Here is a 104376-nt window from a genome sequence, read left to right as displayed (position 1 = left end):
TTATGAGCTTAGTATAATGATGTCAAGTGCCCCGGTATTTGGACGCATTAATACACATTTAGCAGTCTATATTATTTCTCTTTTGACTATCAAGTAACGTGATACTTACGTCGTGACGCAGTAACAAGTAACGCCATGCTCACGTCACACTTTGTCAAACGGCTTCAAACCTTTTATTTGTGTTCAGTGTTCATTGAACAGCAAACAGGCGATAGAAAAGGACGTGACACAGAGCTTGGAATTTAAATCTTCCACGTTACTAAAAGCCGCACGTGCCGCACATAAGTGAACTTCCGCTGCCGCCCTTAAAAAACAACTTTAACACAGGTGGGCAATCGTGCTGTAATAAAGGGTATTGTCTTTTAACCAATCGGTAAGCGGCACAATCAGGGACTGATGTTTCAGATAAGCTGCACCAATCATAGATAAAGGTTAGAAACATTCCAGTTTCTTAATCGAAACAGATTATTTTTGTTGCAGTACCTGGTGGTGTGCTTTTGAGTCACGGATACGAAATAAGTTGAAAAAATCTTATGGACGCCACGTTAGCTCATTGAAGCGTGACTTGCTTATTGGAACAACCGACATCAAAAGGGGGGTCATGTCAGATCAAAGGAAGTCTCGTCAACGACGCAATACCTTTGCGTAAACATCATATAAGTTATGAGATAAGCCTGTGTTATGTGTTATTTAAGTGATTTTCCCGGGTAATGAACGAGATCAAAGGTTTCCTTGTAGTTGACATTTTGCCAAGCTCAAAAATATTTCTTTAACCAAAGCAAGAGATCAGAGATTGTTTTCAGCAATTTTACGTCTGTTCGACCCCGATTAATCGTTTTTCACTGACAGTTTCGCGAAACACGTCTGGCGCCGAGCAAGCCACCTGTATAAGAAAGCAGATAACAACAAGTCAGTTCCGCTGACAATTTTTTATTCTCAGTGCGATGCGGAAACAATGACAATGACCTTCAAAGTGGCTTTTCGCGTCCTTCAACAGCCCGTTAACAATTCAACAGTTAAACAATTAACTTTCCCGAAATAGGTGCCTAGTTTTCACGCTGATACCAGATCGGACATTGTCGTTTTGCTTTGTTTGAACTACACTGGCTGCAATGTGCGTCATAGAGTCCTTCGAACCGGATAATAGCTTTGTAAAACAAATCTCTGGCGATGACGTACAATATGAGATTAACATGAAGTTTTAGAGATTGCAACAGAAGAAAGCAGGTGCCAGGGTGCTGCCGGCCACTAAAAAACTATTTGACTGATTTAGTTGTTGTGGTTAAGCAGAGATAAGCGAGTTTGTGGTGTTTGGGTGAGAACCACTGGACTAGATACAGAAAGATACTCTCTGTATTGGAATTCGTGAGCTTTTTCAATGATAACTTTCGCGGGATGCCAGAGAGATGAAGGAACAGTTTAAAATAATGATATTTATTTGTAATAATACTTTGTTTGTTTGTTTGTTATCGTTTTTGAAATTTTATTCCACGTATTTCAGTGCTCTTCAACAGGGGTTCCGCGGAACCCTAGGGTTCCGCGCAACATGTAGTGGGGTTCCGTGAGTTTTAAGGGTTGCGCGAGGGTTCCTCGTTTATTTAGGGAAATTGATTTCTTGCTTCAGCATTTTGATGCGTCATTCCGTTTTTTTTTTCGATCACTGCACAGCATTCATACTCCAAGTAGGCAAGTTTGTTAAACAAGAAGTTGAGTGCAGTCAACAACCGAACAAAACATTAATATAATTGTTGCGTCACTTGCTGTTAACAAGAACGTTATTGTTGCATCACAATCATAAACAGAACAAAAACAGAAGTTGCTTGAAGGGTGTCGATATGTGTATGACAATTGCATTAAGCAACGTTGAGCCTCGATTTAAGAAGATTGTAAAAGAAAAGCAACAATAACAGAGTCATTAAATGTCTGACTTTATAACTTTTGTAATAACTGTTTATGTTTTGAAATGTGTAATTATTTTTTGAAGTGTAACAGTGTAATAACGAAATATTTTATTTTCTGACCAAGCAATTCGTAATTTCTAAGCTTTTGTTAGTGGGTTCCGTGACAAACGCGAAAGTACAAGAGGGGTTCCGCGTTGACAAAAAGGTTGAAGAGCACTGACGTATTTACATTTTCTTTTGTGCGAGCTTAGGGTTTGGCAAGAATCAAATTTGAAGCTTTACTATTGCCCACGTATGTATTACGTATGTATTACGTAACATAAATCATCTAGCAACAGTCATTGTTTCAAATTGAAGTCGACACGTGAACGGCACCTTATCAGATTTATGGGGTTTATTCCGCCGCTCGTGCTGATGATAATAGATTGAGTCGCGCCTTGGCGGGTATGACTCGACACATCCGACCTGATTCATCGACCTGGTTTACTGGTTCGCTTAATTCAACTTTTGGTTTCTGAAAACTCTTTGAAAGATCGAATAAGATGAAGGTTTTCCCAAATCGTAAGGCGTTTATATAAATTCCCTATAATAAAGAATTAGATTTATGAATATAGATAAATACGATAAAAGTACAAGAAACACATAAAATTGTATAAATACTGATCTTTGTAGTTAAAGTCTGTCTTTCATTGCCAGCTCGGGTTACTAATTAACTTGTAATAAGTGTTTTATGTTTTAACATTTTCACTTTCTTGTATGTGGCTGAGACTCGGCCAATGGCCACCTGATTGATTTCATTTAAAATATTTAATGAGCTAAAGTTGATGCCATCTGATTGGTGTTTTTACAAGCTGTTCTGCAATACTTAAACATTAGAAACATTCCAAATTTCCAACTGCTAAATTATGCCCAGTCAGATATTTCGAAATACTCGGCAGCATGCTTTTAACTCCCGGCTACGAACTAATTACAAAATAAGTAGATAATTCTATAAATGCCGCGTTAGATCTTTAGAGTGCGACTTGTTTATTAGAGCGACCCACATCAAATGAGTGATGTTAGATCAAAGAAAGTTTCGTTAACGGCGCATTACCTTTGTGTAAACATCATATAAGTTATGAGGTAAGTTTGTGTTATATTTAGGTTGTTAAGTCGGCAATAAGCGCGATCAAAGGTTTCATTGTAACTGACATCTTTCCAAGGTAAAAAATATCTCTTTGAACCAAGTCACCTTCAGCCGCTGAGCTGCCTGGACCTACTCTGCTTAAAAATGGTGTTGGCTGTCGGTAACTTTTTGTCTGTTTGACCCTGATTAATTGCCTGTCAATGACAGGTTGGCAAACAAGACTCGCACTTTATGAGCCGGCCGCAGGAAAGCAGATCATAATTAATAGGTCGGTTGTCGCTTCCAATATTTCTTATTTCCAGCACGATGTGGAAACAATTCATTGAGGTGATTGGGTGCGACGCGACGTCTCTACCAATCACGGCAAAAAAGAAAAAAATCTCCCATAATCTAACCCATGGGAAATTAAGTTGGGGAACAACCTTGTGACGTCTTTTCGGGTGATGTCATCGTTGCGCAATCGTTTGCATCAGATGTGTTGCGGAAAGAAATTTCTTGGACCGTTATCGCTATTAAGAGTGATAAGTTCTATAAATACAATGTCATCGAATTATGTTGAAAATATGCTATGTTCGTATTCGACAAAAACTTATTGGTTTTCCCAAGTTTTTTGCGTTGATATTTCTATAATTTAAAATTATCGGCGACTCAAAGACTTGTGTCAGTCAATCTCAATCCGGTCAGCTCTAGTGCAAATATCCTTGCGTAATTATTCGCCGCTACAAAACATTTAAAACCCAGAAAGCAAACGCGTGTTCGGCTCGTGTCATGTTCGAAATTCTTAGACTAACTTAAACGGGCTTCTGTAATTTTAGCGGCTGATAAATGCAGTTGTCGAGACACACAGATTTGTTTGTTTTGTCAGATTTTTTATGAAGCCATCTCTTCTGGTTTCATTACGGGCGCCCATACACAGTACCGCTGTAAATAAAGGGAGTCTGTAACAACTCGATAAAAACAAGAAGGACAATAGACTAAGAACAATGATTGAAACTGAACCATAAATAACGATTTAAAATAATAACAAAATGAAGACAACAGCATAATAACAGCACTTCAGAGGATAACTTTGGTTTATTGGGACAAGATTTTGAAAGCTTTAAGTTGTTTTATCAGGTAAAAGTCGACAAAATAACTCAGATTTTAAAGCTCTCTGTTATGTTGTCCCCCGTACTCGTACGCCATGGGCTCGATACACAGCGTCGCGAAACTCGCTTAGACCAATGGTCAACGTAATAACCGCACTTGTTCCTATTCAGTGAAACTGGTAAACAATTTTGGGCAACAACTGTTAAAAGGATTTGAAATTTTCCTCTACGTTGTTTTTCTTTGGACAGACGTTGAATGCAATTAACTGTTCAACAGTTTCTAAAATAACAATTTTTACGCGACAAGGCTCAGTTTACAAAGCAAAGGGCGATCATGGAAATACTTTACTTTGCGTCCTATTTTATTGCGGTCGCGTTTTATATTTTAAAGAAAGGAGAAAAGGACGGAAGTTCGAGAACATTCCGAACTTACGTCAAAAATTCACTTTTTTAAAAAAGAGAAAAAGGAGAGAAAAAATCCGGAGACGTTCCAATATTTCTCTCTTTATAACGTAGACGATCATATGACCGCCTGAGAAAGCGGGCGCGAAAAGAACCTCATATTGAGAGAGTTGGAAAGGCTGAGAGTGAAAGGTCCTATACCGGTAGTTAGTTTTACCTCCAAATACGTCTTTAGATAAAGATTAAAAGTAAACTTTATTGTATTATTCTCATAAAGTGTTGGACATAGATTTAATGGCCGTGATAGTTGTTACCTGCAATTCTTACCTTGATTATGTTTTTAACAACGTTTTAAGCCTTTTCGGCTTTGTCATTTTTTCCTGTTCATTGTCGCATATTAGTAACAACTGGATTGATCTTTTCGTCGCCACCGCGCTTTTGACGAGAAATAAAATGATTGATTGATTGATGTTCTTTGATTGGCATCAATCATATGGTTAATGTTAGTTTGAAGCAATTATGACTCTGTTAATTGACGACAATCATTATCATGGAAAATTTTAATAATTCCATAACAACATGTGATAGAAAACTTCTTAATTGCTAAGGTTATTGATCAATTACTAACCACGGTGTTGATAAATCTTCGTTAAGCTTTTATCGAATTACTTTAAGTAATACAAGAGAGAATGACGTAGAACGCTTTTTTCGAATTTGATCTCGCCTAAACAAAGAGAATCGTAGCGAAATCGTGCTATGATTAGTTCAGGTGTAGTTGCCCAGGAAAAGGTCGCAGCCAAGTTTGTATTGTTTGATTGAGTGCTAGACAACAAGTTTATATAAATAAGTAATTAGGTTGTCTTTTTATTCTATTGCTTATTGAGATGCTATTTGAAGGAAAGTTGTCGTTTTTCAGTTTGTTGATGAGTGTTTTGTCGAGAAATGTCTTTCAGGATTAATTTCGAAATTTAATTATGTTGAAAAGTTTAAATCTTTTTGTGGTTTGGATAATATTTCATATAATCGGGAGTTGTATTAAAAGAAACTTTAATTTTGCAAGAGTGAGTATAAATGCCAGAAGTTGTGTAGTTAGTGAGTGATGCTCGGCACTTTATCTCTTTATTGTTGGTTCGGCCGGATCGATCCACAAACTGCGTGGTGATAAATTAATCGGTCGTTTTACTCCATGTAAGAAATCGTTCTGCGATGATTCATAAAGTTGAATTGCGACACTTCTTTATATCCTTGTTTATAATCGCGCACTTCTACACTGCTTATATTTTATGTTGCTGTACTCCTAAAATTTGTATTCCATCTTGTACAGTGATGTGCACTAAAGTGTGTACTCATTTGTTTGTATGAGACATTGCAAACATTTTCTGTAAACTTTATTCCATTGTTTGCTAATTATTTGCTTTCCTGCTGTCGGTTTAGACCTGAACTATAATACAACAGACCTATCATCGCGTTTAATTTGCTGTATAATAATTGCTGCATTAATGACGTAACATTGACAACTATTTGGCCATTCAAAAAGCAGAACAAATGAAACTGTTCGAGTGGGCGCGTGTAGAGTAATCTAATATGATTTGATAACGATAAATAATAATAGATGTTTCTTTTATGGCGTCTCTCCAATCATGACCCCACCCCGCCTCTTACTTAAACGATCAATCGAAATCCAGCATTGAGTGACTTTCTTTTGTCAGGTGTTTGCTAAACCAGGTTTAAAGTGAGGATGGCCTTTGTTACGTCACGATGGGGCTTCCGAGTGTAAATCCCACCCAACACAGACCGCACTTGCTGCGTTCTTTCGAAGTAAATTGATCTTATCAAAACACTCCTAATCGCCGCCAATACTTAGCTTTTATCGACGTTGTAGGTCAAGTAACAAAAGATGTTAATACGTCATTATTTGGAAGCTTACTGGGTAGACCAAACTGTTAATTATTTCTGCGCGAAATGGAAATGACGATTTCATAAAAGACAGGGTTTAAAATCTGCTTTATGCTTGACATGAATTCTATGAGGTTTTTGTTAATTGCTGACTGTTACGAATTAAACGTAAAAATATTGAAATTTGATTACTGTAGCGTGGATATGTTTCCGTGTAGTTCGCCTGATCCTTATGACGTCAGTGTCAATAACGATTGCTGAAAACTACGTCATATCACTCTGGGATGCGATTGGAGGGGATTTTGTGAAGTGTGTCAGGTTAATTTACAGCTCGGCATTCAAGCGAACAACGAAGTAGCGAAAAACAGGTTATTTGATCGGCGTTTTGTTTGACCTAAGATGACTCAGGTCGACACGAAGAAGTTTAAGAGAAGTTTTAAGAAACCGCATAATCACGCCACTTTCGCATGATCTGGTTAAAGCAGTGGTTCTCAACCTTCTGATCTTGGCGGACCCCTTTTGGTGCTGTCAAAGCAGTTGGCGGACCCCTGAAGTTTAAGCAAACTAAGGGTTCTGAGACTGCACTTAAATGTTTCTTTGCTTAGTTTTACTTAATAGTCTTGGTGCACAACTGCGCTATTCAATCAAAATAACATCAAACTATGCGGATATTTTTATTTATTTCAAAGCGAATACACTTAATGGGAGTTTTGCTGTTGCATATTAGAAACAAGTCTTGAAATACGGGGTTGTGTTTTCGAAATCGATAGTCGCATGTCGTCTTCAACATTTAGTTGGTTACGTGCCTTCGATTTTATATGAACGAGAGCAGAAACTGAGAAAGCGATTATGTGCAATCTCCAGCAACTTAAAATCACTGTATCCAGCTGTCTTCTCGTATAATCCGCAATCTATTGCATCACAATAGGCCTTCCCTGCGGGTGATAAATCTCAATAAGCTTTTGTATTGTCCCATCACAATAGGCAATTAAGCAAATGTTCAAGCCTATTCCAAACAGCAATGATAAACAGCAAAAACTTTTTAAAAACTCGTACTTTATGTTGCAAATTTCGAAGTTCTCACGGACCCCCTGAAAACGTTACGCGGACCCTTGGGGGTCCGCGGACCCCCGGTTGAGAACCACTGAAGTCTTATTGGTTTGTAAACATCTTTCAGCGCCCATCTGTGGCGTAACTCTGCTCATTGCGAATGTAGACCAGTTAGTGTAGGTGCTACATGAAAAGTGCAAATGTGATGACAGGTGAGATGTTTTGCATTGTATGTCAGCTCAACTTTTAGATTGTTTGCAAAAGATACCTGCAGTAAAACAGCCACAAAGTGACCCATCTGGCCGGTCGTGCTCATAGTTGCTTTTATCGAAACATGAAAGGAATAAATTTGAAACAAAAATCAAAACGCGCAGAAAACAGAAAAAAATGGAAAATGTTTGTATTTGCTATAGATTGACGTGTCGAGTGCAACAAGCTTAGAAAGAGCAGAGTGTCGACATTTTTAAAGTTTCTTGTCCTGCAAGGAAGGAATAACGCACGGTGTGCGAATTTTCTCTTTGTCTTATTTTTGTTCAATTTAAGCACCTGTTTATCGGTTTGAAATCAGTGGAAAACTACAAATCGTGTTGACGTAAATTGCGCAATTCCGGAAATCATGTTTGCGTCGAATCGCGCTCGCGTGGTTGTGGTTTTCGCGCTCTTCTAGAATTGAGCAACCCAAGACAACAATTGAAAACTTTTATGCCGTAATCGCCTCATATCTATTGATTACTTGATAGATGAGATCTGTAATAGAAGTTCATTCTGGTTCAGAAATTGCGCGTTTCAGTTGTTCTTGTAATTGAAATATCTTAAAGCACAATAAATATATGAACCTGTTTTCATCTCATCTAGGATCGATAAAAGTAAACTTTTAAGCTGTTTAAACAGGCGAGGTTGACAGGATAAGTTTTTTACAGCTCGAAAGTGAATTGAAGCGCATTTATCTACATCCTCCTCATCCATCCATAACCATCATATTACACAAGATGATCTTGTTAACCTGTAAGCTCGAGCAATGGTAGGTGGTCCATAAAAAGTAATTCACGATACCTCGCTTCGTACATTGTCTATATTTTATGCTTCTTCTACTAATCCTTTTTTGCCAACGTTTAGTAAAGTGTTGATTTGCATCTAAAAGAACGGAATTATCGAAATCCTTTTTAAATGCGCAGGAGGCAACGCATGTTCATCCTTGCTTTGCTGGTGTCGGCACTCCAAGGTTGCCAGAGTCGACCCCCAGAAACAAATGAACCTGATCAGTGCCCTGATACGTTAAAACCTGAGGGAATAAACCCCTACAAGATGCGCGGGGTCCTAACCCCTGACGGAGTCGAGATCATGTGCTGCGGGTTGAACCCCGGTTTCTATTATACAGGACCCTGCAAGTGAGCGCCATCTTGTGTTTACATAACAACACCAGCAGTAACTTAATGAATGAAGGAGGACTTGGGTCATAAAGTGACGTAACTTTGTTTTATTCTTCCAGCCCCGATTTCCCGAGCACAACTCAGTACTTACCCTGCCCCACTGGGACGTTCATGGACGAGAAAGTTCACATCGAACCTCGATGCAAACCTCATTCAAACTGCCCCATCCACTACGGGGTGAAGGGGCCGGGAAACTCCACCGACGACACAGAGTGTGAGAAATGTCAGCCGGGTTTCGACTCACTCACAAACTCAAGAACTGAAAGCTGCACCGAGATCGTCCAGCCTCGGTCAGTAAACGAAAACATTTTTGTTGTTTGCTTTCGGTGATGACAGGCCAGAAGCGAAATGTTCTATATTCATTTATGTGTTAAATTCACTTTATTTTGCATCGTCAAATTCGAATGGTTAAATTGATCTTAACGTCTATTCATGAAAACAATGCTTTTTAGACAAGATAATCATTCTATCGAGGAAAATACAGACAATGAAGACAACGAACACTTAACGCCGAAAGTCAGTTATTCAACGAAACCTGACCAATCTGGAACTTCTCTTCCAAGTAAGCGTCGTGTTTATGAACAACATTGTTCGAATTGTTGCTGACTACTGTAAATGTTGATTCTGAGGTGTAATTACAAACCAGATCTTGCTGTTTCAGGTTGGGTTTTCTGGCTATTGATTGGTGGATTGACCGTTTTTATTGTTATTGTTATATTTGGAGCAGTGTTTGGGATTTTTTATTATAAAAAATACAAGGTGAGGCGTTTAAAATGTTTTAAAGCTAAAACTCGAGTGAATGCTGAAGGCGAAGAAGAAACTATGGTTTTTACTGTTGTACAGAATCGCCAGATATTTATTTCATGAAGTTTCCCCAACTTTGAGTTATTCAATTAACTTTCATTTTTCTTTTCACTGAAGGAGAGAGGAAGAGCCATCGAACGCCTGACCGCGCCACAAGCCTCACCAAGGGCGTCATTTCGAGATGAAACCGTCACTTTGTGAGTGATTTTCACAGGATAAACTTCTTTTAAGACAGTTTTATCATAACTACATCCAACTTCCATAAAGATCGACTGAATTTATGCAACTTGATGACACGTGTTGCGATTTAGGCTTCCAAATTTGGATCTTGAGCCTGACTTGATTTGTTCAACCCTAAGAAGAAGTAGTGTGGACTTGGCGCAGAATTTGAGCCATCAATTGCCGGAATTAGTTACTGAAACGGTTAGTGGTCCTGTCATTCATGTTAGATCTAAAACATATGTAGCCTATTTGTCAATGTGTTTGGTTTGGTCAATAACTTTTAAAAGCAGTTTTTCAAACTGGCCTCACAATAACAGATGCATCACCTATAATAATAGATGTAGCCAAATGGCAGATGGCCGCCACTACAAGTGCCATGTCTCCTACTCTTAACTCCGTTGATTTTTAAGGACACTTTTCTTGCGGTTCCTTTTTCAATAAATAAAAATCATGTTGAATTTAGAATAAGCGTGGACCAATCCGAATCGTGGAATGCAGAGGACAAACTGACGTCGTTCCAGTTCAAAGTGGTATTCAACAGAGCTCAAGCCTTCCACCTCCAGAAATAGAAACACGAGCTGACGACATTTCAAACTGCACTGAACGTGAAAAAGAAAGTAAGAAAATACTCTAATCACGACTTTGAAAATGGCTATAATTGGCTACGCTGCAACTTGCTGTTGCTGGATTTGAGAAAATGATCGAGACATCGGTCGTCTTATAGACTTAATTCTTTTTTATTTTAGTGTATGCTTTCGGCTATAAATGGGCTAAAAAGGTTGATAAAGATGATGTGAATTGGATCTTTCGCAAACTTACCGTTCTTAGTAATCCTGAGACGGAGATAAACAACGTCAATAAACCAGGTAAATGCCGTGTTACTTAATAGAACATAAGTTCTTTCAAAGAGTTAAGCTGGTGACAAAAACTCAGTAATGTAAATATTAGTTAAACTAGAATGTCTTGCTTAGAGACACCACGAGAACGGTTCATCCGCCTCTTTCAAGTTCTGGTGAAGCACGGGGTGGAGCACTTCTATCCTCAGCGCATCTTCGACGTCTGCATCGCTGAAGGATGGATCACATACGCTGATCTAGTGAGGGATCACTTCCCTGGTGAAGTCCACTCTGAAGATAGCGACTCTTCAGATGGAGGATAAGCTTCAAAGTGGAATTGTGAATGTTGCGAAGAAACATTTCCATGAGTTTTAACTTCTAACTTCAAATGGTTTGATTGTTCAGGTTGAGTTAAACCTTGGGCCAAATGCAAACCTACGCCGGTCAAAAGACTGCTGGAATTGATCGTATAAAGTGTCAGGTGAAGAGACAATTGTTACTGATCCTGTGCTTAACTGTTATCACAAGAGAGCATCGTTGCGTATATTGACGGAAAAAGTCAAAATATGACGAAACATAACTTTGAAAACAATCCAACATGGAAACGTCACGCGGCCAAAAATGATCTTTCCGAAAATACAAAATATGCAGTTTAGTGCCAAATGAAAAATCTTCACTTAAATTTGAATGTAGCTGATACCGTTTGTTGCCTACTGCTTTCGTAATCATTCGCAGTAGGATGAAACCTGATGTCATAATGCAATGTAGTTGAACGTGACATTTGCAATGAACAAATTCCTTCTGCTGGATATATTACTGCAAGCTGCCGTCATTGCTGCTTGCCTGTTATGATTGCAAGAAAGTAGTTTTAGAAAGAATATTTGTTAGTAATTTGTTCAAAACAAATAAAAAATTTTTATCTATTATCTGTAAATAATCTTTATTTATTTATTTATTTATTTATTTATTTATTTATTTATTTATTTAAATCTTTATTTATTTACTTTCCTCACTTTGCCGCTGGGACAGAATTTCTTGTGTGGAGATTATTCCTCTTCTTCCACTTCCGTTATCTTTATCCGTGACCTATTTAGTGATTTGTTCACGAGTTCTGTGCGAATGTGATCATTTTAATAAGTCATGTTTCTTCAGATTCATTTATTATTTTGTCAATCCCACTCAACTAATGTGGTCGATAATAAACAAAATCCTGGATTGCTGGCTCGTTGCGTTCACAGTATTGGTGTACTCCTGTGCGACATCTAGAGTTCGTAGATTGCATGAATCCTCATAACGTGTTGCCCTTTTGAGTTTTAGCAGTTGCACAAAGCAGGCTACAGTATTTGCTACGAATCTTCTTTGAAACACTTAATAAAGTAATTATAATTGCAACTTCAATCAAAAACTTTATGGCTATAATTGAGTTTATTCTTCTGTCAACTATCGACTTTTGATCAATGAAGAACATTTCTCGGTAAGTTCAAATTGGACACTGATCGAGCATTCTTATGCTTGTACAAAAACCTAATGTTTAAAAATACACTGAACAGCAAAAATTGTCTCAATGACAAATGACGGTAAGACATACTTCGTGCTTTTTCTACACAGCAGCTGCCGTACAGTTTCAACGCCATAAGAACGCATGAGATGTGTTCTTAGCTGTGCTGTAAGCCTGTAACCAAGGAATTTTTTTTAAACTTGAGTCAAATCTTGTGATTTTGAAAGTTAACTTAAGTCAAGTTGAGTCAAATTACTAATTGGCTCACGTCAAGTCAAGCTAAAGTATACTGCAAGTCAAATCAAGTCATGCCATTGGCTGCACATTAACCGATCGTTCGCATCGAAATCAAATGTCTGTAATTCAGTTGGTCGATAAATTAACAACTAAGATTTAATGACTTGGTCAACTTACTTTCCGAGACTCGAGTCAAGTCATTTCAAGCATTGACTCGACTCAAGTCAAGTAATTTAAAACCATGACTGGAGTCATTACAACATTAGTTCCTAGTGTACAAATGCACAACCAACTCGACCCCGGTGTATGATGCACAGCTCCGCTCAAAATTTACCGATGAAAACAAACGTGATATTGCCAATTTTATGAAGAATTTATCTCGCCGATGATGGCAATTAATTTAGTAAAAATCTAACACAGCGCATCCCACAGAGTCCGAAATTTGACAAATTTTGACAACGTAAATTTTATCAGACAATAATGGAAATTTTTCTCGCCTACATTTCTGTGTATTCTTGTACTTTTGCGCCAAGTTTTTTTTGAGATATGTGAAAATGGAAAAGGAGTGTTGCTTGATTTGTGATTTTAATGGTGGCGTTTGCTTGACGCCATGTAATTGGGATTCCCCTTTGTCTGGCAATTTTCCATTGTAATTTCTCCGGGTTGACAAAAATTAATTTGGCAACCCGTCTTCTCCGAATTTGAGGGGTTACAGTGGAGAATGGAGATAGGGTGTTGGTTTTTGGCAGATTGAAAATTAGGGTTATGAGATAATTTTTAAATCATACACTCATGTATTTTTTGTTAAAATGGTGTTTTAGAGGCTCGAAAAACGCGTTCAATACAACCTATGAAAAACAGGTTTAAAGAGTATTTTGATGTGTTAGTTAATGGTACGCCGATGACAGAATCAGATAATGGACCAAAAAAATGCGGCACCAGGTACATAGATTCCTACGTTTTTGTAATTGTAAAATGGAAGTACAGTATAATTTTGCTAACTGGACACCTGTAGCAGGTTACGTAAAAGTACAACCATATTGCCTGACTGCCCTATCCTGGCCTAAAGTATTGAAAAGATGCCACAATTTTTATTTTCATATTATAGGACATATTGGAAAGCTTTTTCTTCGAGAAGATTCAAAACCGTTTAAGGAAACAGCATTTGCTCGTATTTACAAGTACGTGATGTTGTTATTATATTAAGTAAATTTAGGTATTATTATATTAATTATTATATTAAGTAAAGTCTTTTGTAGAAGTGCACAACTAGATGACGTCACAATGTGAGTAGTTGAGATCTAGTATACAAATGCATCCTGTGGTTGTGCACTTCTACACTAGACCAAAATTTAGTTTAGTTACTGATACTGATTATTGTTCCACACAGTCCACGTGCTGTGTTAAGCTCATATACTACTGGTGTATGGCCACAGATTGGTTTAAATAATTTCATTGCAGGTGTTCCAAAAGGGACGGAACCGTAATTGTTGAGAAGTGCGTTAGAAAGAGTGCGTACAAGAATATTGAAAATGAGCTAGAATCATTCAAGAGAATCACCCGAGGAGCTCATCCTCCTGACAACGTCATCCAGTATTATGACTCAGATAAGCCGGATGTAAGCTCTATTTTCCTAACTAATAGCATATATACAATATATAGTTTACAGATATAATTATCTCCGCCAAAAAGGTTATGTTTTCTTGACTGATGGTTTGTTTGTTACTCTGTGTCTGTTAAACCGTGTTTGAACTCACTTGGTTGGTGTTGTAATGAATAAAGTAGAATCAAATTTGCTTATTTTAAAGAATCTTTATAGTAGAGTGTTCCTTGTTTCTTGCTTAGAACTGCCTGATTTGTTGGAATCGTTGCTACAAATATTCAAATTTGCACAATCTGAAAAATTTCAAGCAGTCCGAGGATAAAGGCAATCATGCCAAACCATCAGTGCGCACTGCTTGAACTATAGGCAATGACGTCTATGGCCCCGTTTCATCTGACAACACATTTGAACTTAATGACTGAAAACTCTAACTCAGTTTAATAAGATAGATCATTTATAAAGATGTTGTTGCGCTCGCAATCTAGCAATTGCAGAACCTAGATTTAGTATGTATTTAAAATAATTGGCCTAGAATACTACTTCCTATTCATGAACAGATCTGCATTTCAGTGGTAAGAAAGTAGTAGACGGTAAAACACTTGCTGCTTGTAAAATATGTTATGTTTTAAAGGAGGACAGTGACATTTCATTTTACATGGAACTTTGTGACGGCACAATTGATGAGGTATGCTAGCCATACCATTAATATATATGTTGAATAATTCTGTTCTTTTTCTTTGCAAAAGAGTCACTTGGTGTTTAAGAATCCCCTGGATTAATTATTTTCCGATCAAAAATACCTTTTACAAGTTTAAGTTTGATATCATGGTGAGACCGAGCCGGATATATTTGTTCCTCTTGGCCCAGGCAATATTATAATGTGGACTTCTTCAAAGTGACTTTGACCTGGTTAAATTCATAAATCTGTATTTTACTTATTTCACTAGTCTTTATTACAACCTGCTGACTTTTAGCTCTTACTGTTAAGTTGGTTAGCTACAAAGCACTAGTAAGGAGTGATGTGCCTTGCTTGCATTGTAAATTAATGTAAAATTGTAAATTAATCTGTTTATAGCTGTGCGTTTATTCGAGCACTATGTACTGTGTGAATGCTAAATAGAGACCAAGTGTCTATAGTAAGATTCCAACTTACTGTTCAACTTTGAGCAAGTTGTGAGTCCGTTGCTGTGTGCATAAACTTTTTGTTACTGGTCATGTCAAATGTGACATGGTATGTCAGATCTTGAACGCTATCAAACTCGACAGGAAATTTCGTTCAGGCTTTGAGTTTTGCTTGAAATTTAAACTTAGTCATTCGTTAAACGTTTATACTCAGTACCTTTTAGAGGTAGTTTCGTTTGTCATTGAAAATCAGTTTGTAGATGTTTTAATTTCAATATTTTCTTTCTTTGAAATTATATTTTTAATGCTGTTATGCTATAACTGTATAGCTGGACTTTAAACTGAGGCATTTATTCAACTTCTTAAAAATGGATTTTTGAGCATTGACACGACATGAATGGTGTTTGCTATTCTGGAAATCGATTAAATTAAATTTGAGCTGGGATAAATTCTTTTGTGACTCTTTTGAGAGGAAAAGCTGATGGAAAAAACTCTTCATATCATTGTTTTTATTTTGTATTTGGCACTTTGTTGTTATGTGATGTATTTTTAGTACTGGTCAATGGAAGATGGAAGCAAAAAGTATAAGACTACACTGCTGGAGTTGTGTGAGCAAGCAGCAACAGGGATTTACAATCTTCACATGGAATGCAACATGAGTAAGACTTTCTTTCTCTGTTCCATTGATATGAAAACTTTATTTTTCAAAAAGGTTTATTTGCAATAGTTTTCTTCCTTCTATCTCGTTTCTTTCTTAGTGATCAGATGAGTTATTTGAAGATAATGAATAAAATGATGGTTTAGGGTATTCCTTGTGTGTGGTAGCAAAGTTAAAAAGATCATTATTCCAATTTTCCTAACAGTTAAAAACAAAGAAAAAGCACCAAAGAGCTTACTGACATTGCTTGAAACTAATTCGACTAATATTTTGTTTCTGTGGAAGAGGATTGGTGCATCTCACCCTATTCTAACAACTGTCATTTTGACAATTTGCAAGGATAAATTTTTCAATAACCTCTCAGGGCATTTTTTGCCTGCTTAACGCTTTGCGGTATTTGTTTCTTTGCCATGACTTGGTACCGAAAATGGTAATGGTAACAAAATGGTCATCCTCGAGGCAACCACCTTCTAATTGTGCTATGCGTATGAGTTTGTTTCTTAAAATCATTTCTATGGGTATTATAATACTTCCGTGTCCGATCCACGGTGAACATGCTTTTGTTTTGATCATTGTACCTTTCTCCCAACTTCAATCCATGTAGAGATTGAGTCAATTTTTCATTGTTTTTGGTCTTAGCAGATGATTACTCGATAATGCATGTCTCAAGTCAAAAGTTGGAGGCTTTGGTGTATGAGTGCATTCTTGAGCCGTATCAAGTGGATCCTGGCAGGGTCAGGTTTTGATGAGAGTTAAAGGGCTTTTTTCACCACTTTTTTTCTGATCGGCTGCTTTTGTGCCACAAATGAAACACACTGCAATGTGCGAAAATGTTCATCAAAGTTAAAATTTTGCCTTTATTTAATCTTTACTTTTCCAAGTATTTAATTTACATTGCGTACTTGGCGTTAACGGCTTTAAAATGCACTGAAAAATGTTGTTTTTCTAAAACAAAACTGATCGAAAATTGGCTGCACAGGTCAATGACTCAAGAAATATCTATTATAGATATTAGATTTATCAAACTCTAGCGTATTTTGGGAGGGGGACGATACCCCTCACAAACCAAGTTTTGGTGTTTTCATGTCTTTTTCATTTATTGTGTTTTCTTGTTTGTGAAATTGTATCAGCTGTAACCATTACAATATTAAGTGAAAGCTATGTGAAGCTACTATGAAAGCTTTATCCAAATTGCAAGTGCAAGTAATTGTAAATATAAGAATATGTTCATTTCAAGGCCTTTTAAGCAGTTTTTCAAACAACTCTTGCAAAGCAAATTTTTGCACTCTACACATTTTGAAAGCAATGGAGCATGCAGAGCAATATTCTCCGAGAAAAATACTTCACATTTATCACTTAATGATTTGAACTAAAAATTTGGAGCCAAAGATGCAAGCTTATTTTGTTAATATGTAATCAGTAATCACAATGCCTGCATAACAGCGTGTAATAGACAACAGCCTTACCATTTTCATTTGACAAGTATGGCACTAGAACCTGTTTATTGTTTTTAATATTTTGGAGTTGCAATCGCAAGATTAAGCCTATATATATGATTTTTATAGTGGTGCTATCTTTCTTTAAGCCGTCGCTGTTACTTAAGTTTTTGTCCAAGTATTTAACATACTGGCTTTAATCTAGTTATAAAATGTTTACCAATGAAAGTGTCCCCATCAAACTGGGCCCCAGGGTACTCCACCATGTCAACCTGGAGCTGGATCTCACTAAGTAACTTAAAGCACATTAAAGTGTATGATGAAGATGCTTTAGTGGGAAGATTGTAAGAGAAGTCTATCACTATCTATCACTTTGCCCTCTAATAGTCAATTAAGTTTGATGATTTCTTTTCATTAAAATGGATGTTAATGCTTAGCAATGATCGAATAAATGAAGCTAGAGTAAAAACACTGCCCTCTAGCGGTGATAGTGTGGTTTGTCCTCGTACATGCTGTGAGCTGTTTCTGTGGTCAATATTTTTAAATTCCTGACCATGGTGAAAATCCATTTGTCTTGACATTTTCTTTCATTTTTGTTTCATATGAAGATCAATTTTTTTAATTTCCGTTTTGCTCGGTAGAAGCTTGTCAAGGCCTCTAAGTGCAGGTTATTCAATGAAGAATTATATTAAATCTGTAGTGGCTTGGGAGCCACATCCGATACCAATATATCATTCGTGGGAAAGTATTCGCCAGTTGTTTATTGAAATGTTGTTTGTTGATGAAACTGCAATTGTCGCTTAATATTTGGAAACTTTCCCTAAACAACTTTATGTGAAAGCGCCGTTTAGTACGTTACCAGGTGATTTCATAGCATCCGAGTTTAAACTGTGTATAATCCCCATTGCCCAACGCTTAGTTTATCGTTTGCGATTTCTGACCTATTTGTGTATATTTTGTTGAATACTTCCGCTCACATCGCTCCGCTGTATAAACTCGTGCTAATATGCGAGTAGCAGCGCAGACAGAGAGATATCGAATCGTACGAACGTATTACGTTAATCGGAACCTGTACAGTTCCTACAATAAAGGATTGTTTTCTGATACACTGTATCTGTTAATCGTAATAGCTTTCGGCTAGTAGCAGTAGTAACACGTTAAGGTTGGAGATTTCTAACCGCACGCAACCACGGAGTCAGATCATTAATTCGGCAGGTAAACTAAGACCGAATAGCATAAGTTAAGATAACCAGTGCCTCCGCAAATCTTTGACTTCTAAATGTTGCTGCGATGCCAAAGTTATGAGTTTTTTGAAATGTGAAATGCCGTAATGTCCCTACAAATATCCCTACTAACGTCCCTACACTCTTCAGGTTTTCTTCATAGACTGTAGTATGTTGGAATAAGTCAGGAACCAGAACTGTAATCAATGCGTGTTGTTCTTTTCTTAGTTCACCGAGATATCAAACCAAAGAATTTCTTGATTCGAGAAGATGGTTGTGATCTGGTGGTAAAAGTCAGCGACTTTGGTTTGAGTAAAGTCTTAGATCTTGGTCAGTCAAGCGCGCCCACCACCTCCCACAGCACAGTTACATACATGGCTCCAGAGCATCATCCAGTGGATAATCAAAACTCAACTTCTTGGGTAAGTTTAAAAAGTCAGAGTCAGTCATTTACAGAAACAGCAAAAGTGTCTAAAAAGATTTTTTCTTGCAGAAAAAATCAGCAGATATATTTTCCCTTGGCGTTCTATTTTTCAATATTTTTACTAGCGGTAAACATCCGTTTGGCAAAACTTATGCCAAACAGCTTTCCAACATTGAAGATGAGAAACCACCTTCCTTTGAAGTTTTTCTTGAATGTTTTGGTAAACATTGAAATTTTTTAAGCATTAGATCGTTTTTTGTCAGCCAAAGCTTCGTCTTTATGGCAACTGAAATCACTTTATATTCAATTTTCTAGGTTTTCCAACTGAAGAACACAAAGTGCTTGCTTTTATCCTCATAAAGAGCATGTTGCAAGTAGATCCTACAAAGCGTCCAAGCATAGAAGAAGTCTTTAATCATCCTTTGTTTTGGAACTCTGATGAAAAAATAAATTTTTACTGGGTAATTATTGATTTATTACCTACAGTGTTTTTCCTATGTTTGTTGCTTGATGATGATGTAGTTTGCTGATAAATGTATTATTTATAAAGAGAAACATTGGAATGTGCTTTTACAGACTGCCGATGATTTTTTGCGTGATGAACGAAAAAAGTCAAAAAAATTCGAAACAACTGTGAAATTTTTTGATTCGGCGTTAGTAACATTTGATATTGATGACAAAGAGAAAAAAGAATTTGAAATTAAACTTGAAAATATTCCTACTCCCTTGAAAGAAGAAAAGAAAAAGTTTTCAATCTCAAAATGTGAAGACATCTTTGACCTTGTTAAAATTATAAGGGATATGGTACGTTTGTTTTGTTTAACTGAAAGATACATCATGCAAGCATGTAATATTAATGTATGTCATGTAACATTAACATGTAACAACCATTTGTATGATCATAACTGTATTGTTCTTCCACATAGCATCGGTATAATGCTGCAAATACGATATATGTATTAAGTCTGATATTAAATATTGCACTATGAGCTGAAAACTTGTTTTAAATTGACCCAACTAAGTGACTTCATTATCGACTTGATTATAACCTGGTCGCTCGTTATTTCATAAGAATTGAAATCTGGAAATATTTTACTCAAAGGATGCTCATATAAATGAGAAGAAGAAGATTTCTAAAGAAGTCCTCGGTTATTCTGGCATTGGTCACTGCAATTATGACACTTTCTTGGATTCATTAGTTGGACCCTACCCGCATCTCTTAGCTCATTTGTTTGAGCTTTTGAAACGTAACAACATCAAGTTACCTTCAAGGTAATGTAGTGCAGGTGTTAAAAAACCTGCGTCTGTTGATGTTATTATGTTATTTGTTCTAAGCACTTACACTGCTTTGTGCTCAGATGTTAAACTCAGTGGCAAATCCAGAACCACTCAGACTTGCTTGAGTTTAAATATTACTTTGTACAATTAAAACATGTAAACGCCTAACTGTGTCTGACTGACGGATGTCTGACTGTGTTTGCTCTTGGTCGACTTGGAGCTCGAGTGTCCGTGCATCATTTTCTTGAATGTAATTAAGCTGAAATTTAGTGTTTGTTTTTGAAACATAGATTTTTATCATAACTCGACTTGTATCTATGAAAAGTTTTCTTTTCACGGGAGCCATAAATGTTCCAGTAATTTAGGGTCATCTGAGCTTGCAGTTACAAAAGATTAACTCGCAGTATTAATGGCCTGTGATGTCAGACATATACCGGTGTTTTTCTTCCTTCAAGTCTTTAATCATATTATACGAGCATAATAAATGTAGATTTTTATACCATTTATAGCTAAGGTAGCCTTATAATCCTTACCGACCTTGATCTAAAAGTTGACTGATCGCTAGCTCAACTGCTTGGGTTAGCAGGCCCTTTCGTAAACTAGACACCCATCCTGCCAGTTTTTACTGATGTGGCCGTCGTCTGCTTGTAGGCTACGTATGTCTGAACCTATCTTAACTGTCAATCGATTTTATGTCTATGTATCCTCAGCCCGATAAAATAGGACTGCCTAAAGCCGCAGAAAATAACTGGATCATAGAAAACTTACAACCGCTCCAAGCTGCCATCGATAGCAAGACAACTGCACATTAACATCTATAAAAGGGGAGTAGGCGGAGTATCGAGGAAACAGACCAACTTCCGAGCACGCAAAAGGTTGTTTTGCAAATAACTTCGAAATATAACTGATGAAACCGAATATACTTCAAACGCTGGCGATTAATGAGCTTTAGATCTGAGCCTTAAAAACAACTGTATTTGCTCTAAAAGCGTTCGTCCCCTTCAGACAGTTCATCACATGCAAAACACTAAAGTTGTTCACGGATGATAAAATTGCCAAGTCTGGAGAAGCTGAAAGATGGCAAGACCAGCTTCTCGAAAAGCTCCTGGTTTGGACGGCATCCCTGGTTGATTCCCGAAAGTGACGTCATCCCTGGTCCTGTGCAAATGTTGGAATACCCAAGCATGAGACACGCAGAGATCGTAAAAATTGGTAAGGGTGATTGTAACAACTGCAGAGATATGTCTTTGCTCAGTGTTGTTGGCAAAGTTTTGCCAGAGTATACAGTTTGCGCGTTTATAATTCCTAGCAAACTGTTCTTACCCCGAATCACAAAGCGGCATTATAGAAACAGCACGTCTTCTATTGACTACATTTTTCTATCCGACTATCTCAGAAAAATATCGAGATCAAGGACGGTTCATCAGAGCATTAAATGACAGCGCGGAAGTTGGAGAACAATTAAAGGATCTATTCCAGAGAACTTTTCCTTGATCAATGTCCTTCAGAAACTGATGAATGATTTTGCAAACGAATGCGGGAGGTCCAATGGTCATCACTCATCAGCAACAAGAAGCAATTTTCAAGCAACAGATGCTCAACATCTGCCACGAAATCGAAAGCAAACAACCTAGAATATGTGAAGTCTTACATATACCGGAGAGAAAGTTGAACGCTTTAATAGGCGCTGCCTGTGGCATAGTTAAGGGGTCACGTGGCGCAACAAGATCAGCAATAGCAGTGTGATGGAGCGCACTGGCTGCAGTTCTTTACCCTGTTAGATGAACGTACGCTATAGCTCAAAAGTTAGGACATGACCGTCGATATCCCTATATATCCCTATATTCACGGTGAACTCATCTCTAGATCCAGGCCCATTGGTGGATCTCTCATGTGTTTCCATCACAAGGCGTTTCCACGAGAAGGTGACATTTAAGTTCATTTAACGTGAAGTATGGAAAGGTAATCATGAACGTATGATATTTTTGCTGAAATAGCGACAGCCCAAAAACAAATGCAAAAATAATATGAATTCCATGAAAACATTTTGATTGGAGAACTTCACTAATCACATGAACAAAGCTGATCCACTGCAAAACAAAGTTTAAATTTGTGAACTGTTTATAATAAAATGTTTGCATTCCAGCCCCTAATTCTGAAAAGTAGCTTCATAAGAATGAAAACTTTGTTCCGCTGGAAGACAGAGAACCTTTCTAGAAAGTGTTCGTCATTGGCGGGTTGTTGATCCGAGAATCATCGCTCGAACCTACAAACATAATGGCTCGATTAAAAATGTCGTTTACGATATTTTGCATCTAAAGTTTACAAGTTAAACACATATTATACGTTATGACAAAAACTTATAAGCCTATAATAGTAGCTTACAAAATTTTATCTTTATTCACAGGATGTCTGTTTACAAAAATATAACAAGCCAAAACCAGTTAGAAAGCTAACTTGTACTTATACGACCTAGCAAGCTATAAACCAGTTTAAATGACTGACATAGACCTTAACCGAAAATATACTCAATAAACCAAAATCTCAAACTGATAGTCTCATAATCTTCAGCCATTTAGTCATAGCACAATAAAGAACTTGCTCACGTACAATTAACGAAAAGGAAAAAGTGAAAAAACCCAAAGTTTTACAAAACAGGCAAGATGGCAATAATGCAATTGTGTTACAACAATACTAAGTTGGTTTGACCACCAAATCAACAAAATAAGTTAAGCTAACAAGTTTAGACAAAATTTGCCACTCTCATAAGCATCTTACTCACCGTCAACAAAATATTGAATGCTCAACTCACCAAACTTATAAGAGCAAGCTTTCACTCTGCGCTGTAATATGGAACTGACCAAGCCAACGCACAACTTCTCACAGCTGCGACCTTCTCAGCCACCGCCAAAATAAAATGACCACGAGTTTCTTTATTTGTGACGTCACCTGGCATTCCGGGCGGCGCGTTAATTGAAGTCTAGTTTCCTTCCAAAATTATCCACGTAAAGCGCTAAGGAGTAATTTTGAGATTAAACCTGCAATCTATGATGTCTGTAGAAAAAGAAATGAAAATTAAACAAGTTGATGCAATAAACTTCAAAATAGAAACATTGACGTAATTATGTTGTCGTACCAAAGGGACATTCTGCTATTGGACTAAATAGCTTTTATAAGCGTAAGTTTTGTATTTCTGTGCGTTTCTTACTTCCTTACTTTTTCTTTTCTCTTATATTGTTTGTCGTCAGCGGAGAGCGTCAATACAAATGCGATGGTAACTTTGTTTGACATAATGGATATATTTATGTTTCTAATTTTAACACATTTCTATGTCAATGGGAGCTAAAAAAGCCTGGTTTATTTTAAATGTTTTTAAAAACTAGATTTAATAAGAAATTTATACTTTTATCAAATGAGGAAATAGTTTTTGTTAAAGGTAATTAAATTTGAACATAAATTGTTTGCAGTTTTGCCAAAAATTAGTTGTCCAGTACCAGTAACAACTCTACTGGCATTACCATATACAAACAATAATAAATTAATAACACACGTACAGCAGTCGAAGGCATAATGACTTTCTCCGTATTGGGATTGTTGTGTTTTTTATTGTTGCAATGCTTTTTGTTTCATTTATCTCAGTGTGGGTTTGGATGATCATAGTTTGAATTAGTGACTATTTTTTTTTTAGTTAGTTAGTTAGTCTTTTTCTTATTTTGTTGTTGTTTACTGGGTTGTATCGTCGGGAAGGTGCAGGACCTGATGCAGCACCGGGTTCGCAAAGCCCAAAGCAACCCAGCGTGCCCGGCCCAATTTTTACCAACGTTTTGTTCTCGCGCCCTTAAACTAGCCTGCACCCTCTCAACCCTATCCTAGGAAGTACAAAGTGCCGTCAATATTAGGGTAGGGACCTCTGACATTTTGCGCCTCTTCTAGATGGCGGCACTCAATTACACAAACATATGAACCTCTGCTGTTGAGGAGGTCTCCGTTGCCGTTGGTTAGAGTTTTGATACTTAATAACAGATGAGGTTGAAATAATTTAAATAACGATTAGATGTTAACAACGGTTAATGCTTTTCTTGCGAGATGCTTCGCTTGCACAGTTTGGCTGCAAAATAGTGAACAACAGTAATTTTACAAAAATTGCGCTGGTAGGAAGTCATGGGTCATGGCGCTGTGGGAAAATTGCAGGACGACAATCCACAAGCTGTAACGTGACTGGGATTTCTTTCATTGGATCAACGCAACAAAGGTACTTTGGACCAATGCTATTTTCATCACCAACAATTTGCTTAAAAAAGTCGATTTTTAACTTTTATCACAAATAGAGTACACAAAAGTGAACGCATAACTTTAGAATTTATTTGAGTAGGTAATGCTTTTATTTACAGCGAAAAATAAACAACACTATACGCAGTATTAACCCTATCCAAACCGGGCTCGCGACATTACTATTTTAACTAGGTGTGGCCGACACTGCACACACATTTTCAATCGTTAATTACTCGAAAACTTTAAACTGATCGAATTTTTACAGGTTGGTAGCAAAAACATCTGGCTTCCTGTATACATCATAATTGTAAAACCAAAGAAAATGCATTTGGTGTAAAATTAAGTATTTCTACAAGTGATACATTTCTAGAAATTTGTCTTGTTACGCCGCGTCGCTGCTGTGCGGAAAACCAGCTGACCGCGAGAAGAGAACACAAGAGAATAGTTAGTCGAGTTATTGGTGCGTAAATGAGTAAACGAAAACGATACGCTTCGATGCGGAGAGAAAGCAAAATTATGAAAACATGACATTATCTCATAAATTACAAAATCCTACTTTATAAAACAAATATGGACAAATAGCTGAACATTTTTTAGGAAAAGTCACTAAATTTCAAGTTTCTGCAGCAAACAATGCAACTGTACGCCACGTTTTGCTGTGACTGTGTGCAGGAGAAAACACACCTAGTGTAAACAGGGTTAAGCACATTAGAACCAAGTTACGACGGTTCTGACGTGAAGAAAAAACTTCTTTACCTATTACCTTTCTTAAAACAAAGTTTTGCAAAAGCGAAATACAACGCATACACGCATACATGGGTACCAAGACAATTCTAATGATAATTTGAATTAAATCGTCAAATTCAGAAAACGTTTGTTTAAAGTTGACTTCCACCAGCTAGAGACTCTTTGTTATTTATCCAGAAATATCACCAATATGATCACAATCATATATAAGTTATTAATTCAATTAGAATGTAATCAATTGAAAGAGTTTTCAATTTTTCTATCATCACAACATTAAAAATCAAATGAATTTTACATCCATTCAACAAAGACAGTAAAACTTTGAAACTTTACATTTGAAAACAAAGAATGCCTCAGACAAATATATTCTGAATAAGCTGAATAAACTTTAATATGAGAAGATTTTTAGTTGGGAAGATTACGAAATAATTTTATCTTATTTTTGTAAGGATTTTATTGTCCAGTCAATTCACGACCACCGTCCACTTTCAAACAACTTCCAGTGATCATCGTTGCTTTGTCAGATGCCAGGAACAAGATGGCGTCGACCACTTCTTCCACTTTGATGTTTCTTCGATTGAGTGGGTGCATCTTTTCGTGTTCTGCCCATGCTGCCTTAACTTGTTCTTCATCCAAGCCCATTGGTGTCAGGGCAACCGTTCCAAAGTTGGTGTCCACTGCTGCAGGACTGTACAGAAATTGCCGATGTTGTTTGTTTGTTTGTTTGTTAAACGAAATTTTTGCGAGTTTTTTGAAGCAAGAACTGGTGTAAAATTGTTTACTGGTTACCTATTGTTTTTCTTCAACTATTTATGAATATATTTTTATAAAGAAATTCACCTCTAAACACATGCACAAATAATTAACTAGAGTACTTTATACTGCATGGTAACCAACTTGTATTTTCAACTTACTTCACCGCATTCACTCTTACTCCATTCTTTGCAAGTTCTACAAATAAACAAGCAATATTAAACAACCGAGGTGTAAGCTCCTAATCTGGAAGGTTAATATCTCAGTCATGACGAATGAGTGGATTATGAACCATGACGTTTGTAATGTAAAGCAACAATAACAACAAGGTAGGACAATTACAGTATAACCCAACCTAACGCTGAAGCCTTGGTGATATGATCGCACGCAGCTTTGGTGGTATTGTAGATAATAAAGCCAGGTAGGGTATACATGGAACTTAAAATGCTCGATATGTTGACGATGTTGCCTAAATGGAACAAACGTAGTCATACGACAACTGAAAATAAGATAGAAAATTTTTAATCATCACACCTTTAGTTTTCTCCAAATATGGAAGAGCAAGTTTGGTGAGATAAAGAACAGCTCTGACATTGACGTTGAAACATCGATCAAATTGATCCAATGTAAACTAAAAAGTGAAAAATGAAAGAAGTGATGTTTGGAGAAAAGCTTTGGGACAAGTTGAAAATTTATTCTTCAAATTACAGACAACATAGTATTTGAAGCTATTCTTAATCTCACGTCAGCAATCGTCGACGTCACACCAAAACCAGCGTTGTTGACCAAAACATGGATTTCTCCAAACTTATCAGCGGTCTCTTTTATAATCTTTTCCATGTCCTCTTGCTTTGAAATATCACCGACAACTTGCAAGACCTGCAAACACAAAATAATTTTAAATCTTATATAGCAATATATAAAGGAGGTGAACCTTAACCGGTTGGGTATTTTCTATGTATGCGTGTGTGTGTTAAACTGATTGTAGAGCCAGATGTTTTTCAGCCTCACGGCATGCTACTTTCACAGACGATTAAACATCCAATGTTTGATTTTTGTTTTGCTGTTAGGTAGCTTATGTTAAGCATTGCCATTGGAAGAACAAAAAAACAAGTAAGTCTAATGTTGCTGGTGCAATGTCATTTCATGCAACATTCAGTATTTGAATTATGAATGCAAGTTTGAAATTAGTTTGTCATACTCACATGTTTTGCTCCAAGCTTCTTGCATTCATCGGCAACTTGAGCAAGTCTTTCTTCATTACGACCAGTCAGGCTAAGCAAAGCTCCTTGCTTGGACAATTCCTTTGCTGTGGCTGCTCCAATGCCACTGGATGCGCCTTTAGAAAGAATTCATTTCAAAATATAACGAAAGACTGCACTGCAAATTGAGATACCTGGTCACATTCCAGCCTGGTCTGGAATCCCGCTAAGCATCAGGTTGTTGTATACGCCTGTGTAACTGTGTTTTAACTAACTCTAAACTTATTTACACAAACACCAAATATCGTTGACACAACGTTGGAGATACGCATTTTAAGAAATTAATTCCAACAATGGGTTATATGCTCTAGCTATGTACGTGGCATATACATAACATAGCTGTCATAACATGATTAGAGGTTGTGGCTACAATGACCTCACAAACCTGAGGTTTGGCGGCCGCAGGCGTTTATCCGTCTTTATTCTTTTACGCTTATCACCTTTTCTAATTGTTTGCTATTCGTTATCGGTTATAACCTTTGGAGTTTTAGTCAAATTGCTATTTTTAGTTTGTGATATCACATGCAGTGGGACTACACCTGTGTAGAATGTGTTTCTTTTTTTAATCATTACAGTCTTGATTTGTGTTATTGCAATTTAACACTGCTTGGGCTATATAATGCTACAGATTTTAGGGAACCACCAACATATTTAATCAAGCTTGTACGCGTCTCACCTGTTATGACGATCACTTTTGAAGCGAATTCACTCATTTTCTTTGGATGTAAATATTTTTCCGAAAAAACAACAAACTGTTTCTGACGACTAAGACGTCCACCTAATAACGATATTCTGCAAAGCAATAAATTGTAATAAAATAAATTTCGAATCGGAGTTAGAAACCCTTCAACAGTAATACTGTTTATAAGAAGAAATTCAAAACTAACGGACTATCGCTTTAAGAAGCGCGCTAAAACTAAATGCATCACTATCACTCCAGAACCGATCTCGTTCTCTCACCAAAGATCTCTTCTGTTAAAGAGAAAAAGGCACCGATTACAATCATGACAATACGTCACGATACGTAAAACTGCTGTCGAGACATTTTCGTCGTGACTTGACAAAGTTTGCAAACATTAAAACTAGGTTCACGAAAAGTACGTATTCATGCTTGGCTACTGGTCTACTTTGCTAATTATATATTATATATAGCATATAGTGTCACAATACTATTTATCAACCAGACTAATAGTAATTGGAGTAAAATCGATTGCAACGATTCTGTGAATGACCTTCACATACCATACAGTGATGTCTCATTAATCCAAAACATTTCCCCAAAAGCATTGCGCCAAGTAGATGATCACCCAGAAGTGTTGGAAGCCGCTAATTACACTTGCAGAAAAGTTACTGGATACAGGAAAGGCAGTCACTATTTCACCGGAAAAAATCGTAGGTTCGAAGTTATTTTTCAGAGATTTTTGTTATTACAATCCACAAGCTGTGACTTCAAACCGGCGAGCTGACCCTTAAGTTTCATCATGTATATGCCATTCACGCTACTATATTGGCAAAATAAATTGAAACTTATAAGTTATAACCTCATTTACTTATAATCTTTCTACTGTCGAACGCACACAAGCAACGAGCTGGCTATTCAAAACTAATTTTTGTTTGTGTTTTGCATGGAAAGGTAAGTCGTGACAAAAGTAATGGTTGACTAGACATTTCCGGCATGACTTGTCAATAATGATGCATAGTTGATTAATGTAGCTGATTAGAGCTATTCTTTGTTTGGGGACTTTTTCCTTTTACAGATCACTACCTCGTCATTTGAGACAAGTTTGAGTGTGTGGCTGATTTTTCCAAGTTAAATTTGATAAACCTTTGCTTTTAAAGGGATCCAACTATCCAATTATAGGATACACTCATGAGTGATAATCATACTGACAAGGAACGCATTTGAGCTTTAAGCAGGGAAACTCGTTTCATATGTAAACGACAATCTCCCCCGTACAAGTCGCTCGCACAATCAAAGACTGACCAAGGCGTTTTCCAAATGTTTGTGGATGCGACTGGATGGGCACAGCATAGACTAATTGTTCTTTAGAAATCCTGTACGAACATTTGCTCACCAATCTTTGAAACTGAGGCTAACAATCTAAAGGCAGTCAATCTACCAATCTATCGTCTTCTTTTTCGACAAAGCGAACAAGAAAGGAGCAGGAATTAATAGAAAACACCTACAACTTAATCGCTTGGTTTTTTAAGCATTTCCTTTACAAAGTCATGTGGTTCTGGGACCGCTGCAAATGCAGAAAAATATGTTGAATTGAAGCTAAGCTTGATAATTGCAATAAAATGCCAACAAATTTCGTAGCTCACGTTACCATAAATTTCCAAAAATAATCAGAAATTAACAGAACTAATAAGTTATACCAAGCTGGAATAATTGAAAATGCAAATCTCGGAGTTACTGAACTGGAACGTGAACTCAAACAAAAACTCAATTAAGAATCGATCCAGTGCACATCGCCAGTCCTTGATATTACTGTTCTGGTTAGCGCCGTCGTTTTCTCTCCGCCCAATTAAAGGGGGAATATATTAACGACACTTACGGCATTTGCCGCCTTCTCCAGAACAGACACTGTCAGGAGCTTTGGTGGCCTCTGCTCTATTGCACTTGCGTTGTGCGCTTTTGTTTTGTTTCAAGCAGGTTACCTCAGAGATGCGCCCAGTGCTTTAAGGCACACGTCGTGTCTCTTATGCAAGTGCTTGAAGCTTGTAACAGATGTTCGCCATCGTTGGCTATTCCGTATTGGTCAGAAAAAATATACCTACATTGAAGGTTATACTGTTAAAATTATAACTTTTTAAAATCTTATGAAAGTGTTTAAATATGGTACAATTGAATTAAACAAACGTTGGTTTAGTAACTAAAGACGGCAATTGCACGATATTTTAACCCTATCCAGACCGGGCTCGCGACTTAACGATTTTAACTAGGTGTGGCCGACACCGCACACACATTTTCAATCGTTAATTACTCGAAAACTATATGTCGTCAACTAATCTGATTTTTACAGGTTAGAAGCAAAAACATCTGGCCTCCTGTATATATCATAATTGTAAAACTAAAGAAAGTGAATTTAGTGTAAATTAAAATATTCGTAAAAGTGATACATTTCTAGAAATTTTTCTTGTTACGCCGCGTCGCTGCTGTGCGGAAAGCCAGCTGACCGCGAGAAGAGAACGCAAGAGAATACTTAGTCGAGTTAGTGGTGCGTAAATGAGTAAACGAAAACGATACGCTTCAATGCTGAGAAGGAGCAAAATTATGAAAATATGACAATATCTCTAAAACTACAAAATCCAACTCTATAAAACAAACATGGACAAATAGCTGAACATGCTTTAGGAAAAGTCACCAAATTTCAAGTTTCTACAGCCAACAATGCAACTGTACGCCACGTTTTGCTGTGACTGTGTGCAGGAGAAGCCACACCTAGTGAAAATAGGGTTAACACCTTTGATCGAGATTCGATGCTAACCCAACTCGACAAACAGCGTAAGCAGTTGAGAAATTGGGTGAAAATATTTCACATTTTATTAACGTGTGACTTTCGGCTCAAAGCGATGATTCCCGTATATGCTAAGCTCGCTATACTGTTTGCTTAGGCCAATTCGGACGTCCATGAGTACATAGACTTAAATAAAACCGTGGTTATACCAAGCTGAAGAGCGTATATATATATAGGCCATACAGCCGCCGAAAGCGTTTTGCAAGGCGCAGGCTAGCAAAGAGGAAGCAAACGCACGACAAGGCGCTATATGCGTTGTTAACCAGCGTTACATCTTCTGAGCGTTACATCTCTTTCTGAGTATTTTGAAAGATCTGTCGGCGAAGAATGACAAGAAAGAACTTATTCTGTATAACCTTTGTAGATGGCGTGTACTCATATTATGTAAGAGAGCGCTTCTTGGTGGAAAATGAACTGACGTCAAAAGCAGTATTTGACATTTATACAGTAACTCACTTTGTATGCACCAGGGCATTCTTCTGACTATTTACCCCAGCGTGGCGTTCTCACACAGTCTTCGCCATTAGGGACCAAGTAGGATTCTGATTCAGATCAAAGTTTAGAGGTTTTGGGGTTATTTTTAAAATGTCAGTATGTGATCTCGATTCTATGTTCCTAAAGCCATTTGCCTGCACTACCAAGAACCCATCAGCTTTATAGCGATCACTTTGTTAACAGATGTTTCAAGCTGTACTTAAGCTAGCCTACTACTAGCAGTGTGGTATGAAGAATCTAAACAATGCGCATTATTACAGCCAACAGTACGTACAGCAAGGTGGCCGGTCATAGATCGGTTCTGAAGTGATAGTGGTGCATTTAGTTTTAGCGCACTTCTAAAAGCGATAGTCCGTTAGTTTTGAACTTCTTCCCATAAACAGGATCTTACGCACTGTTACTGTTGAAGGGTTTCTAACTCTGATACAAAAGTTATTTCATTACAATTTTAAAACACACAACTCCAAATCTATTTCATTGCAGAATATCGTTATCAGGTGGACGTCTTAGTCGTCAAAAACAGTTTGTTGTTTCTTCTGGAAAATATTTATACACAGAGAAAATGAGTGAATTTGCTTCAAAAGTCATCGTCATAACAGGTGAGATGCATACAAGCTTGATTAAATATGTTAGTGTTTCATGTTAACTCTACGGCACTATAAACAATGTTCTCTCTAATTTTTCACGAGTCTGAGCAAACACACTAACTCCCTGAGCAGTCCCTTGGACCACTGTGAGCAACATCAGACGAGCCACGTGCGCACTGTAGCCATTATTATGCGTTTATTTTATTTTCAATTCAGGTTGGATTTTTTCTTGTGCGCGGAGACCGTGTCAGCAGTGCGCATTTGCGCACGCGCGCAGCTTAGAGGGAACATTGACTATAAAGCCCCAGCAGTGTTGAATCGCAATAACACATGTCAAAACCGTAATGATTAAAAGGGGAACACATTATACGCAGGTGTAGTCCCACTGCATGTGATGTAACAGATTGAAAATAGAACTTTGCCCAAATCTCCAAAGGTCATAACCGATAAAGAATAAAAAACAATTAAAAAAGGTGATAAACGTAAAAGATTAAAGACGGATAAACGTCTGCGGCCTCCAAACCTCAGGTTTGTGAGATCATTGTAGCCACAGCCTCTAAACATATTATGGCAGTTATGTTATGTATATGCTACGTACATAGCTATAGCACATAATCCGTTGTTGTATTTAATTTCGTAAAATGCGTATCTCCAACGTTGTATCAATGATATTTGTTGTTTGTGTAAATAAGTTTAGAGTTAGTTAAAACACAGTTATACAGGCTTATACAACAACCTGATGCTTAGCGGGATTCCAGACCAGGCTGGAATGTAACTAGGTATCTCAATTTACAGTGTAGACTTTCGTTATATTTTGCAATGAATTCTTTCTAAAGGCGCATCCAGTGGCATTGGAGCAGCCACAGCAAAGGAATTGTCCAAGCAAGGAGCTTTGCTTAGCCTGACTGGTCGTAATGAAGAAAGACTTGCCCAAGTTGCAGATGAATGTAAGAAGCTTGGAGCAAAAGATGTGAGTATGACAAACTAATTTCAAACTTGCATTCACAATTCAAATACTGAATGCTGCATGAAATGACATTACACAAGCAACATCACTTGTTTTTTTGTTCTTCCAGTGGCAATGCTTAACATAAACTACCTAACAGCAAAACAAAAATCAAAAATTGGATGTTTAATCGTCTGTGAAAGTAGCGGTGAGGCTGAAAAACATTTGGCTCTACAGTCAGTCCAACACACACGCGCATACGTAGCAAATACTGAACTGGTTAAGTCCACGTCCTTTACATTTTGCTGTATGAAATTTAAATTTATGATGTGTTTGCAGGTCTTGCATGTTGTCGGTGACCTTTTAAAGCAAGAAGACATGGAAAAAATCATAAAAGAGACAGTTGATAAGTTTGGAGAAATCCATGTTTTGGTCAATAACGCTGGTTTTGGTGCGTTGTCGCCGATTGCTGACGTGAGAATAAGAATAGCTTCAAACACTATGTTATCTGTAATTTGAAGAATAAATTTTCAACTTGTCCCAAAGCTTTTCTCCAAACATCACTTCTTCCATTTTTCACTTTTTAGTTTACATTGGATCAATTTGATCGATGTTTCAATGTCAATGTCAGAGCTGTTCTTTATCTCACCAAACTTGCTCTTCCATATTTGGAGAAAACTAAAGGTGTGATGATTAAAAATTTTCTATCTTAATTTCAGTTGTCGTATGACTACGTTTGTTCCATTTAGGCAACATCGTCAACATATCGAGCATTGCAGGCTCCGTGTATACCCTGCCTGGCTTTATTATCTACGGCACCACCAAAGCTGCCTGCGATCATATCACCAAGGCTTCAGCGTTAGGTTAGCTTATACTGTAATTGTCATACCTTGTTGTTGTTGTTGCTTTACATTACAAACGTCATGGTTCATAATCCACTCATTCGTCATGACTGAGATATTAACTTTCCAGATTAGGAGCTTACACCTCTGTTGTTTAATATTTCTTGTTAATTTGTAGAACTCGCAAAGAATGGAGTAAGAGTGAATGCGGTGAAGTAAGTTGAAAATACAAGTTGGTTACCAGTATAAAGTACTCTAGTTAAATATTTGTGCATGTGTTTAGAGGTGAAGGTTTTTATCAATAAATATTCATAAATAGTTGAAGAAAAACAACAGGTAATCAGTAAACAACTTTACACAAGTTCTTGCTTCAAAAAACTCGCAAAAATGTCGTTTAACAAACAAACAACATCGGCAATTTTTGCACAGTCCTGCAGCAGTGGACACCAACTTTGGAACGGTTGCCCTGACACCAATGGGCATGGATGAAGAACAAATTAAGGCAGCATGGGCAGAACACGAAAAGATGCACCCACTCAATCGAAGAAACATCAAAGTGAAAGAAGTGGTCGACGCCATCTTGTTCCTGGCATCTGACAAAGCAACGATGATCACTGGAAGTTGTCTGAGAGTGGACGGTGGTCGTGAATTGACTGGACAATAAAATCCTTACAAAAATAAGATCCTTACAAATTATTTCCTAATCTTCAAAACTAAAATTTTTCTCATATTAAAGTTTATTCAGCTTACTCAGAAAATATTTGTCTGAGGCATTCTTTGTTTTCAAATGTAAAGTTTCAAAGTTTACTGTCTTTGTTGAATGGATGTAAAATTCATTTGATTTTTAATGTTATGATGATAGACGAATTAAAAAGTTTTACAATTGATTACATTCTAATTAAATTTACTAACTTATATATGATTGTCATTATTTTGGTGATATTTCCAGCTAAATAACAAAGAGTTTCTAGCTGGTAAGGGTTAATCCTATCTTGCCTTTGTGTGGCCGACCCTGGACACGGTCACAGCAAAACGTGGCGTACAGTTAATTTTGTGACTTTTCCTAAAAAATGCTCAGCAATCTATCCAGGGTTGTTTTATAAAATTTGATTTTGTAATTTTTGAGATATTGACATATTTTCACAATTTTTGCTCTCTGCTTCCTCCATGAGCGCATTATAGCAAATCGTTTTCGTTTGATCATTCACGCACAACTAACTCGATGACAGTGAGAGAGTGGTTGTTCTTTAAAGGGATCCAACTATCCAACAATAGGATACACTCATAAGTGATAATCATACTGACAAGGAACGCATCTGAGCTTTAAGCAGGGAAACTCGTTTGATAGGTAAACGACAATCTCCCCCGTACAAGTCGCTCGCACAATCAAAAACTGACCAAAGCGTTTGCCAAATGTTTATGGATGCGACAGGATGAGCACAGCATAGACTAATTTTTCTTTAGAAATCCTGTAGGAACATTTGCTCACCAATCTTTGAAACTGAGGCTAATCTAATAATTAATTAATTAATTAAATTAATCAATATAAATATCTATCTTCTTCTTTTTGGACATAATGGACAAGAAAGGAGCAGGAATTAATAAAAAACACCTACAACTTAATCGCTTGGTTTTTTAACCAATTTTTTTACAAAGTCATGTGGTTCTGGAACCGCTGCAAATGCAGAAAAATATGTTGAGTTAAAGCTAAGCTTGATAATTGCAATAAAATGCCAACAAATTTCGTAGCTCACGTTACCATAAACTTCCAAAAATTATCAGAAATTAACAGAACTAATAAGTTATACCAAGCTCGAATAATTGAAAATGCAAATCTCGGAGTTACTGAACTGGAACGTGAACTCAAACAAAAACTCAATTAAAAATCGATCCATTGCACATCGCCAGTCCTTGATATTACTGTACTGGTTAGCGCCGTCGTTTTCTCTCCGCACAATTAAAGGGGGAATATATTAACGACACTTACGGCATTTACCGCCTTCTCCAGTACAGACACTGTCAGGAGCTTTGGTGGCCTCTGCTCTATTGCACTTGCGTTGTGCGCTTTTGTTTTGTTGTGCTTCAAGCAGGTTACCTCAGAGAAGCGCCAAGTACTTTAAGGCACACGTCGTGTCTCTTATGCAAGTGCTTGAAGCTTGTAACAGATGTTCGCCATCGTTGGCTATCCCGTATTGGTCAGAAAAAATATACCTACATTGAAGGTTATACTGTTAAAATTATAACTTTTTAAAATCTTATTAAAGTGTCTAGCTATGGTACAATTGAATTTAACAAACGTTTGTTTAGTAACTAAAGGCGGTAATTGCACGATTGTTTAACACCTTTGATCGAGATTTGATACTAACCCAACTCGTCAAACAGCGTAAGCAGTTGAGAAATTGGGTGAAAATATTTCACATTTTATAAACGTGTGACTTTCGGCTCAAAGCGATGATTCCCCTATATGCTAAGCTCGCTATACTGTTTGCTTAGGCCACTTCCGACGTCTCTGTGTACATAGGCTCATATAAAACGGTGATTGTACCAAGCTGAAGAGCGTATATATATATAGGCCATATAGCTTCCGAAGGCGTTTTGCAAGGCGCAGGCTAGCAATAAGGAAGCAAACGCACGACAAGCCGCTATATGCGTTATTAACAAGCATTACATTTTCTGAGCAAAGATTGTAATTTGAAAGCTCTATTCGAAACTTCTTCTGTATAACCTTTGTAGATGGCATGTCCTCATATTATGCAAGGGAGCGCTTCTTGGTGGACAATGGACTGACGTCAAAAGCAGTATTTGACATTTATACAGTAACTCACTTTGTATGGCACCAGAGCATTCTTCTGACTATTTACCCCATCGTGGCGTTCTCACACAGTCTTCGCCATTAGGGACCAAGTAGGATTCTGATTCAGATCAAAGTTTAAAGGTTTTGGGGTTATTTTTGAAATGTCAGTATGTGATCTCGATTCCATGTTCCTAAAACAATTTGCCTGCATTACCAAGAACCCATAAGCTTTATAGCGATCACTTCGTTAATATATGTTTCAAGTTGTACTTAAGCTAGCCTACTACTAGCAGTGTGGTATGAAGAATCTAAACAATGCGCATTATTACAGCCAACAGTACGTACAGCGAGGTGGCCGGTCATAGATCGGTTCTGAAGTGATAGTGGTGCATTTAGTTTTAGCGCACTTCAAAAAGCGATAGTCCGTTAGTTTTGAATTTCTTAACATAAACAGCATCTTACGCACTGTTCCTGTTGAAGGGTTTCTAACTCTGATTCGAAAGTTCTTTCATTACAATTTTAAAACACACAACTCCAAATCTATTTCGTTGCAGAATATCGTCATTAGGTGGACGCCTTAGTGGTCAAAACAGTTTATTGTTTCTTCTGGAAAATATTCATACCCAGAGAAAATGAGTGAATTAGCTTCAAAAGTGATCGTCATAACAGGTGAGATGCATACAAGCTTGATGAAATATGTTGGTGGTTCATGTAAACTCTACGGCACTATAAAGCCCCAGCAGTGTTGAATCGCAATAACACAAATCAAAACCGTAATGATTAAAAGGGGAACACATTATACGCAGGTGTAGTCCCACTGCATGTGATGTAACAGATTGAAAATAGAACTTTGCCCAAAACTCCAAAGGTTATAACCGATAAAGAATGAAAAACAATTAAAAAAAAGTGATAAACGTACAGTAAAAGATGAAAGACGCTAAAAGATGATAAACGCCTGCGGCCTCCGAACCTCGGGCTTGTGAGAAGGTCGTAGTAGCTCCAGTTTCTAAACATGTTATGAGAGCTCTGTTAATATATGCGGTTTGGTGACACTTAATAACGCGATACTTAGTCAGTCACGCGACGCTTAATCACCGACACATAATCACTAGGACATTTAATCACGCGACGCTTAATCACGCGACACATAATCACTTGGACATTAAGTGTCGCGTGATTAAGTGTCGGTACACCAATATATGCCACGTACATAGCTAGAGCATATAATCCGTTGTTGTATTTAATTTTGTAAAATGCGTATCTCCAACGTTGTGTCAATGATATTTGGAATTTGTGTAAATAAGTTTAGAGTTAGTTAAAACACAGTTATACAGGCGTATAACAACCTGATGCTTAGCGGGATTCCAGACCAGGCTGGAATGTAACTAGGTATCTCAATTTACAGTGCAGTCTTTCGTTATGTTTTGCAATGAATACTTTCTAAAGGCGCATCCAGTGGCATTGGAGCAGCCACAGCAAAGGAATTATCCAAGCAAGGAGCTTTGCTTAGCCTGACTGGTCGTAATGAAGAAAGACTTGCTCAAGTTGCCGATGAATGCAAGAAGCTTGGAGCAAAAGATGTGAGTATGACAAACTAGTTTTAAATTTGCATTCATAATTCAAATACTGAATGTTGCATGAAATGACATTACACAAGCAATAACACTTGTTTTTTGTTCTTCCAGTGGCAATGCTTAACATAAGCTACCTAACAGCAAACCAAAAATCAAAAATTGGATGTTTAATCGTCTGTGAAAGCAGCCGTGAGGCTGAAAACATTTGGCTCTACAGTCAGTCCAACACACACATGCATACGTAGCAAATACTGAACCGATTAAAGTCCACTTCCTTCATATTTTGCTGTATGAAATATAAAATTATACTGTGTTTGTAGGTCTTGCATATTGTCGGTGACCTTTCAAAGCAAGATGACATGGAAAGGATTATAAAAGAGACTGCTGATAAGTTTAGAGAAATCCATGTTTTGGTCAACAACGCTGGATTTGCTGCGATGTCGCCGATTGCTGACGTGAGATTAAGAATAAATTCAAATGCTATGTCGTCTGTAATTTGAAGAATAAAATTTTCAACTTGTCCCAAAGTTTTTCTCCAAACATCACTTATTCCATTTTTCACTTTTTAGTTTACTTTGGATCAATTTGATCGATGTTTCAACGTCAATGTCAGAGCTGTTCTTTATCTCACCAAACTTGCTCTTCCATATTTGGAGAAAACTAAAGGTATGATGATTAGAAATTTTCTATCTTAATTTCAGTTGTCGTATGACTACGTTTGTTCCATTTAGGCAACATCGTCAACATATCGAGCATTTCAAGCTCTGTATATACCATACCTGGCTTTATCATCTACGGCACCACCAAAGCTGCCAGCGATCATATCACCAAGGCTTCAGCGTTAGGTTGGCTTATACTGTAATTGTCATACCTTGTTGTTGTTGCTTTACGTTACATTCGTCATGACTAAGATATTAACCTTCCAGATTAGGAGCTTACACCTCTGTTGTTTAATATTGATTGTTAATTTGTAGAACTTGCAAAGAATGGAATAAGAGTGAATGCGGTGAAGTAAGTTGAAATTACAAGTTGGTTACCAGTATAAAGTACTCTAGTTAATTATTTGTTTATTTGCTTAGAGGTGAAGGTCTTTATCAATAAGTCATAAATAGTTGAAGGAAAACAATAGGTAATCAGTAAACAACTTTACACAAGTTCGCACTTCAAAAAACTTTCAAAAATCTCGTTCAAAAAATCGGCAATTTGTGTACAGTCCTGCAGCAGTGGAAACTAACTTTGGAACGGTTGCCCTGACACCAATGGGCTTGGATGAAGAACAAATTCAAGCAACATGGGCAGAAAACAAAAAGCTCCATCCACTCAATCAAAGAAACATCAAAGTGGAAGAAGTGGTCGACGCCATTTTGTTCCTGGCATCTGACAAAGCAACGATGATCACTGGAACCTGTCTGAGAGTGGACGGTGGTCGTACACTGACCGGACAATAAGATCCTTACAAATTATTTCGTAATCTTCCCAACTAAAGATCTTCTCATATTAAAGTTTATTCAGCTTATTCAGAATATATTTGTATGAGTCTTTCCTTGTTTTCAAATGTAAAGTTTCAAAGTTTTACTTTTTTTGTTGAATGGAAGTAAAATTCATTTGATTTTTAATGTTATGATGATAGACGAATAGAAAAGTTTTACAATTGATTACATTCTAATTGAATTAATAACTTATATATGACTGTCATCATATTGGTGATATTTCTGGCTTTATAACAAAGAGTTTCTAGCTGGTAAGGGTTAATCCTATCTTGCCTTTGTGTGGCCGACCCTGGACACGGTCACAGCAAAACATGGCGTACAGTTAATTTGGTGACTTTTCCTAAAAAATGTTCAGCTGTCTATCCACGGTTGTTTTATAAAGTTTGATTTTGTAATTTTTGAGATATTGACATATTTTCACAATTTTTGCTCTCTGCTGCCTCCATGAGCGCATTATAGCGTATCGTTTTCGTTTAATCATTCACGCACAACTAACTCGATGACAGTGAGAGAACAACCACAATTTTTTGCCATTATCAGTACCACTTGGAAACTACCAGTGGTAAAGTTTTCTCTTTATGCATTGCGACGTTCAAATGAATTGCATTGCCTGAAGCAAATATTATAAATGTATAAGAAAGTTATATTACAAATTTATTCCATTAAAATTACACGGTAGACCTCGACAACTTTATTCAGTTCACGTCTTGGCGCGTTTAGACAGAAAAGTGCACTGTGTCTTCTTTCTGAGATCGCAGATGGCATAACGCCTTCGGCGTGTACCTAATGTCCAGCAAGCTGACCTTTGGCGCACGCATCGCACGAATTGCGCCTGGACTGGTGGGAAAATACGGTTCCACGACATATGACCGCGAACAAACTCACCGGGGACAACTGAACGTGACGTAAATTGACGGCGAACAAACTGACTGTGATGTAAATTGACCGCGAACAAACTAACCGGGAACAGACTTACCGGAATGAAAATTGACCGGGAGGTAAATTGACCGTGCAAGTGCTGAATTATTGTGTTTAAGTTGATGGTAGTATATGATATGTAATGATACGTATGATACGTACAGCTTCAATCTGACAATTTACTTAACTAAAGTGTCCATTGTTATTGCAATGAGTCCATTGTTACAACATGAGATAGGCTACAACGCATTGTTTCATAATCTCATCAAACAACTCGTCTAGACCGGGAAAATGCATGTAACAATAGGAAATCTATGAATAAAGGTGAAAAACCCGTAGGGTCACCCTACACCCTACAAGGGGCCAAAAAACTCTACGAGTGGCAACCTTGACTGCAATACACATACTAAATTGGATAGTGACTAGATAGCGACTAGATAGTGAATTGGAATTTTGACCTTTTGACGGCCAATTTGTCGCCGGTTAATTTGATCGCCGGCCAATTTATCGACGGTTAATTACATCGCCGGCCAATTTACGTCACGGTTAATTTGATCGCCAGCCAATTTGTTGCCGGTCAGTTGTCCACTACCAGTTGTCGCCGGTGAGTTTGTTCACGGTCACTTCTCGTGATCCCGGGAAATACATTCACAATAGAATATCATTAACGGGTTCTTTATCTCAAAGGCAAAATAACCTCAGCAATGTACAATAAGAATCGTCACAAATAAAGGTTTGTTTGTTAATCACAAAGTTGCCGCGCATCCAGTACGCGGTTAGGTTAGTTATTACGTCATGCTATGTCAGAACCTCTTTCATACAATCAGAGTTTGCCCTAACTAATTTCCGAATACATGACCAAAAAATAAAAATAAAAATCTGTAGGCCACCCATGATATTCAAATTCGTTACTAAGCTTGCTTTTTTTTATCAATCAACCACATATAAAGCTACTTCTTGCTTTCGAAGAAAACTTCTGTGACATTTTGCTGTGCTTATGTTTGCAATTAACATCGTTTTACTGCAGTTTCTTCCATAAGAAAACTCGGCTTTATTTTCTTTCTAAAGAACAGTTTAGAAAGAGCTTGTAACCAAAACTTTTCCTATAAAGGCTATAAATGCTACCTTTGTTGTTGTTGTTGCAATTACGTTTGAATAAGAAAATTTGTTTGGTTTCGTGAAAATACTATCTAGTGTTTATTTAGCAAAATGTTTAGTTTATAAAGGTTTGACACATCAAGGATTTTACTGCCCAGTCAATTCACGACCACCGTCCACTCTCAGACAACTTCCAGTGATCATCGTTGCTTTGTTTGATGCCAGGAACAAGATGGCGTCGACCACTTCTTCAACTTCCACATTTCTCTCATTGAGTGGATAGAGCTTGGCTTGCTGATTGAATATTTCATCATTTTGCTCCTTTGAAATGCCAACTTTTAACAGAATGTCGGTCTCCACTGTTCCTGGGCTGTTTTACAATAAAAATTGCTGTAAATTTAACATTCTCCATTAACATAAGGCTAAGTACAAGCCACATCATCATACAAAAGCATCATTATTTCATGCATGTCTGGGTTAGGCTCTTTTGCAACTTACTTGACCGCGTTTACTCTGATCCCATCTTTAGCGAGTTCTGCTGAAAAAAATGTTAGGTTATGGGCCTGTGTCTCAGTAACAGTGACAAATTGTAGCTTTTAGGCTGTTCTTTTTCAACGAACTTACCGAAAGCTGCAGCTTTAGTTAAATGATCGCAAGCAGCTTTGCTTGTGGTGTAAATGATATTTAGTGGCAAGCAATACATGTTGCTCGCTATACTGGATACGTTCACCACACAACCTGTCATATAAAAACGTTAAATTGCACCAGATAGCTGAATTGCGTAGAAAATTAAAAATTTTAGCTGTGAGCTTTTTATGAATTAAGTTTTGTTGTTGTCTTCCCACCTTTGGATTTTTCCAAATATGGAAGAGCGAGTTTAGTGAGATAAAGAACAGCTCTGACATTGACGTTGAAACATCGATCAAATTTATCCAGTTCAAACTAGGAAAAGAATTCGTTTACTTCCAACGATCAAACTCAAATTCATTGAGTTGAATGTTTTTACGTTTTCTATTAGAGTCCATTCGGAACAACCAGCGTTGTTGACCAAAACATGCATTTCCCCAAACTTATCAGCGGTCTCTTTTATAATCTTTTCCATGTCATCTTGCTTTGAAACATCACCAACAACTTCCAAGACCTGTAAAGTTAATATCGGTATTAACTTAACATGTACAAGCCTATATAAAGCGTCATGTTGGGCGATAATCTTAATCTTTTCTATTGTTGGTAATCTCCAAAATGTGTTTAGTTCTAAGAGTTTCTTACATCTTTTGCTCCAAGCTTCTTACATTCATCGGCAACTTGAGCAAGTCTTTCTTCATTACGACCAGTCAGGCTAAGCAAAGCTCCATGTTTGGAAAATCCTTTTGCTGTGGCTGCTCCAATACCACTGGATGCGCCTTAATATTTAAAACTTCTTTTTAATTCATTGAATGCAACACCAAAAGTAGGCCTATAATTAAAAACTTTACTCCGAGCTATAAGAATGGGCTTGTTTGCTAACAGTTCAGTCCATTGACTTAAAATATTTTCTGAATGAATGTTTTAAGTGGAATAAAATAAACGATACGAATCTGTGAAAACGTTTCTACCACCCAATTGAATCAAAAAGCTTACCTGTAACCAATACAACCTTCGACTCAAATTCGCTCATGTCCACAAGAGTTCTGTCTCGCTAAAAGTTTTGCCGATGTAGTTCGAAGTGACTGTAAAGCCTACATCGCCTGGAGCCATGACTGTGGTAAATAATATCGTGATCTGTCAAACTGTGCATTGTAAGACATATGCAGGAAGTTGTTGGGAAAATTACGAGTCGTAGTGTATATGGAGTCAGCAGTCAATAGCAGAAATTAAAAAAAGCGTTTTTTTGCATTTTCACTCGCTCGTCTATCATCAGCTCTTAAGTGTGAGCTAGTTGTTGAGGTTAGTAGTTAGGCCTTGAACCTCACAGCTTTGGGCAATAAATTTCTAACATGATTGTTGGTCACAATATACAGAAAGACAACCTTTAATTTTTCCTGACCAACGCTTCTTCATTCGTCGCGAGTTCGTTCGAAATCGCGACCCCATTTCCCCTAGAATCTTGAGAATACGCACAGATTGAAACTTATTTGTCCATTTCTGTTTCAAACGTAGAGTACATTTAACACATATTACTAACACGAAGTAGCTGTAGTCGAAACTACTTTAGATAAAACTTCACTGGTGCTTTCAGAGTTTTTTTTTGGACAAAATTAGTTTCCGGCGTAAACTGAGCTTCTTGCAAACTACAAAACTCGTTGTGCTTCTTGGAAAACTGTTGATACTATCACGGTAAATTCTAACACTTTTTCCAATAAAGTAACCAGTTGGATTCGACTCAACTGTAACAAGTTGTTTGATGACCCACGTTTAAAATATTATCAGCTTAATCGCTTTGACCATACAGTCTAGAAATACTTTGGAATCATTTCATAATGAAGAAAAACAGGGAAATACAAAATAAAAACAAAGGGAACAGAACAACAAAAACCGCTCAAAAAGATGCAAGCAAGGCTTTTAAGTTTCTGGAAATATTAAAGAGATATTTGAACTCTGACAGATCTGTGCCGACAAACACAAGCAGAATTAAATGGTAGATCAACATAATTAGAAAATAGTTGAGCATAGCACATGAATTAGTCATGGAAAAGAAAAGTTAAAGGCAACCGCTGTACTACGCTCATTGAAGACAAGTGAGGTCTATATGACGTCAGCACCCTGCTGTGTTTCAATTATATTTATATGACAGTGACGTCATACAAGTCCAGCGTCTTTCGCCATGCCGTAGAAGATTGATTGTTGTTTGATGAGTTGGGAGGGAGATTCAAATTCTTTCAACTCTCCCGCGTCCAAAACCATAATTCTGGAAGAAATTGAAGTTTGAAACTTTGAACGAAGCATTGTGATAAATAGTAAGCAAGTTACCTGTCATAATCCATGATTGTGTTCAATCTATGAGCGATTGTGACGACGGTGCATTCCCTGAACTGAGTGCGAATGGTCTGTTGTATCAGGTCGTCTGTCTTCAAATCCACTGCAGCTGTCGCCTCATCTAGCACCAATATCTTTGTCTTACGTAACAATGCTCGAGCCAAACACACCAATTGTCGCTGACCAACGCTGTGACGTAATCGAAGTACAAATGTCACAAACCGGAGACATTTACGTCACAAAGTTTCATTCAAAGTGAAAGAACCTCAAGTTGTCGCCTCCTTCCGCGCAGAGATGTTCAAGTTTGTCAGGGAGCTCACTCACAAAATCTTTCAAGTGGGCGTGGCGCAAACTGTCCCATATCTCATCGTCACTGTACAGGTCAAAGGGGTCAAGGTTCATGCGCAGTGAACCGGAAAATAACACGGGGTCCTGTAAAGCCAGGTTTTAACTCATTAGGAAAGCGATTTAAAATATGTGGTTGGAGCACATTTGGTAGCCTGCATGCCTGGGGTATTATGGTCAGTTTTCTGCGAAGATTGTGGAGTCCAATGGTCGAAATATCAACGTCGTCGATTAAAATGCGCCCACCAGCGGGCTCAATCAAGCGGAACAAGGCGAGAGTAAGGGAAGATTTCCCGGCACCAGTTCTTCCAACAATCCCCACCTAAGCATCGAAAGATGACGTTCTTTTTATTATTTGTTAAGAAATGCAGGTGGCTTCAACAATTAGGTAAAATTAAGCATTTCGAAAAAAAATTAACAAGAATCGAATGTCAGGAATATCCTCGTCTAGATTCTGTTGATCTTTCCTTTCTATGTCTGATACAAACCTTTTCCCCGGGTCTTATATCGCACGAAATATTCCTCAGCACAAGATCGAGCCCTTCTCTATATCTGGTGGAATATTTTTCAAACCGAATCTCTCCTTTCATCGGCCATTTACTAGGTGGCACAGTTTCATGGATTTCCCAAGCAGCCTGGAAAAATGTCACGGTTACGCTTGGATGAATTTGCTTGAAATGGTCACGCTTGAGTGGTTACCTCTTTTTCCTCATCGGCGTATTCCTTTAGTCTCTCAACTGCAACGATGTGGATTTCTGTTTCGCTGGTTTGCCGAACCATCCAGTTGAGCATAATCGTGATCTGCGGGTAGATCAGAACAGTCAGAAGAACCAGACTTAAAACTTTTTGCAATGATTATATCTACATAACATCGCATTCTGCAAATAAGAAAAGATGAAAGTAGGAAGAGCAAACCTGCAGAGCATATGAGAGCGACAATCCAGCCAGACCACCAGAGATTGTTCCTCTGCTTAAGACGGCAAAAAGTGCAGCAAAGAAGACGATTGCATTTCCAATAACATCAAGTCTTATTGCAAGCCATCTGTGCAAATTGACTAAAGTTAGTTCAAGTGTTAAAAATTTAAGAACAGTCAGTTAGTTAGGGTATTGTAGTTACCTGTTTGATATAATGTTTGGGTAATAGCACCGTTGATTGAAGTCGACTTTACTCTCAGAGTCCAGGATAAATCTCCTCTGATGTTGATAGGCGCGAATGCTTGACACACCTGACAAGGTCTCGCTAAAATGCGAATAAATCGGAGACCGAGTCACTGACTCCAAGCGTTTGAGTTGTCGAGAAGTACGAACGTAGAAGCGCTGGAAATAACAACAAAGACAGATGCTTAAATATTCAGGGTCTAGCTATTAGTCAGTGTTTCTAAGATCACAACATCATTTGCATTCAGCTTATTCTTACCTCAAATAACTATGAGACCATATTCTAACAAGCTTTCTAAAGTGGTTTCTTTACTCAAACAGTCTTTTGCGTTTACAAAACGTTACAAATAATATACTGAAGGGCATTTAGTGCTAATTGAATGACTAGTCCTGGCTACAGAATGCAACTTAAGCTAAGTGTGAAACTTTCACAATCTGTTCATCAGTTCACTTAACCAATTTTTTGCCTTTAAAGAGTCACAGATGTAGAACTCACCTGGATAACAAAATAAAGCACTCCAATAGGCACAATGACAATTCCAAATTGTACAGTAGAATACATGATGACAACAATGATTCCAACACAGTTCCACATACACTCCATCATGTTCTTTATTGAGAGTGGCAGCATTTCATCAAGTGTGTAGACATCCTAGACATTTAATTTTTTTGATTACCTGAAAAATTTCTAAGCTGTTGGCAGACGTTACGGTGCGTTTTTATAATGACTGCTACCAACATAAAATGATAAGTATCTATCAAAGTGTTACAACAGCAGATAGAGATTGTAGATGAAAATCCTCCAAACTATATGAATTGATATTTTCCTATCAAAGCCCTACTCACCTTCGAGAATCGATTGATAATTCTTCCAATCGGAGTTGTGTCGAAAAATCTTATCGGAGTCCGAAAGATATTCATTAAAACTTTCTCGTGGACTAACTTTGTGGCGTGAATGCAACCCATAGTTATAAAGAGAGTATCCAAAAACGTGAAAAAAACTATAAAAAACAAACAAATATTTGACAGTCAGTATAGTGCAAGTCATTGACATCTTCTAAATCACTACCTTGAAAGAAACCAAACATCCCGTAAACGCCGAGTCTCAAATCAGTCTTTAATCGTGATTGGTTAACTTGAAGTGTATCATCATCTTCTGACCAATCACTGAGCCATACAGATGCACTTATCTTGGAGGCCTGCGGTCCCATAAACCATGTTAACAATTTTATGCAAATAAAAGTAGAAGCATTAATTTAATTTCATCATCTGCAAGCTGTTTAAGTGGATTTAGAAATGCAAAGTTATGCCTCCAACTTAATCTGTTCCATATAGATATCATACCATCTCACCTGGAAGAGCATTTCAACAATGAGAATGACGATGCACATGAGTGGTCCAACTGCTTTCAAGTAAACGGCGATGACGTCAAACTTGACCTGGATTGAGCAAGTTGAAAGTGCACAAGTAGAATTATGTTTGATATTTAAACGTACACTAGAAGTCGCTTGTTGTGACCATCTGGAGCCAGACCATCGCGATTCTAACGCTCAAATTATCACAAAAATCAAAGCTACTATAACCAGACTTGGGCAGGCAAAATTGATTGTAAAATGACCAAAAAGCATTGGTCATTTGTACTTCAACCGTATGTTTTACGCCAAAAACTCAAACTTTGTCAACAGTTACACGATAAGAAAACATTTGACTTTGTTATCATTCAACATCATCTGTCATCGAACGACACAGCACACATAAACATGAGTGCATGAAGAATTGCATGTACAGAAAAAAAGGCAAAGAAAAAATTGAAGGATGCCCATGAATTAAACGAAAACGTCCCAATGCAGAGCACAGCGGTAAGGAGGGGGAGAAAATAGTATAAAAGAGGAGTATTCATAGTATTCAAAAATGATTACATTACACAAGAATTTTCATGTCAAAAAATTCAGGACAGCACCAAAATAGTCATAAATAGCGGCTTGTTGTGATATCTGTGTTCACATGAAGTGGCTTCAACTGTATTACCATAAAAAACATGTATTAGGACCGAACGAATTTTCTTGGGACTATGCCAAAAAAAGAAACAAAACTGCACTGAATAATAAAAACAGAAATTCTCACCGATCCAATTTGTAAAGTTTCTGTGTCAATCAACTTTCCATCTTTGTTCGATTCTTTTTTCATTTTTTTCAACATATTTTCCCTTTTGGGTTTCAGTGTAGCTCCAGTTTTACAACCACCTCCTTGTCTAAAATTATAACAGACATATATCTAATGTTATCAATGCAATAAAGAGCATTACACACACGCAGTAAAGCTGTTACACCTGACACCGGTAATAGAAATCAGCTAAAACCGCAGCTTAGCTTCTGACGAAACAAATAAATAAAATTGAGTTAACAATAAAGCACTAACATGTAAAGCTTTCGAATGCTGTGACGTAATTCATCTTTGATGATTTCATCAGTGACATCAACATTGTTTCTTTCAAGTAACACATCATCAGATGTTGATGGAACAGAAGACAAGTCATCACCACCAACAACCTCCACTGAAATAATGACAAAGACTTAACCCATTAAAAGTTAGCTAAATATTTAATACAGTGGAAGTCTATAAACTCCAATTTGAAACAATCGATTAAATTAATTTGAGTTATCTGAAGTTAAAATAGGCGTTGAAGTTAAAATGACCGCAAACAACCCTTAAAGCGTGACTAGGTAACAATAGAGGCATTTTAGCAATAAATTAAAGCGCATTTTGGTCGTGTTTTTTTTTATGAAAAGATGAAAAAAATTAAAGCCAATAACTCTAGGACCTAGGCCTCAACATGCTAGAATAGCCTAATTACTATTGTTTAATTGTTCTTAAATGCTGTAGACCAAAGTCTACAAGTTAAGGTGAAGAGGAAATAAATAACGAAATTCAAAAATTAAATTTCAGCATTTCTAGCCTACAACAAGCCATTGACGAAGAAAATCAAAAAGATGTTTTAAAAATTCAAGCAAACGTGTTGATGTGACAATCGTTTAATAGGCGGCGATTCTCACGAACGAGAGTATAATCAAGACTTCCACAACAAGCTTTGGACATTATTACCATCAAGTGTGGTCTAAAACTTTTCAATTTCTATCTCTTGTAAAATGTATACCAGTAAGTTTTAAAATACTAAAAGACGGTGGTGAACTTTCGTAAACATTATCGTGAAAAAGTTACCTTCTTCTTCTTTTTCTTCTTGATCATCTTGCTTGGTTGCGTATTCATCGAGAAACTTAGAAAAGTCTTCACCGCGCTTCATCAGTTCATCGTAGGTTCCAACTTCCGAAATACGACCTCCTTCCAAGACAATGATGCAATCCACATGAGGGAGATATTGCACACCATGGGTCACCAATAGCCGAGTCTGGTAAATTGAAAATTTGTTTATATTGACAAGTTAAATTTACTTTGAGCCAAATAAAGTAGTAACAATGTTTTTATGTCACTTCCGATATATCTGATGAAATCTCACTTTATTTTTAAGCAATCCTCTTTTTCCGATAACTTTCTCAAAAATGTGTTTTCCAATGTGGGAGTCAACCGCAGAGAGCGGATCATCGAGGAAATAGACATCAGCGTCGTTGAAGATGGCTCGTGCCAGGGACACTCTCTGCTTCTGGCCGCCACTTAAGTTTATGCCCTGGATAGATTCAACTTTTTCAAAACATTACTTCATGAACTTGCATTTTCAACATTTGTTCAAAACTGATAAAGATTGTACAACACCAACTTATATTAACAATTTAACATTATAAAACAATTGTTCGAATTGTTGATAAAGTTTCTGATTTGATTTTATTTAACTTGTGCCACCTTTTCACCAATTTCAGTTTGATCACCGGCTTGTAAAATCTCAAGATCAGGTCCAAGTGCAGTTGCTTTCACAATTTTTTCATAAAACTCAACTTCGTCCAAAGGTTCATCGTGTTTTGAAAACGAAGTGGTTACGATGTTGTGACCAGAGACTGAACTTCTACCAAACGTTATGTTCTCTTTTAAAGTAGCGTTTTGTATCCACGCCTGCTGTGGAACGTAAGCTACTGAACCCTGAAAACCAAAATAATTGTTCGATAATAAAACAGATAAAATAAACACATTAGCAAAGCAAAGTGGAACAGCAATCTTGTTAAACAAACCTTGACACCGACGTATCCGTTGCGTTTGTCCATTTCTCCCAACAATGCAGAAATTAACGAGGATTTTCCAGATCCGACATGACCAACTATCGCAACAAGTTGTCCAGGTTTTACAGCCAGGCTGATTCTACAAAAAAATGTTAACTCAAAAATTAATTCAGCTGGAATATTTCAATTGATTTTATCGCACCATAACTTACTCGTTTAGCACAGGATCTGAGGAATGGTCCCAGCTAAAAGTCCCCTTTTCGATTGTCACCTGGTCATCTGAAACAAACACTTATAGTTAAATAAAGGTCACAATAAGAAAGCACAGGTGGTTAATTTCAACTTTACAAATAATGTGCAAGCTAGGAAAATACCAGTTGCGGTACTTAAAAATTTTAAAACTCGAACCAGTGTGAGGATTACGGTCCACTGCATCAGGGTTGATCTCTGGGCTGAGCAGATATTTCGTGATTCTTTTGATTGAGACTTGAGCCTTGGGCAAGAAAAAATACAGAATAAAGAACTTAGAAGTGGGCATAGCTAGACAAGAAGTTTTGAGCAGAAATGGTGCTCAAACTAAGAACATATTTAAAGCAGCATAAAACGAAAAGCAATGAAACAAATTTGTCACCTGTACAATAGAAGTGATAGTTGTAGGAAACATCGTTAACGGGTACTCAAGTATATTGTAAAGTGAAAGAGACACGAAAGCTGTCTGTGAATCGAGGACATTGTTGGGGTCAATCGCAAGATAAAGTCCAAATGATGTAAACGACGCCTGGAACGGAATATTTTGATTTATTTATTGCAACAACACAACACATTCTGCAACATATGATTGACAAGTGTTGAGCCTAAAACCAAACATATGGTTTATAATCAAAACATTTATTTGTGTTATTTATAAATTAACAAACCCCTCACACCAAAGTTACTTAGATGTAAAAAAATGTGGCATTCCTGGAGATCGTACTTGGTGAGGAAAAACGCAAAACAAATTAAATATTTTAAGCATTGGTGCGTTAGCAAAGAATAAATATATTCATTATTTCTATTTGTACCTACAACTTTTTCAGTGCAATGTAACAAATAGTTTACATCAATGATTTTTTGCTGGCCTACAAAAACGGCACTTTTATTCCTTTCTCTTATTTACGAAGTGAAAAAAAATAAATTCTAATCACAATATCTTTGAATCAAACTGAGAACATAACAAAGGGGTTTTGGGTTATAGTCAGGCAGAGGCAGTCTTGGCAGACACGTGGCAGTCTTGGCTGTGCTATTTCGTATGTGGTACATGTGGTTGTTGCAGTTTATTCAGTTCATAACCGTTAGTTAATTAGTTAATTACACTTTTATGCTGCTGGTCTTCATTTCTTCATCTTTTAATAGATTCAAAACTTAAAAAGGTTGAAGACCATTGATTCATATCCCCACTTAAACAAAATAAAGTTAAATGACTTAACTTACAATAAATGGAGAACATGTATAAAAAAAGCTGCTGATAGCTTTCAAATAAGCCATCCTTCTTGATAAGTTTAGTTCGATTTTACGAATGGTCAAAACTTGTTCCTCAAACGAGGGTTCCCACGCATACAACTTCAACACCTTCAAAAATATAAAAATGGAACCAATTTCAGTTTGGTTCAAATCACTTACAACACAATCCACGATAAATGCGTAACACTTATGACATCATAGTGGTACCTTTATTCCATTTAGAATTTCGTTCATGAGCTTAATCCTCTTGTCTTTATACTTCATGTTTTCTGTCGAGATTTTTTTCATATTTTTAATGATAACTCCATTGATTGGAATGACTATGATCATAACAGCAAGACCCGCCAAGACTGCAATTCCTAAAACCTGACAAGGAAATGAAAGTAGAATATTTCATTTCAATAAGAATTAAGCCGCATCACCTAAATTTTATCCGGATGTTTCTTCTTGAACCGAGGAAAATCATTGCGAGAATTGCACTTGGCACAAGTTTTATTTGACAACTCAGTTTTGCTTGTTTGCCACAATCACTAAACAGGGCAAGGATTGTCGCTTAGGGTTGCTATTATGGTCAAGTAGGCCACCAAGTACACCAATGCTTTCTGATGGATCTCTTAAAAAAGTTAAATTTTAGAAACAAGGACAGACCTGCCAGAGGAAAACAAGAGCCAGGATGATCTGTAAAGGACCAGACCAGACAATATTGATGTAAGTCATCAAATCCATCAGACGCTGAGTGTCAGTTGACATCAAATTCACAATTTCTCCGACGGTTGACTCTTGTCGAGCTGCATTTGATAGCAGGAGTGCCTGCAGCATAAAATACCACACATTTCAGCATCGTCTATAATAACACAACTAATAACATAATGAGTTGAAATATCCTTCATTTATTTTGATTACAGTTGATTACAAGACAGCAACAGAAGTATTATCAGCTAAAACAGTGGTTCCTAAGTCTTTCAACTGTGTTTAACCCTACACCTACAAAAAACTACATTAAAAACTACTACATTGCTACCAAAATGTACATTGCTACTGGCAGACTTTATGTTAGTTAAGGTCTCGAACTACTGCCGATTGCAACTTACACGATTCCATGTAAAACCGACTCCATACGGGAGCATTAAATTTTTTACTATGGACTTTTTTAATGTTAATTAAAAGAAAATGCAAGGTTTCTAAGAACTGATCAAACAAGCCTAAAATTCATGGCAAAATTTCTGTTTAAAACAGCAGATAGAAAGCAAAAATCTCACTTTTTCATAAATAATTGACACCAAAGCTGTTCTCATTCGCATTCCAATGATCATGCACTTATGAAAATACTGTTGTATTGCTACAGCTTTTATCATGGCAACAGTAACCATCCCCACAGCTAAGACATAACCATGCCACGTAGGTAAAGACAAGTCCACGGTAAAACCAATCATGGCTCTGCAATGTAAATAGTAAAAATTTATATTTTAATTTGCAAACTTCAATGCTTCAAGATCACATCTAAGTCATGATAACAGGTTCGGTTCTCAAAATTTCAAAAAAAACTCAAAAAGAATTTCAAAAAGTCTCAAAAACTCAAAATTTTATTGTTAAGATCCTTCAATTGAGTCTAATCGGGTTCAACAAAAACGTTTTGTGTAAATTCTTGCATCATTGCCATGAGGATGATATTTAAAAAACTGAAGAATAAAACAAAATACTTACGAAAGCAAAATAGGAGAAAGAAACTGAACCGAGTCATTAAACAATTTTATCAGACAAGAAACTAATAAAGTTTTCCCAAATTGTTTTCCAAAAGCTTTTGCTAGTGATGGCTTGTAGTGACCATCATTACTGATATAGTCAACTTCTGATTTCTGTGAAAACATTACAAAATAAAAAATTTTCAAACATATTCATTACAAAGATTATGTTGTTATTCCACTACAGAATAGTCATGTTTCACAAAAGTTCAAAATCAAAAATTTCGGGGTCATACCATCTGCACTAAAGCCACCTTGTCGTCAACACTATTATATTCCTCCATGGCTTCATTCACATAACCATGCGGGGGATGTTTCTGCATTGACTTTCTGATGCAGATAAAATATAGAAATGCAGTAAAAAGTCAGCCTTCAAACAAAGTCTTGAAAATATAAAACATGTTTTCAAACTCAACCTGCTTTTCCCAAGTTCTTCGTTCCAGTATTGGTGCAAAGTAGGTCCTACGTTCTTGCTTTCATCGATTTCGTTCAATTTCCACAAGTCGTTTGATTCAAGAGCTTTCTTATAACCAAGCAGGATCAAACTGAAACAAATGAAAACAAAAATCATCAAAAACACAAATGAGAAAGCTCAATTGTCTTTCAACTTCCAATTTTAAAAGTTCACTTACGGATTAAACCAATTGAAGAAAAGTTTGCTGAGAAATGATGCGTAAGACTCTGGACAGCATTCCTGGATGATCGGATAAAAGACAAAGTTTTAATAGTTGTGATAAACGTAACAAAATAACTTGAATAAAAACCAGTGCTAAATACCTTTGGCTTGTACTTTGGTTCTGCAAACATGTTCAAACAAAATATGATGACAATCAAAGCAAAATAGATGAAAGTGGTCACATATTCAAAAGCATCCGAGTTTGCCTTTAAATAATAAAGAAGTCATTGCCAAGTCAAAACAAGCTTTTACTTTCAACCAGATGCATGGATGATGCTATCCACAAATTTTATTGGCAAGCGAGACCCCATTCAAAGTATCTTTTCACCTGTGACACTGATCTTATGCTCGCTGTGAATGGTACAATTGAACAAACGAGCAAAAGAAGCCAAAATAAGAAAAGGACACCGCTTGAAACTTGCCCCTTTTTCCTGGAGTAAATCAGCATCACTATGGACAAGCCCTGGAAAGCATCACTTTAAGTTTAAAACTGCACACATATCTGCTACCTATGGTGTTTGCATCCGTGGAATATATCCAGATGCATAAGTCACTTGTGAGATGTTAGAACAGCAAAAGATAAACAAGTTTTTTTAACTTTACCAGAACATATGCGATGATTGAAGGTGTCACATACGAAGAGATTGTATAAGTAATTGCATTTTGGTCAGTCTGGTAGACTCTGTAAAATAACTGGACCATCACCAACACCAGAAGCGAGAAAGTTGTAATCTGTAAAAACAAATCATCCAGTTATGGGCATGACACGGCAATAACTTAAGAAACTAAAAATCATTTCTGAATATCACCGACCACTCACCACTTTGGAGATGTGCAGCTTGGACCATTTTATCGGAGTTTTACTTGAGCTTCTCAGGTATAAAAAGTGATAAATTGAAAAAATAATTAGAAAGGCGCTTGGCACCCAAACCAGCACAGTGTCTTGGAAACACGGAGTAAAAGAAGGAAAACTTGCATTTAGCAGCGAAGGATCCTGGCAACAAAAACAGTGAGGATCAGTGTGAAGTGTGCAGTGGCATGTATTTTAACGAATCTGGTTGCGTGCAAGTGTCCACACATTCCACTACTGGTAACCGCTAAGAAATTAAAGAGTACTCAATGAAATAATTCTATACAAGCTAACGACTTTAATAACCACTGCCTTAGACCCTAGCGAACAGCGAGCAAAGCATAGTTACGTTTGCATCATTGCATGAATCTGTGAGCCGTAAAAATAAAAGACCCAGACACAAGATGTTATGTAGGGCGCTACAGTATTCTAAACATATCGGCCTAATATAGCTTTTACATCTTATCAATTACCCTACGCAAGAGTATGCCGGCGGTTAATATTTTACCTAAAGACTAAAAGAGTTTTGTTCTAAACAACCTTTTAACCGACTGCAATTGGCATTGACCAAGTCACTCATTTTTTCAAGAACTCTGAGAATTTTTTGTCTCAGCTCAGGTTATTTCCCTTTAATGAGTTCGTTTTTAAAATATCTTTTGTTAAATTTATTTGAATGTAAACTGCAACTTCAAAGTTCAAAAAAATATATTTAAAAAATTCAGACACTAGAATTGTCTTCATTGATTTGTACAAAATTGACAAAATTGTTAATAGGCTAATGCTTTCTGCACGTAAGACAGTGATTTCAATGTATCATATATGTCTTCAAAATAGCAAGTTGAATGATTTTCCTGAATTTTAATAAATTCCTTAAATTTCTAAACAACTTACCCAAAATGTTGAATTGCAGTAATCTTGAAGCCACTGCTCATCCATTGCTTGCTTTTGCCGCGTTGTTAAGCTTCAACGAACAAATGACGACTTTAAGAAAACACAAGGACCGGAAGATTAAAAGTTTAAAATTACAATGAAACCAAAAAGTTTACTCAACTTTTTCTCAGAGATGTGCTTTTGCTCAACTTAACTACGTAACTGCTAAAATTGAAAACTTACGCCGACGTTAATTTGACCAAATGTGAAAACGTTAAATTGTTTGTAAATGGACGCGATTCTAATCGAACGACAAATTCAGCATACGTCTTAAATCAAAGTAGAGTTAATGTAAATGTGGTTTAATTTTTCAAGTTCAAATGTCTTGGGCTACACGTATAAAGCAAAAACACGTCATAGTATTTTAGTTGCAGAAAGTGCCCGACTTTAGCTGAATTAAAAGTCCTTATCTCAATTCCTGGACTAATTAAAGTATTTCTAAATTTAAGCAATTAATAAGAACCTTAACTTTATGTAGGCTTTTTAATTAACAATCAAAGCAATTACTTCAATAATCCAAACTTTTAGAACCATCATAAGAACCGACTAATTTTAATTCTATCGGTGCTATCTTTTGCGAAGTGCAATTCCGCCAACATGCTGGTAGTCTATAGCTTACAGTACGTATCTGTAACGTAATAAGCCTAAATGTACATAAACTACCTTGTAGGCTATCGAAATCATTTTCGACACCGTAAGCTCCAGACTTTAAGGCTAATCAACATCTCTAGCACGTATTTCCTGAAATGTTTAGTCAAACTGATTGGATGCCAGTTTTCGAATGTCAGCAACGGGTCGTGTTAGCAACACATGATTTCGCTTGAGATTCTGTCACGAAAACCATTTGTTATAACCAAATCACTAATCTAATTAAATCATTAGCCGAGTTACACATGTTTAATTTTACCGACTGACCAACCCAGCTTGGTTAACTCGCTTGTGCCTGCGCCCTTTGACTTATTCAGTCATCAGAATAAAAACTGTTAGTTGCGAGTAATATTGTTAGACATTAGTCACTAGTTGTCGTCGTTTGGAAAAATCATCAATCCTTTGCGGACAACTTTTTATAAAAAAAGAAAAAACTTTCCATGTCGCCCACATTATGTTACCCAATATGCACTTGGCAAAATATAGCATCGCTAGAATTTAAATTAGTCGGCACTTATGATGGTTCTAAAAGTTTAGGTTAGTTTGGAAGACGCTGTTTCCATTGTCTTCCAAGTTGTGTCGTTATAATTATATTTCTGCTATTTACCGCGTTATTACATAACGTCATACTTGCTATAAGCTCAATCTCAGTTCACGGTATAATTGCAAACTTATCGAAGAATAGTTGATTGACGATCAGTTCCGTAAACATGTTTATCTGCACCATTGACCTCGTGTTAACAGCATCGTTTTTCTAAAAATAGACTATGTTGATTGGCATTTGTTTCCTTTTAATGAAAATTTCTAACTTAATTGAAATTATCACCTGACCTGTAAAACTTCGAGTATAAAAGTCCAAATCATTTCCTGTTATTGATAAACGCATGGCGCCTCAAGTTGAAATTCTGTTTCTTTATTATCTTCTTCAGCTTATAAATGTATCGTTGCATGCTATGTTTTTATTAGTTTTAGTATATTAGTTTTAATATTGGTATTAGTATTAGTCCTAGTTTTTAATATTGAGTCCTTCAGTATCCAATTTAGAGTTTTAAAAGTTCAATGAATGAGAAGAAATAGATCGTCATAACTCTGTGAACGAATTCCTTAAAATCATCGTGGAATGTAGAGTGATGCGCTTTGATTGCTAATGGGTTCTTAAAATTCTTTTTATATATATAAATAATAATATTGTTGTAATTTTTAGTGTTTGATTGAAGAAATAATGAAGACCATTGGTTTTAGCGCAGCGACCACTCGATTTGATATGATTTGAAATGAATTTTCTACCAATCTTAACCAGAAGAACCTTGAAAGCTCAACTCCGTTTCATCCAACTTAAAAAATTGTTTACTTTTTTCTTTGAATCTTTGGATCCTATTCCAATGTATGAACGCAATGGATCCGAAAATAATATTCTTTTAAATTGGATATGACGTAAACGTCGTCAGGAAAAAAGTGGATCGAGTTGTAGGCTATCTTTGTATAACCCTGTGGATTTTCAAGTAGTTTTAAAACAAACACAACGTTTTCATCTGACGAAAGATAACTTAATCATCTGTAGTTATTGTACTCATTTTAGAACACAACAAAGCCAAGTTGCGCTATGAAGCCGTTTTGGTAAGTTCTGACTCAAGAACAAGAGCTAAGACTCTGAATTTGGGCTGTCAAAGAACGCACTTTGCCAGATGCAAAGTCTTTGCTTAAATATTAGTTTCTTGGAGTTTCTTTGAAAAGTTTCCTGCAAAACTTTGTGGCCCAGCCCCCCTCTGGACATTACATGCGTTTTAGTGCACTATTGAGGAAAACAGCAAACTTGATGTTTTTAAAAAAAATTTCTACTTACAACTTGAAAGTTATTTAGTTACGACCAGAACCAACATGGAGCAAAACTTGAAAAAACTGGGATGGCAAATTTCTTGTTTGTGGAAGAGACTTGGAAAATTCGGTGAGGTTACAAATACAAAGCCTATTGTAGAATTGTGACCGCTCATTCTTGAGTAGTTACCGATTACGTTTAACTTTTAATTTACTTCCGTTACAATATAAATAAAAGACTTACTACATACCAACCAGAAATAGATCCAGAAAGCAGATATACACGATTGTGTGAACATCCTTGATAATTTTATGAGGTTGTTAAAAGAAGCAACTCGTAATAAGTAACTTATTGAGGTAAAAGGTCGAGAGGATTGCTGACTAATGTTTTAACGTTAAATATTTATTAAATAATAAATAAAAAAGCTGAGTCATAGCCTACATGGTTAAGTTTAAATATTTTAATAACAAAACATTTCAGAATTTTCCTTAAAAAATATCTCTCTTTGTTCCTGAAAACTGATTGCTAAATGCGTTGATGATAACGCATCGCAACTTTTGAGATCCGTATTTTACCTTTTGTTAATAGATTTCGCTTTGTTTGCATTGTAGTGATAAAATTCTTCTATTTCATCGCCATGCTTACGTAACATTATTAAGCTAAATATTAACGAACCCTTGTTAAACTTTGTTTAAACACGAACTACGTAATATGACACGACAGTTTTTATATGGTGAAGCACAAAGAAAATTTGAAATACAGCAAGGTTAGTAGGGTAGGAATGTTACAGAAACGAGATATCATTTCATCAAATATTAGACTTTATTAGCACTGCATTAAAATGCCCATTCTTGCATGCCTAACTACAAACGTAGCCCAGCATATGCAATGGGCAAAGCCAGTGTTTGTGTATGAATGATACTGAGTACTAAGTAGGTTACAGCACAGGGGTTGTTTCCATTTACAGTACAGCAGCCTACTACAACTTTGGTCATAAGTTGGGTCGATGGGGTTTGCCACAGTTTGGGGAGTGGGAGACAAGATTTTTCCAATTCTTTCTGTATCTGGCCAAAAGTATCTAAACATTATCACGTTAGACTAAACTTATTTATTTTATCTGAAGGGTTTGGAATTTATAATTAACAACAGGTCTTATTCATCGTGAAGAATGTCGCAACAGTGGTTGTACGATTACTGCAACTCAACGTTATGGGTGAGTTATTCTGTTAATTTCGTATCTTGCATATTGACGTTATTTTTGGGTCTACCATGCGAAGTGACCTTTCAACTTATACAGAGTCCCTCAAATTAATGCAAAACTGCAAAGTTGGTGAGCGTTTTGTTAATGCGAGGTATTGATGTCGATTTTGAAATAACCGAAAAATTCAATTAATTTGATTAATGTTTTTGCTTAATTGCTTATTAAGTTATGAATAATACCTTGCAACTTGATTAAATTTTTTTAAATGTGTTGTTAAAGACATTTTGCGCACCATACATCATGCCTTTTCGCAATAAATTTCCTTTAAAATATCATTTGCTTTTCTATGATATTTGTGGTGTGATTTTTATGTATGTAGAATGGGAAAATTACCGTAGATGAAACCACAACATGTTTGTTTATGTTGCAAAGTTTTGTTCCTCTGGTAAAGGGAAATCCCTGGACTGCAAACAATAGGTGTTTGGAGCCAGATCTTGCGTACGCCAAACAACCAAAAATGTTTGAATGCACTTGAAGCGCACTCTTAGGGTTGTGAATTTACGTGGCAACGTGGCCTACACATTTTGACCAATTCAATCTCTAAATCAATTAAAAATTGAGTGTCTGCTATAAATAAAGTACTGTCTAAGTGATTAAGTGCAAAATTACGTACCTAAAGTGCACCACCGTATCTCTAGAAAAACAGTATTGGATGCGCCTATACCTAATTCTGCAGTCTGGGAAATTAGCACATAAGCCAACTTTCAGCGCTTGTGAAATGATGAAATAAGCCATGGTGGAATAATTTTTATAACATTTATAAATAAATAGCATTTATTTATCTGCAGTTGACTCAATGAAAGTAAACGCCACAGTGAAAACTATACAAATTGTGGTGGATTTATCGAGTCCTCGATTTAATTTTATTCACCCTGATAACCGCATCTTATTGACAAAAATGTATCAGCTCATGTGCACAGTGCACCACAATGGAAACCATGACAATGGCGTCCTCGAGATTTTTGAAGACTTTGCCCCTAAATGTCAACTCTATGGGAATATGACAGTTGCATATTTTGGACATGGCCAAATCTCATCTTTGTATCTAAGGCTCTAACTTTAAAAGTGGGTTGAATCTGCAGGTTTTATTGTTTTACCTGCAAGTTTTCTTGTATAAAAATCCACTTCAGTCATCTGCAATTCGCAAACTCTCTAGTTTGGGAGTGGAAGTTTTTCGAACTAGATTTGGAGTCTTTTCTTACCTTCTGTTTGCTGCGCTTAGTTGTAAATATATGTTTAGTGTAATTAGCTGAGGAGACTCTGGAACTTTATTAGGTGCGAAGAATCCTTGTGCAAAACTAATCCATAGCACTTGCCTTGCTCATTGTAAAATTACATGGTTTTTATTCAAGTTCTTTTTCGATAATATAGTGGGTAGAGCATTTTGCATGCAATAGACTGATACTTGGCAACATCGCACTTTTGTTTAAATGCCTTTGGCCAAGACATTATTGATGATTGTTTATGTTAAATAGTCACGATAAACAGCAAACAATTTGGGCAAGAATGCAAACTTTAAAAAGGAAATAAAAAATTCCATTGGAAAACGCACGATAATCAAGGCCCGAGCAGTTAGAAGTCATTGTTGTTTCTACGTTGTCAAACACTTTCTTCACTTAGGAGGTAGATATCCCAAAATTTTTTCTTCATTAGGGGAAAAGATTATGTGCACACAAAATATTATTTTACCAATTTCAGTTGGTATCATAACAACAGAATTACTGGTAAATATCAATTTTATGTTGAGTCTAGCAGGACAGATTTACAACTGGTTAGGTTTGATCACTACATCATTGAGATCGTATCGTTTCACCATGTCAGTATTTTGGAACATTAAAAATTTGGTTTGATAATATTGACTTTCTAGGGCGGGTATTTTATGACATTTCATTGCTACATGTTTCTATAGTTTCACTGTTTTTAACTTCCTTGCTTTGTGTTTGTTATTGCCAGGATCCTTTGCTGCTAAATGCAAGTTTTCCTTCTTTTACTCCGTGTTTCCAAGACACTGTGCTGGTCTGGGTGCCAAGCGCCTTTCTAATTGTTTTTTCAATTTATCACTTTTTATATCTGAGAAGCTCAAGTAAGACTCCGATAAAATGGTCCAAGCTGCACATCTCCAAAGTGGTGAGTGGTCCGTGATATTCAGAAATGATTTTTAGTTTCTTAAGTTATTGCCGTGTCATGCCCGTAACTGGATGATTTGTTTTTACAGATTACAACATTCTCGCTTCTGGTGTTGGTGATGGTCCAGTTATTTTACAGAGTCTACCAGACTGACCAAAATGCAGTTACTTATACAATCTCTTCGTATGTGACACCTTCAATCATCGCATATGTTCTGGTAAAGTTAAAAAGACTTGTTTATCTTTTGCTGTTCTAATATCTCACAAGTGACTTATGCACCTGGATATATTCCACGGATGCAAACACCATAGGTAGCAGATATGTGTGCAGTTTTAAACTTAAAGTGATGCTTTCCAGGGCTTGTCCATAGTGATGCTGATTTACTCAAGGAAAAAGGGACAAGTTTCAAGCGGTGTCCTTTTCTTATTTTGGCTTCTTTTGCTCGTTTGTGCAATTGTACCATTCACAGCGAGCATAAGATCAGTGTCACAGGTGAAAAGATACTTTGAATGGGGTCTCGCTTGCCAATAAAATTTGTGGATAGCATCATCCATGCATCTGGTTGAAAGTAAAAGCTTGTTTTGACTTGGCAATGACTTCTTTATTATTTAAAGACAAACTCGGATGCTTTTGAATATGTGACCACTTTCATCTATTTTGCTTTGATTGTCATCATATTTTGTTTGAATGTGTTTGCAGAACCAAAGTACAAGCCAAAGGTATTTAGCACTGGTTTATATTCAAGTTATTTTGTTGCGTTTATCACAACCATTAAAACTTTGTCTTTTATCCGATCATCCAGGAATATTGTCCAGAGTCTTACGCATCATTTCTCAGCAAACTTTTCTTCAATTGGTTTAATCCGTAAGTGAACTTTTAAAATTGGAAGTTGAAAGACAATTGAGCTTTCTCATTTGTGTTTTTGATGACTTTTGTTCTCATTTGTTTCAGTTTGATCCTGCTGGGTTACAAGAAAACTCTTGAATCAAACGACTTGTGGAAATTGAACGAAATCGATGAAAGCAAGAACGTAGGACCTACTTTGCTCCAATACTGGAACGAAGAACTTGGGAAAAGCAGGTTGGGTCTGAAAACATGTTTTATATTTTCAAGAATTTTTATGAACTCTGACTTTTTACTACATTTCTGTATTTTATCTGCATCAGAAAGTCAATGGAGAAACATCCCCCGCATGGTTATGTGAATGAAGCCATGGAGGAACATAATAGTGTTGAAGACGAGGTGGCTTTGATGGGTGATATCTGTAAAGATGGTCTTGTTCTTAATCTAGTGTGACCTTACATATTTTTTAACAGAAGTCAAAACTTGACTATATACATGCACGATACAAACCATCACTGACAAAAGCATTTGGAAAACAATTTTGGAAAACATTTCTATTTTCTGTATTTTTCAAACTGATAAATGATGTAATACAATTTGTTTCTCCAATATTACTTTCGTAAGTATTCTAGTTTGGGCGAATATTTAGGAAAGATTTTTCTGAAATTTGATAATTTTTTATTTTAATAAGTAGAACACTTAAACTACAGAATTGGAAAACTGAAAAATTTGTCAAACTTTCAAATTTTCGTCTTACAGAGCCATGATTGATTTTACCGTTGACTTGTCAATGCCCCTGTGGCAAGGTTATGTCTTCGCTGCTGCAATGTATGTTGTTGCAATCATAAAAGCTGTTGCGTTGCAGCAATACTTTCAGAAGTGCACTGTCATTGGAATGAGACTGAGAACTGCGTTGGTGTCGATTATTTATGAAAAAGTAACAAACTGTTGGTTTTATTTTCTGTAATTCTAGAATTGCTTTTTTGAGCTCTTGGCTGTTTTTACTTCACTGTTGTGTATAAAATCGTATTAACAAAGTGGTTTAGGGCCTTTGCCATGTGCTTGTAGAAATTTCATTTACTTTTAAAATTATTGCCAAATTTCATGTTTTTTATCCTTTTTGAGTTATTGTATTCGTAGTGTCAAAGTTTTTGGTTTAATTTTTTCCAAAAAAACTGCAATGTTTTGATAACAAATGCGAATGTTATTGATGCAGGCACTCCTGCTGTCAAATGCAGCTCGACAAGAGTCAACCGTCGGGGAAATTGTGAATTTGATGTCAACTGACGCTCAGCGTCTGATGGATTTGATGACTTACATCAATATTGTCTGGTCTGGTCCTTTACAGATCATCCTGGCTCTTGTTTTTCTCTGGCAGGTCTGTCCTTGTTTCTAAAATCTCGATCAAAAAATCTCACAATCTCGAGAACGCAGCTGTTTTTACAAATTAGAAGCAAAAGCATGATCGCACTCTTTTCTAAAAGTTATTATTATTCTAAAAGCATTAAGCTCTTTTTCCCCCAAACAACGCTTAAATGGGTTAAAGTGGTTGGACCAAAACACCTTGTTGATTTCTTTTGAGACTAATTTCATTCGTTATAACGATCATTAGACATCATACTAGTGCTGGTAATTTGCTTCGTGTAGGCTTTGTTTTTATAATTTAACCGGTATATGCTTTGAAAATGAAGAATATTTAATTTTAATGAATGTCGGCATCTACAATTTTAGAAGATCGTAACACTCTGGCCATCTATTTGTGGCAGGTGTGATCAAAACAAAACTCAAACTCTTAAATTTGGATTTCAAAATAAAAAGCAACAAGTAATTATTAGCCTACATTTAGACACACGTTTTAGGATTACGATGCAAATTTCCAACTTACGAATGAGGTTTTCTAAAATGCGTCGGAGTAAAAATAAAATGGTTGCCCAGCTCTGGTCTTTGAAATGCCTATTTTATTGACAGTTAACATTTTGTTTGTAGCGTTTTAGCTTTTAGTGCTTGAAATATTCTACTTTCATTTCCATGTCAGGTTTTAGGAATTGCTGTCTTGGCGGGTCTTGCTATTATGATCATAGTCATTCCAATCAATGGAGTTATCATAAAAAATATGAGAAAAATCTCAACAGAAAACATGAAGTATAAAGATAAGAGGATTAAGCTCATGAATGAAATCCTAAATGGAATAAAGGTACCACTATGATGTCATAAGTGCTATGCATTTATTGTGGATTGTGTTGTCAGTGATTTGAACCAAACTGAAATCGGTTCCATTTTCCTACTTTTGAAGGTGCTGAAATTGTATGCGTGGGAACCATCGTTTGAGGAACAAGTTTTGATCATTCGTAAAATTGAATTAAACTTATCAAGAAGGATGGCTTATTTGAAAGCTATCAGCAGCTTTTTGTGGACATGTTCTCCATTTATTGTAAGTATTTAACAATGAAAACTTTGTTCAAAAATTTTTTACTGTATCATATTTTTCCCATGAACTGTGGTTGACAAAAATAAGTAGAATCATTACAAAAATAATGTCATCAAAAAAAACCACTACAAGAAAATAAAAACATGTAACAGATGAAGAATAGAAACCAACCCAAGGGATTAAAACATACATGTTTTTAAGTACAATAGACTAGATCTATATATAGTTAGCAATTTATGCATAAAACCAAAGTATGTTTAAGTTGATCTTTTGAGTGAATATGAATTTAACTGTTGAATTATATCAAAATAATATCAGTAGCAGTATAATGCAAAATAAATAAATATTTATAAATAAATCAAAATGTCAACACATTACAGGTTTCTTTGACATCATTTGGAGTTTATCTTGCGATTGATCCCAACAATGTCCTCGATTCACAGACAGCTTTCGTTTCTCTTTCACTTTTTAACATTCTGCAGTTTCCGTTGACAATGCTGCCTGTGGTGGTGACTTCCATTATTCAGGTGATCAATCTAATTCTTAAGTTTATGTCTCTTTTGGCCTCACATAGAATTTTCAATTTATTTTAAAATTTTCTTATTCTTCGCATTGAATTTAGTTGTTTTTAAATTTCATTTTTCTTGCCCAAGGCTCAAGTCTCAATCAAAAGAATCACAAAATATCTGCTCAGCTCCGAGATCAATCCCGATGCAGTGGACCGTAATCCTCACACTGGTTCGATTTTTATATTTTTCAACTACCGGAACTGGTATTTTCCTAGCTTGCACATTCTTTGTAAAGTTGAAATTAACCACCTGCGCTTTCTTATTGCGACCTTTATTTAACTATAAGTGTTTGTTTCAGATGACCAGGTGACAATCAAAAAGGGGACTTTTAGCTGGGACCATTCCTCAGACCCTGTGCTAAACGAGTGAGTCATGGTGCGATAAAATCAATTAAAATATTCCAGCTGAATTATTTTTTGAGTTAACATTTTTTTGTAGAATCAGCCTGGCTGTAAAACCTGGACAACTTGTTGCGATAGTTGGTCATGTCGGATCTGGAAAATCCTCGCTAATTTCTGCATTGTTGGGAGAAATGGACAAACGCAACGGATACGTCGGCGTCAAGGTTTGTTTAACAAGATTGCTTTTCCACTTTGTTCTGCTAATGTGTTTATTTTATCTGTTTTATTATCGAACAATTATTTTGGTTTTCAGGGTTCAGTGGCTTACGTTCCACAGCAGGCGTGGATACAAAACGCTACTTTAAAAGAGAACATAATATTTGGTAAAAGTTCAGTCTCTGGTCACAACATTGTAACCACTTCGTTTTCAAAACACCATGAACCTTTGGACGAAGTTGAGTTTTATGAAAAAATTGTGAAAGCAACTGCACTTGGACCTGATCTTGAGATTTTACAAGCCGGTGATCAAACTGAAATTGGTGAAAAGGTGACACAAGTTGAATAAAATCAAATCAGAAACTTTATCAACAATTCGAACAATTGTTTTAGAATGTTAAATTGGTAATATAAGTTGGTGTTGTACAATCTTTATCAGTTTTGAACAAATGTTGAAAATGCAAGCACTTGAATCTATCCAGGGCATAAACTTAAGTGGCGGCCAGAAGCAGAGAGTGTCTCTGGCACGAGCCGTCTTCAACGACGCTGATGTCTATTTCCTCGATGATCCGCTCTCTGCGGTTGACTCCCACATCGGAAAACACATTTTTGAGAAAGTTATCGGAAAAAGAGGATTGCTTAAAAATAAAGTGAGATTTCATCAGATATATTGGAAGTGACATAGAAACATTGTTACTACTTTATTTGGCTCAAAGTAGATTTAACTTGTTAGTATAAACAAATTTTCAATTTTCCAGACTCGGCTATTGGTGACCCATGGTGTGCAATATCTCCCTCATGTGGATTGCATAATTGTCTTGGAAGGAGGTCATATCTCGGAAGTTGGAACCTACGATGAACTGATGAAGCGCGGTGAAGACTTTTCTAAGTTTCTCGATGAATACGCAACCAAGCAAGATGATCAAGAAGAAGAAAGTAACAAGCTTCTTCATAAAATCTTACAGTTGATATGTTACTATTTTGTGTTATTGGAATGATTAATTACATACAGTGGCTGCTTGTAGTTATTATTTTTGTCATATTTGTATATTCTTGCAATTTCTTTCCTTTTTGCGTGAATGTTATGATGAAATTTTGTCATTTTCAGTGGAGATCGTTGATGATGATGACCTGTCTTCCGTTCCATCAACATCTGATGATGTGTCGCTTGAGATAAACAACAATAATCAAGTCACTGATGAAATCATTAAAGATGATTTACGTAATAGCATTCGGAAAAGGCATTCAATGTTTGTACTTGTCCAATTCTTATTTTAAATCTGTTTTGTAACTCTAGCAAACAACACTGGGTACTTTGGGCTTACTGTCCTAAATGTGCAGTTACTTGTTGCCTGTCATAAAACTTAGTCAAGACATTGAGATCTAATCTTAGGCGAAGAAGTATTCGAAGAAATGGGACCATATCAAAAACCAAGAGTGAAAAATTTTCGAAAGAAATGGAAAAACAAAAGGACTCAAATAAAGGCGGGAAATTGACCGAAAAAGAAACCTCACAAATTGGATCAGTGAGAAGAGTTTTGTGGTTTTTCTATAAGATGCTAAACCTTGAGTCTGATATTTGCGTTATTTACTGCTTAGGTCAGGTTTGGTGTCTTTTTCATATACTTGAAAGCAATGGGACTTATCCTGTGCTTCATCATCCTCGCAGTTGAAATCTTTTATCAGGTGAGTGACATCACATACCGGTCATACATCCTTTAATTTTAAGTGAAAGAACGAACGTTACAGATTATAATTTCTGTGCAATGATACACACTGCCATCTTTTGAAAACATCCTTAGAATTTTGGTCTCACATTACAATTAACGTATCAGCTTGTATTGTATATTTCTCTATGACGTCACCTTTGTTGTTGCAGGCATCCAAGATTGGTGCCTCAATGTGGCTGAGTGATTGGTCAGCTGATGCAGATGTGCTTCCTCTTAATGAATCACGAGCTCAAACTGATGTCAGACTCGGTGTGTATGGTGCTCTTGGATTTTGTCAAGGTAAATTGACCTCTGATAAACTGGGTGCGACAAGCATTTTTAGCCCAATCACCATATCTGTGAACTTTATTCTGTGGTTTTCAATGCAGCTCTTTTCATATTCATGGATGCTCTGCTTATGGCAATGTCATGCATTCACGCCACAAAATTAATCCACATCAATGTTTTAACAAATATCTTGCGAGCTCCGATAAGATTTTTTGACACAACTCCGATTGGAAGAATTATCAATCGATTCTCGAAGGCGAGTTGGACATATTTCTGGTTTTGTTTTTGTTTTTGTCAGTACAATATTATCAGGAAATGCCAAGTTTTTGGCGCAATTGAAAGCAGCCCCATAGCGAATTATTGTTTGTATAGGATGTCTATACTCTGGATGAATTGCTGCCTTATTCTTTACGAAGCTGGACAGGGTGTATGTGGAACTGTGTCGGAATCATTGTTGTCATCATGTATTCGACAGTTGAATTTGGAATTGTCATTGTGCCTATTGGAATACTTTACTTAGTGGCTCAGGTGAACATTTTGCTTTTATGGAGACCAATTTGAAGACATTGCATTTTGCAACTTTGAGAAAATTGTATAATGTAGGTAATTATACCAACTACTACTCTGTATTCTTGCCAAACACAAAACTTACCAATTCCCATGAAAACAGACTCTATTGCTGGCAGACTTAATATTGCCAGAGTTTAGAATAAATTTCACCGTAAATGATGTTGTGATCTTAGAAACACTGGCTATAACAAGACCCTGAATATTTAAGCATCTGTCTTTGTTGTTGTTTCCAGCGCTTCTACGTTCGTACTTCTCGACAACTCAAGCGCTTGGAGTCAGTGACTCGGTCTCCGATTTATTCGCATTTTAGCGAGACCTTGTCAGGTGTGTCAAGCATTCGCGCCTATCAACATCAGAGGAGATTTATCCTGGACTCTGAGAGTAAAGTCGACTTCAATCAACGCTGCTATTACCCAAACATTATATCAAATAGGTAACTACAATACCCTAGCTAACTGACTGTTCTTACATTTTTAACACTTGAACTAACTTTAGTCAATTTGCACAGATGGCTTGCAATAAGACTTGATGTTATTGGAAATGCAATCGTCTTCTTTGCTGCACTTTTTGCCGTCTTAAGCAGAGGAACAATCTCTGGTGGTCTGGCTGGTTTGTCGCTCTCATATGCTCTGCAGGTTTGCTCTTCCTACTTTCATCTCTTCTTATTTGCAGAATGCGATGTTATGTAGATATAATCATTGCAAAAGTTTCAAGTCTGGTTCTTCTGACTGTTCTTATCTATCCGCAGATCACAAGCATGCTCAACTGGCTTGTTCGGCAAACCAGCGAAACAGAAATCCACATCGTTGCAGTTGAGAGACTAAAGGAATACGCCGATGAGGAAAAAGAGGTAACCACTCAAGTGTGACCATTTCAAACAACTTCATCCAAGCATGACCATGGTTTTTTTTTTTCAGGCTGATTGGGAAATCCATGAAACTGTGCCACCTAGTAAATGGCCGATGAAAGGAGAGATTCGGTTTGAAAAATATTCCACCAGATATAGAGAAGGGCTCGATCTTGTGCTGAGGAATATTTCGTGCGATATAAGACCCGGGGAAAAGGTTTGTATCAGACATAGAAAGGAAAGATCAACAGATTGCAGTAGAGTACAATTGCTGACATTCGATTTTTGCTAATTTTCAAATTTTACCTAATTGTTGAAGCCACCTGCATTTCTTAACAAATGATAAATAGACGTCATCTTTCGATGCTTAGGTGGGGATTGTTGGAAGAACTGGTGCCGGGAAATCTTCGCTTACTCTCGCCTTGTTCCGCTTGATTGAGCCCGCTGGTGGGCGCATTTTAATCGACGACGTTGATATTTCGACCATTGGACTCCACAATCTTCGCAGAAAACTGACCATAATACCCCAGGCATGCAGGCTACCAAATGTGCTCCAACCACATATTTTAAATCGCTTTCCTAATGAGTTAAAACCTGGCTTTACAGGACCCCGTGTTATTTTCCGGTTCACTGCGCATGAACCTTGACCCCTTTGACCTGTACAGTGACGATGAGATATGGGACAGTTTGCACCACGCCCACTTGAAAGATTTTGTGAGTGAGCTCCCTGACAAACTTGAACATCTCTGCGCGGAAGGAGGCGACAACTTGAGGTTCTTTCACTTTGAATGAAACTTTGTGACGTAAATGTCTCCGGTTTGTGACATTTGTGTTTCGATTACATCACAGCGTTGGTCAGCGACAGCTGGTTTGTTTGGCTCGAGCATTGTTACGTAAGACAAAGGTATTGGTGCTAGATGAGGCGACGGCTGCAGTGGATTTGAAGACAGACGACCTGATACAACAGACCATTCGCACTCAGTTCAGGGAATGCACCGTCGTCACAATCGCTCATAGATTGAACACAATCATGGATTATGACAGGTAACTTGCTTACTATTTATCACAATGCTTCGTTCAAAGTTTCAAACTTCAATTTCTTCCAGAATTATGGTTTTGGACGCGGGAGAGTTGAAAGAATTTGAAGCTCCCGCCCAACTCATCAAACAACAATCAATATTCTACGGCATGGCGAAAGACGCTGGACTTGTATGACGTCACTGTGGTACCAGCAACGGAACCAGTTGCCCACATCATGCGAACAGTCGATTTTAATTTCAGTGGTTTAATATAATTTTCTGACCGTTTAGGAAAGAACCTTTTGGATGAATTTTTTTACATCTGTCTGTCGTTGTTTTGTATTGATTATTCTTAATGAAATTGTGTTTTCTTGATGTTTTTATAAACATGGTTTTTCAGTAGGATGTCTTACAGTTTGACTAAAATTTGCGTTGAATGAATAGAGTTACTCTCTAGTCATAGAAAAAAAATGTTGTCATTAAGTATTTTGCTGTTAATGTTGCTTTCATTCTTGACAAAATACAAACTGTAAAACTTCGGCAATTTGTATAGATCTAAATTCTAAATAATTTTACCGAACTTTTTCTATTTACCGTTTGTTGCAATATGGTTTGCAAACTTTGGCATTCCAGTCAACAATGACAAGCCTTCCAAATGTTCAGTTTGCATTTTTTTCTTAGAAATGAACCTTAATACCCATTTATGGTGACCTCCGCGAGGTGGTGATAGAGCTCAAGAGACAAACATGGCATCGACTGACGTGGTCATTATATGTTGCTAGTAAGCTCGTTTCTGCCAAGAAAATTATCCGCAACCGAAAATTTTCGAATCCTAATTTAAATAGCTCTTTTGGAGGTAATCAGTAAATTTTCTGAGAAAATTTCATGGGGACTGCCGTTTAATAACTAATAGATCATCGCTATGACTTAAGTCGTGTTGGGGAATACTGATGTTTTTTCAACTACATAGACTGAGTTCTGGGAAGAAAAGTGGTCGTAAATATTTAACATAATGACGTTTTGCTTGACTGGCGAAGTTGCCGATCTGCATATAAGGTTTTGTTTGTTAAAATCGAAACAAACTCGAACGGGGAAAATTCTAACGTATTCAAAGTTTTTTTCAAACGCGACCGTATTTAAAATTGTATGCAAAAGTTCAGAAACATCATATGGAAAATACGCTTGTACGTTGATTCATTGGGAGTTTACGTCCCCGTTAACTACAAGGAATCGCGATAAAAATTTCTGTTCATCGCGTCATCACCCAGTCTGTTTGAGGATCGTGACGCACATTTCGAGTTCTTTTATCATCCGAGGAAACCAGAGCGCCGTTAACCTTTGAGAGCATTGCTTCTTCTTATTGACATGGTGGGGAATTCCTGGCAGCTCCGCGGATAATAAAGAATCAGCGCTGAAGAGCGAACGGAAAATGCGAGAAAATAATAAAGAAACCAAAGCACGCATTTTAGAGAAACAAGAAGAGAATTTTCCCTCAACGTTTGAACAGTTGGGAAATCCCACCGTGACAAATAGATCGCGAAATAGGACGAAGCTTGAGACCAGTGCTTTGTTTCTATGCCTGTGTCTGCACAGTATTGGGACTTTCAACTTCTAATTGAAAAGTTTTTAGTGTAAGTGTTTTCATAGTCATCAGCAGTGTGAAATGGACTTAGCTAATGGTGGCATGGATTAAGCTCATATTCTTGTCAAAGATATACCAAATATTTGCTTGCAGCTAGGTCAGTCACTTTTAAGCTACACTGAATGAGGCAATTTACTGTAGCATACTGTACAGAACTACGAAGAAAGTGACCCAAGCCAAACTAAAACTTTGCATGTTTAGTCGATTTCAAACCAATAGGGTTAGGTAAAATTTTGGTTATAAGAGTTTTAGTCCTAGCTATACAGCGGAAAATGTACTCAGCATCTGTATGTTGTGTCAGGACTTGTGACCAGCCTAGGCCTAATACAATAAACCTGGAAGATAAACTTACATGCTAACTGACTGTCATGCCTTTACAGCCTTGAAGCAACATACACCTATATCGTTGAAGTATTTTGTACTGCATTTGTAAACTCAATAACATGGATCGTAATGACGTTGACAAGGATTTTGCTAGCTTCAGGTCACAGTTAGGTGACTTCAACCCATCTCATGAAGGTATGCCGTCGTCCAAAGAACATATGTTTGATCCTGACCGACTGGACTCGGGAATCGAGTCCTACACATCGTTTGATGAATCAAGGTGTAGCAGTATGCAGAATCCATACACCAGAAACTTTGAACCAATTGTAACAAACCAACTGTCAAAGATGTCAATTGCTGCACCTGTTTCACAACCTGAAGAGAGATTCAAATCAGGTTAGCTTTTAAGAATGTAATATGTGGCCTATTTATTGATATTTTAACAACAACTTTTTGCTATGTTTTAAACGTAGCTGTAATAACCAATTTAATTTTAACAGTCGACACCATGGAAGACCGTCTGGATTCAGGATTTCAAAGCACAAGTCTGACAGAAGATCAGATCAAAATGTTGGTTGCACCAAAGGAAGAATCTGTTGCCCAAAAACAAGGTATCATTTCATGCCATACACAAATTTTGGGGATATAAGGAATATCAAAAAAGTTTAGATTTTACTGATTTCTTCCAAAGACTTTCAAGTTTTGTTTAAAATTGGTAGAATTAACAGAAGAAGAAAAGAGCTCAGTTGATGAACTCCTTCAGTGGTACTTGCCTGACGGTGAAGGAGACACGTAAGTTTTGTCCAGTTCAGTGAAACTACTGTTGTTTTGCAGATAAGGTGCAGCAAAGAATGAATTTGTTTTTTTTTTCAGTTATCTGCAGTTGGCCATCATTCAAAAGAAGGTGGACATGGCATTCAAAGTTATACAAATGTGTCCAATGCCAGAGCTATTGGATGTGACAAATGACAATCAACAGGTGAATACATCTTAATGTATGTTACAAAAATACATAAGTAATTATACCCATTGTGGTTTGGTTTGTAACATGTTTCAAACATGTAGTTGCAATGTCAAATATTTTTAGACTGCCCTACATCTTGCTGTTTTGACCGACCAACCAGAATTAGTGAGGTGCCTGGTTGCTTATGGCGCAAACCTAACTTCCAAAGACAGACAAGGTAATAAAAAGGTTTCAACATTGTATGTAATTCAGTCACTTGTGAAATTGTGTAATATTTTCTGGTCATTGAGATGTTAATTATGTGATGAAAATGTCGTCGAATGGTGGATAAATTATGTGACAATTTGCAGGAAACACCGCACTTCATGCCGCTTGTGAACGAGGATTGGCAGCGTGCTTGGAGATGTTGACCGTCAAATTAGACGCAGATGAAGATCCAGGACTTCAAAAAACGACCCTTCCTCAAAATGTCAACGAAAGAAACTATTTTGGTGAGTTTTCTGGTCATCTCTCCATTTTTGAGTATAGAAAAAATTTCTGCCCCTGGAGACGGAAAGTTGTTTAATATTTCTTTTGGATGTAAATTTCCAAGAAATATGTTACTGCCAAAGGCCAAAATCACCTCTTGTAATCTTAAGCACTCAGTAAAATTTTATCAAGGCAACCAGTGACCAACTGATCATCCACGATTTAATATGCCTGGGGCAAATAATTGTCTCTCTAAAACCGCAAAAAGTTTCGTTGACGGCGTGTTTAGAGAAACTTTGGTAGCTTGTTAGGTTCAATTTTGTCGATGCTGTTGTGTTATTTTCGAGGTAAACGTTTAAGTTTCTGTTCCTGCTGCGGAGACTTCGCGAATTTTATGTTTTTTAAAATTAGATTTAAATTTATCTTAACTTCTCGTTCCGTGCTTGAATGTGAAAACGGAAGTTTTGGGAAGTCATTATGCAACAGGAAATCGAAAATCTCCGTTTTTGGTTACGTGACGTAGCTAAGTCAGACAAAAACGAATGCAGGGTTCGAAATTATCGTGTTACTTTTCCGGATGATTCTACTGAGCTAATCCCAATTGCCAGTCTACTATTGCGACACAATGGCTCTATTTGTACACCGAAACGTGATTTAAATGTTTGTTCTGTCCATCGGTTATTTCCAAAAGAAGGATGTTGCGATAACCACGCAATGTAATAATTAATTATTTTTGAAGCCACGTTATTTTTGAATAAATTTCAATAACACCCAGATATGGAAATAAACATTTTCTATCAAGGATGGAAGATGGAAGCTCTTTTCAGCCGAATTCGCGAATAGATGATTAACCTTTGTACTTTTTAACAAACGTTTAGTTGCTCAACTTCCGTTAAATTAACTTTAGAGTTTGCGATGACGTAGGTGATAGTTGCTAATTATATATGAAATTATCGGTCGTCTACATTTTTAGAAATATTTATCAATGTATTAATTTTCACCCTGTACCACGAATACGCGTTTAACTGGGGTATTAGGCCAAAATATTTTTAGTAATGCGCAGTCTGCGCATCATCAACTTATAGTCAATAGCATTAAATAATTGAAAACAAGACAAGCTTCCATATGAGGAAATTCCATCAACTCCTATGCTGCGCTTGCTACGCCGTAGGCTATGCGCGTTATTCCCCGCTGTGGCGCCCCTTTTTCGCTGTCTCTTTATTAATATTGTTTGTCCGTGCGTGACAAGATCGGGCGGAATTTTTTAGCGAGGTACTTTTTCGCTCGATACACCTGTCGCCCTTTCATTTCAAGGCTTTTATTGGATTCTTGTTCAAACAACAACACTGTCACTCTGAGTCAGGCTTCGAATATTATTACTTTCTTGAAATCTAATGATTTGCCATTTGGTTTATCTCATCAGAATAAGTTATTGTTTCGTCATAATCACAGGCTTCACTCCATTGCACCTCGCCGCCATTAACAATCACGGCCACGTAGTCAAGTCTCTTACTAACGACTTGCATTGTGACGTCAACGTGGGCGATTTGAAATCTGGGCGAACAGCGCTCCACCACGCCGTCGAGCGGCGATGCATGGACGCGACAAGAACTTTGCTGAGATGTAATCCAGACGTTAACGCCCTCACATACAATGAGTAAGTGACGTAATAATTGTTGTTGTTGATAAATAAGTGACGTAATAAACACACAGTTATTGTGAGTACACCACTCACGTTCGCGCATGTTTAATCGTCCTACTTTCAGGTGCTCGGCCCTGCATTTAGCTGCCGCCAGAGGTCTCCGATCCGAAGCAAAGACTTTATTGGACAACGGTGCCGACCTTTATCTTATCACAAGGGACGATTATGATGTGTTCGAACTTGCCACCGAGCACCCGGTCTTACAGCACGCGTTGAGAGACGCTGAGAAAAAATTTAAATTGCGATTTCGCTCCGAGCAACAGAATGTGATTGGATGAATTTTTCGTTTAAACGTGCGGCTGGCCCGTTACCATGGAAATCGAAGGCCGAGCAATGAGAGCTCATTCAAGAATTCGAATTGGGCCGGGTGATCCGGACAGAGCGGACGAAAGTTGCCCAAGATGCCAATTTCCAACAAACGTTTCCGGATTTATTTGCAGAAAAATCTAAATTGAGTAATTTCGCATTTTGCTTTGTCCGTTTTTTTGCCTTAAAATTTTTATTACTGTTGTGACGTCAGAGTATGACCGATAATGTAAATAAAATTGGGTCGAAATAAGATGTGGTTGATTGTAGGGGCGGTAGTAGAAAGCATGTTCCAATCACCAACCGAATTAAGCTGGAAGCGAAAGCAACAATTAAGATGATGTGAAGTTGCGCTCGTGAGTGAAGTTAATTATAATAATGGTGATAATGTTTGCGACGATTATAACCCTTCACGAAAATATGTCAGCGCAGATTGTAAGGAATCAAGCGTTTATCATACGCAAGAAGCCTCAGTGATTCGGTATCAGTTGCTCAACAATTGTAATGCCATTGGACAAGGCATGAACTTGCTTCCGCTCAGTGGTCCTGGTGAACAGTTCCAAATTCGGATAATATAATGTCAAAAATAAAACAAAAATGTTTATCCATTGAAAGTTGCAGAGACAAGCCCGGAGGCTACAACAGCGATCTCGCTGTGACCAGGTTGTGGAAAACTTTCTTCCGTTCCAGGAAGAAGTCCAGATAGTCATTTATAGGTTTGGAGATCGCTGAGATATTTTAAGAGACGTTTATAAACTAACTGCTGCTGTAGCTGCAGAAGCATAGATTTTTAGCAAACCGTTGGAGAAATTTGAGAGATCGTGTCGGTGGACAAAACTAACATACCATATGAATCATAATGAATGCAATATTGTTGTACGAGTTATTTATTATGAGTTTGTCTACCTCGTCAGAAAGGCCCCACACCGATGTGCAACAGTTAAACCGAACCCAAACTGGATATCGTCGGCAGCCAGAGTCCAGCGGGGTTTCGTGACCTGACCCATACTCGAAGACATTGTCCAAAATTGACGATCAAACCCACCCTGCAACTTGTATCCTCGTTATACAAGCACTAAACACGTGTTCGCAATATGTTTGATTTTGTTACTAATCTTCCTAATCACAAAAGAAAACCAAAACTACGCAGCTACTGGGTCCTGATTTGGTTACGATCGGGTAATTAGTCGTAACTCCTTGCCGCACCCTAGCGGGCAAGATAACGCTCCATGTTCGACATCGAAGGCTGCAGCATGGAATGAAATGAACTGTTTCAAAACTAATAATATTAGTTGCTATCTGCTTCCTATCAGTTGCTCATGTGCCAGTTTGGTCTTCAGATCAGCCAAACCGAGCGAGAGAAACAAGAGCAGCGAATCTAATGTAGCAGCAGCAGTTGTGAATTTGTGCAATTTTACAGCTGCACTTTAAAGAAATTGACTAAGAGTCATCCAGTATACAAATTTGTACTTGCATGCACAAGACAACGGTAATTGAAAACCCCATTTTTTCAAGGTTACACTTAAAATTGAACTTTTAACGATTTTTAAAAAGGATCCATAGTTAAACCACGGGCTCTGGGACATTAATATAACTATAATAACTGGTAAGTGTTGCATTAAAAAGATTTGTTAGGCTTATAATTAAAAGATTTCATTTGTTTCCATGTAAGTCCAGGCTGTTCATTGATTGTTCTGTTTAGCAATAGGACATCCATGTTACATTATAGGCATCATAAAATACGAGTGCCAAAGCCAAAAGTCATTTTAATCGCAGACCAGTAATAGTTTTTCCATCCCATCCTCGTTGCTTCAATGGAATCTTGTGGAACTCCTTTCTGCTCCAAACGAATTTGAGCGCCATCTGATGTCTGCTTCAAATTTAACGTGACGTTGGAGAAGTGTGCATCAGGCCACGATTTGTGCCGCCAACGCATCGCTATCTTCTCGCCATAAACAAGACCTGTGTATTCTCCTGATACATTTCCACCAAAGAAGGAGAAGGTTTGGCCGACAGATACATCGGCTGACACTGATCCCCTGGTCCAGGCTGACACTCGATCCTTCAAAGTCAGTGTCTTATACAGCTCTCCAACTTCGGTCATAAATGTCTCAGTCATGACAAGTTTCTTGGTGTGAATTCGAGTTCCAATGTCAGCTTTTGATTCCTGAACAACAACTTGCTGCATTTCAGATTTAATGTTGTTTCTATTCCCTGCCGCCACATTGCCATTAGTGGAAGTGGAGGCATCCTTCTCAGGGACCTGAATGGTGGCCGCGCATTCAGTCTTCAGACTATCGATGTAGTCTTGTAGCTTCGACTGGATGAGCTTTGTCCCTTGTTTCCTCATCAAATCCTTCAGCTCTCTGCACTCTCTTTCATCTTTTCCAAACGAGATGTTGACATCAACCTCATCTGCATCGTTCTCTTCACTGAGGTTTGGGATCTCCAGCTCACCAACATACTTGATGTCGCTTCCTTTCAGAGAGCCCTTCCACTTCGCTTTCACTTTGAACTCATAGAAGCAAATTATTTTCTTTTTTCGATTGCTCACGGATGCCTCCCCGTCACAGGAAGTGACCTCGTGAATGACACACGACCCCACATCATCGTTGACAATTTTTAAACCTTCCAAAAGCTCCTTCAACTTGTTTTTGGACCAGTTTGATGCGTCTCGCTCCGTCCAGTGCCAGTTGTTGACGTTATGCGCATCGGCACGCTCCTCAACAATCCAACGTGGGTCCCCTTCACCCCATTTAGCCATAATTGAAATAACAGTTCTAATAAAAATTTATGATTATAAACAGCGTATTTCCTAATAATGATTCTGTGTAAAACAACAATAATAAGTTCTTTTATAGACGCATGTGGATAATAAAAAATGAATGTAGATGTAAACACCAAACAAAGCATCAACTGCATAATGATAAACCCAAAGAAGTATATTAACATAAACGTCGCTAGGAAAGGTATAAAACATCTCAAAGTATGGAATTGCAAAAGAAAAGCGCAAAAGTTATTTAATCCATGAATATTTGTTTGTATTATAAACAACCCTGTTAATACATAAGCAGTCAGTTCCTTTCATATGTTAAGTCAACATTAGGGTCTTCTTTGTCTAAAAAATGGGAAAATTGAAAGAGCAAAATCGTATGCTTCATTTTTTAAGATTACAGCTTTCTCTAAACTTGACATTCGGTAAGAGCAAGCACAGTCTTGAAAAAACCTTGGAATTGCATTTGCCATACTTTCCACTATGACTTAACAGCGCCACCATTGTAACACTGTGGAGAAAAATATGAAAATAACACAAGTGCAAGTTTGCTTCTGTTCAGTGGACTTTATAACTCAGTCATCTGCACCTTCAGTTCCGACTTGAAAGTTCGTTCGTCGCACCCGACGAGAACTCGTACATACAAAGACACAAAATTTGACATGATGGCGTGCAGTAAAGACTAAATTTTTTGTTTATTTAATAAAAGTTGGCGTTCAAGTAAGCAGTTATTGTTTGCTTATTTATTGTAAGTCAGCGTGAAGACAAAAAAGTTTCGGACACTTTCCAATCTGGGGTTTGGGTACATGCCAAAGTTTGAACAAAAGTAACTAAAAAGGTCAAGTATTACCAAGGCGGTATCATTAATTTTACGCAGCACAAGCTTGCCATGTTCGTGATATTTAACCATGCTGAAAACCTAGGCAGACTAGAAAGCAAACTATGGTCGATTTCAACAAGAAATCGTGTGTGCAATGGCAAAAATTTGGGTGTGTAGCCTACTAATGCCCTAAGCTAGTGATTTACTAAAAAAGTAACCGAGAACCCATTGACCATAATAAGAGTTTCAAGTGATAGGCCAAGGCTACTAAAAATATAGAAGCGTTGCTTGGGACAGGCTGGGAGTTAATAATACGAAAATAACTCTCCACTTACACACAAACCCGTCGCCAAATGGCTAAAAGGCTGTACGGTATCAAGACTACACTTGGACCCAGTGGTGGGATTCAAATATTTTAACATCCGGTTCTCTCACTAGCAGCGTGTCATATTGATCCGGGGCCGATATAACATAGAGCTATACGTACGCTTGTTAACAACCGGTTCGCAGAGATTTTTAAAATTCCAAGAACCTGTGCGAACCGGCTAAACCTCAACACTGTTTGGGCCTTTAATCTGGTAATGGACGCCGGAGTTCGCATATTTAGCTGACAGTACAACAACACGCATATGTTTGAACTAACCAAAGTAACGTTCCGACCTAAGGAAGTCTGAAATTCGTGCTCTAGCAAATAGAAAATAATTTTGTGTGAAGAAGCGAAAGATGTGGAGCGCAAACAAAACATCAAGAAAAAATTTACAATAACAAACCAAAGTTAACAACCAACAGCTGGACCTTCGATTAACGATTTAACGGCAAAAGCCAAACGTGACAGAGGTCACGTGATTAACACAAAGTTCTGGAAAGATTTAACAACATAAACATCTTATAAACTTACTTTGAAAGAAGTCTATTGATATAATTACTTATTGATTGCAAGTACGTTCTTGTTATCATCTGCTGTATTAACATTAATTTGATTTTTACATAATAGCAATCATATCGAAGATAAGAAAGTTGTATGACGCCAAAGTTCAACAAGCACGATAGAGTGATAGACGGCAATGTAAGGACTAGAGATGTGTCTTACAAGAGCCTCGGTTCGCCAATTATAAATATTTTTACAAATCGAGCTTCCCAGTAGCAGATTTACCTTGAACCCGAACATTTTTTTGCAAATAAAAAAGAAGTACAGCCTATTGTTAGAATATAGCTGTTTTCAAGAACCTACGGTCGATATGAACAAGTATAGGACTATATCTATACATCAAACTACTTTAGAGTCGGCGCCGGTTACATTTTTCGGGACGGCTAAAGAGGGTCTGTGCAATAACAAGGTGTTTAAAGCTGGCCTGCTTAAAATCTTACTTCTGATGACAGGAGAAGAAGTCGATGAATAATATTTCCTAACCTAACGTATTAACGCTAGAGCACTCATTTTTTTTCAGAACGAACATAATTTAAGAATTTAAGAGAATAGCAAGAGAAACGGTGACTCATTGGGGCTAGTGAATATTTTTGGGAGAGCCTCGCAAAAAAATTTTCAAAAAACAAATAAAAAATCTATCGGAACTTGCACAAAGACAAGCTCGGTGACCGGGGCTCAAGCGATGAAGAATCCTGGCCAAGTTTAAGTCGATCGAAGACTATCCTCAGTCCGTAGATAAAAGTCATGAAGTCATAGCCAGGCCATACCTATTAATTTATTTGAAATAACTTACAGTAGCGCATATTATGAGCATAAGGATGAAAGTACCCCAATGTTTGAATCGGCTCATTAACATAATTTTGGGTGCTATTTCCTGGATTGTTTATTAATGATAGGTTAAAGAGCAAATGGGTTTATCTAACAAATAAAATTATGATGAATATCCGAGTGACAAATAAAATCAATACCTTTTCAACTGAGACTAAAATAAAACATAGCCAACTCCGCAAGTTTGAAAGCTATTTTTAAACATGCCAAGCTGCTCACGTTTTAATTTACATTGATGTTTAGTTAATTGAAGACACGCTTCTTCATGCAGACTTAAACTTTTAGTTATGCATTAGTTCTGTTTATTTTATACTAATTTGTAATTAATTTTCCTAGACCTAACTGTAAATTTGATACTTGTTGTACGACATTCTAGAATCTAGATGGTGTTAACTTACAATGGCTGCGATGTCAAACGAATTTAAGAAAAACGTTTCGTTAGTTGCACTTAGACACCTTTCAGCGTAAGACTTAAACGCCAATATAAAAACGGGTGAGATGGTTTAAAATTTAAACCATATCACCATACCATACTTTAAAGAAATATTTTGATTTTGAAATGAGCATCAAAAAATTAGACTGTAAAATATCTTTATGTAAGCCAAATACGACTTGACTAAGTCATAGTTTGACTATTACTATACGTTAATCGAAAATGTATATTAGTTTTATGTAAGCAAGTAAAACTTTGAACATGAATAAGAGATTACAGACATAATTGTGACATTACCTATGGCAATATACAAGGATTGTAACAATTTTATTGCTGACAGTTCCTTTCATTGAGAACATACAAATTACCCGTCCATTAGCGCACGTTAATAGCAACTGGCATTGTTTTTTCGCCTTACCGTTTATAATCTTGTCTTGCATAGGCCTACATTCATTTAGCCCTGGATTGTTCAATTGAAAACCATGAATCTCTTTAGTGGATTACGATGATACTGTTGCTGATAAATACACGGCCACTTCCAGCCCTTGCTGTGAGGCCACGATGTCAAGAGGGTTATGAAGCCTCTGGTTTGGGGATCGGTTCTTGGTCACTTGTTTATTGTTTGGAAGGTTCGCAAAAATGCTTACAAGTTCAAGCCAACATTTCATTCTCGCCACGGCATCCAGCGTTACGTGAGTTTTATACTTGGCATCAGTTTTAGCAAAATAGTCAGAAAAATGTTGACAGAAAAGGTTAAAGGAAAAATTTGAGAAACAAAAAAAACATAAAAACAGAGAAAAGTATCAGTACATATGTAATTCAGATTCATTTTCTCTGGGAACATTCGTCGATTTAAAACGCTGCCTCAATGATGACTGCCGTGATTTGAATTTAATAAAGACCTTTACCATGTTGAACGCAGAAGAAATGGAAAAGGTGATAACGCATTTTAGTGTAAAGTAAGTACAATTCTTGGTAGACTAGAACCGGGAGAAAAGTACAAAAGAAAAACCAAGGACTGTTAAATGTTGATTGTATATATATTACAGAACGTGCTTCCCGTCATGTTGCGATGGTGATCTTTGCGATGGCAAAATCATTAAATCAGATACGAAAAAAACAAATATTAAAGGAACAAACATAAATGGAGCTAATTACACAAACAAACTACAAAGTAATGAAAGAGGCCACAAAGCTTCAAAAGATTCCAACAACAATCAGAACAGATCAATAAACACTGATAACTATGACTATGTAACAACTTCAACAATTTACGGACCTGGAAGTGCTGAGGTCGCTGACCAAGTAACAAGTTCAAAATCTTCCGGATCTGGACACGATGACGTCACTCACCATGTAACACAGTCTTCAGTTTACAGATCTGGAAGCACTGACGTCAATCAACACGTAACAATCTCAACAACGTTTGGATCCGGAAGCACTGACATCACAGACTACGCAATCAGCTCAACAATGTTCATATCTCGACACAATGACGTCTCTGAATACAAAACAAGTGAAACATCTTTCTGATCTGGGAGCACTGACGTCACCGATAGCGTAACTAGTTCAAAAAATTTCGGATCTGGAAGCACTGGTATCACCGATCGCGTAACAAGTTCATCCACATATGGCTCTGGAAGCACTGACGTCATTCAACACGTAATAAGCTCAACAACATTCGCGTCGGGAGAACAATCGTCACTGACCATGTAACAAATACAACATCGTTCAGATTCGAAAAGTCTGAAGTAAATGACCACATAACAACCACAGAATTTTATGGATCTCGAAACATTGATCTTACTGACCAGCTCAAACACTTTTGGATCTGGGCACAATGTCGTCATCGATAAAGTCACAATCTCAAACAATTTCGGATCGGGATGCACTGACGTCAACAACTAAGTAACAACTTCAACAAGCTTCGGATGTCAAAACTTTGAAGTCACTGATCACGTAACAAGTTCACCTACGTTCGGTGCTGGAAGCAATGACGTCAACATCCCTTTAACAATTTCAACAACATTCGGATCGGGAAGCAATGACGTAACCGAAAAAGTAAGGAGTTCAATAACTTTCGCACCAGAAAGCACTGACGTCACTGACAAAGTAACAAGTCCAGCTACCTTCGGGTTTGGAAACTCTGATGTCACTGATCAAGTAACTATGTCTGATGTCACTGATCAAGCAACTATTTCAACTACGATCGGATCAGGAAGCATTGACGTCAAAGACCAGGTAACAAGTTCAATAACTTTCGGATCTAGGAGCACTTATGCTACAGACCCGGAACCAATCTTCGAATCTGGGAGCAATGACGTCACCATTCCTGTAACAAGTTCAACAAAGTCCGGATCTGGAAGCAGTGATTTTAACGACAACGTTAGAAGTTCAACAACCTTCGTACCAAAAAGCACTGACGTCACTAACAAAGTAATAAGAACAGCTACTTTCGGATCTAGAAATACTGATGTCATCGACCATGTAACAACTTCAACAAGCTTCGGATTAGGATACTTTGACATCACTGATCTCGTAACAATTTCAACAACGTACGGATCTGGAAGCAGTGACGTAACCGACAGCGTAAGAAGTTCAACAACCTTCGTACCAGAAAGCAGTCACGTCACTGAAAAAATAGCAAGTACAGCAACTTTCGGATCTATAAGCACTGACGTCACCGACCATGTAACAAGATCAATAAGCATTGGATCTGGAAACGCTGACGTCACTGATCACGTAAGAAGTTTAACAAAGTTCGGATCTGGAAGGATCTGCAAGTCCACCAGGATCAAATTTATGTGATGTACAGACTTCTATTTCCAACAACAGCGATAAAACTAGCAAAGTTAGCGTTACATATCGTCCAAATTCTTCAGCAGCCCGCTCAGTCTCTACTTCAGCAAGTATGACACGATCCACTGACCCTTCAGTCGTTTCTGACGTCACTGGTAGTGATAATATGACGTCATCCACAGCTTGCGAGGAACTTGCTGCGGATGGGACTTGTGATGGCGCGGTTGTCATATCAAGTCAGATTTTGATTGTTTTTTGCTCTCTGTGCTATTTTTTTGGAACATAATATGTTCTTTGAGTTCAAAAGGCAGTGTTTGGGACATTTGGATCATAGGAGCGCGTACACGACTTTATGGCGTGTGCCTTTGAAATTTTAATTCATATTTGAATTGGATTCATCGTTGCTGCAAACACTAACTTGTCTACAACTCTCATATTTTATAAATTCGCACTTCATTGTGTTTCTCTACTTTTCATTTTCGCACTTTAGGCTAACGGTAGCTACCTAAAGTGTTTTTACACTTGTCTGTAGTTAAAGTTCGTATAGTGCTAATTTTATATTGTGTCTATGTTTGATTTAAAACTACTTCATTGAATGTTCAACTTGGTTAAAAGTTAACCGAAAGCTTCATATTTATCTCTGTTTTTCAATGATGAGTTTGTAATTTTTGCTTGATTGCAGTTTCATTAATAGTTTTTATTAGAAAGAATATTTTGTAACCGTTAACTCATTATGAAACTGCCTTCTGACGCATAATAATAATGACTTTCTCCAGAGTTCGGGTTTCTCATTTTCGTAAACGATTTTTGCTTTCAAGAATATTCCTTCTTTTATCCTATATAGCGGGGTCACCAAAGTTTTAGTGTATAGGCCACATTACACTGTGGGCCTTCTTGTGCCTTGTCGGGCCCATAACAGTTATGCCAAATATTTTATCTCTAAATTTCTGATTGAAGTTTTTTCTTATCCAGTCGGCTGTATTATTTATTACCTCCCTTTCTCACACTTCAAACTGTGAGATCAGATTGAAATAACCGCCAATTGTTTCAAACAATTAGATTCAATTACAGCAATTCTAATTGAGAGACTGGTCGCGGGCCACACTTTGCACAGTCTTGCCGTACAGCTCTACGTCACGACTGTGCAACTGTACGGCAGAACTGCTTTTTAAATATACGGTAGATTGATCATAACCCAATTTCCATCTCAAGACTAAAGTTAAAGTTGAATTCTGTAAATAAATTCGCTCACATCTATAACTCAGGAATATGCCTAAGTCGTCAGAGACCTGATAACGTTTTTCGACTAGTGACAACACACAACCTAATGTCTATAGCCAGGTCAAAGGTCACAGCGTGCTTATAATGAGTATTTTTAGAACTAGAATTTTAGATTTGCGTCGTAATTTCGAAAAGAAAAGAACAGTTAAGCGTAAAAACTCTCTTTTATGATATATTGTTGGCTAAAGAAGGCGGAAGCAATTTTTGGCCGCCAGTTTGCTCATTTTCTTTGGACAGAAAAAAATCGAAGATTATCTTTCGTCAAACAAAAAGTTCATGTCAAAAGCTCGATGTCTACCGTAGATCACATAAACAAGGTTACTTGAAGAATTTTTTTCGTATCATGTCGTTCCGTTGATGTAAAGACGTCACGAACACTGCCAAGAATTTGATGACACTCCCACAAACGACCAACTGCGATAACTGAAGTGGTCTTCGCTCACTTTGAAACTGAGCCTTAAATAAGAGGTTTGACGCGCCCGTGCACTTGGTACGACATGATACGTTTATAGCTACAAAGTCCATGACATGACGTTGCAGTGTCGGATTGCCGATTGCAAAAGTTATACCTTGATAGCGCAAACGTCTTTTCGATCAGATAGATGTCTTTTGCAACGTCGTTACCGAAATTCGGATTCACTCTGAGGTAATAACAACCATATTAGACTGCGATGACTTATTCTCATACTCAGGGACTTAGTCAGCTGTTGGTCAATTTAAAGTAGCGATATTAATCTGGTGCCACAAAATAAATCGGCTCGTTGCAAATCAAAGTTAAATGCGATTAGTCATACTAATGCTGCACTATATTTAACTGTAACTAAGCCGATGTGACAGGTATAATACGGCGATCATCGTCAAACAAATTGCTACTGCACGGTTATTAATACTGGTGAGTTAAAGCTTTTTACAACTATTATGCAGGTTTAACGTATAATTGATAACCAATTCCTCATTTTTCGCCGAAAATAACAGTGAAGAGTTGAAATTATATTTACTTCAGTGGTAGAAGCATTTATTTAAAGAAAAGTCTATGGTGGCTTCACTCATGCTTGGTAAAGCAGATGACACATCGGTTGTTTTCTAAGAATTTGTTGCAATTAATCTGAATACAAAAGCCACCTTGACAGGACGCCGGCGTTTTAAGCAAAAAGTTCGATTTGGCATAATCACGTCTCAACTATTTTGGGACATACAGCAAGAGACGGAGAGATAACCCCCGTCCAGCTAGTCTATATAAGCAGTTAATTCTAAATCTTCTACCTATATGCTAGCAATAAGAAGAATGAAGCAGAGTTGAAGTTCCGAAAATTTGCAAAATCGTTTCTGCTTCAAAAGGTTGCTCATGGCCCAGAACAGACAGGGTATGATGGGTTTTATTCGTCCTGAACACGCAGGACCGGCCTTGGGCCATTGCAAATGATTCGACTGCGTTGGACCCCAGCAGGCTGCTTAGCACCAAAACAAAAATAACAATTTTGGTTTTATTTTGCCCAAATCTCAGCGTTATGTCTCAAGTTGTTCTCAAAAGAGAATGTTTTAACGAAAATATATCTCGACAAAAAGCTGTTATAGGAGCTAATTTGCAAAGAGTTGATGTTTGGTTTATGTTACTTTTATTACGTACATTAGGTGAACCGACAAGGCGCCCAGCCATCAGCTTTTGTGTTGGGTTTCGAGCTTGCAAAGGCCTGGTTCTGTAAACATGTACAAGTATTAAACCTGAGTTTCACGACCCACATATTTAAACTTTCAAAAACGCAATTGCGGCAACAATAAGTGCAAGCTATAAAACGTTTAATTTCAATTCTTTGCAGCGGGGAAAGTTGTCTGTACGAACAATTAAGTTGGTCACTGCGACTTTCTTTTTATCATCAAGAACTTTGTTTAAAATGAAATATTCTCGAGTGCTTTTTTTCCTGCTGCTATGCCCACTGGCATCTAATGTTGTTGACGGTGAGTTGAGGAGATTGTTGTCAACGTAAACATTCACATGTTTTGAAAAATAACCGTCCTTAAACCGCAAATGTGTTAGTGGAATGTTGCACTGAAATAGCATGGTCAATAACAATGCACATTAATGATTTAAACGTCTTTAATTTTGATTAATAAGCAAAAAAACGGTGTAAAGGTACTGGTAAAATCTTTACTGCATATAACTATCATGTCAACTTTTTGAATTTTCTAGGTTGCGAAATTGCCCCATATGTCCCGAACGCAACTTTTGTCTCCTCACAAACTCCGTCCGATATCTACCGAGGTTATTACCAATGCGACCCAGGCTTGAGCGCAGACAATCCGACAAAGACGGATTTATTCTGCCTGGACCAGTATTACTACAACGGATCGCATGCCCTTCTTGGAAGATTCTGGAATCCCGACAACCCGGTTTTGTATTTTACCTGCGCTGCGCCATCTGATGGTTGGATATTTTTCCTTTTTAACGTAGACTTTACTTTTCGGTTGAAGATAAAGCGTTGGAAACTGAAACATTTTCCTAGGTTGCGGTAATCCTCCTTTACTTACCAATGGCGGGTTTGAAACCTCAATACTCGGTCAAAACTGGCCCTTTGAAGTCACGAGTGCCATCAAATATTTCTGCCTTGATGGTTTCGAGCTCGATGCTCCGGCGGGAGAGTTTAGTGTTTGTCGTCAAGGCAACAAGTGGAGCTTGAATGAAAATTCTTGGAACTTTCCAAGATGCCAACCAGGTTTATTTTTACCGAAATGGCAAAAAGTAGCAAAGTAGTCCATTTAATACGTGACTTGGTCGTGCCTATCTCGCTGTGACTTGATTTGAGAGAAATCAGAGATTTTTTTGTGTAACGAAGCAGCAAAATATATGGTTGTGCTACTTTTCTTGAATATATTTCGTATATTAATCGACAGACTGTGGTCCACCTCCGGTCTCGAAAAACGCCGCAACATTTGTGACGTCAACTATTCAAGGTTCCGTTGCTTATTACGTCTGCGACCCCGGGTTAGCAACCAGTGACGTCACAAACACCACTTGCAGGAAAGACGGCGACTATTCGGTTTCATGGAACCCGAGAAACCCTCCAAAATGCAGAATTCCTGTAAAAGGTATTGACGACTCCAACTTGCCACTAAACCGATTTGTTAGTGGTCAAACCAGTGTCGCCGGTGCTAAGTACGAACTGGTAATCCGTAGGCGTTGGTGGATTAACGTGTGATTGATAGCCACTTGTGGTGACAGGCTGCGGTAACCCACCCATACCAAAACATGGCTCAGTGCTGCAGGAACCCCCTTATTACAAGGGTGACATAGCTACCTACAAATGCGACCATGGATTTCAACTGATTCGTCACGATCAAAACACCAACACTTGTGAAGGTGGCAATGTGTGGAGCTTGAAATCTGACCACGAAAACTTTCCGATTTGTCATGCAGGTGAATGCGGCGGAACAATCCCTTAATACCTATAAGGAATTTTTGGGGCCAATACCAAACTAGGCTATAGATTATAATTTTAACCGATGTATAGATCTAATAACTTATATGTTTTAATAAATATATAAATATTAAAACCAGGATAAACTTAGTGCAGTAGAAACTTATTAACTCGAGCTGGAAGAAAACGACCAAGTTACTTTAAGTTATTCCAAATTGGTTAAATTAGTAAATTAGTTGCGGAGATGTATGTGTTAGACTTATAGCCGTAAAACTTTAATTCGAGTAATTAATTGACCCACTTTGTGGCATCTTGTAGTGTGTCGTCATCTACTTATCCAGTCACTTCACTTTTCAATAAATTCTTGCAATGATTTGTGTCGCAGTTTGTCTGGCTTTGCCACCCGCTCCTAAGGGGGTGTCTTATCTCATCGAAGATGACATTCTAAGCGAGAAAGAGCGATCCATTTACAAGCTGAATACGACAATCGCGGTTGCTTGCCTGCCAACTTATCGATTGTTGAAAAACGCGACTTTGGTCTGTGTTAGGAAGACAGCGTTTGATGGGACTCTCCAAGATCGAGCTTCCTGGCAATGGACTTTGGATGGTTCGGAGAGCCATCCGCCCAATGTTTGCGGAAAAGGTTGTTTGCCAGTAAAGTTGCAAATTTGTGCATAGTTTGCAAAAGCAAACACTGAAATAAATTTTTTGTTTCATTTTATTAAAATTATTTTATATTTTATTTATTTATTTATTTTTGATTCTCAAGCTAATATTTTACCAACAAAACTTTTGCGGATGTAAAACCTTAGATAAGAATGTGTAGGATGATTGCATCTAAGAAGGTACAGAAACATTGTCATAATGTTAATTGTTAATTAAAGCCAAACAACTGTTTAATCGACTCTACAGATTGCGGTGATGCGATTCCAGTCGCAAACGCAACTTTCCGATCATCGGGGTCAGGACTAAGTGGTCGGTATGAGTGTGAACCAGGGTTTGTCACAAGAGAAGACACGATGGCTGAATGCACAATTAACGGAACTTGGAGCATCGATCCTCTTCCGATTTGCTTCGAACCAACGACAGGTGAACACGCGATAAATACACACCAAGATAACAATAGACTATATGGGCAGTATAGCAATAGGTAACAATAGAAGGAATGGCTTACAGTACGCGCTCTTTTTAAGCGTTATACTAAAATGTGTAACGTTTATACCAGAATTAATTAAAAACTCTTTCAAGGCTGTGGAGGTCCCCCGGCTTTAGATAACGGCGGATATTTCGCTGTGACGGATGTGGAAGATTATTCCTTTGCTGTGGGTGACGCGGTCCAATATCGCTGTTACCCTCCTTTTCATTTACTCCCTGAGGATGGTGGAGAAAGCAAATGCTTGCTGAATAATACCTGGAGTCGTTCTGACACTTCTCAACAATTTCCAGTTTGTCGTTTAGGTTTGCCTATACCTACCCTTTGTAGGGAGACTAAACTTTGCTTATTTTGTCCGTTTGTAGACTACAAAGATTTGCTCTGTTATAGAATCAGAATTTTTAATGCGCTTTGCTACTTTCGACACATTTTGACGTTCTTTTTTACGATGAAATCCGTGAATGTAACCTTTCTATAATATGCGAAGCTGTAATCATTTTGTGCTTGCCCTTTAGGCTGTGCTCGTCCACCGCTATCTGATGACTCGCTTTCAGTTGTTCTACCTTACATTCAATCGGATGAATCCTACAAACCCGGGCAACTCGCGTTTTATTATTGCGAAAACGGGTCAACTTTAGTTGGAGAAAGCGTCGCTTCGTGCATTGACGGTGCCTGGTCTCCGATGCCTCCAATATGCGTGGAAAGTGAGACACAAAGTTCTGCAAGAAAACCTACGATTTTACAATAAAAAATAGTTATTATACAATCAACCCTCTTGCTCTATCTTAAACTCAAACATGCTCAGCTTGTGGAGCCCCTCCTCAAGCGAAGAATGCAACTACTTACCCCATACCGCCATCTAGCGTAGAGTATATTTGCGACGAAGGATTTTCAACAGAAGGCTCTACCGTCAACACTTGCCGCGGGGGAGAATGGAACCTGATCCCGGTTCCAAAATGCATCATCCCGCGAACAGGTGAAAGCACGATCACGTCATTAACCACTATGATGAAAAAGATATGACGTAGTGTGACATGACATTTCTGGCGGCCAATCATCTCCTATCACGTAATGAAAGTGACTTAACTGGTTTTACGTCAGTTTGTTTGATGACTTAGGTTGTGGCAACCCTAGGATGCTAGAACAAGGCAACTATTCAGGCCGACCTCCTTATAATGAAGGCAAGTCTATTCAATATTACTGCCTTGAAGACTTCGAGATAATTGCTCCTAGTGGAGCCGTGAGCACTTGCATCCATGGTAAAAATTGGAGCTTGGAAGATGGCACGAAAAAGTTTCCAAAGTGTCGACCAAGTAAGGGAATGAGGCCGGCATAAACCTTCATACTTTTTCTTTACTATAACGATTGAGCCTAGAATAAATACCGGGTTTAGAATACGGGTAGTCTACGTGTGTTGAAACATATGTCAAGTTTTAAACTTTTCATTGATTTCTTTTTGCCCATTGTACTTGGACATATTTTTGTTACTTTTGTTTATTAAGCTTTAGGTTTTCACTTACAATTTCGTTCTTTTTGTCCGTGTCTGCTGAAAAACAAAAACAAAAAACCTTTACGAAGACCTTGAAGACCTTTACTATGAATTAATTGCAGCTTGCAAGATACCGCCTCTGCCCCCAACGTTTGGCTACGTTGTGAATTTTCTTGAATCCAACGAGAACGGTTTTTATTCCCGAGGTTCAACAATCACTTACGCTTGCGTGCCACCTTACGCTTTACGTGGGTCGGGCACAATCACTTGTGCGGGCTTCTCATGGATTCCAAACGATGTCCCAGCATGCGTTAAAGGTTGGGAGAAAAGCACTTAAACTCTTTGTTATAAATATTTTAACGTGAATTTGCATCATACGCAGCATTTTCAATTCTGAACTTAAATACTTAGCAACACCGTTTCAACTCTTTTCGCTGAGAAGTTCTTGTTTGGGTATTTTCAGCGTTTACAGCAGCAGTCATACCAACAGTCTTAGGCCGTCACATAATCTACGGACCAAGAAAACTTCTGAAGTACTTTCGTCGTCAATTCAACACTCCTCAGGACCAATCAGTAAATAGCACTAACAGGGCTGCTAGAGACCTTGACGTCAATGATCCTGTTTACGTAATCGATGACGTCACTAATGTTCCAAGCCATAACAGCAATCTCTCTCCTGAACCTCTGAGAACCAACAACTCTCTTCAGTTTAACGACAGCATGATTGAAGTGGAGATAAATATTATTTGCGGTTTTCCTGGGATTTGTCTGGGCTCCACTATCGACGTATACGTCAACTGCTATGAAAAAAATCTTCTCTCCTGTCAACAATGTGGAGTAGGAAGAGCAATCATCTTCCTCATCTTGATGGTTATCTTCGGATTGATGATATTCGTCGGCAATGCTCTTGTTATATGCGTCGGTTACAGGCGATGGAAGCGAGGAAACCCCACCAAGTTAGACATCTGCAAAATTTCGTTGGCTACGGCTGATATAATGACAGGTAACATCAACAGACATTCCTTCAATTACTTTTAAGTTTGTGACGCTTCTAGGAATTAGGACTGGCATGAATATTGAGGTTATACCTACCGTGGCCTACAATAAAAATAATGTCTGATTAATTATAATTATCGTAAAACTGATTTCTGAGTACTTGTAATGCAGTAGGACTTTAAACTTATGTGATAACAACTTGTTTTCAACAACGTTGATTTTCAGCTTTACAAATTCTGGTTGTGATGGTTTACAACTTCAACTGGTCAATGAATCTTACTCCGATTGAGCTCGACGCTAAGCAGTATGCTCTGCGGGGATCGGCGCAGGCATATGCCGGGGGAATTTTACTTGTGTTCGGCGTAACCTCTTCACTGTATCATCTGCTTTACATGGGAGTGGAAAGGGTTTACGCCATCGCAATGCCGTTACAGTATAAATACCAAAGCAAAACATCCCTGTATTTGGGTCTGCTTTTGGTCTGGGTACTGTCTATCGTGACAGCAACAATATTTGGTAAAGTACCTACTGTTTACAAGTTTTAAAACGAGTGAAATAAAGGCGTTGAATTGGTAAAGTTTCAAAATAGCTGTAAAAATATCAACTATATCAATTAGCTTGGTTTCCCGACAAATTCACCTTCATGTACATGACGACAACATTTCTTTTCTATCCCGCTCTTCATGAAAATTCTAACAATTATGGCTACACAGCGGCCATTGTGATGATGGTTCTATTCTACCTTCTTCCTTTCCTGTGTCTGGTAAGTTTGAATTTATCTTAAGATTTGTTTCAATCGACTTAATTTCTCTCACATTTTTTTTTGTTTTCTCAAAAGCTTATCAAGCAGAATTGTCTGCGGCCTAGGAAATGTTATTGCATTTTTCTGAATAGAATAGGCCTACCCTTGTATTTTATTAAGTACGTCTTCGAGGTGAACTGAACATATTAAGCTTATGTAAGGTTTCGATTTAGACGATTTCGTGCGTTTTTTCTATTGTTTTCACCTTTCGAAAACGGAATGGCAAATCTAGTAGAAAATGTGAGACAAATTCCAGAATGTCAGCTTCAAGAAGGAAACAGAACCTCAACGTCTTTAAGACGGTTGCTTTGATGCAAATCGGCTTCACCACAACTTTGAGTGAGTTTCCAACTTTCCACAGATTCTTGTTATACAGGAACATTTTAGTCTATGGGTACATTTATAATATATATACCTATAAATCTATAGGTACATCTGTTGTATACCAAGAGTTTTTGTATGGCTTGATATTCGATTTATTTAACCCTATTGTGAAGGCTTGGGACACTATAGGCACGGAAACCTCGTTTTCGTACCAACACAAACAGAACATATGATAGCACTTTTCTAAAAACATTTAGGGCTATATTAACTCGACAAAAACAAACTAATCCATGTTAAATCTACAACTATAACCGTTTAGCCTATATCGATAGCTTAGTAGCAGTCTCAATATTAAATGTATTTCAAAAGACCATTTGTTTCGGAGTTAAGTATTGCAGAGATCGCTGTAGTGCTGAAAACCTTTTAATTTCAGTTCCTGTCTTGGTGGTCGCTGGAATGTTTTATTCCGGTCGCTTGGATTGCCTGAACCTTGCCCAACCTTACATGATCGGGTTTTACCTGAGCATGACAAACAGGTATAACTTCAGCGATTACCACAAAAGCTATGTCAAGCAGTTGACAATTGTTTTAAGATTCATTCCAACTTTTCTCTTGCAGTCTTGTCAACGTCATAATCTACAGCGCGAGAGAAGGAGACTTCCGGCGAGAAATCATCGACATATTTCGGCCTGGTTATCTACGTAGCAGGGCCAGAGAGCGATCTATTACTGACACCAACAAGAAGATTTTTGAATCAAAGTAGACACCAAAGAGTACACTATGATTACCTAAATGTTAACGGAGAAGTTTCCATTTATTGCGGATATTTCTGGGCGCGTTTTCTTACGGAGAACGGAGCATGTTGTTATATTGTAAGGTTGATTTTATCTTTCTACGCGGTGCATTTTTGTATACAAACCCCCGAAAATAGTTGCGGTTGCAAATGAATTTGGTAAGTGTAATAGCGCAGCTTTTGTAACAAATTAAAGATTTGAACACGAAGATTTCTGCTACGCACTGCGAGTGAGATTTCATTGTTAAGCGTAAACGCCGATACAAAATTTGCAGCAGTTCTACAGCCAGAGTGCAGACCGGTGGTTCCCAAACTTTCCCTATTTACTGACCACTAGCTGCAACAATCCTACATGGAAGTTTACAAATAAATATTAGTCTTGAGTCAAGACTCTTGACATAAAAGTCGATTTGGAACAAAAATAAACTAATGGTTAAAGGCAATTTCAATCCAATAAAACTTTTTGATAAAAATTAGTGCATTTTTACATAATTTTAAGCGCTTGGGCTAGTATTGAGCAATCAGTTAATGGCATTAAATAAACGTTTTAGAAATTGCCGCGGTTTGGATTAAGTAGGGACCTTCGAAGAGAATTTTGCCGCCACTCAATCATTCAGCAGTGACGTCTTAATAGTTTAATCTATGAACGAGCGAAGAAATATGTCCCAAAAAAATCTTCCAAAAACTTATTACGGTCATATATTTCATTAACATAGTAGGCCCTAGGCTATTCCATTTGTGACGCCTATACCCAAGGTTGCCATCGGTCTCAACTCAAAAATAAGGACGATTAACACTTTAAACAGCTAAAATGGATTCTCTAAAGCAATTAAATCGGCATCAATCCCAGACTTCGAAATTGAATTTCGAAGCCCCTGGACTTTGAGGCCCTAGGCTTCAGCCTGCCTAGCCTATTGGTAAATCCGGCCTTGGCTCTGTCCCATTGTCAAAATCGCCTGTATTTCTATAGACAAGCATTACATATGTAGACAACAAAACGATTCGAGCTATAAAAACTGACGGCGTTATCCAGTGAGAACAATGCGTGTCAGGTGTCTGTAAAAACTTCAAAAAGTCTTTAAATATAAGACCTTAAATGTAAAAATTAAAAAAATGGTTAAAATTGTCAGGCTGAAAACTGAAGAACGGAAATCAGCCCGAGTAATTCTCTTTCATTAATTGTCGGCTTTCAGTTTGAGAATCTCTTCACAGAAAAAGCCTAAAGGGATATTAAACAATAACACTGAAGAAAAGCTAAGTGCGTTCCGGCCTTGAGGTGCTCTGTTCATTGGCGATGAGTAAACTTTCTGATGTCGTGCTGGAAGGACTGGCAGGTTCGTCTTCTGAATCTCCTCTTCTGATTGGTTGAGGAGCCACAGTGTCGTCAGACTGATGCATTGTGGGAGAAGCACACGGAGGTCCGTCAACAGGACCAGCACCTGCTTGAAACAATGCCAGAATCAGCCGTAAGATACTTTTACTTTGTTTTGTCCCAAGTAGGTCAAGTACGGACAAACGGTACCAACAGTTATAAGTGAATAGGATCTGACTCCAATGAGAAATGTAAAACCTAACAGATCATGAATGCACACGGCGCGACAATTTAATTACACTGAAGGAATTTACACTTGGGATATGAAGTCTGTTTCCTCAAGATAAAGTCACAACAGCAAGTGAGAGTATTAGCAAGTACAAATCCAAGCGAGCGAGTTATGTGAAACCTATACCCCGCTCTGTACATCCTAACCCTGTTATATTATTGTTGTGCGATGTGCCTGTAACAAAATTCTAAAACCACTCAGCTTGCCAGTCCGATAAGAGATTGCAAGTGAACGATCGTGAAAAGCTTGATCTCAGACAAGTAGTGAGCAATCATCCATTGGTAGTTTTGATCTCACCTTCATTAATTGATTGCCGGCTTCCAGATGTAGAACTTGTGGGGTATGATGGGGGAGGGTTTAGGCCATTTTCAAGGCTTACTTCATTGTTTGTTGATGACGTGTTGGGTTTCCAGAAGGTGTAGGGGGGTGGGGGGTCAACACAAGGTACCGGGGGCTCATCTTGATCGAAGAAAGAAACGGTGTCGCTGTTCGACCAATATCTGCTGAAAAACGACCGATTGTTGTTCGATGCTTCTGCAAAACAACAACCAGCAGCTAAAGGAACAAACTGCCACAGAGCGCTAAGTACTTTGTGTCCAGAGACCCAGTTTAAGTATAGGTTGTGATTAGCACTTTGGTGACAGCTTGCAGTACAACGTCTGTTGTTTAGCGCTTACATGAAAAAAGGCAATCAGAGCTAATTTCAAAATATTTGCATGTTAAATGCAAATGAAGCAGTTTATCAAATTACGAATCTGTGTTTACATGAGCAAACAACAAATAAGGGAAAGTGGGCCCAGGAAATGATAACTCACCAGGACCATTTGCTCGCATCCACGTTCCATTTTCACGACTACTGGGTTGCACTAAGTAATTCTGATGCATCCCGCCGTGCCTTCTCCGATGGACAATGTTTCGGGAAAAAAACAGTAGTATCATAACAATGATGAGAACCGACATACAGCTCACGATCAGGCGTTGGGTGTTGTTGAGTCTGACATACGATGAATCTAACAATTTTGACAGTAAATAGGCCAAATGACAATTTCACGCAAACAATTGCAAACAAGGATTGGAAAAACTTTCAGTATATTGACAATAGTGTAATTTTTTACATATTTAAATGAATGTTGTTAAAATTTAATGCCGTCACGCATGTGATGTGATCCTGGCAAGCAAGCTATTTACACTATAAATAGATGTAATTAGAATCATTGCACAGGTGCAGCCAGATCAACTGGTTTTGCACTTCATGCCCATGCAAGGCAGCATCTAAGTAATTGAAGTTTCACGAGGAGTCAATCAAGATAAAAGCTAGTTTTAATTTGAGGAATATAGAAAGCTTGATATGGATTGAAAGTGAGCGCAGAACATGAACCGATAATTGAAATGAAAAACATTGATTTTCAGTTTGCGCTTAACTCCTTAGAGGCAATCGAGTCTAAAACATACGTGTAGGTTTGTAATACCAAATAAACTTAGTTATAATTGATTGATTGATTAAGCTCTAATGTTAAATATCAGATCCAAAAACCAACTAAAACTATTATTATCAATAATATGCATTAGGTGTTGCACACAAGTAATAAACAAATGTCAGCTTAAAACAGCCAAACAAAGGCAATATGTGCATAATTTTTCACATACTTGTGTCATTTGGATCGGATTGATCGTGGCTGAAATTGTTACCGTGATTACATTGACAGCAAAGTTCAGGTCTTGGTCCATTGCATGCACTGGGTGGCAGAGGTTGGCAAACAGCCAAATAGCAATATATTGGTTTGCTGTCCTCTCCACACACACAGGTTTTGCATTCGTCTGGTTCATTGTAGGGTCGGTATTGTTTGCCGGCGTCAACATGATCGCCGTTGTGGTTTATACACTTTAAACCTTTGAAATGACAACACCACACGAAGGCAATTTAAAGGCTGTGACGAAGATATTCAGTTTACCAACATACCGGTTTCGTTACTGGCACAGTAAAGTTCGTCTGAACCGTCAGAACAATGTGGGATTCCATCACACATGTATTTGTTGTCAATGCAATTCCAGTTATCGCAAACATATTGATGGTCTGAGCAGCCCAGCAGACCTTGAACTTGTTTACTAGAAGCAAAGTAAAATAAAGTTAAAAAATTTTTATTTTGAAGATGAAATTCTTTGATTTAAAAGAAAAATTATAAATTATACTTGAATTCACATATATTCTCTGTTCATAAACTATTGAGATCTTTAAAACCAGAATTAGAACAGTTTCGACTAAAAAAGACATTTTCATATATGAATAATTACCATTATCAAGACCTTGTAACTTATCTACTGAAATTAGCACTAACTTTTAATCATTAGGCTACCAGTAATCCTTTGAAAAGTCTGCAGCCATGTATAAATAAAACCCGAATACACCCGATACTAACCGATATTGCTTCAAAAGATGCTTCCTGACCCCTGGGATCACTCGATCCGAGATGCTGAGCAGGAGAGTGTGCGAGCTGGTCAAAGAAGAGGACACAGTCGGCATGCAAAGACCCAGCACGTAGTAATTCATGACGATGCACTTGTGGTAACTACAAATACCATACTTTGAAGAGTGCTATTTTCTAAGTTATACAATCAAGCTATTAATTTCAGAAGTGGCAGAACTCAAACAAATAAACCTTAAGGCCCTTTATGGTCATGACAGCTGGTAGAAAGACACGTTAACATCTTTTACAGTTGCGTTTACTAGTGCAGTTGGTCATTTGTGGTTACACGCCCCCATTACCAGTGGCAAATCAATTAAATATGATATATTAACTTTAAAGATGCTAAGCTACTCATTGCTTAAATATGCAAATGTAGTGTGATAAATGATTAACATATAGAGATCAACAGATAACATTGCAACAGGATGCAATGACATACACAAGCTTGAATACCTGTCCCAGTAAACAAAGTCACAGGGGCCTTCTTTCCATTCACAGCACACACGTTTGCAATCTTCCAATGTTTCAGTTGTCAGTTCATGTACTGTTGACCTCGCTTTGGGGCCGTGGACGCATCCAAGGTCAAGTTTAAAAACCCTCGTCTCCAGCATCTGGCATGACTCAAGAGAAGTTGAATTTTCCGAGTCGACATTTTCTGGCAGTGCCTCATTCGCTTCGATGATTTGTGAAAATGAGAGAAGAACCAAAGAAAGGAAACAAAATTGCACATTTCGCTGATACATCTTTGTGTAGTCTGTGTTGTGACGATACCACTGCGTTAACTCCTACTTCTAAAACTTACTACTACTCAATGACACCACTGCAATGACATTATAAAACAGATAAAATGCCTAGTTAAGTTTTTCAGTCACACTAAAAAATTTCTCACAGAAAGCAAAGGAATGTCATGAAAATAACAATAGCAGTAAATACGTGGCATAAGAATGCATAACATTCATTGACTTCCACATACACATTTTTTACATTTTTATACAGCTATCTGTGTCCCTGTATGGAAAGTATGTACTGTATATATGATACGCTGGAGATCTCCGTTACACCATTGGCGTAAATATCAACTTCCGAATTTCTGACGTGGCCTCGCAAAATCGTGTCACAAAAAACAAGCATACAAAGATTGCAGTTGCAGCAAACTTCCCTTTAGTTTCATCTCTCGATAGTCGTAACTTGACAGTGGCAAGGATAAACAGGACAAAGCCAATGGTTTTTGAATCGGCTCCATTTATTCGAAAAAGAATCAGTTGCGACGAAAAATAATTAGAGTTTTAATATTGGCGTGGCTTAAAACACCGAACAAATTTTTTTTAGCAAAAACATCCCTGTACTAACATGCAAGCTTGCCAGGTTTGTAGTCTGTGTCTCCTAAAATTGACAGTGGAAATCGACCACTTTAAAACGGAAACATCTTATCTCTTCTGCACCATAAGATAAGGTAATCTGATGTATAACTCATTTCAAAGTTTGAATAGGCTACTAGGCTTAGCCTACTACCAGTATAATACTGAAGCCTTACCGTATCGGGTCTTTTTTTGCTTTTGCACATCAGAACCTTACGGCCTGCAAATATATGCCTTACAATGTTATATGGGAAGGATCTGTGGGGACGTACAAGCACGGCATTACGATACTATAATGAATTAATCAATAAATCATTTTCTTTCTCGTCAAAAGCGCGGTGGGGACGAAAAATCAAGCCAGTTGTTACTAACACGCGCCAATTAACAGGAAAAAGTGACAAAGCCGAAAAGGCTTAAAACGTGCTCAAGAGAAATAACGTTAATAATTGTGGTTACAACTAGCACGGCCACTAAACCTATAATTAGTTTAATCAATAAAACAGAAGTTGAAAAAGCGAAAATTAGGAGTTTATGACCTACCTAGGCTTAATAATTCCTCAAATACCTAGGCCTAATCCTGAAATGGAAGTGCAAACGATATTGAAAGCCGCTTTGTCTTTCAAAAAGTGCTTTGATACGTCACTAGAGCCCTAAGTCTGGGAATAAACGCAACAGAGCAGGCTGTGACAAAACAATGAACGATGTCATCACAACACAAACAACACCATACCTGATACCATCTCTGCAGCTTCCACTAAAGATAACCAAATAAACAGTAAATACAGAAAACAAATCTTGGCCTTACCACATAAACACCTTAAATTGATTTAATCAACGATTAATAAGTTTTTAGATTCCGAAAACTAATTACATGTAAGTAAATAATATTAAAATGTTATATCTACCGGTTAAATACCTAACTCTCTAAAAACTTTTCAGATGCTATGTGTAACCAAAAGAGTTTCGTTTTTTTGTGTTCGATTACTACGATTAGTACTTAGTTAATCAACAGTAGCTTGCAAAGATAAAATATTTTTAAGTCTCTTCGTGGCACGTCACATCACCTGATTTAAATATTTTTCCCTATGCTATGTAAATTATTTTTTATCCTGTAAAAAATTTTCAATGTATTTTAGTTTTCATTCAAACCTCATGCAAATTCGTCTAAAAATTTATGCAAAAACTTTTCTACTTCCCCAATTTGGCTAAAGTATTTTCTTCTGAAATTGACTTTAAGCCTTAAGGTCACAAATGACGTTACCCGGGTCAGTTTGCTAATTGTGCCATAGCACAGTTCTTCCCTCGTAATTGAAAAAGGCTAGCTGGGAAAAAACTATTTATTTATTTTCATTATATTTTATCATTTATAACTAATACAGATATATTTAAAAATACACTAATTTAGCCTAAACCCTTCTTCCAGAATGGAATAATTTAATTGAGCAGTGGTGGTGTATTCTGGCTTGGGTGTCATTCCACGGCGCCTTGTCTTTTTTATTGTCTAAAGTGGACCTGCTCGCCATTTTTATAATTATTAAATGCATGAATAAACGAATTGATGAACCTGATAACAACTTACTTGAGAGTAAAAAAACAAATATACAGTGATAATAAAATAACTCTAAACAAGCTTATACGGTAAAGTGGTACAGTACAGTAGATCATCATAACTCAACATAAAATCATATGTTTGTTAAATCATACGCACAATTGTGACGAATCACACAAACAATGAAGCGAAATATTTCATGAGAAAATTTACCTCAACAAGCTTTACTGCAATGTTTGGGTGAAATTTCAACGACGTTGGGGGCGCTACTAATTGGTCTTAAGGTAGTTGATTATTACAAAGCAACAAAGTTTCGAGACTTTGGCTCAATTTAAGTGAAAATTTTTGTTTCTGGCCGTAGATTCTTTTGAAGGGTCATGACCAGGTATGCATTGGCGAACAGGTATCAAAGATTTGAGGCTGGGGAACCCGAAGCGCCAGTCAAGACCAAGGTAAAGACATTCAGGCTATTAGCTTAGGAAATATTTTCAAAAGTGACCAGTATACAACATTTTGAAGATTCGACTGCCGCCAATCGACCAGAATGCCCATAACCTAGACGAAGTGTGGAAAAGTAACCCTTTCAAGTTCCCGGCTAATTCGGAATGGGTCGACATCTGCCTGGTATTGTGATGCAACTGTGGATTAGTTTAAAATGGCCCATTTCAAGGCAAATATTACAGGCGGAGAAAATTCGATCGCGAGAATTACGTCACAATGAGCGTGAGAAAAAAGTGCATGACAAGAACACGTTTCAGACCAGGTACACCGGGTCTACTTTTCCCAGCTTAAAGAAGATCTTCAAAACCTGGGACGATGAAATGAACAAAGTAAGAGTAGGCAAGGTCACAGTTTACGTAAGATATCATCGAAACTTTTTAACCACGCACTCATGAAATGGTAGAATCTAGTCCAGAAAAACAATTGCTATAGGCCTAAGCTTTTACTCGATGTCTATGTCAGTGATTTTTCTACAATGTGTTCATTTTCACATCATTCTCTTGCAATCCATTTCCGGTATTGCTCTCCGCCAAATCTCTATCGAGTTTTAGGAATTTCTACAAAAAAAACCCACACACATAAGCAACGCCTTCAGTATGACGTCACAAAAATTGCGCGTTCGACCGGTGGAGCGTGAGTTTACGCATGAGTTGATCCAGCGGAAGCGAGAGATGTTTCTCGTCAACTTCGCGCTGCAGACGAAGCGCGACCAGATCAACGAGTACAAATCGCGCAGGATAGCGGAAGAATACAAGGTGCCTTGTGACGCAAAAAGGACGTGAGTGTTCCAATGAAGACCGAGATTTTGCAAATATTCTTCGCTTTCCAGCTGAAGAAGACAGCGGAGACGCTTCAAAAAGACGCACAGACCTTCAATGAATTTGTGAAAGCAAACGACGAGTCGGCTGTAAATGCAATGAAAGCTTCTGAGAGGGAAAGTAGGCTCAAGTTGGAAAAGGTGAGGGCGCCGTCTGCCGGGTGGTTTAAACTACGGACGTTTTTGCAAACAGTAATAATTACACAATAACATTTATACTTGTTTAAAAGATAACCGAGCTGCGTAGGATGCAAACCTTACTGGGCACGGCTAAGGCGGAAATTTCTAAAATGGATGAGTTCTTGGCAGATTATCTCAGGTAAAACTTATTCGTACCTTGCGCTGATGTCAAATAACAAAGAAACGATTTCACTTCCAGCTACAAATCCTTCCTCCTTCAAGTCCACCACAACATCAACAAGAAGAATGACGAGAAAATCCTGACAACCGAGCAATGGGAAGCGAGGTTGAAAAATATTCGGAAGAGAAAAGCGGAGAGAATTAAAAAGAAGAAGGCACAGGAAGAGAATAAGAGACGACCATCGATCCCAGCGAGGAAACGTCAGTTCAGCATCTCCAAGTATGTTTTTCTCACTTCCTCACATCACATATTTTCATGTTGGTTTATGTCACTTTCTGATCGATTAACTGATTTGTCACTTTCATCTCTGTTATTTAAAATTAATTGATCAGGCTAAAGCGTATGCGTTGGTACTTGGCGGTCAATTAATGAGTATGTTTGTGTTTACAGTCAATTGCAGCGTTTACTTCATACCTTATACTCATTTATGACGAAATTATTTGAGTTTATTCACTGCATAACTCGTCTTAATTTCTGTTCATTCCAGGGACGCAAAGAAGTCAAAGGAGAGAATGACGTCACCGGTGATGAGCAAGCAACTGGCTTTCACCAAAATCAACTACCCGGAAGAATGGGAAGAGGACGAAATTGAAGCAACAAAGAGTAATTTGTTCGCTCTATGTTCCATCACAATACACTCTAACTCCGTGAAAATGGTTTCTATTTCGTGTCAGAGACGGAGCGGATTTCGTATCTCTTGGAAGATCCTAAGTTTCTTCCGAACTTGATCCGAGATATGGAGGAGGAAAATCTGAAATTGATTCTTCACAACCAATACTCGGAGGAGACTGTTGACGAAGTAAAGGTAATTGTTACGTAATATAAGAACTCTCACTGAGATTTTGTCGTTTCATGTTTTAACCGTTCTAACCTTGACTTATACCAGCACGCCTATGACGTAACCACGAAGAAGATGGAGAAAGAAGTCAAATTATTACGTAAACAAGTG

The 104376-nt window shown here is 37.4% G+C and overlaps 13 protein-coding genes and 3 long non-coding RNA genes across 20 annotated transcripts in view; 9 read left to right on the top strand and 7 right to left on the bottom strand.

Annotated features, from left to right (window-relative positions):
* Positions 1-7076: 7076 nt before the first annotated feature.
* LOC143463129 (uncharacterized) lies at positions 7077-7560 on the bottom strand. Its single transcript, XR_013118264.1, has 2 exons — positions 7470-7560; positions 7077-7348 (listed from the first exon to the last, which is right to left on the bottom strand). It is a non-coding gene; the product is annotated as an uncharacterized LOC143463129 (long non-coding RNA).
* LOC143463128 (uncharacterized) lies at positions 7346-11970 on the top strand. Its single transcript, XM_076961508.1, has 10 exons — positions 7346-8484; positions 8639-8851; positions 8953-9183; positions 9346-9455; positions 9555-9652; positions 9815-9894; positions 10009-10120; positions 10383-10536; positions 10666-10785; positions 10891-11970. Exons 1-10 carry the CDS (start codon positions 8453-8455, stop codon positions 11076-11078), a joined length of 1338 nt encoding a protein of 445 aa, XP_076817623.1. The 5' UTR covers positions 7346-8452; the 3' UTR covers positions 11079-11970.
* A 1305-nt stretch (positions 11971-13275) lies between these two features.
* LOC143463194 (serine/threonine-protein kinase/endoribonuclease IRE1-like) lies at positions 13276-24485 on the top strand. Of its 3 annotated transcripts, XR_013118272.1 has the most exons (12): positions 13276-13432; positions 13599-13671; positions 13952-14108; positions 14725-14778; positions 15769-15874; positions 18761-18954; positions 19026-19176; positions 19272-19417; positions 19533-19760; positions 20059-20228; positions 20945-21109; positions 21240-21446. XR_013118272.1 is itself a non-coding variant. In XM_076961603.1 (11 exons), exons 1-11 carry the CDS (start codon positions 13408-13410, stop codon positions 24445-24447), a joined length of 1362 nt encoding a protein of 453 aa, XP_076817718.1. In that variant the 5' UTR covers positions 13276-13407; the 3' UTR covers positions 24448-24485. The 3 variants fall into 3 exon arrangements, 2 of the variants coding, with proteins under 2 accessions (XP_076817718.1, XP_076817719.1); XM_076961603.1 differs by lacking the exons at positions 20945-21109; positions 21240-21446 and adding an exon at positions 24390-24485; XM_076961604.1 differs by having other exon boundaries at positions 20945-21446.
* On the top strand, positions 21278-21771 carry LOC143463196 (uncharacterized). The gene is made up of 2 exons (XR_013118273.1): positions 21278-21446; positions 21631-21771. It is a non-coding gene; the product is annotated as an uncharacterized LOC143463196 (long non-coding RNA).
* Positions 22147-22911, bottom strand: LOC143463197 (uncharacterized). The gene is made up of 2 exons (XR_013118274.1): positions 22620-22911; positions 22147-22500 (listed from the first exon to the last, which is right to left on the bottom strand). It is a non-coding gene; the product is annotated as an uncharacterized LOC143463197 (long non-coding RNA).
* Positions 24486-24574: 89 nt separating the features above from the next.
* LOC143463195 (putative oxidoreductase SAR2567) lies at positions 24575-28103 on the bottom strand. Its single transcript, XM_076961605.1, has 7 exons — positions 27945-28103; positions 27212-27345; positions 26751-26885; positions 26541-26637; positions 26362-26475; positions 26168-26204; positions 24575-25941 (listed from the first exon to the last, which is right to left on the bottom strand). Exons 1-7 carry the CDS (start codon positions 27979-27981, stop codon positions 25707-25709), a joined length of 789 nt encoding a protein of 262 aa, XP_076817720.1. The 5' UTR covers positions 27982-28103; the 3' UTR covers positions 24575-25706.
* A 3624-nt stretch (positions 28104-31727) lies between these two features.
* LOC143463193 (putative oxidoreductase SERP2049) lies at positions 31728-34545 on the top strand. The gene is made up of 7 exons (XM_076961601.1): positions 31728-31883; positions 32708-32841; positions 33157-33291; positions 33405-33501; positions 33567-33680; positions 33838-33874; positions 34089-34545. Exons 1-7 carry the CDS (start codon positions 31847-31849, stop codon positions 34321-34323), a joined length of 789 nt encoding a protein of 262 aa, XP_076817716.1. The 5' UTR covers positions 31728-31846; the 3' UTR covers positions 34324-34545.
* A 2450-nt stretch (positions 34546-36995) lies between these two features.
* Positions 36996-40206, top strand: LOC143463192 (putative oxidoreductase SERP2049). Its single transcript, XM_076961600.1, has 7 exons — positions 36996-37122; positions 37900-38033; positions 38348-38482; positions 38597-38693; positions 38759-38872; positions 39002-39038; positions 39241-40206. Exons 1-7 carry the CDS (start codon positions 37086-37088, stop codon positions 39473-39475), a joined length of 789 nt encoding a protein of 262 aa, XP_076817715.1. The 5' UTR covers positions 36996-37085; the 3' UTR covers positions 39476-40206.
* A 1109-nt stretch (positions 40207-41315) lies between these two features.
* On the bottom strand, positions 41316-43285 carry LOC143463191 (putative oxidoreductase TM_0325). Its single transcript, XM_076961599.1, has 7 exons — positions 43154-43285; positions 42803-42936; positions 42540-42674; positions 42379-42475; positions 42158-42271; positions 42032-42068; positions 41316-41903 (listed from the first exon to the last, which is right to left on the bottom strand). The coding sequence occupies exons 1-7, from the start codon at positions 43188-43190 to the stop codon at positions 41681-41683; spliced, it is 777 nt and encodes a 258-aa protein (XP_076817714.1). The 5' UTR covers positions 43191-43285; the 3' UTR covers positions 41316-41680.
* A 127-nt stretch (positions 43286-43412) lies between these two features.
* Positions 43413-55959, bottom strand: LOC143463190 (multidrug resistance-associated protein 1-like). Its single transcript, XM_076961598.1, has 34 exons — positions 55817-55959; positions 54896-55069; positions 54679-54807; positions 54404-54538; positions 54177-54281; positions 54032-54093; positions 53816-53944; positions 53636-53729; positions 53362-53513; positions 52917-53094; positions 52306-52467; positions 51865-52023; positions 51628-51765; positions 50789-50935; positions 50566-50650; positions 50370-50436; positions 50170-50296; positions 49847-50080; positions 49506-49673; positions 49211-49397; positions 48410-48545; positions 48116-48242; positions 47344-47430; positions 47061-47190; positions 46838-46992; positions 46488-46643; positions 45951-46150; positions 45749-45875; positions 45533-45634; positions 45322-45468; positions 44997-45155; positions 44754-44920; positions 44483-44677; positions 43413-44420 (listed from the first exon to the last, which is right to left on the bottom strand). The coding sequence occupies exons 1-34, from the start codon at positions 55859-55861 to the stop codon at positions 44312-44314; spliced, it is 4674 nt and encodes a 1557-aa protein (XP_076817713.1). The 5' UTR covers positions 55862-55959; the 3' UTR covers positions 43413-44311.
* Positions 55960-59391: 3432 nt separating this feature from the next.
* LOC143462324 (multidrug resistance-associated protein 1-like) lies at positions 59392-71081 on the top strand. Of its 2 annotated transcripts, none has more exons than XM_076960442.1 (34): positions 59392-59532; positions 61534-61707; positions 61796-61924; positions 62065-62199; positions 62322-62426; positions 62510-62571; positions 62659-62787; positions 62874-62949; positions 63024-63169; positions 63310-63487; positions 63767-63928; positions 64586-64744; positions 64844-64981; positions 65359-65505; positions 65632-65716; positions 65846-65912; positions 65986-66112; positions 66202-66435; positions 66587-66754; positions 66863-67040; positions 67213-67354; positions 67498-67630; positions 67704-67790; positions 67984-68113; positions 68203-68357; positions 68474-68629; positions 68905-69104; positions 69180-69306; positions 69420-69521; positions 69589-69735; positions 69890-70048; positions 70125-70291; positions 70368-70562; positions 70625-71081. In XM_076960442.1, exons 1-34 carry the CDS (start codon positions 59488-59490, stop codon positions 70731-70733), a joined length of 4653 nt encoding a protein of 1550 aa, XP_076816557.1. In that variant the 5' UTR covers positions 59392-59487; the 3' UTR covers positions 70734-71081. The 2 variants fall into 2 exon arrangements, with proteins under 2 accessions (XP_076816557.1, XP_076816558.1); XM_076960443.1 differs by lacking the exon at positions 59392-59532 and adding an exon at positions 60980-61203.
* Positions 71082-72143: 1062 nt separating this feature from the next.
* On the top strand, positions 72144-76196 carry LOC143462686 (NF-kappa-B inhibitor epsilon-like). The gene is made up of 8 exons (XM_076960929.1): positions 72144-72899; positions 73004-73114; positions 73223-73295; positions 73377-73482; positions 73591-73684; positions 73818-73958; positions 75388-75592; positions 75702-76196. Exons 1-8 carry the CDS (start codon positions 72623-72625, stop codon positions 75913-75915), a joined length of 1221 nt encoding a protein of 406 aa, XP_076817044.1. The 5' UTR covers positions 72144-72622; the 3' UTR covers positions 75916-76196.
* A 1197-nt stretch (positions 76197-77393) lies between these two features.
* On the bottom strand, positions 77394-80318 carry LOC143462962 (activator of 90 kDa heat shock protein ATPase homolog 1-like). The gene has a single exon (XM_076961288.1). It carries the CDS (start codon positions 78705-78707, stop codon positions 77676-77678), a length of 1032 nt encoding a protein of 343 aa, XP_076817403.1. The 5' UTR covers positions 78708-80318; the 3' UTR covers positions 77394-77675.
* Positions 80319-87622: 7304 nt separating this feature from the next.
* LOC143462358 (CUB and sushi domain-containing protein 3-like) lies at positions 87623-94984 on the top strand. Its single transcript, XM_076960491.1, has 18 exons — positions 87623-87761; positions 87994-88227; positions 88307-88516; positions 88695-88889; positions 89023-89217; positions 89604-89861; positions 90131-90307; positions 90467-90676; positions 90887-91075; positions 91177-91347; positions 91490-91684; positions 91983-92177; positions 92324-92863; positions 93082-93372; positions 93474-93619; positions 93832-93997; positions 94416-94518; positions 94601-94984. The coding sequence occupies exons 1-18, from the start codon at positions 87698-87700 to the stop codon at positions 94743-94745; spliced, it is 3684 nt and encodes a 1227-aa protein (XP_076816606.1). The 5' UTR covers positions 87623-87697; the 3' UTR covers positions 94746-94984.
* A 729-nt stretch (positions 94985-95713) lies between these two features.
* LOC143462360 (uncharacterized) lies at positions 95714-100908 on the bottom strand. Of its 2 annotated transcripts, none has more exons than XM_076960492.1 (7): positions 99295-100908; positions 98794-98943; positions 98337-98482; positions 98024-98266; positions 97192-97386; positions 96674-96910; positions 95714-96217 (listed from the first exon to the last, which is right to left on the bottom strand). In XM_076960492.1, the coding sequence occupies exons 1-7, from the start codon at positions 99582-99584 to the stop codon at positions 96030-96032; spliced, it is 1449 nt and encodes a 482-aa protein (XP_076816607.1). In that variant the 5' UTR covers positions 99585-100908; the 3' UTR covers positions 95714-96029. The 2 variants fall into 2 exon arrangements, with proteins under 2 accessions (XP_076816607.1, XP_076816608.1); XM_076960493.1 differs by having other exon boundaries at positions 95714-96214; positions 99295-100902.
* Positions 100909-101959: 1051 nt separating this feature from the next.
* Positions 101960-104376, top strand: part of LOC143462030 (cilia- and flagella-associated protein 100-like) — a 4137-nt gene continuing 1720 nt past the window's right edge. The window contains exons 1-11 of the mRNA XM_076960030.1: positions 101960-102032; positions 102110-102200; positions 102268-102372; positions 102432-102578; positions 102801-103004; positions 103079-103207; positions 103297-103385; positions 103446-103646; positions 103915-104030; positions 104102-104232; positions 104314-104376. The exon at positions 104314-104376 is cut by the window's right edge and continues 135 nt beyond it. Coding sequence (XP_076816145.1) covers positions 102126-102200; positions 102268-102372; positions 102432-102578; positions 102801-103004; positions 103079-103207; positions 103297-103385; positions 103446-103646; positions 103915-104030; positions 104102-104232; positions 104314-104376 — 1260 coding nt within the window. The 5' untranslated portion in view covers positions 101960-102032; positions 102110-102125. The remainder of the gene's footprint in view (positions 102033-102109; positions 102201-102267; positions 102373-102431; positions 102579-102800; positions 103005-103078; positions 103208-103296; positions 103386-103445; positions 103647-103914; positions 104031-104101; positions 104233-104313) is intronic.

Source organism: Clavelina lepadiformis, chromosome 6 (genome assembly GCF_947623445.1).
Source record: "Clavelina lepadiformis chromosome 6, kaClaLepa1.1, whole genome shotgun sequence".
NCBI lineage: Eukaryota > Metazoa > Chordata > Ascidiacea > Aplousobranchia > Clavelinidae > Clavelina > Clavelina lepadiformis.
The sequence above is the reverse complement of the archived record's forward strand: the minus strand, read 5'-3'. Positions and strand labels throughout refer to the sequence as shown.

Bases quoted from the DNA above. Each gene is read 5' to 3' on its own strand.
- LOC143463128 (XM_076961508.1), top strand. From the start codon at position 8,453: ATGATCTTGTTAACCTGTAAGCTCGAGCAATG. The intron at 10,537-10,665 runs GTAAGAAAATAC...TTTTTATTTTAG, and splicing joins CACTGAACGTGAAAAAGAAA to TGTATGCTTTCGGCTATAAA. The intron at 10,786-10,890 runs GTAAATGCCGTG...TGTCTTGCTTAG, and splicing joins AAACAACGTCAATAAACCAG to AGACACCACGAGAACGGTTC.
- LOC143463194 (XM_076961603.1), top strand. From the start codon at position 13,408: ATGGACCAAAAAAATGCGGCACCAG. The intron at 14,109-14,724 runs GTAAGCTCTATT...TATGTTTTAAAG, and splicing joins ATGACTCAGATAAGCCGGAT to GAGGACAGTGACATTTCATT. The intron at 19,177-19,271 runs GTAAACATTGAA...TCAATTTTCTAG, and splicing joins AGTTTTTCTTGAATGTTTTG to GTTTTCCAACTGAAGAACAC.
- LOC143463195 (XM_076961605.1), bottom strand. From the start codon at position 27,981: ATGAGTGAATTCGCTTCAAAAGTGATCGTCATAACAG. The intron at 26,205-26,361 runs GTTGGGTTATAC...GTTTATTTGTAG, and splicing joins CACCAAGGCTTCAGCGTTAG to AACTTGCAAAGAATGGAGTA. The intron at 25,942-26,167 runs GTAAGTTGAAAA...ATTTCTGTACAG, and splicing joins GTAAGAGTGAATGCGGTGAA to TCCTGCAGCAGTGGACACCA.
- LOC143463193 (XM_076961601.1), top strand. From the start codon at position 31,847: ATGAGTGAATTTGCTTCAAAAGTCATCGTCATAACAG. The intron at 31,884-32,707 runs GTGAGATGCATA...TTCTTTCTAAAG, and splicing joins AAAAGTCATCGTCATAACAG to GCGCATCCAGTGGCATTGGA. The intron at 33,875-34,088 runs GTAAGTTGAAAA...ATTTTTGCACAG, and splicing joins GTAAGAGTGAATGCGGTGAA to TCCTGCAGCAGTGGACACCA.
- LOC143463192 (XM_076961600.1), top strand. From the start codon at position 37,086: ATGAGTGAATTAGCTTCAAAAGTGATCGTCATAACAG. The intron at 38,483-38,596 runs GTGAGATTAAGA...TTCACTTTTTAG, and splicing joins CGATGTCGCCGATTGCTGAC to TTTACTTTGGATCAATTTGA. The intron at 38,873-39,001 runs GTTGGCTTATAC...GTTAATTTGTAG, and splicing joins CACCAAGGCTTCAGCGTTAG to AACTTGCAAAGAATGGAATA.
- LOC143463191 (XM_076961599.1), bottom strand. From the start codon at position 43,190: ATGAGCGAATTTGAGTCGAAGGTTGTATTGGTTACAG. The intron at 42,937-43,153 runs GTAAGCTTTTTG...TTAAATATTAAG, and splicing joins GAAGGTTGTATTGGTTACAG to GCGCATCCAGTGGTATTGGA. The intron at 42,476-42,539 runs GTAAAAACATTC...TTCTTTTCCTAG, and splicing joins AATGGACTCTAATAGAAAAC to TTTGAACTGGATAAATTTGA.
- LOC143463190 (XM_076961598.1), bottom strand. From the start codon at position 55,861: ATGGATGAGCAGTGGCTTCAAGATTACTGCAATTCAACATTTTGG. The intron at 53,095-53,361 runs GTAAGTATTTTG...TTTACATTGCAG, and splicing joins CTTTCTCCTATTTTGCTTTC to AGCCATGATTGGTTTTACCG. The intron at 45,635-45,748 runs GTTTGCTCTTCC...ATCTACCCGCAG, and splicing joins CGCTCTCATATGCTCTGCAG to ATCACGATTATGCTCAACTG.
- LOC143462324 (XM_076960442.1), top strand. From the start codon at position 59,488: ATGTCGCAACAGTGGTTGTACGATTACTGCAACTCAACGTTATGG. The intron at 63,929-64,585 runs GTCTGTCCTTGT...TTTCCATGTCAG, and splicing joins CTCTTGTTTTTCTCTGGCAG to GTTTTAGGAATTGCTGTCTT. The intron at 69,736-69,889 runs GTTTGTATCAGA...TTCGATGCTTAG, and splicing joins ATATAAGACCCGGGGAAAAG to GTGGGGATTGTTGGAAGAAC.
- LOC143462686 (XM_076960929.1), top strand. From the start codon at position 72,623: ATGGATCGTAATGACGTTGACAAGGATTTTGCTAGCTTCAGGTCACAG. The intron at 73,296-73,376 runs GTAAGTTTTGTC...TTTTTTTTTCAG, and splicing joins CCTGACGGTGAAGGAGACAC to TTATCTGCAGTTGGCCATCA. The intron at 73,959-75,387 runs GTGAGTTTTCTG...TCATAATCACAG, and splicing joins CAACGAAAGAAACTATTTTG to GCTTCACTCCATTGCACCTC.
- LOC143462962 (XM_076961288.1), bottom strand. From the start codon at position 78,707: ATGGCTAAATGGGGTGAAGGGGACCCACGTTGGATTGTTGAGGAGCGT.
- LOC143462358 (XM_076960491.1), top strand. From the start codon at position 87,698: ATGAAATATTCTCGAGTGCTTTTTTTCCTGCTGCTATGCCCACTGGCA. The intron at 89,862-90,130 runs GTTGTTTGCCAG...TCGACTCTACAG, and splicing joins GCCCAATGTTTGCGGAAAAG to ATTGCGGTGATGCGATTCCA. The intron at 93,620-93,831 runs GTAAGTTTGAAT...GTTTCGATTTAG, and splicing joins TTCTTCCTTTCCTGTGTCTG to ACGATTTCGTGCGTTTTTTC.
- LOC143462360 (XM_076960492.1), bottom strand. From the start codon at position 99,584: ATGTATCAGCGAAATGTGCAATTTTGTTTCCTTTCTTTGGTTCTTCTC. The intron at 98,944-99,294 runs GTATTCAAGCTT...TGGTATTTGTAG, and splicing joins GACTTTGTTTACTGGGACAG to TTACCACAAGTGCATCGTCA. The intron at 96,911-97,191 runs GTGAGTTATCAT...GTTGTTTTGCAG, and splicing joins GATGCGAGCAAATGGTCCTG to AAGCATCGAACAACAATCGG.